At 44.3% G+C, this 107,500-nt stretch overlaps 7 protein-coding genes, 3 long non-coding RNA genes, 6 other non-coding genes and 1 pseudogene across 69 annotated transcripts in view; 5 read left to right on the plus strand and 12 right to left on the minus strand.

The window, feature by feature from the left end:
- The window catches only part of LOC118365651 (voltage-dependent calcium channel gamma-2 subunit-like), an 80,136-nt gene extending 73,382 nt beyond the window's left edge, over positions 1-6,754 (plus strand). Inside the window, exons 3-4 of the mRNA XM_052491431.1 lie at positions 2,972-3,112; positions 5,219-6,754. Coding sequence (XP_052347391.1) covers positions 2,972-3,112; positions 5,219-5,751 — 674 coding nt within the window. The 3' untranslated portion in view covers positions 5,752-6,754. The remainder of the gene's footprint in view (positions 1-2,971; positions 3,113-5,218) is intronic.
- A 14,824-nt stretch (positions 6,755-21,578) lies between these two features.
- On the minus strand, positions 21,579-46,184 carry LOC118365652 (60S ribosomal protein L3). Of its 2 annotated transcripts, none has more exons than XM_052491428.1 (8): positions 46,147-46,184; positions 24,458-24,650; positions 24,012-24,180; positions 23,464-23,599; positions 23,014-23,200; positions 22,474-22,832; positions 22,054-22,173; positions 21,579-21,706 (listed from the first exon to the last, which is right to left on the minus strand). In XM_052491428.1, the coding sequence occupies exons 1-8, from the start codon at positions 46,147-46,149 to the stop codon at positions 21,662-21,664; spliced, it is 1,212 nt and encodes a 403-aa protein (XP_052347388.1). In that variant the 5' UTR covers positions 46,150-46,184; the 3' UTR covers positions 21,579-21,661. The 2 variants fall into 2 exon arrangements, with proteins under 2 accessions (XP_052347388.1, XP_035603910.2); XM_035748017.2 differs by lacking the exon at positions 46,147-46,184 and adding an exon at positions 25,278-25,327.
- Positions 21,789-21,919, minus strand: LOC118365820 (small nucleolar RNA SNORA54). The gene has a single exon (XR_004821816.1). It is a non-coding gene; the product is annotated as a small nucleolar RNA SNORA54 (small nucleolar RNA).
- Positions 22,913-22,994, minus strand: LOC118365829 (small nucleolar RNA U83B). Its single transcript, XR_004821825.2, has one exon. It is a non-coding gene; the product is annotated as a small nucleolar RNA U83B (small nucleolar RNA).
- On the minus strand, positions 23,309-23,402 carry LOC118365827 (small nucleolar RNA U83B). The gene has a single exon (XR_004821823.1). It is a non-coding gene; the product is annotated as a small nucleolar RNA U83B (small nucleolar RNA).
- Positions 27,986-40,216, minus strand: LOC127914525 (uncharacterized). Its single transcript, XR_008088802.1, has 3 exons — positions 35,810-40,216; positions 28,144-28,229; positions 27,986-28,034 (listed from the first exon to the last, which is right to left on the minus strand). It is a non-coding gene; the product is annotated as an uncharacterized LOC127914525 (long non-coding RNA).
- On the minus strand, positions 42,638-42,768 carry LOC127914557 (small nucleolar RNA SNORA54). Its single transcript, XR_008088885.1, has one exon. It is a non-coding gene; the product is annotated as a small nucleolar RNA SNORA54 (small nucleolar RNA).
- On the minus strand, positions 43,766-43,847 carry LOC127914559 (small nucleolar RNA U83B). Its single transcript, XR_008088887.1, has one exon. It is a non-coding gene; the product is annotated as a small nucleolar RNA U83B (small nucleolar RNA).
- On the minus strand, positions 44,162-44,255 carry LOC127914558 (small nucleolar RNA U83B). The gene has a single exon (XR_008088886.1). It is a non-coding gene; the product is annotated as a small nucleolar RNA U83B (small nucleolar RNA).
- Positions 46,185-46,351: 167 nt separating the features above from the next.
- On the minus strand, positions 46,352-64,628 carry LOC118382820 (probable mitochondrial glutathione transporter SLC25A39). 2 transcript variants are annotated; one of them, XM_052491429.1, is made up of 12 exons: positions 64,313-64,624; positions 61,368-61,473; positions 58,558-58,617; positions 57,904-57,954; positions 49,832-49,941; positions 49,586-49,653; positions 49,266-49,390; positions 48,918-49,091; positions 48,615-48,724; positions 47,813-47,894; positions 47,611-47,691; positions 46,352-47,495 (listed from the first exon to the last, which is right to left on the minus strand). In XM_052491429.1, the coding sequence occupies exons 2-12, from the start codon at positions 61,462-61,464 to the stop codon at positions 47,377-47,379; spliced, it is 1,077 nt and encodes a 358-aa protein (XP_052347389.1). In that variant the 5' UTR covers positions 61,465-61,473; positions 64,313-64,624; the 3' UTR covers positions 46,352-47,376. The 2 variants fall into 2 exon arrangements, with proteins under 2 accessions (XP_052347389.1, XP_052347390.1); XM_052491430.1 differs by lacking the exon at positions 57,904-57,954 and having other exon boundaries at positions 64,313-64,628.
- Positions 64,629-65,632: 1,004 nt separating this feature from the next.
- Positions 65,633-74,603, plus strand: LOC118365653 (progranulin). Its single transcript, XM_052491370.1, has 17 exons — positions 65,633-65,736; positions 66,742-66,882; positions 67,154-67,291; positions 67,898-68,026; positions 68,196-68,280; positions 68,368-68,474; positions 68,699-68,849; positions 68,966-69,070; positions 69,173-69,264; positions 69,389-69,631; positions 70,048-70,258; positions 70,379-70,470; positions 70,610-70,852; positions 71,143-71,472; positions 72,601-72,843; positions 73,114-73,359; positions 73,573-74,603. The coding sequence occupies exons 2-17, from the start codon at positions 66,742-66,744 to the stop codon at positions 73,714-73,716; spliced, it is 2,700 nt and encodes an 899-aa protein (XP_052347330.1). The 5' UTR covers positions 65,633-65,736; the 3' UTR covers positions 73,717-74,603.
- Positions 74,449-76,385, minus strand: LOC127914524 (uncharacterized). 50 transcript variants are annotated; one of them, XR_008088801.1, is made up of 8 exons: positions 75,963-76,111; positions 75,841-75,876; positions 75,748-75,797; positions 75,490-75,661; positions 75,153-75,360; positions 74,974-75,109; positions 74,759-74,887; positions 74,526-74,672 (listed from the first exon to the last, which is right to left on the minus strand). It is a non-coding gene; the product is annotated as an uncharacterized LOC127914524 (long non-coding RNA). The 50 variants fall into 50 exon arrangements; XR_008088757.1 differs by having other exon boundaries at positions 75,490-75,618; positions 75,705-75,797; XR_008088790.1 differs by having other exon boundaries at positions 75,705-75,797.
- Positions 76,386-77,667: 1,282 nt separating this feature from the next.
- On the minus strand, positions 77,668-78,371 carry LOC118365655 (uncharacterized). The gene is made up of 2 exons (XR_004821800.2): positions 78,230-78,371; positions 77,668-77,818 (listed from the first exon to the last, which is right to left on the minus strand). It is a non-coding gene; the product is annotated as an uncharacterized LOC118365655 (long non-coding RNA).
- A 250-nt stretch (positions 78,372-78,621) lies between these two features.
- On the plus strand, positions 78,622-83,669 carry LOC118365654 (RUN domain-containing protein 1-like). The gene is made up of 5 exons (XM_035748020.2): positions 78,622-79,163; positions 80,168-80,326; positions 80,444-80,642; positions 80,776-80,871; positions 80,960-83,669. The coding sequence occupies exons 1-5, from the start codon at positions 78,771-78,773 to the stop codon at positions 81,820-81,822; spliced, it is 1,710 nt and encodes a 569-aa protein (XP_035603913.2). The 5' UTR covers positions 78,622-78,770; the 3' UTR covers positions 81,823-83,669.
- A 3,119-nt stretch (positions 83,670-86,788) lies between these two features.
- On the plus strand, positions 86,789-88,856 carry LOC118365656 (60S ribosomal protein L27). Its single transcript, XM_035748021.2, has 5 exons — positions 86,789-86,869; positions 87,603-87,685; positions 87,832-88,001; positions 88,481-88,591; positions 88,766-88,856. Exons 2-5 carry the CDS (start codon positions 87,605-87,607, stop codon positions 88,812-88,814), a joined length of 411 nt encoding a protein of 136 aa, XP_035603914.1. The 5' UTR covers positions 86,789-86,869; positions 87,603-87,604; the 3' UTR covers positions 88,815-88,856.
- Positions 88,857-90,789: 1,933 nt separating this feature from the next.
- Positions 90,790-96,366, plus strand: LOC118365658 (interferon-induced 35 kDa protein homolog; annotated as a pseudogene).
- Positions 96,367-96,503: 137 nt separating this feature from the next.
- On the minus strand, positions 96,504-106,652 carry LOC118365657 (branched-chain-amino-acid aminotransferase, cytosolic). Of its 3 annotated transcripts, none has more exons than XM_052491425.1 (11): positions 106,521-106,652; positions 103,097-103,168; positions 102,423-102,623; positions 102,068-102,178; positions 101,842-101,961; positions 101,307-101,470; positions 100,657-100,799; positions 98,844-98,929; positions 98,528-98,668; positions 98,355-98,429; positions 96,504-98,196 (listed from the first exon to the last, which is right to left on the minus strand). In XM_052491425.1, the coding sequence occupies exons 1-11, from the start codon at positions 106,578-106,580 to the stop codon at positions 98,155-98,157; spliced, it is 1,215 nt and encodes a 404-aa protein (XP_052347385.1). In that variant the 5' UTR covers positions 106,581-106,652; the 3' UTR covers positions 96,504-98,154. The 3 variants fall into 3 exon arrangements, with proteins under 3 accessions (XP_052347385.1, XP_052347387.1, XP_052347386.1); XM_052491427.1 differs by having other exon boundaries at positions 102,423-103,005; positions 106,521-106,648; XM_052491426.1 differs by lacking the exon at positions 106,521-106,652 and adding an exon at positions 106,271-106,365.
- Positions 106,653-107,500: the final 848 nt, after the last annotated feature.

Raw genomic sequence — 107,500 nt, forward strand, 5'->3', positions numbered from 1 at the left:
CCCAGCCCTGGCGACGGCGTCAGCATTTTGGGGAGAAGCTGGGAAAAGTGCTGAGGTGGCAGCAGCGCGGAGAGGCAAGGTGAAGTATTGAAAAAGTGGTGGAAAAAATGTAACCAGCCTGATGAAAGTTTAAGTGTGCATGTTAAACAGGAGAGAGAGAGAATATGAGGAGAGGGAGGATGGGGGAGCGAGAGAGGAGGTAGGCATAAGGAAGAAGGAAGGAAGGATGGGGGAGCGAGAGAGGAGGGAGGCATAAGGAAGAAGGAAGGAAGGATGGGGGAGCGAGAGAGGAGGGAGGCATAAGGAAGAAGGAAGGAAGGATGGTGGAGCGAGAGAGGAGGGAGGCATAAGGAAGAAGGAAGGAAGGATGGGGGAGCGAGAGAGGAGGGAGGCATAAGGAAGAAGGAAGGAAGGATGGGGGAGCGAGAGAGGAGGGAGGCATAAGGAAGAAGGAAGGAAGGATGGGGGAGCGAGAGAGGAGGGAGGCATAAGGAAGAAGGAAGGAAGGATGGGGGAGCGAGAGAGGAGGGAGGCATAAGGAAGAAGGAAGGAAGGATGGGGGAGCGAGAGAGGAGGGAGGCATAAGAAAGAAGGAAGGAAGGATGGGGGAGCGAGAGAGGAGGGAGGCATAAGGAAGAAGGAAGGAAGGATGGGGAGCGAGAGAGGAGGGAGGCATAAGGAAGAAGGAAGGAAGGATGGGGGAGCGAGAGAGGAGGGAGGCATAAGGAAGAAGGAAGGAAGGATGGGGAGCGAGAGAGGAGGGAGGCATAAGGAAGAAGGAAGGAAGGATGGGGGAGCAAGAGAGGAGGGAGGCATAAGGAAGAAGGAAGGAAGGATGGGGGAGCGAGAGAGGAGGGGGGCATAAGAAAGAAGGAAGGAAGGATGGGGGAGAGAGAGAGGAGGGAGGCATAAGGAAGAAGGAAGGAAGGATGGGGGAGGGAGAGAGGAGGGAGGCATAAGAAAGAAGGAAGGAAGGATGGGGGAGCGAGAGAGGAGGGAGGCATAAGGAAGAAGGAAGGAAGGATGGGGGAGCGAGAGAGGAGGGAGGCATAAGAAAGAAGGAAGGAAGGATGGGGGAGCGAGAGAGGAGGGAGGCATAAGGAAGAAGGAAGGAAGGATGGGGGAGCGAGAGAGGAGGGAGGCATAAGGAAGAAGGAAGGAAGGATGGGGGAGCGAGAGAGGAGGGAGGCATAAGAAAGAAGGAAGGAAGGATGGGGGAGCGAGAGAGGAGGGAGGCATAAGGAAGAAGGAAGGAAGGATGGGGGAGCGAGAGAGGAGGGAGGCATAAGGAAGAAGGAAGGAAGGATGGGGGAGCGAGAGAGGAGGGAGGCATAAGGAAGAAGGAAGGAAGGATGGGGGAGCGAGAGAGGAGGGAGGCATAAGAAAGAAGGAAGGAAGGATGGGGGAGCGAGAGAGGAGGGAGGCATAAGGAAGAAGGAAGGAAGGATGGGGGAGCGAGAGAGGAGGGAGGCATAAGAAAGAAGGAAGGAAGGATGGGGGAGCGAGAGAGGAGGGAGGCATAAGGAAGAAGGAAGGCAGGATGGGGGAGCGAGAGAGGAGGGAGGCATAAGGAAGAAGGAAGGAAGGATGGGCACGGTGACCTGAGGAGGTTAAAGTATTTCCTCTATGCTCTATAGACCTCAGCACCACATTCAGTCTCACCTGTGGGTTCCATCCTCAACACCTTAATGCTCCTCAGTACCTCAACCCTTCAGTTCTAGCTCTGTCATCAGTACCTCAACCCTTCAGTTCTAGCTCTGTCATCAGTACCTTCAGTTCTAACTCTGTCATCAGTACCTCAACCCTTCAGTTCTAGCTCTGTCATCAGTACCGCAACCCTTCAGTTCTAGCTCTGTCATCAGTACCTCAACCCTTCAGTTCTAGCTCTGTCATCCGTCATCAGTACCTCAACCCTTCAGTTCTAGCTCTGTCATCAGTACCTCAACCCTTCAGTTCTAGCTCTGTCATCAGTACCTCAACCCTTCTGTTCTAACTCTGTCATCAGTACCGCAACCCTTCAGTTCTAGCTCCGTCATCAGTACCTCAACCCTTCAGTTCTAGCTCCGTCATCAATACCTCAACCCTTCTGTTCTAACTCTGTCATCAGTACCTCAACCCTTCTGTTCTAACTCTGTCATCAGTACCTCAACCCTTCTGTTCTAACTCTGTCATCAGTACCTCAACCCTTCTGTTCTAGCTCCGTCATCAGTACCTCAACCCTTCAGTTCTAGCTCCGTCATCAGTACCTCAACCCTTCTGTTCTAACTCTGTCATCAGTACCTCAACCCTTCTGTTCTAACTCTGTCATCAGTACCTCAACCCTTCAGTTCTAGCTCCGTCATCAGTACCTCAACCCTTCTGTTCTAACTCTGTCATCAGTACCTCAACCCTTCAGTTCTAGCTCTATCATCAGTATCTCAACCCTTCTGTTCTTGCTCTGTCTTCCGTACCAGTATCAGCCAAGGACGTGAGCTTGGTTTGAAGAGCTTCGCCCCCCATTACCCCACAGGCTAGGCCCCTGGAGCTCTGGTGGAGTTAATGTCATTTGCACTACATGATATGGCGTAATGCAACGCTCCAATCTGGGGAGCTGTGTGTGCTAACTGAGTGTTGTGTTGTGTGTAGTCAGGTGGCGTGATTACATAAAGTTGGGTAACAGAGGCTCACTGAGGGCATACACTCACTGGCTGGTGTTGATCAAGACTTTCACAGCGCTGATGGAGTGTTGATTATGATGTGATAGGGAGCTGATAGGCTCAGATAGGGAGCTGATGTTGGGAGTCGAATTTACATTCTCTCTGCTCTCTCCCTCATTTTTCATTGTTCCCCGCTCTTATTCTTCCTCTCCTATCTCTCTCTCTATATTTACCATTTTATTTATCCTATCTCTCTCTTCTTCTCTATCCCTATGTAACCCCCCCCCCCCTCTCTCTTTTATTTTCCTCCTCTCCTGTCCTCTATCTGTTCTCAGGTGCGGTGCGAGCTTCCAGCATCTTCCCCATCCTCAGTGTCATCCTGCTCTTCATGGGAGGCCTGTGTATAGCTGCCAGCGAGTTCTACAAGTCACGCCACAACATCATCCTCAGCGCAGGGATCTTCTTTGTATCTGCAGGTGAGTGTAGAGAGGAAGAGAGAGAGGAAGAGATAGAGGGGACGAAAGAGGGGAAGAGAGAGGAAGAGAGAGAGGAAGAGAGAGTGGAAGAAAGAGGGGGCGAAAGAGAGGACGAGAGAGAGAGGAAGAGATAGAGGAAGAGAGAGAGGAGAAGAGAGGGGAAGAGAGAGGAGGAGAGAGGAAGAGAGATGAGAAGAGAGGGGAAGAGAGAGAGGAAGAGAGTGGAGAAGAGAGGGGAAGAGAGCGGAGAAGAGAGAGGATAAGAGAGAGGAAGAGAGTGGAGAAGAGAGGGGAAGAGAGCGGAGAAGAGAGAGGAGAAGAGAGAGGAAGAGAGTGGAGAAGAGAGAGGAAGAGAGAGGAGAAGAGAGAGGAAGAGAGAGGAGAAGAGAGGGGAAGAGAGAGGGGAAGAGAGAGGAAGAGAGGGGAAGAGAGAGGAGAAGAGAGGGGAAGAGAGAGGAGAAGAGAGCGGAAGAGAGTGGAGAAGAGAGGGGAAGAGAGCGGAGAAGAGAGAGGAGAAGAGAGAGGAAGAGAGTGGAGAAGAGAGAGGAAGAGAGAGGAGAAGAGTGAGGAAGAGAGAGGAAGAGAGAGAGGAAGGGGTGTGTATCTAGGGCAGGTAGGGGAAGAGAGGAAGGAAGACTGGGAAAAAGAAAGAGAGAAACAGTTACTATGGTGGAGAGGGATAGTAGGGGTTCAATTGGGGAGACGAGCTTTTTCATTGATACAAAGTGTACACAAATGCAAATGTTTTCAGTCACTACTTTTTAGTCACTAACATGCAATGTTATTATGGTTCACTTACATAGAACAGTTGTGCAGATGGATGTAAGTCCAGCAAAGAAGAGACTGTTGACTAATCCAGCTAAGGTGCAGTGCACAAGCAGTCTCTCTCTGCTGGTCATCCCCAGTACTGCAACTCCTCAGTCAGCTCTCAGCCTCCACTCAGCAGCAGCCACAAGTCACGCACTCCATTCTTCCCTCTTTATCCACTTATTTTCTCCTGATCTGGGTGCTGGGCTAGAAGCTACCCATTGGGATTCAACTCTAAAAATATGGTGTCCCTGACATACTTTCCCAATGATCCATCATCCCAGCTCTACTAAGTCACACACTTCTCTCTCTCTCTGTCCGTGACTAAACGCTACAGTTAAAGTAGATATACATACACTAGGTGTACAAAACATTAGACATCAACATCAGAACAGCCTCAATTTGATGGGGCATGGACTCTACAAGATGTCGAAAGTGTCCCACAGGAATTCTGACCCATGGTGACTCCAGTGAGTCCCACAGTTCTGTCATGTTGGCTGGTCCCTTGGGTGATGGATCATTCTTGATACACAGAGGAAACTGTTGAGTGTGAAAAACCCAGCAGCGTTGTAGCTCTTGAAACATTCAAACCAGTGCGCCTGGCACCTACTACTGTACCCCATTCAAAGGTACTTCAGTATTTTGTCTTTCCCATTCCCCCTCTGAATGGCACACATACACAATCCATGTCTCAACTGTCTCAAGGCTTAAAAATACTTATTTAAACTGACTCCTCTCCTTCATCTACACTGATTGAAGTGGATTTAACAAGTGACATCAATAAGGGATCATATCTTTCACCTGGATTCACCTGGTCAGTCTATGTCATGGAAAGAGAAGGTGTTCCTAATGTTTTGTACACTCAGTGTATATGAGTATATTATTATTATCCCTATCATAGGATGTGATCCCTATGTGAATCAGATGAATGATCATGTTATGTGCTGTCCCAACTGATCTGACTCAGGATCTCAGTCTTTGTTCTTAAACACTATAAGGGCAGAGGCTCTGGCTTGGGTCACATTTCTGGTTCGTATTCAGTCATATCTTTGACAGTGAGAAGTACAGTATGTATGTACATTATCCTTTGGTGAGTCTGTGGTACTTGTCTGAAAAGGTTTGTCTTGGTAATGGCGTATTCACTGTGGTGGATAGATGCACTCAGACTACTGTGTATGTACTATGCCTAGAAAAGGTATATGTACTGTCTTAACCGATTGCATAACTCCTGCTCTCTCATCTCGCCCCTCTAACTCCCCAACTCCCCAACCCACCCCCCCACCCCCCCTCCTCCCTCAGGCCTGAGCAACATCATCGGGATCATCGTGTACATATCAGCCAACGCAGGGGACCCCTCTAAGAGTGACTCGAAGAAGAACAGCTACTCCTACGGATGGTCCTTCTACTTCGGAGCCCTGTCCTTCATAATGGCCGAGATGGTGGGCGTCCTGGCAGCCCACTTGTTCATCGACCGCCATCGGCAGCTCCGGGCAGGGGCCAGGGCTGCCGACTACCTCCAGGCCTCGGCCATCACACGCATCCCATCCTACCGTTACCGCTACCGACGCCGCTCGCGCTCCTCCTCCCGGTCCACAGACCCCACGCACTCCCGCGACACCTCGCCTGTGGGCCTCAAGGGCTTCAGCGCGCTACCCTCTACAGAGATCTCCATGTACACGCTGCCCCGGGACACCCTGAAGGCCGGGGGCACGCCGACCACCACCTACAACTCGGAGAGGGACCATACCTTCCTGCAGGTCCACAACTGTATTCAGAAGGAAAAAGACTCGGCCAACACCAACACAGCCAACCGCCGCACCACACCAGTATGAGGGAGCCCTGAGAGCAGAGCCCGGGGGAGCGAACGCAGGAAGGCCCCCACCCAGGTCTCTAATATACCATGGGCCAGGATGAGTTTCCATCTTTATAGAGATTGATGATTTTATTTCATTCAACTGCATGATTTTCCCATCTACCATTGTTGAGAGAGTCTAAAGGGGTTTGTTGGGTTCCTTTGGAGTAAATGGTTGTACTGGGAGAATGGGGCAGATTGTCCTTAGAGACTGAGTCATTTTAATGGGTAGGGATGGGTGATGAGGGTGGTGCACTGAAAGGGAGGGTTTTGATTTCAATTCGATTCATGATTTCATAACCTTTTGGTTTTGACAGTTTGGCTCCACAGTTTTGGTGGTGCAACATGCTGCTGTATGTATGTATGTATGTATGTATGTATGTATGTATGTATGTATGTATGTATGTATGTATGTATGTATGTATGTATGTATGTATGTATGTATGTATGTATGTATGTATGTATGTATGTATGTATGTATGTATGTATGTATGTATGTATGTATGTATGTATGTATGTATGTATGTATGTATGTATGTATGTATGTATGTACATGCTCCCATCATACCACCTGCCATATGCCTCTGATTTGTTCTCACATTTATTCATTTATTTATTTTCTGTATTAAAACTGTGAATTTTTGCAGCTTGGGGTTCAGTAAGAATTAGCCCAGTCTGTAAACTCTAACAAAGGTACTATATGTGTATTACATTTATAAATAAATGATTAAGTTAATAATCAAGAGATACAGACTTTACTGAAGAAGAAGAAAACAACAAGTAAACTAAACTAAGTGCTGTTGGTAACATGAGAAAAGACTCTTGTAGGATCTGCTGGAAGGATGACAGAGCCAGAGAGAAGGTGCTGTTAGGTCACTACACTACGGAGCTGCTGAGACATGGCGGGGGACAGACGCACACAGTCAACAGTAGAAAAATAGAGATTATTTTAATAGAACCTTCTCGCCTTTTTCTGAGTCCCTGTTCGCTTTTTTTTGGGGGTGTGTCATGGGGTGTCATTTTTGGGGGTGTGTCATGGGGTGTCATTTTTGGGGGTGTGTCATGGGAGTGTTGAACCCCTCAAGAGAAACCACCAACAACAACAATGGAGTCAAAGTTCAAACCAAGAAAAAAAGACTCCAAACACGACTTCTCGAAGAAAAGGGAAGGAGGAGAGGGGGAGGAAAAGAAGAGGATGCCAAATACAACAATAAATACTTGCGTAAAAGGCAAGCAACAAGATAAATATGAAATAGTACAAGAGAAGCTAAGTGAATCAAATTTTCTGAAATTAAATGCATGCTATAAAATTACAGCAAATCTGCTCTTTTAAAACTTAAGTTTTAAAGGATAATGATAATTAGAAGGGGAAAAAGTGATGTTAATGTTGAAACTAGTAATGTTTCATGAGTATTTTCTCTCTTATGTTTTTTTATTTACTTCATTTTATCTTATGCTTTTGTGAAAGAAACCAAACAATCGACATTGAACAAAAACAGATTTTTAAAAAATGGTTTGGTTTAATTCTTTATATAAAAAAATATATAGAAATATATATGTATGTATATGTATGTATTTTATTTTTCAAATTCACACAGCCTTAGTCATTTCTTTGTTTCTTTTGATTTTCAATGTGTTGTTCAAATTGAAAATGAAATCTTTAAAGGTGCCAAAACCGAATGATCCTTTACTTGGATGCATCAAGTCCTGATGAATAAAATACCAATCCTAGGGAGAACAAATCAGCCTGTTTCACTGTGTCTCTAACCTACTGTATCCTTACACTTAACACCCTTGTTCTATGTTTCTGATACCCTCTCACACTGTCTCTCTGTGTGTCTCTACTCTCTACAATTGTGTTAACAAGCATGTTTCTGTCTTCAGGCTACAGAATGGGAGAAACCATGATTGTAAAGATAAAACAGCACATAAGACACATCACCGCGTGGTGTCTTTCTAGGACATGACATTCCTGGAAAAGGAACACAGGTTTGCAATAAAACCAGGACTCTGTAGGTAGAGCTATCCATGTAGAAATGATATACGACACCCTTCTACACGACCGCCCTAAAAGCATCACTTTCAGGACCTGATGCACACCTTTTTCTCTGCAATGAGGTGTGTGTGTGTGTGTGTGTGTGTGTGTGTGTGTGTGTGTGTGTGTGTGTGTGTGTGTGTGTGTGTGCGTGCGTGCGTGCGTGCGTGCGTGCGTGCGTGTGTGTGTGTGTGTGTGTGTGTGTGTGTGTGTGTGTGTGCGTGCGTGCGTGCGTGCGTGCGTGCGTGCGTGCGTGCGTGCGTGCGTCTGTGTGTGTGTGTGTGTGTGTGTGTGTGTGTGTGTGTGTGTGTGTGTGTGTGTGTGTGTGTGTGTGTGTGTGTGTGTGTGTGTGTGAGGCAGACACGTAATAGCAGCCCTCTGAGTGGAAACAAAGGGTCTGAGGCTGTGGCAACACTGGCTGTGTTTGTGTATCTTTTATTAAGAGGGAGCAATAGGGTGGTCTCTCTGTCCAGCATGGCTCATGAAGAGGGAGTAATACAGTGGTCTCTCTGTCCAGCATGGCTCATGAAGAAGGAGTAATACAGTGGTCTCTCTATTCAGCATGGCTCATGAAGAGGGAGTAATACAGTGGTCTCTCTGTCCAGCATGGCTCATGAAGAGGGAGTAATACAGTGGTCTCTCTATTCAGCATGGCTCATGAAGAGGGAGCAATAGGGTGGTCTCTCTGTCCAGCATGGCTCATGAAGAGGGAGTAATACAGTGGTCTCTCTGTCCAGCATGGCTCATGAAGAAGGAGTAATACAGTGGTCTCTCTATTCAGCATGGCTCATGAAGAGGGAGTAATACAGTGGTCTCTCTGTCCAGCATGGCTCATGAAGAGGGAGTAATTACAGTGGTGTCTCTGTCCAGCATGACTCATGAAGAGGGAGTAATACAGTGGTCTCTCTGACCAGCATGGCTCATGCAGAGGGAGTAATATAGTGGTCTCTCTGTCCAGCATGGCTCATGAAGAGAGAGTAATATAGTTGTCTCTCTATCCAGCATGGCTCATGAAGAGGGAGTAATATAGTGGTCTCTCTATTCAGCATGGCTCATGAAGCAGGAGTAATATAGTGGTCTCTCTATCCAGCATGGCTCATGAAGAGGGAGTAATATAGTGGTCTCTCTATTCAGCATGGCTCATGAAGAGGGAGTAATATAGTGGTCTCTCTATTCAGCATGGCTCATGAAGCAGGTGGTCTCTCTATTCAGCATGACTCATGAAGCAGGAGTAATATAGTGGTCTCCCTATCCAGCATGGCTCATGAAGAGGGAGTAATATAGTGGTCTCTCTGTCCAGCATGGCTCATGAAGAGGGAGTAATATAGTGGTCTCTCTATCCAGCATGGCTCATGAAGCAGGTGGTCTCTCTATTGAGCATGACTCATGAAGCAGGAGTAATATAGTGGTCTCTCTATTCAGCATGGCTCATGAAGCAGGTGGTCTCTCTATTCAGCATGTCTCATGAAGCAGGAGTAATATAGTGGTCTCTCTATCCAGCATGACTCATGAAGAGGTAGTGATATAGTGGTTTATCTCCAGCATGGCTCATGAAGAGGGAGTAATATAGTGGTCTCTCTATCCAGCATGGCTCATGAAGAGGGAGTAATATAGTGGTCTCTCTGTCCAGCATGGCTCATGAAGAGGGAGTAAAATAGTGGTCTCTCTATTCAGCATGGCTCATGAAGCAGGAGTAATATAGTGGTCTCTCTGTCCAGCATGGCTCACGAAGAGGGAGTAATATAGTGGTCTCTCTATTCAGCATGGCTCATGAAGCAGGAGTAATATAGTGGTCTCTCTGTCCAGCATGGCTCATGAAGAGGGAGTAATATAGTGGTCTCTCTATTCAGCATGGCTCATGAAGCAGGAGTAATATAGTGGTCTCTCTGTCCAGCATGGCTCATGAAGAGGGAGTAATATAGTGGTCTCTGTCCAGCATGGCTCATGAAGAGGGAGTAATATAGTGGTCTCTCTATTCAGCATGGCTCATGAAGCAGGAGTAATATAGTGGTCTCTCTGTCCAGCATGGCTCATGAAGCAGGAGTAATATAGTGGTCTCTCTATCCAGCATGGCTCATGAAGAGGGAGTAATATAGTGGTCTCTCTGTCCAGCATGGCTCATGAAGAGGGAGTAATATAGTGGTTTCTATCCAGCATGGCTCATGAAGAGGGAGTAATATAGTGGTCTCTCTATCCAGCATGGCTCAGAAGCAGGTGGTCTCTCTATTCAGCATGACTCATGAAGCAGGAGTAATATAGTGGTCTCTCTATCCAGCATGGCTCATGAAGAGGGAGTAATATAGTGGTCTCTCTGTCCAGCATGGCTCATGAAGAGGGAGTAATATAGTGGTTTCTATCCAGCATGGCTCATGAAGAGGGAGTAATATAGTGGTCTCTCTATCCAGCATGGCTCATGAAGCAGGTGGTCTCTCTATTCAGCATGACTCATGAAGCAGGAGTAATATAGTGGTCTCTCTATCCAGCATGGCTCATGAAGCAGGTGGTCTCTCTATTCAGCATGTCTCATGAAGCAGGAGTAATATAGTGGTCTCTCTATCCAGCATGGCTCATGAAGAGGGAGTAATATAGTGGTCTCTCTATCCAGCATGGCTCATGAAGAGGGAGTAATATAGTGGTCTCTCTATTCAGCATGGCTCATGAAGCAGGAGTAATATAGTGGTCTCTCTATCCAGCATGGCTCATGAAGAGGGAGTAATATAGTGTCTCTCTATTCAGCATGGCTCATGAAGAAGGAGTAATATAGTGGTCTCTCTATCCAGCATGGCATGAAGAGGGAGTAATATAGTGGTCTCTCTATTCAGCATGGCTCATGAAGCAGGAGTAATATAGTGGTCTCTCTATTCAGCATGGCTCATGAAGCTCTCTGTCCAGCATGGCTCATGAAGCAGGTGGTCTCTCTATTCAGCATGTCTCATGAAGCAGGAGTAATATAGTGGTCTCTCTATCCAGCATGACTCATGAAGAGGTAGTGATATAGTGGTTTATCTCCAGCATGGCTCATGAAGAGGGAGTAATATAGTGGTCTCTCTATCCAGCATGGCTCATGAAGAGGGAGTAATATAGTGGTCTCTCTGTCCAGCATGGCTCATGAAGAGGGAGTAAAATAGTGGTCTCTCTATTCAGCATGGCTCATGAAGCAGGAGTAATATAGTGGTCTCTCTGTCCAGCATGGCTCATGAAGAGGAGTAATATAGTGGTCTCTATTCAGCATGGCTCATGAAGCAGGAGTAATATAGTGGTCTCTGTCCAGCATGGCTCATGAAGAGGGAGTAATATAGTGGTCTCTCTATTCAGCATGGCTCATGAAGCAGGAGTAATATAGTGGTCTCTCTGTCCAGCATGGCTCATGAAGAGGGAGTAATATAGTGGTCTCTGTCCAGCATGGCTCATGAAGAAGGAGTAATATAGTGGTCTCTCTATCCAGCATGGCTCATGAAGAGGGAGTAATATAGTGGTCTCTCTATTCAGCATGGCTCATGAAGCAGGAGTAATATAGTGGTCTCTCTATCCAGCATGGCTCATGAAGAGGGAGTAATATAGTGGTCTCTCTGTCCAGCATGACTCATGAAGAGGGAGTAATATAGTGGTTTCTATCCAGCATGGCTCATGAAGAGGGAGTAATATAGTGGTCTCTCTATCCAGCATGGCTCATGAAGCAGGTGGTCTCTCTATTCAGCATGACTCATGAAGCAGGAGTAATATAGTGGTCTCTCTATCCAGCATGGCTCATGAAGAGGGAGTAATATAGTGGTCTCTCTGTCCAGCATGGCTCATGAAGAGGGAGTAATATAGTGGTTTCTATCCAGCATGGCTCATGAAGAGGGAGTAATATAGTGGTCTCTCTATCCAGCATGGCTCATGAAGCAGGTGGTCTCTCTATTCAGCATGACTCATGAAGCAGGAGTAATATAGTGGTCTCTCTATCCAGCATGGCTCATGAAGCAGGTGGTCTCTCTATTCAGCATGTCTCATGAAGCAGGAGTAATATAGTGGTCTCTCTATCCAGCATGGCTCATGAAGAGGGAGTAATATAGTGGTCTCTCTATCCAGCATGGCTCATGAAGAGGGAGTAATATAGTGGTCTCTCTATTCAGCATGGCTCATGAAGCAGGAGTAATATAGTGGTCTCTCTATCCAGCATGGCTCATGAAGAGGGAGTAATATAGTGGTCTCTCTATTCAGCATGGCTCATGAAGAAGGAGTAATATAGTGGTCTCTCTATCCAGCATGGCTCATGAAGAGGGAGTAATATAGTGGTCTCTCTATTCAGCATGGCTCATGAAGCAGGAGTAATATAGTGGTCTCTCTATTCAGCATGGCTCATGAAGAAGGAGTAATATAGTGGTCTCTCTGTCCAGCATGGCTCATGAAGAGGGAGTAATATAGTGGTCTCTGTCCACCATGGCTCATGAAGAAGGAGTAATATAGTGGTCTCTCTGTCCAGCATGGCTCATGAAGAGGGAGTAATATAGTGGTCTCTCTGTCCAGCATGGCTCATGAAGACGGAGTAATATAGTGGTCTCTCTGTCCAGCATGACTCATGAAGAGTGTGGGATCAGCTCCCACACAGGCCAGTCAAAGCCCTTCTCTGTCCCATTACTCTAATGGTGGAACCAGTTTCCCCCTGATGCTCGGACAGCAGAGTCCCTTTTTATTATTGTATTTTACTACTAGCACTAACTTTGTGATCTCTGTGCAGGTCGGGAGCAATGAGCCATCTGCAATCTTTTTGGGCTCCAACTCTATTCAAATTAAAGGTTCAGCAGGTTCATGGGGAAAAGAAAAAGACCCCAAACTGTTTCTATTAGACAAAGTGCTGAGATCTTGATTCACTGCATTATCTGAGTTCACTGACAAAAGCTTCTCTCCATAAATGTGTCTAAGAATGTGTCCACGAAGCACTCTGAATGAATAGGGATATTTTATGTACAGTATAGGCATTTTTATTTAGAATTCCTAAGGAGCTGCCATTTTACAAGGCTGGATTACAATGAATCCTAAATGGAGGAGAGGAGATACTGACATTACCATGAAGCCACATCGAGTCCTACTAGCCACACACACACACACGTCAGTTTTTTAAGTTTTGGGAATGGACGTTCTCCCTCTCTCTTCCATCTCTGTCTCTGTCCCTCCCTCTCTCACTTCCTCCATCTTGTCTGGCTAACATACTTGTCCTTAATTTGCCTCTCCTGCACAATCTCTCATTCTCTATCCCTCTGTGACTTACACACTCACATACTATCTCCTCCCTTCGCCAACCCGTCTTCCCCATTGACTAACACTTTCTTTTGTTCTTGCTATCACCATGCCTCTTCCCGCTTATATGCCCCCTCTCCTCTACTTTCTCATCTCTTTCCTCTTCCTCTCGCTCTCTCTCTGTCTGTCTCTCTATGTTCTCTCTCTCTTCTGTTGTTTTAGCTTGCTCTCTCATGAATGCAGAACATCTCTCTCCCTCTTTCTCTCCTTCCCTCCTCATCCCTCCCTCTCTATTTATCTCTCTCTCTCTCTGTCTTAGAATGTGATGAAAGGAGGGAAGTGCTGTTGACATCACTGAAATCTAACTGACAGTGTGGCGATGGTGTCCGTCCATACAAGAGTCCCAGCTCACTGCGGGGGAAGATGCATTTGTGGGCCACACTCCTAATGAGCTCCTTACCACTGGATTCTCTGTGGCTTCAACAGCCATCCTCTCTTCATCCCTCTATCCCCGTCTCCCCATCCTGACAGTGGAGAGTTCAAGTCTGGAGTGGCTAGACGTGCCCTTGAAGAGTTAAGTCCTTTCTTGGCAGGCTAACAGAGTTGGACATTCCATGGGGACGTCATGGAGGGTTAACTCTCAGCACCCACCGCAGTGAGAGGAGAGCAAGGCTCCGGCTACACGGCTCGCATCATAGGCTGGGTTTCCTATGCTCTGTCGCTGGAGGTTACAAAGTGTCATATCTGAAATGGAGCCAGAGGAGGGAGAGATTTCTCACACTCTAATTGTGTGTGTGATTCACTCTCTCTACCCTCCCTTTCACTGTTTCTCCCCTCTCGTACTGTGTGTCAATATCTGCATTTTAGCATGCAAGAAATTAGCCTCTCACTCTGAGAGTGTCTCTCTCTATCCCTCCATTCCCTTATCTCTCTCTCCCTCCCAGTGCTGTGTGATCAGGGAAGTGTGTGTGGGGGGGCGGAGGAACATACTGTCTCCTTCTGGCTGGGAATATTAAGAGACCATACTCTTCTCTGGGCTGTCTTTGTGTCTAAGTACAGCAGTCTCCAAGGTTACATAACCTCGCATCAAATCAACAATGACTTTTGTCTGACTTTAGCACCCAGTGTCCTGGGACAGAGCACCCCATGGGACCGTCAGGCACGTCACCTGAAGACTCGCCTCTTATCCCCAACGAAAAGGCCACCGCAAGAGAAGGGCTCGGTTGAGCATGGCTGGAAACTGTTCAGCTGAAGAGTGACCCCACAAGGTTAGCTGTACAAGACAGCTGTACAAGTGAGAGAGAGAGAGAGAGAGAGAGAGAGAGAGAGAGAGAGAGAGAGAGAGAGAGAGAGAGAGAGAGAGAGAGAGAGAGAGAGAGAGAGAGAGAGAGAGAGAGAGAGAGAGAGAGAGAGAGAGAGAGAGAGAGAGAGAGAGAGAGATGGCCTCTTGTTTATGCTGACTAGAGAGTTGCTGACTGCGCTCACCTAGGTTATTTTGGGGTCAGGGAGAGGTGAGGCTACAGATAGCTAGGCCTGGCTCATCTACAAGACATGTACTTCCACAAAAACGTTTGAAACAGTAGTAGAAAAGAAACAGGTTCCTCATGAAGAAACAGTAGCAGAAAAGAAACAGGTTCCTCATGAAGAAACAGTAGCAGAAAAGAAACAGGTTCCTCATGAAGAAACAGTAGCAGAAAAGAAACAGGTTCCTCATGAAGAAACAGTAGCAGAAAAGAAACAGGTTCCTCATGAAGAAACAGTAGCAGAAAAAAAAACAGGTTCCTCATAAAGAAACAGTAGCAGAAAAAAACAGGTTCCTCATAAAGAAACAGTAGAACCACTAGACAGCATGACAGGGATTTTTTTTAAGGCAGTGGAGGAAATGGGCCATGATATCCTACCCATCCTGCACTCTGGTGGTGAGAGGCAGTACTTCATGCAGGGAGGAAGGGCACTCCTGCTCCTATAAGCTTGGGGAATAAAGGAAAGCTGTGTCCATGGGAACAGGCTTGGAATACTGATGCCACAGTGCAGGGGTGCATTGAAGCTGCAGTCTATTCTGGCAAGCTCAGGCTAAGGCCTTAGGTATTCTCATTACAGCTGTCCTCTGAAAGCCATCATCAAATCTTACCTTTTTGTCAGAACTGGGCTTACAAGGAACTCCCTGGCACTATTATTCGATTGTGAATATCTTAAAGATAATAATACAACATTGATCAAATAGCAGCAGTGAAATAGTCTCTCATCATGTCCACATTGCGTTTGTCACTAAGCTTGTCAAAGTCCCCAGTCAGTCCTTCTGGTCCCCATAAGGGATTGTATGATTGTGACCCACTGCCTCTAAATGTTGAAAGTAAAGAGACATTAGACTAAAATGCACCATGAACTCCTTCTTTTCCTCCACTGGTAACGGCTGTGGCCAAACTTGGAGGTGGTGTCGATGAACTTAAGGTCGATCTTCTCCAGGGCAAGATGGCTCGACTGCACCAACAGAGACTGAAAACAGAAGTGAAACAATATGACATTTTGCAACCACACATGCCTTTCATTTACAGAATCTAAAACAAAAATCCAGAAAATCACATTGTATGATTGTTAAGTAATTAATTTGCATTTTATTGCATGATGTAAGTATTTGATACATCAGAAAAGCAGAACTTAATATTTGGTACAGAAACCTAATTTCTGGATTTTTGTTTTAGATTCCGTCTCTCACAGTTGAAGTGTACTTATGATAAAAATTACAGACCTCTACATACTTTGTAAGTAGGAAAACCTGCAAAATCGGCAGTGTATCAAATACTTGTTCTCCCCACTGTATATAGGTGCATGATTTGTGATCCGCCATCTACTAATGAGATTCCATGTTTTATTCTTCAACTGTCTTCAACAGTTCATGTTTCAGCATGTTGAACTATTGTACTGTATCGTCCCTCTATTCCCTGCTGGATGAGGGACGCGGGAGTCAGGGCCTCCTTCAGACAGACAGACTCCTGACCATATCCTCTCCATGAGACCTGAGTGTGAGGTCCTCCCTGATGGTCTGTCTCCCTGGCTGTCAGACTCCCTGCCATAGTGGCGCAGTCAGTTCCCTCACCCTGCAGGACAACACTGACTCTCTGCCAGCCTATCTGCCAGGCCCAGGCCAGGACACCCCTCACAAACCTACACACAGGCACACGAGCATGCACAAACACACACACTTGGCCCCTTGCTTGGCCCTCCTCTCTCCTTTCTCAGCATGATCCCTGGCTAGATGGCTCCAGTCCCACCACTAACAGCTGCTGCCTCAGACCTGGGGCCCGGACCCACTGTACTGGACTGCAGGTTCCACTGCTCCAGGCCCAAAGCCCCAGCCCAGTCCAGCCCAGGACAACAACAAACAACCTTATTCCTCTGACTGGCACTACAATTACATACCAGGTTATCTGAGACAAACCTACATAACACACCAGTTGAAAAAATAATAAAACATCATTACAGTAGAAGAGCAGAGGCAGGGCCTCCCAAGACTTTTTACATCAGCAAATGTCACAAAGTGCTATACAGAAATGCAGCCTAAAACCCCTAACAGCAATCAATGCAGCACGGTGCCTAGGAAAAACTCCCTAGAACCGCAGGAACCTAGGAAGAAACCTAGAGAGGAACCAGGCTCTGAGGGTTGGCCAGTCCTCGTCTGGCTGTGCCGGGTGGAGATTATAAGAGTACATCGCCATTAAGGACAGATTGTTCTTCAATCTGGCCTAAAGCAGACTAAAGATTTCTAAAAAAGGAAATTATAAACAAATAACTATTAAACTGTTAACTGTTTCAAAAAATTCTAAAAAATGTCAACTGGAAAAGTGGTGCGTGCATATGTATTCACCCCCTATGAGGCCACTAAATAAGATCCGGTGCAACCAATTACCTTCAGAAGTTACATAATTAGTTATATAAAGTCCACCTGTGTGCAATCTAAGCGTCACATTATTTCAGTATATAACAACTGTTCTGAAAGGCCCCAGAATCTGCAACACCACTAAGCGAGGGGCACCACCAAGGAAGCGGCACCATGAAGACCAAGGACCTCTCCAAACAGGTCAGGGACAAGGTTCTGGAGAGGTACAGATCAGGGTTGGGTTATAAAAAAATATCAGAAACTTTGAACATCCCACAGAGCGCCATTAAATCCATTATTAAAAAATTTAAATAATATGGCACCACAACAAACCTGCCAAGGCAAGGAGGGTATTAGTCAGAGAGGCAACCAAGAGACCAAATGTAACCCTGAAGGAGCTGCAAAACTCCACAGAGGAGAGTGGAGTATCTGTCCATAGGACCACTTTAAGCCGTACACTCCACAGAGTTGGGCTTTACGAAAGAGTGGCCAGAAAAAATCCATTGCTAAAAGAAAAAATAAGCAAATATGTTTGGTGTTCGCCAAAAGACATATGGAGACTCCCCAAACATATGGAAGAAGGTACTCTGGTCAGATGAGACTAACATTTAGCTTTTTGGACATCAAGGAAAATGCTATGTCTGGCGCAAACCCAACACCTCTCATTACCCCAAGAATACCATCCCCACAGCATGATGCTGCCACCACCCGGCTTCACTGTGGGGATGTTTTTCATCGGCAGGGACTGGGAAACTGGTCCGAATTGAAGGAATGATGGATGGCGCTAAATACAGGGACATTCTTGGCATTCTGGTTTCAGTCTTCCAGAGAATTGAGATTGGGACGGAGGTTCACCTTCCAGCAGGACAATGACCCTAAGCATACTGCTAATGCAACACTTGAGTGGTTTAAGGGGAAACATGTAAATGCCTTGGAATGGCCTAGTCAAAGCCCAGACCTCAATCCAATTGAGAATCTGTGGTATGACTTAAAGATTGCTGTAAACCAGCGGAACCCATCCAACTTGAAGGAGCTGGAGCAGTTTTACCTTGAAGAATGGACAAAAATCCCAGTGGCTAGATGTACCCCAAAAGACTTACAGCTGTAATTGCTGCAAAGGGTGGCTCTACAAAGTATTGTCTTTGGGTGGGGGGGTGAATAGTTATGCCTGCTCAAGATTTCTGTTTTTTTTGTCTTATTTCTTGTTTGTTTCACAATAAAAAATACTTTGCATCTTCAAAGTGGTAGGCATGTTGTGTAAATGAAATGATAAAAACCCACAAAAAAAAATCAATGTTAATTCCATGTTTTAAGGCAACAAAATATGAAAAATGCTAAGGGGGGTGAATAATTTCACACGCCACTGTACTAATTGGATACCATGAAATTGGGTAGAAAAAGGGGTAAAAAAAATAAAAATATCAGAGGCAGAAATGTCCTGTTTCATAATTGAAAAAGCCCTGAGAAGGTACTTCGGAGCAGATGGAGAAATTCTTCCAGAAAGAGGCCATTACCTGAACAGTTGACCTCACCTCCATTAGAAAGGCAGGCAGTAATTAGTTCTGTATTTTACAGTGTTACTGGCAGATTTGGAGAAAGAAGTGATATTGTGTATAAGAGTGCTGTAGGTGTTGGGACTGGACGTATCTGTGCTTGCGCTGCAGTGAGGGTCAGTGCCTCTGGAGGTTATTAATTACACAACACAGGCCATCTCCATGAGTCTCCCTCCAGACACTGTATCACTTCTTTCAGTGGATGCATCATGTTCATATCACATTCTTTGGGATTTGTTTCCCCTCCTTGGACCTCAACGACGAGAAATGCTTCCGTTGGGGAAAGTTTTGAAAAACTGAAATGTGCTATTGTGTGAACAATGCTCCAAAGACTTAAAGTAGCACTCCAGTCTCATTCTCACCTCATTGAACACCTGATTTATTTAACAAAAGGCACAACTCAATAGGTGGTCCGGGTATGTCTGAAACTGCACAAGTGGGGTTGTTCTCCATTGCTCTTCTATTATTCCTCGAGCCAATGGACTTCCCATCAAACCAACTCCTTGAATGCCCTCCTCCTGGTAGTTTGCAGTTCTGTCTAAAAAAACACTATTTTAATCCAAACATATTTGTTTACCCTTTACTGTGTGTACTTTACTGTCTTTATACTTGGGATATCACCTTAACAGGAAAAGTTTAAAAATCACTGGAGGACATCTTTAAGTTAATAGGAAATAAGGACCTTGAAAATCCTTCTGAAAATCACATTTTTTGCAAAGGGTGCAGAATACTGTATTATGCAGAGATGTGTAGCGGGAGACGTGAGGGACGTCTAAATGGAGTGCGAGGCCCTCAGGGTCCTCCTCATTACCTGCTGAAGTGGAGGTGAAAGCACTTTTGAGTGGAAGGCTTAATTGCTGTACAGAGCTAGGTGAGCTCTGTACTGAAGCCAAATATGGGTAGAACACATGGACATACACAGTGTACAAAACATTAGGAACACCTGTTCTTACCATGACAGACTGACCAGGTGAAAGCTATGTTCCCTTATTGATGTAACTTGTGAAATAATTAGAAAGAATGATTTTTAAGCCTTGAGACAAGAATTGTGTATGTGTGCCATTCAGATAGTGAACGGGCACGACAAAATATTTAAGTGTCTTTGAACAGGGTATGGTAGTATGTGCCAGGCGCACCAATTTGTGTCAAGAACTGCAATGCTGCTGGGTTTTTACATGTTCAACAGTTTCCTGTGTGTATCAAAAATGGTCCACCACCCAATGGACTTCCAGCCAACTGTTGGATAAACCTGTCAATAATCAACTGACTGGCTTTCTTGATGTTTATAGTATTCTCTCGAGTATGCAATCTGGCTTCCGCTCAGGTTATGGGTGTGTCACCATTGCCCTTGATTCTAAGCAACATTGTGCTGCTATTTTTATTGACTTGGCCAAAGCTTTTGATACGGTAGACCATTCCATTCTTGTGGTCCGGCTAAGGACTATTGGTGTCTCTGAGGGGTCTTTGGCCTGGTTTGCTAACTACCGCTCTCAAAGAGGGCAGTGTATGAAGTCAGAATCTCTGCTGTCTCAGCCACTGCCTGTCACCAAGGAAGTACCCCAAGGACGGTGCACTGTCCTCAGCACATAGCAAAGCTGCAGGTCAAATCAAATCAAATCAAATTTATTTATATAGCCCTTCGTACATCAGCTGATATCTCAAAGTGCTGTACAGAAACCCAGCCTAAAACCCTGCAGGTTAAAAGCACGGTGGCTATGACCATCCTACCCTATGTGGGGTGGCCAGTCCTCTTCTGGCTGTGATTACAGAACATGACCAAGATGTTCAAATTTATAAATGACCAGCATGGTAATAATACCAGTTGACAGGTGTATGTAGGTTAAATCTAGATTGGTTTCTCTATCTAATCACTCTTTCACCTCAGCTGAAACAACCCTATGACCATCCTACCCCAGCTAGATTACAGGGTCATCTCCACCAATGTTATACCTGTCATCTCTGTAAGAACCACTGATTGATGCTCATTTATAAAACAGTCTTAGGCCTCAATCCCCCCTATCCGGAGTATCTACTGCAGCCCTCATCCTCCTCATACATTTACATTTAAGTCATTTAGCAGACGCTCTTATCCAGAGCGACTCATACAACACCCGTTCCGCCAGTGACACGGTGCCAAAGTTGCCACAAGAGGAAACATTCCCGACCCAACAAATTGAGGCTCGAGGGCAAAACTCAATGTGTAAATGTTCTGTACACTTTGTATAGCCAGTTGTCTGAATGGAAAATGACTTGCATTTAGACGTGGCTGTATACCTTCACATTCATGCAAAGCAATGGTCTTAATCTAACAAGGAATTTATCTAGACATACTATCATCCTGATCAGTACTCTGGACTGTAGTGTTCTATCCCTTGAAAATCCAGACAGCCTGCAGCAGCGGGCCATATCACAATAGTCCAGTCACCTTCTGTGTTAATGGAATAAGTGCCAGGATGTTACCCTGACCAAAGTCCCATTACACACAAAAATGATTTTAGCAGAGCATTTATACAATGCACATGTCTTGCAGTGCAACTATGCAGGCAGTCATGAGATTCACAACCCATCAATTAGCCTTGAACTGTACTAATTAATCACAGCTGTTTTCATTATTCACCAAGCTGTCATCTGCAGCTTCCCAATATGCTGACAGGCAGCGGTACAAGGCCACCAGTACTGCCCGAATGCATCCTTCAGATCCCGCAAGGTAGGCAACTGCTACACTGAACTACAGGCAAGCAGTGCTTTTGAAGTCAACCATAAGCCATGTCGACCGTGACAAGTTTGAGGGCTGATCGTCAACAGGCAATACGCACGGCCAAAATGGACCGTATAAAAATAGTGAACAATCGCCTCAATTTTAAACTGTATAGCAACTTGACAATAGGTGGCAGTTGCTACACTACCGACGTAAAAAAGAATCTAGTCAAATTCCCCGAAGGCTGCTGGGCTGTCAACTGTCCTACTTAAAGACTCAAATTGATCAAGCCACATTTACCAAATAAGCATTCATTTGTGGAACAAATTCATGCATTGACCCAAATACAAGATCTCAATTTGCTGGGCCCACGTAGGCCTCAGATTAAAGTGTGAGATTATGCATATCATAAGAAACGAGAAAGGGCTTTTCACTTGTTTTATTATTAAACAACTCCGCAGTGCAGCATGAGGACTCATACCACTAGACAGAGCTAGAGGACGACATTTAGGCAGTCTCTTCCTTGGCAATGCGGTCCTTCTTGAGTGGTCCCTGTAGACAAAAGGACAAGTGGTCAGTGGCAATGCATATAGAGTTTAATAAGCAGCCTCAACGCTATCTGTGGCTCCAGGGGTGATGTTCCCAGAGAGTGAACAGGGAACAGCAAAAAAATGATGCCGCTCCCCTGCCTCACTGAAGTTTGATCTAGCACCTGAATGGAACCCAAATTCATACCAAGAGTGAACCAGGTTACGATAAGTGCACTATGGGCATAGGGGACTGAGCTGCAATGCCGGTTGTATGTGAACTAGTGGGTCCACTACATTGATCCAGGGGACTTGTGAAACAGAGTGAAGCCATTGGAAGAGACAATTAAATGTCATGGAAACTGAACGCACCATGAACGCCTTCTTCTCCTCCACTGTCTGGAAGCGGCCGTGACCAAACTTGGAGGTGGTGTCGATGAACTTGAGGTCGATCTTCTCCGTGGCACGACGGCTAGACTGCACCAACAGAGACTGAAAAAAGGAGCATATATTTGTTTAAATATACAGATTAGTGATGCATCCCTTTAACGGGCCATACAGGACAACATTTAGCACATTGTCCATCTGGTATGAAACAAATGCCCTGAAGTCAATACACGCCAGAACTCTACATGCAACAGGGCCAGCACACGGCCATTAGTTTCATCGGCCAAGGAAGGGAACTAGCCGTATTTAATATGTACCTATTCAGTTCAGCCAACTTACAAGTACCTAAATGCCAACTGACAATGCATTGGAATATGCATTCATAAAATGGAGTTCTTTCCTCACCTTACGCAGGGTTAGCACCCTCTTCTTGACTCCAATTGTGCAGCCCTTCAGCATGACAAAGTCATTGGTCACTTCTCCGTAGTGGACAAAGCCACCCAAAGGGGTGATGCTCTTGTTGGACAGATCGTACTCGGTGGCGGCGTTGTTCTTCACCAGCTTGCCGTCCTTGGTGTGGTAGCCCTGGCCGATCTTGTAGATCTTCTTGTTGATCTCTGTGCGGTGGTGGTAGCCCTTCTGACCAGCGCGGGCCACGGAGAAGGCCACACGGGAGGGATGCCAGGCACCGATACAGGCCACCTTACGCAGACCACGATGGGTCTTACGGGGGAGCTTCTTTGTGTGCCAACGGCTGGTGACACCTAAAGGGGAAATTTCAATGTTTAGTAAACGAGAACTTGGCATGAATAACTGAAGCTTGGTTAACTAGTCATTAGCGGGTTGTGGTCTCAGAAGGCAACATGGAATGCATCCTCATGCGTGTCAGACGCCATGCCTGACGCAATGTTCCGTGGTCTCACACAAAGCCCTTAAGACACATACCTTTGTATCCGTGACCCTTTGTGACACCGATTATGTCGATCATCTCATCCTGGGTGAAGACATTGGTGATGGGGATAGACTGCTCCAGCTTCTCACGGGCCCAGTCCACCTTGTCAGAGATAGAGCCTCCATTGAGCTGCACCTCCATCAAGTGGGACTTCTTCTGCCTCAGGGGCAGCAGCCTCATCTGGATGGGGAGGAGAGAGGCATGTGAGCCTGCTAGTCCTGGGACAAGTATAGCTAGTACAAACACCATGTATTCAAACCAAAATTAGGTTAAATGTGATCCAGGGGACATAGTCTCAGAAGGAAGGCAGCATGGAATGTATCCTCATGCGTGTCGGACGTCATGCCTGACGCTGTGTTCCGTGGTCTCGTCACAGACAAAGGGAGATCTGATTGATTAAAACTGTGGCATTGCAGGGAGCGTATTCTATCCTGCTAACTCACCTGCGTGTGGGCGATGATGCGGACGACCTGGCAGTACTTCTTCATGGAGGCAAAGTCCTTCTCCAGCTGCTTCTTGCCCTCGTCATCCTGCCACTTCTTGCAGTACTTTGTGAAGGCCTTCTTCTTGGACTTATACCTGAGAGCATGCAGCATGACCGGAGGGTAGGGGAGAAGAGGCACACGGGTTGGCACAGGTCCTTCATAACCCCAGGGGGCCAGCGGAAGAACACTGCACTCAGCTGCTCGCCCAGCCTTCACAGGGGCGAAGGGGGCAGTTACAGCTTCAGAAGGGTTTTCGGCTCATGACGCAGTTTCTAAGCGCTTTCCACCGGCCAGAGGAGCCTGGAGCTCATCAGGCCACGAGGCACCTGAGCGGAGCTGCCACCAGGGGGGGCACCGGATGTTAAGACTCACTCACTGAAACACCACATATTTTATGTCGAGCAACATGCTTCAAAGCTCATATTTAAACGTAATTATACACTATCCAACCAATAGTCAAAATGTTTGTTTAAATACCTATTCTTTTCACGTGTATAATGACTCACCAGTTCCTGTAGAAGCGACGCTTGCACTCATCACTGATGTGTTCAGCGAAGATGGTCTTGAAGGAACGCAGGCCACGGGGGGTCTCGACATAACCAACAACACCCACCACAACCATGGGAGGAGTCTCCACAATGGTCACAGCCTCAACCACTTCCTTCTTGTTCACCTCTGTAGGAAAATAGTCAGGTATTAAGGTTAGTAATACAGGAGTTCTACGGTAGACTTACATTGCATAAGTTCAATGCTCAACGACTGCGCTCAGTGCTCGACATTCATCAAGGGTTAGACCCAATATGTCCGCCCGTCGAGGGGCTCATCACAGGCAGAAAAAAAGACAAACAGTAATGCAAGACCAAAACTAATATGGCTTGGTTATGTATTCATAAATCCCACAGCAATATTCACCCAGTCAATTAAACAAAACAGAATGAAGCCAAATACTCACTTGAGCCAGGTCTGTCGACTTCACGCACGATGTGAGTCATGCCAGCCTTGTAGCCAAGGAAGGCAGTCAAGTGGACTGGCTTGCTGGGGTCATCCTTGGGGAAACTCTTCACCTTACCACGGTGACGTCTGCTCCTCTTACGGGGCAGGAAGCCCAAGGATCCGTGGCGGGGAGCCGAAAATTTACGGTGGGACTGTGAAAACAACGCAATTCAGCACATTGTCCATGAGGTATACAAAACTATATTAACGCACTTGAGTCAGTATTCCAGAACTCGACATTGGTTGGCCTCGTGCTGTTCCTGTTCATTCTGTCCGCCCGTCGAGGGACTCGTCACCCATATTCAATGCAACCTCACTAAATAAATCCAAATTAAATAAATCCCAACTGAAGGATGTAAACAGAGTCTTGGAATAAATATGTGTAACGGTAGTCGTTAGAGGTTCGGAGGACCTTGACTAGCTACTGTTGGGCGGGCTAATGGGTCAGGCCTCATAAGGCCCGTTATAAAACAGTAGAAATTTAACTTGCACGTTGTCAGTTTCAAACCAGTTTGATGAACTAACGTTACAAAATGTCTTTGAGTAACGAAGCATGCTAGGCCTCAAGTGTATCAGCCATTTTAAGTTACCAGTATGCCAACGATTACTTCATACATTCATTCTGTAATAATCTAAGAACATGTTATTATGGTAAGGTCTAACATACAACTATTAATTACAGATGACACATCTTACCTATTTACTTAGAGGGGGAACATAAGGTTTAAGATGCAAAACGGATTGAAAACGCAAGTCTCAAATAAGAAAGACGAACTCACCATTTTGTCTCAGAGCCGATTGAAAAAGAGGCCTATGTAAGGGGTATGTTTGGTATTTATACAAGGACGTGACCCATCACGTGATTAACGTCGCCAACCAGCATCATGGCTCCGCCTTCCTGCTGTACAAACGCTTGCTTCAAAATCTAGAATTCCACTGTAACAGAAATGCATCAGCTAATAGATAGGGCAAAAGCTCTTGATTGGTGCAACACCTTTTTTATTTTACAACTGTCCATCTCAACTTGTTCTCAACTAGCCTACCTGGTTAAATAAAGGTGAAATAAAAATAAATAAAAAAACAGTAAAACCAGTCAGAGCATATAAAACATTCTATACATCCATGTAAGGTACACAAGAAATAATAAACACACAAATTGAAGATCAAGGCAACAACTCAGTTCAGTCCAGTAGCCTAGTTAGTAGAACTCCAGATCTTTCTGAAATGCTGAAAAAAAATCTAATGAACGTTCTTCAAAAAAACTATATTGAGCCCAGGTCTGCCCAGGTCTGAAATGGATCAACAGAAAACCTGCACACATTCAATCATGTAAAAATATAAATAAAAAGTATGTCAACCCCTTTTAGATAGCATAGTCAATTTGCCAACTGTTTTGTCTGAAGTATTTCAGTTGATTGAATAACATGTACCAAATTAACTCATAAAACCCAGTTCTCATCCTAGGGGAATGAGCCATGGTAACCCACCTACATGGTATTTATTCCCATCACAAAAATGGACATTGAATAGTAAGCTACCATTGGTCAGATGACAAATCAATATGAGAGAATGCTACATTAAGAATATCCACTCATCTCAGCTCAGCCTTGCATTTGGTCTGGGCTAGTAGCTGAAGGGAAGGTCTTGATTGAATGGATTACTTTGCATGCAGTTTATTTTAGGGTTGTTGTTAGAAGTGTTCTCCCAGGTATGAACAGCAGGGGGCTGTACTAGCAAAGATGAACACTTTTAGTGTGCAAGGAAAGCATGCTAAAGTCTGAATAAGCCTTAGGTCACAGGGCCGTTCCCCCACAGTTCTGAATTTAACTAATGGACACATTCATGGATACACTTATGACAGTATTTACAGTTGTAGGAGTAGCCTCCCTGTGGGCCAATAGAAAGGGCTAGAAAACAGCAAAAAAAAGCCCATTCCTCAACTTTGTCTGAATTGAGAGACAGAGACTCCTCCAGGGTGATTTGAAGCTCAGGTTTCTAGGTGCAAAGTCTTAACCAGGAGCAGTCTTGCACAGCGTGCATGTCAGCGTGCATGTGAGCATGCATGTGAGCATGCATTGGCAGTCTCTTCCCATTCTGCCACAGAAGAAGGTAGCCAACCCTGCTTCTCCACACACACAGCCCCTCAGCAGGCCTGTTGCTCTCGGTCAAGGTTTATCTTCTGGAAGAAGATCTTCCCAAACTCATAGCTGCTGATCATGACAGCACAGGCTGGGGCAACTTTGATCACCCTGGGTAGGAAACCTGAGGGGGATAAAGATATACAATTTACCTGATTTAGTCCTCCATTCAGACTGCTTACTATAACAGCGCTTCAGGCATTGCAAATATATACTTTTTATATATCCTTTGGACTTACCTGCAAAGAGCCCCCTGTATCCCGATTCAGCCAAAATTCCCCTCATGATATGCCATGTGGATGTGGGATTCTTCCAGTGGTGGGCCGTCAGAGCCCTCTTTCCTCTTGGTTGCACTGCTTCCAGCCTCAGGTTGAGATTTGGAGGGCTGGTCTTTATGTTAGATCTTTTATCCAATCATATTTGCCATCATGTGTTTGCCAGGGGTCTAAAATCTGCCCTCAGGCCTTCAGAATCAACAGTGCGGGCGCTTGTAGTTTAAAGTGAATGGAAATTTAAATTTAGTGTCAACCAATCAGCTTTAGAGTTGGCTATTGTACGCCTGCTGGCTGGCTCCAGTGTTTCACAGGAGCCAGCTAGCAGGCATAGTGCGTGCACGTCTTTTGATTGGATAACCAATATTGAGAGGCAGGTCCTATATGGGCAGGTATATGCAAACCTCAGAACTAGGAAACTGAATTTGATAAACTAATTAACTTGCGTACTACTAAGCTGTTTTTTTTAACCCACAATGGCAGAAGGAGGAGAAGATATCGATTTGGTCGAGGTTATAATTATAACGCCATTCTCAAGACAAACTTTTCAAGAAAAGTTAGACATTGTCAGGAGAGGTCACCCGACGCTACAAAGCCTGTCACAGGCGGGAAAGGGGTTCGTTCGCCACTTTCAAAGTTCCAACTACGAGCGCTATCAATGGCTCACAGGCTCCGAGAAGCACTGCAAACTGTACTGCTGGGAATGCCTATTATTTGCAAGTGATAGATTTGGTGTTTGGAGCCACACTGGCTTTGCAAACTTGAGTTGTCTAACCAAGGCAGCAATGAGACACGGCTGGACACTTACAAGCAATGGTGCTTTTGAAAACTTTTGGGGACACCCGAGTGGATCTACAGCTCAACGAACAAGCGCGCAGGGCAACGGGAGCTGCACAATGAAAGGGTATTGTACTCTTCCCCTGCAATTCTATGAATAAAAATGTCAATTTCAAGGTGAGGCAACGCCTGGTTTTATACTGCGTTTCTTTCTAAATGTATAGTGTCTAGAGCCATGGCATCATAATGATGGAAATAAGAGGTGGATTAATTCGGGTGGGACTGTGTAGGACCTCACTGAAGGCCCAGGCCCCAGGCCCACGGCACGCCACTGGATTCTTCACAGGGACTAGGAGGAAGGGGAGAAAGACAGATATTTAGTGGGCAATCCTACGTTCTATCAGAGAGACAATTTCAGACGTGAATGGCCATATGGGTACATAAGACCCTGTAATTACACATCTCCCAGTGTCTCTATCTCTCCCAGTTGGATCTGTCTTCGTGTCTTCACCACGTCAAAAGGTAGAGTCATGATGGCAGCAACCTGGGACAGAAGACAATAGACACACTCTCTATAAGCAATAGCCAGTGAAATCAACAGCAATACCCAGTGAAATCAACATAACTTACCCCCTGATCTATTGATCAGCAGTACGTTATATAACTAGACAGGTGAAACACTAAAAACAGGCTTTAACCAGGGGGTCCACCTGTTATCAATTATCAATAGTCTGGCCCGGGTCTCTGCTGGCCCAGGTCTCTGCTGGTCCAGGTCTCTGCTGATGATTGCCCAGGCAGAGAGGTGTGTAAGGAGGGAAACACCTGCTGCAAGGTCCCCTCAGATGGCTATAAATGTTGCCCAATGTATAAGGTATGTATGGGGTGGTACTGTTGATACTGTATAGTGGTCTCTCTATCCAGCATGGCTCATGAAGAGGGAGTAATATAGTGGTCTCTCTATCCTGCAGGGCTCATGAAGAGGGAGTAATATAGTGGTCTCTCTATCCAGCATGGCTCATGAAGAGGGAGTAGTAATATAGTGGTCTCTATCCAGCATGGCTCATGAAGAGGGAGTAGTAATATAGTGGTCTCTATCCAGAATGGCTCATGAAGAGGGAGTAATATAGTGGTCTCTCTATCCAGCATGGCTCATGAAGAGAGAGTAATATAGTGGTCTCTGTCCAGCATGACTCATGAAGAGGGAGTAATATAGTGGTCTCTGTCCAGCATGGCTCATGAAGAGGGAGTAATATAGTGGTCTCTCTGTCCAGCATGGCTCATGAAGAGAGAGTAATATAGTGGTCTCTGTCCAGCATGGCTCATGAAGAGAGAGTAATATAGTGGTCTCTCTATCCAGCATGGCTCATGAACAGGGAGTAATATAGTGGTCACTCTGTCCAGCATGTCTCATGAAGAGGGAGTAATATAGTGGTTTCTCTGTCCAGCATGGCTCATGAAGAGGGAGTAATATAGTGGTCTCTGTCCAGCATGGCTCATGAAGAGGGAGTAATATAGTGATCTCTCTGTCCAGCATGGCTCATGAAGACGGAGTAATATAGTGGTCTCTCTGTCCAGCATGACTCATGAAGAGTGTGGGATCAGCTCCCACACAGGCCAGTCAAAGCCCTTCTCTGTCCCATTACTCTAATGGTGGAACCAGTTTCCCCCTGATGCTCGGACAGCAGAGTCCCTTTTTATTATTGTATTTTACTACTAGCACTAACTTTGTGATCTCTGTGCAGTGTGGGAGCAATGAGCCATCTGCAATCTTTTTGGGCTCCAACTCTATTCAAATTAAAGGTTCAGCAGGTTCATGGGGAAAAGAAAAAGACCCCAAACTGTTTCTATTAGACAAAGTGCTGAGATCTTGATTCACTGTATTATCTGAGTTCACTGACAAAAGCCTCTGTCCATAAATGTGTCTAAGGATGTGTCCACGAAGCACTCTGAATGAATAAGGCTTTTTTATGTACAGTATAGGAATTTTTATTTAGAATTCATAAAGAGCAGCCATTTTACAAGGCTGGATTACATAAAACCCTAAGTGGAGGAGAGGAGATACTGACATTACCATGAAGCTACATTGAGTCCTACTAGCCACACACACACTTGGCAGTTTTTTATGTTTTGGGAATGGACGTTCTCCCTCTCTCTTCCATCTCTGTCTCTGTCCCTCCCTCTCTCACTTCCTCCATCTTGTCTGGCTAACATACTTGTCCTTAATTTGCCTCTCCTGCACAATCTCTCATTATCTGTCCCTCTGTGACTTACACACTCACATACTATCTCCTCCCTTCGCCAACCCGTCTTCCCCATTGACTTACACTTTGTTTTGTTCTTGCTATCACCATGCCTCTTCCCGCTTATATGCCCCCTCTCCTCTACTTTCTCATCTCTTTCCTCTTCCTCTCGCTCTCTCTCTGTCTGTCTCTCTATGTTCTCTCTCTCTTCTGTTGTTTTAGCTTGCTTTCTCATGAATGCAGAACATCTCTCTCCCTCTTTCTCTCCTTCCCTCCTCATCCCTCCCTCTCTATTTATCTCTCTCTGTCTTAGAATGCAGGATATGTGATGAAAGGAGGGAAGTGCTGTTGACATCACTGAAATCTAATTGACAGTGTGGCGATGGTGTCCGTCCATACAAGAGTCCCATCTCACTGCGGGGGAAGATGCATTTGTGGGCCACACTCCTAATGAGCTCCTTACCACTGGATTCTCTGTGGCTTCAACAGCCATCCTCTCTTCATCCCTCTATCCCCGTCTCCCCATCCTGACAGTGGAGAGTTCAAGTCTGGAGTGGCTAGACGTGCCCTTGAAGAGTCAAGTCCTTTCTTGGCAGGCTAACAGAGCTGGACATTCCATGGGGACGTCATGGAGGGTTAACTCTCAGCACCCACCGCAGTGAGAGGAGAGCAAGGCTCCGGCTACACGGCTCGCATCATAGGCTGGATTTCCTATGCTCTGTCGCTGAAGGTTACAAAGTGTCATATCTGAAATAGAGCCAGAGGAGGGAGAGATTTCTCACACTCTAATTGTGTGTGTGTGATTTACTCTCTCTACCCTCCCTTTCGCTGTTTCTCCCCTCTCGTACTGTGTGTCAATATCTGCATTTTAGCATGCAAGAAATTAGCCTCTCACTCTGAGAGTGTCTCCCTCTACCCTTCCATTCCCTTATCTCTCTCTCCCTCCCAGTGCTGTGTGTGTGTGTGTGTGTGTGTGTGTGTGTGTGTGTGTGTGTGTGTGTGTGTGTGTGTGTGTGTGTGTGTGTGTGTGTGTGTGTGTGTGTGTGTGTGTGTGTGTGTGTTGTGAAGCCGGAGGAACATATTGTCTCCTTCTGGCTGGGAATATTAAGAGACCATACTCTTCTCTGGGCTGTCTTTGTGTCTAAGTACAGCAGTCTCCAAGGTTACATAACCTCGCATCAAATCAACAATGACCTTTGTCTGACTTTAGCAGCTAGTGTTCTGGGACAGAGCACCCTATGGGACCGTCAGGCACGTCACCTGAAGACTCGCCTCTCATCCCCAACAAACAGGCCACCGAGAGAGAGAGAGAGAGAGAGAGAGAGAGAGAGAGAGAGAAAAATATAGGTTCCTCGTGAAAAATCAGTAGCAGAAAAGAAACAGGTTCCTCATGAAGAAACAGTAGCAGAAAAGAAACAGGTTCCTCATGAATAAACAGTAGTAGAAAAGAAACAGGTTCCTCATGAAGAAACAGTAGTAGAAAAGAAACAGGTTCCTCATGAAGAAACAGTAGCAGAAAAGAAACGGGTTCCTCATAAATAAACAGTAAAACCACTTTTTTTAAGGCAGTGGAGGAAATGGGCCATGATGTCCTACCCATCCTGCACTCTGGTGGTGAGAGGCAGTACTTCATGCAGGGAGGAAGGGCACTCCTGCTCCTTCCTATAAGCTTGGGGAATAAAGGAAAGCTGTGTCCATGGGAACAGGCTTGGAATACTGATGCCACAGTGCAGGGGTGCATTGAAGCTGCAGTCTATTCTGGCAAGCTAAGGCCTTAGGTATTCTCATTACAGCTGTCCTCTGAAAGCCATCATCAAATCTTACCTTTTTGTCAGAACTGGGCTTACAAGGAACTCCCTGGCACTATTATTCGATTGTGAATATCTTAAAGATAATAATACAACATTGATCAAATAGCAGCAGTGAAATAGTCTCTCATCATGTCCACATTGCGTTTGTCACTAAGCTTGTCAAAGTCCCCAGTCAGTCCTTCTGGTCCCCATAAGGGATTGTATAATTTGTGACCCACTGCCTCTAAATGTTGAAAGTAAAGAGACATTAGACTAAAATGCACCATGAACTCCTTCTTTTCCTCCACTGGTAACGGCTGTGGCCAAACTTGGAGGTGGTGTCGATGAACTTAAGGTCGATCTTCTCCAGGGCCTCCCGAGTGGTCTAAGGCACTGCATCACAGTGCTAGCTGTGCCACTAGAGATTTTGGGTTCGAGTCCAGGTTCTGTCACAGCCAGCCGCAACTGGGAGACCCATGGGGCGGCACACAATTGGCCCAGCGTCGTCCGGGTTAGGGGAGGGTTTGGCTGGCAGGGATGTCCTTGTCCCTTCACACACTAGTGACTCCTGTGGTGGGCTGGGTGCAGTGCACGCTGACACGGTCACCAGGTGCACATGCAGTGTTTCTTCTGACACATTGGTGTGGCTGGCTTCTGGGTTAAGTGGGCATTGTGTCAAGAAGCAGTGTGGTGTGGTTGGTTTGTGTTTCAGAAGACACACAGCTCTCGACCTTCGCCTCTCCCGAGTCCGTACAGGAGTTGCAACAATGAGACAAGATCCAGTGCCTTGCAAAAGTATTCACCCCCTTGGTGTTTTTCCTATTTTGTTGCATTACAACCTGGATTTTTATCTGGATTTCATGTACATGGACATACACAAAATGTTCATGGACATACACAAAATACTCAAAATTGGTGAAGTGAAATGAAAAAAATGACTTAAAAAATTCAAAAGAATTTCAAACGGAAAAGTGGTGCGTGCATATGTATTCACCCCCTATGAGGCCCCTAAATAAGATCCGGTGCAACCAATTACCTTCAGAAGTTACATAATTAGTTAAATAAAGTCCACCTGTGTGCAATCTAAGCGTCACATTATTTCAGTATATAACAACAGTTCTGAAAGGCCCCAGAATCTGCAACACCACTAAGCGAGGGGCACCACCAAGGAAGCGGCACCATGAAGACCAAGGACCTCTCCAAACAGGTCAGGGACAAGGTTCTGGAGAGGTACAGATCAGGGTTGAGTTATAAAAAAATATCAGAAACTTTGAACATCCCACAGAGCGCCATTAAATCCATTATTAAAAAATTGAAATAATATGGCACCACAACAAACCTGCCAAGGCAAGGAGGGTATTAGTCAGAGAGGCAACCAAGAGACCAAATGTAACCCTGAAAGAGCTGCAAAACTCCACAGAGGAGAGTGGAGTATCTGTCCATAGGACCACTTTAAGCCGTAAACTCCACAGAGTTGGGCTTTACGAAAGAGTGGCCAGAAAAAATCCATTGCTTAAAGAAAAAAATAAGCAAACATGTTTGGTGTTCGCCAAAAGACATGTGGAGACTCCCCAAACATATGGAAGAAGGTACTCTGGTCAGATGAGACTAACATTTAGCTTTTTGGCCATCAAGGAAAATGCTATGTCTGGCGCAAACGCAACACCTCTAATCACCCCAAGAATATCATGTTTTTCATCGGCAGGGACTGGGAAACTGGTCAGAATTGAAGGAATGATGGATAGTGCTAAATACAGGGACATTCTTGGCATTCTGGTTTCAGTCTTCCAGAGAATTGAGATTGGGACGGAGGTTCACCTTCCAGCAGGACAATGACCCTAAGCATACTGCTAATGCAACACTTGAGTGGTTTAAGGGGAAACATGTAAATGTCTTGGAATGGCCTAGTCAAAGCCCAGACCTCAATCCAATTGAGAATCTGTGGTATGACTTAAAGATTGCTATACACCAGCGGAACCCATCCAACTTGAAGGAGCTGGAGCAGTTTTACCTTGAAGAATGAGCAAAAATCCCAGTGGCTAGATGTGCCAAGCTTATAGAGACATACCCCAAGAGACTTGCAGCTGTAATTGCTGCAAAAGGTGGCTCTACAAAGTATTGCCTTTGGGTGGGGGGTGAATAGTTATGCCTGCTCAAGATTTCTGTTTTTTTATCTTATTTCTTGTTTGTTTCACAATAAAAAATACTTTGCATCGTCAAAGTGGTAGGCATGTTGTGTAAATGAAATGAATATAAACCCACAAAAAAAAATCAATTTTAATTCCATATTTTAAGGCAACAAAATAGGAAAAATGCTAAGGGGATGAATAATTTCACATGCCACTGTACCAATTGGATACCATGAAATTGGGTAGAAAAAGTGGTAAAAAACTAAATTATAGCAGAGGCAGAAATGTGCTGTTTCATATTTCATAAAGCCCTAAGAAGGTACTTCAGAGCAGATGGAGAGATTCTTCCAGAAAGAGGCCATTACCTGAACAGTTGACCTCACCTCCATTAGAAAGGCAGGGAGTAATTAGTTCTGTATTTTACAGTGTTACTGGCAGATTTGGAGAAAGAAGTGATATTGTGTATAAGAGTGCTGTAGGTGTTGGGACTGGACGTATCTGTGCTTGCGCTGCAGTGAGGGTCAGTGCCTCTGGAGGTTATTATTGTAGTAGGATGTCCCTTGTAGGACATGCGAGGGTTAGGTTAATAAACAGACTGGAGCTAGAACCTCATTGTCGCGCGTCTTTATTTTAGATCATACTACATGGTGTCAGAAGTGGTTTTAAAATTCACATAAACGTGAAAGAGGTACCAAGTAAATCATACATTCAGGCTGTTTCAAAGCAGGGAGGGCACAGTGTTGGAGATAAAACAGCGCATATCATTATTTTGCTAGCTAACGAGCAAGGACTAAGTTATGTTAGATTTGCGTCAATTCGAATCTGGTATCAGGATAAATATGTCAATGAGTCACAGACTGTATACTATGTATTTTTTATTAGCTAAGCAATAAGTGGTAAATGCAATTTTCGTATATACGGGCTCTCTGTCCCACCTCGCAGGGCAAACAGAGAACTGACTTGTTCTTGACAAAGATATAATAAAAATACCCTGCTTCCGAGCCGGCCTGTCAGAGTAGAGACTGGGCGTGGTTTAGACTCACCCAGCCTATCGTTGATTGTTGGCGCAGAGGCCGGTCCCAGCCCCCTAAGCGCTTCAGTAGATAGATGTAACTGTTGCTGTGAAGAATATCTATGCGCTCATGCTCGATACCGTACGGGTTATCTCGCACCTGGCTCCTGTTATCTAACAAAAGACCGTTTGTTCTCGCAACACTACGTTCTGAATGTGCCTCCCCCCCAAACTCATTGCACAGTTCCTGTCTTCATGTTATTCTGTATTTTTCCATCATGAGAAAGGCCCATGGCCCTGAAACTGTTAATAATGTTTCAAGTCAGCTATGTTGCAAAACACATACATACATCCACACAGGCCAACAGCAGATAATATTAATTCACATATATGGTAACGGGCTATAGTGCATAACACAGAATCCTCATAGTTACTGCTAATCAACATGTTGTAAGAGGAAGAAGCTGGCGGGATTTCAGGGTTTGCGACTCCAAGTTCAACTGCTGACGGATTTCACATTAGTCCCCCGGAGAATGTTGTTTGTATGGACATTCAAAACTGGCCTAAATGGATCAGGCGCTTTGAAAGGTACAGAGTAGCATCAGGCTTAAACGTGAAAAATGAGGCATTTCAAGTTAATACACTGATCTACTCTATGGGTGATGAAGCCGAGGATATATTAAATGCTTCAACGTTGACCGAGGAAGAGAAACGTAACTACATTGCCGTTAAAGACTGTTTTGAAACGCATTTTGTAGGGAGACCCAACATTATTTTTGAGAGAGCTAGGTTTAATATGCGCATACAGGAAGGAGCAGGGTGAAACCACCAACAGTTTTATCACAGCTGTTCACAAACTAGCAGAACAGGGAAGAGCTGATCCGAGATCGGATTGTTGTCGGAATAAGAAATATATCACTTTCTGAAAAGTTACAGTTGGATTCCCAGCTTACCTTGTCCAAAGCTGTAAACCAGGTTAGGCAGAGAGACACAGTAAAAAGACAGCAGACGATACAGCGCGACAGCAGCTCCTTGCAGAACGAAGAGAGTGAGGAAATACATGCATTTTCATACAGAGCTAAAAAAAAAAAAAAACGGAGGGGAACACAGAACAGAGACAGACGTGGAGAAAACAATCACAGACAGCACCAGTAGCTAGTTCAAATATTTGTCGCAAATGTGGGAAAGACTGCCCAGCAAATGATACGGAATGCAGGAAATGTCACAGGAGAGGACACTTTTCAGCTGTCTGTCAATTAAAGCAAATGCATGAGGCTTCAGAGGAGGTACAGCAGGACAGCATCTTTCTGGGAGAAGTAAAGGGAAACAATACTGGCGGGCATTCAGACATTAAACTCAATGGGGAGGTTGTGTCATTTAAACTAGACACTGGGGCAGCAGTAACAGCAATACCAACTAGGCTGTATAGCTATAGCAGAGATGGCCCTTTGCTCTCTACAAACAAAAAACTGTACGGGCCCAGTAATAACATTTTACTAGTGGTAGGGCACTTGGTGATTAAACTGGAGAGTAAAGACAAAAGTGCCATCCAGCCTGTCTTCGTCATTGACTCTCTAGCCAGACCGTTGCTGGGGCTGCCAGCAATTGAAGCATTGCAACTCATTGAGAGAGTGAGCGAACTGGAGGACCCAGGTGAGGTTTTCAAAAAGAAATTTGCAAAAGTGTTTTCTGGTCTAGGAAGGATATAAGGTGACCACAAAATCCGCCTGAAAGAGGATGCTGTCCCCTATGCCCTTACCACCCCCCGCCGGGTGCCTATCCCTTTATTGGCCAGAGTAAAGGAAGAGTTGGGGAGGATGGAAGACATTGGGGCGGTGTCTAAAATAGAGAGTCCCACAGACTGGTGTGCAGGGATGGTGGTGGTCCCAAAAGCCAATGGGGACATAAGGATCTGTGTGGACATGACTAAATTGAATGAGGCACTCTGCAGAGAGAGACACATCTTACCATCAGTGGAGCAGTCACTGGCTCAGTTGGGTGGCTCACAAGCCTTCACAAAGCTGGATGCCCGCTCAGGTTTCTGGCAGACACAGCTGTCATCAGAGAGTAGGGAGCTCACAACGTTTATAACACCGTTTGGCCGGTACTGTTTTAATGTTTTGCCATTTGGAATCGCTTCCGGTCCTGAGCATTTCCAAAGACGCATGTCCCAGCTGTTGGAGGGGCTGAGTGGCGTCATAGTCCATGCGGACGATGTGCTTGTGTGCGGAAGGGACAGAGCAGAACATGATGTAAAGCTCACAGCAGTTCTGACCCGACTCCAGGAGACTGGCCTGACACTCAATGAAAAATGCACTTTTGCACAATCAGAGGACTTGTTCTTGGGACACAAAATCAGTGCAGCTGGAATAGAGAAGGCCCCGAGAAGATCAGCGCCATCACAGATATGCCCAGACCCCAGAATGTGGCTGAAGTCAGGAACTTCTTAGGCATGGCCACATATGTGGGTAAGTTCCTCCCACAGTTCTCAGATACAACCAAACCTCAGAGACTTACTAGCCAAAGAGAATGACTGGTCATGGGGTCACATGCAACAGGTGGCGTTTGACAAAATCAAAGGAGATCTGGCCTCACAGAGAGTGCTGGCCCAGTACCGTCCCCACGCTAAGACAAAAGTATCAGCAGATGCATCATCCTTTGGGCTAGGGGCGGTCCTCACACAGATGCATCATCCTTTGGGCTAGGGGCGGTCCTCACACAGATGCATCATCCTTTGGGCTAGGGGCGGTCCTCACACAGATGCATCATCCTTTGGGCTAGGGGCGGTCCTCACACAGATGCAGGACAACATGGAGTGGATGTCCAATAGCATACATCTCCCGAAGCTTATCCGACACAGAGCAAAGATATGCTCAAGTGGAGGAGGTGTTAGCTATCACATGGGCATGTGAAAGGCTCAGCCAATAGCTTATTGGCCTGCAGTTTACAGCAGAGACTGACCACAAACCACTGTTGGCTCTGTTAGGGACAAAAGCACTGGACGACTTGCCTCCCAGAGTTCTGCGCTTCCGCCTCAGATTACTGAGGTTCACCTACAAGATGGTGTATGTGCCAGGGAAGGCACTGATCACAGCAGATGCACTCTCCAGGGCCCCAATTAAACGTCCATTATCAGAGGAGGAGCCATGTCTAGAGGGTGAGGTACAGGTGTCCATTAATGCAATAAGGGACAGTCTACCTGCATCTCAGACCAAACTGCAGCAGATTGCAGAGGAGCAACAACGAGACCACATCTGCCAACAGATAGTGCAGCAGTGCAAAAAGGGATGGCCCAGGCAGGAGGAACTACCTTAGCTGCTGAAGCCCTATTGGGTGCACCAAAGTGACTTCCACTGTAATGGAGACCTTCTCATGAAAGGACAACAGATAGTTATCCCAGAGACTCTACAACCAGAAATGCTAGACAGAGTGCATGATGGACACATGGGGATAACCAAATGCAGACTGAGGGCTCAACAGTCAGTGTGGTGGCTTGGTCTGAGTACTCAGATTGCCAAGCTAGTGGCCCATTGTGAGGTCTGTACAAAATGTCAACCTTGTCATCCGGAGCCAATGATGGCAACGGAGCTGCCAAAACGGCCATGGCAAAAGGTAGGGGCAGATATGTTCTATTGGAAAAATGACACTTATCTGCTAGTGGTAGATTACTACTCAAGATACATTGAAATAGCAAAGACACCCATAACCACATCAGCTGGTGTTATCAATGGATTAAAGTCTATTTTTTTCCAGGCAAGGGTTTCGCTGAGGTCCTGGTTACAGATAACGGTCCCCAGTTCTCTGCGAGCTCCTTTTCTGCTTTTGCCGCAGAATATGACTTCATACATGTGACCAGTAGCCCCTACCATGCACAGAGTAATGGTGAGGCAGAGAGAGCTGTGAAAACAGTCAAGGGACTGCTGAAAAAGAACAAGGATCCATACACGGTTCTGTTAGCTTACAGAGTTACACCACTGCATCATGGGCCGTCACCTGCTGAGCTCCTGATGGGCAGGAGGCTGCGTTCCCCATTGCCTGTCTCGCCGGCTCAGCTTAAACCCTGATGGCCTAACAGGAAGGCCTTCGCTGAGAGGGACAAACATCTGAAACAAACGCAAACTGGAGACTTTAATCGGAGACACCGTGCTAAAGAGAGGCCAGAGTTGACCGAAGGTCAACGGGAGTGGATTACAAACTCAAAGACGCCAGCAATGGTGCTGAGGAAAGCGGATGCCCCACGCTCCTATGTGATGGACACAGGCTCAGAAGAGGTACGAAGGAACAAAACACACCTCAGAGCTCTTCCAGATCTACCAGCCACACAGACTGAGGCCACAGAAAATGCACAAAAAGAGGGTGAAGGAGAGAGAATGCTCACAGAGCCACAAGCGCACCCAAAAAGGGATGTGAAGCCACCAGTGTGGCTGAAAGACTATATATGTGAAGAGAAAACATACTGCTGGGGACCATACCCAGCAAAAAGAGATTGTACCTAAGTTAATGTTCATACTGTGTGATTTAATACTTTCATACTGTTTCAGGATGGGAAGTAGCATGTTAGAGAATAACACTGGTTTCCAAATTGCATGCATGTTGAGTTCTGGGAGAGGGGAAGATGTAGTAGGATGTCCCTTGGGGGTATCCGTACCTATGTAGGACATGCGAGGGTTAGGTTAATAAACAGACTGGAGCTAGAACCTCATTGTCGCGCGTCTTTATTTTAGATCATACTACAATTATTACGCAACACAGGCCATCTCCATGACTCTCCCTCCAGACACTGTATCACTTCTTTCAGTGGATGCATCATGTTCATATCACATTCTTTGGGATTTGTTTCCCCTCCTTGGACCTCAACGACGAGAAATGCTTCCGTTGGGGAAAGTTTTGAAAAACTGAAATGTGCTATTGTGTGAACAATGCTCCAAAGACTTAAAGTAGCACTCCAGTCTCATTCTCACCTCATTGAACACCTGATTTATTTAACAAAAGGCACAACTCAATAGGTGGTCCGGGTATGTCTGAAACTGCACAAGTGGGGTTGTTCTCCATTGCTCTTCTATTGTTCCTCGAGCCAATAGACTTTCCATCAAACCAACTCCTTGAATGCCCTCCTCCTGGTAGTTTGCAGTTCTGTCTAAAAAACACTATTTTAATCCAAACATATTTGTTTACCCTTTACTGTGTGTACTTTACTGTCTTTATACTTGGGATATCACCTTAACAGGAAAAGTTTAAAAATCACTGGAGGACATCTTTAAGTTAATAGGAAATAAGGACCTTGAAAATCCTTCTGAAAATCAATTTTTTTGCAAAGGGTGCAGAATACTGTATTATGCAGAGATGTGTAGCGGGAGACGTGAGGGACGTCTAAATGGAGTGCGAGGCCCTCAGGGTCCTCCTCATTACCTGCTGAAGTGGAGGTGAAAGCACTTGAGTGGAAGGCTTAATTGCTGTACAGAGCTAGGTGAGCTCTGTACTGAAGCCAAATATGGGTAGAACACATGGACATACACAGTGTACAAAACATTAGGAACACCTGTTCTTACCATGACAGACTGACCAGGTGAAAGCTATGTTCCCTTATTGATGTAACTTGTGAAATAATTAAAGAATGATTTTTAAGCCTTGAGACAAGAATTGTGTATGTGTGCCATTCAGATAGTGAACGGGCACGACAAAATATTTAAGTGCCTTTGAACAGGGTATGGTAGTATGTGCCAGGCGCAACAATTTGTGTCAAGAACTGCAATGCTGCTGGGTTTTTACATGTTCAACAGTTTCCTGTGTGTATCAAAAATGGTCCACCACCCAATGGACTTCCAGCCAACTGTTGGATAAACCTGTCAATAATCAACTGACTGGCTTTGATGTTTATAGTATTCTCTCGAGTATGCAATCTGGCTTCCGCTCAGGTTATGGGTGTGTCACCATTGCCCTTGATTCTAAGCAACATTGTGCTATTTTTATTGACTTGGCCAAACTTTTGATACGGTAGACCATTCCATTCTTGTGGTCCGGCTAAGGACTATTGGTGTCTCTGGCCTGGTTTGCTAACTACCGCTCTCAAAGAGGGCAGTGTATGAAGTCAGAATCTCTGCTCTCAGCCACTGCCTGTCACCAAGGAAGTACCCCAAGGACGGTGCACTGTCCTCTCAGCACATAGCAAAGCTGCAGGTGTATGTATGTAGGTTAAATCTAGACTTGGTTTCTTCTATCGTAATCACTCCTCTTTCACCTCAGCTGCCAAACTAACCCTGACTCTGATGACCATCCTACCCCAGCTAGATTAGAGACGTCATTTATAGATTGGCAGGTAAGGGTGCTCTCGGGCGGCTAGATGTTTACCATTCGGCCAGCACAAGACCCACTGATTGATGCTTATTATAAAACAGTCTTAGGCCTCAATCCCCCCTATCCGGGGTATCTACTGCAGCCCTCATCCTCCACATACAACACCCGTTCCACCAGTGACATTGTGCCAAAGTTGCCACAAGAGGAAACATTCCCGACCCAACAAATTGAGGCTATTGAGGGCAAAAGGGTGTGCAACTCAATAGAAATGTTCTGTACACTTTGTATAGCCAGTTATCTAAATGGAAAATGACTTGCATTTAGAAAGACGTGGCTGTATACCTTCACGCAAAATGGTCTAAATCTGACAAGGAATTTATCTAGACATACTATCATCCTGATCAGTGCACTCTGGACTGTAGTGTTCTATCCCTTGAAAATCCAGACAGCGTGCCATATCACAATAGTCCAGTCACCTTCTCAGTGTTAATGGAATAAGTGCCAGGATGTTACCCTGACCAAAGTCCCATTACACACAAATGATTTTAGCAGAGCATTTATACAATGCGCACATCTTGCAGTGCAACTATGCAGGCAGCCATGCGATTCACAGGCCATCTATTAGCCTTTTGAACTGTACTAATTAATCACAGCTGTTTATTATTCACCAAGCTGTCATCTGCAGCTGACAGGCAGCGGTACAAGGCCACCAGTACTGCCCGAATGAACCATCATCCTTCAGCTCCCTCAAGTTGGGCAACCACTACAGTGAACTACAGGCAAGCAGTGCTTTATAAGTCAGCTTATTTCATGAGCCATGACAAGTTTGAGGGCTGATCATCAACAGGCAATACGCACGGCCAAAATGGACCGTATAAAAAGTGAACAATCACCTCAATTTTAAACTGCATTACTTGACTAAATTCACAGAAATGTGATTTAGAGGGACTCATCGAAAGCAAGTCTTAAGGGGTAGGTCAGTTGTGTGCATCTGTCCAGAGTCCTCGTACACCAGTGTCAAACAATAGGTGGTACAAACAGTAGCTACACAACTTTGTGACAAAGAAACTAGTCAAATTTTCCCCCTAAGGCTGCTGGGCTGTCAACTGTCCTACTTATCAAGACACAAATTGACCAAGACACATTTAGCAAATAAGCAATTCATTTTTTGTTGAACAAATCCCTGCATCAACCCAAATACAAGATCTCAATTTGCTGGGCCCACGTAGGCCTCAGATTAAAGTGTGAGATTATGCATATCATAAGAAACGAAAAAGGGCTTTTCACTTGTTTTATTATTAAACAACTCCGCAGTGCAGCATGAGGACTCATACCACTAGACAGAGCTAGAGGACGACATTTAGGCAGTCTCTTCCTTGGCAATGCGGTCCTTCTTGAGTGGTCCCTGTAGACAAAAGGACAAGTGGTCAGTGGCAATGCATATAGAGTTTAATAAGCAGCCTCAACGCTATCTGTGGCTCCAGGGGTGATGTTCCCAGAGAGTGAACAGGGAACAGCAAAAAAATGATGCCGCTCCCCTGCCTCACTGAAGTTTGATCTAGCACCTGAATGGAACCCAAATTCATACCAAGAGTGAACCAGGTTACGATAAGTGCACTATGGGCATAGGGGACTGAGCTGCAATGCCGGTTGTATGTGAACTAGTGGGTCCACTACATTGATCCAGGGGACTTGTGAAACAGAGTGAAGCCATTGGAAGAGACAATTAAATGTCATGGAAACTGAACGCACCATGAACGCCTTCTTCTCCTCCACTGTCTGGAAGCGGCCGTGACCAAACTTGGAGGTGGTGTCGATGAACTTGAGGTCGATCTTCTCCGTGGCACGACGGCTAGACTGCACCAACAGAGACTGAAAAAAAGGAGCATATATTTGTTTAAATATACAGATTAGTGATGCATTCCTTTAACGGGCCATACAGGACAACAACATTTAGCACATTGTCCATCTGGTATGAAACAAATGCCCTGAAGTCAATACACGCCAGAACTCTACATGCAACAGGGCCAGCACACGGCCATTAGTTTCATCGGCCAAGGAAGGGAACTAGCAGTATTTAATATGTACCTATTCAGTTCAGCCAACTTACAAGTACCTAAATGCCAACTGACAATGCATTGGAATATGCATTCATAAAATGGAGTTCTTTCCTCACCTTACGCAGGGTTAGCACCCTCTTCTTGACTCCAATTGTGCAGCCCTTCAGCATGACAAAGTCATTGGTCACTTCTCCGTAGTGGACAAAGCCACCCAAAGGGGTGATGCTCTTGTTGGACAGATCGTACTCGGTGGCGGCGTTGTTCTTCACCAGCTTGCCGTCCTTGGTGTGGTAGCCCTGGCCGATCTTGTAGATCTTCTTGTTGATCTCTGTGCGGTGGTGGTAGCCCTTCTGACCAGCGCGGGCCACGGAGAAGGCCACACGGGAGGGATGCCAGGCACCGATACAGGCCACCTTACGCAGACCACGATGGGTCTTACGGGGGAGCTTCTTTGTGTGCCAACGGCTGGTGACACCTAAAGGGGAAATTTCAATGTTTAGTAAACGAGAACTTGGCATGAATAACTGAAGCTTGGTTAACTAGTCATTAGCGGGTTGTGGTCTCAGAAGGCAACATGGAATGCATCCTCATGCGTGTCAGACGCCATGCCTGACGCAATGTTCCGTGGTCTCACACAAAGCCCTTAAGACACATACCTTTGTATCCGTGACCCTTTGTGACACCGATTATGTCGATCATCTCATCCTGGGTGAAGACATTGGTGATGGGGATAGACTGCTCCAGCTTCTCACGGGCCCAGTCCACCTTGTCAGAGATAGAGCCTCCATTGAGCTGCACCTCCATCAAGTGGGACTTCTTCTGCCTCAGGGGCAGCAGCCTCATCTGGATGGGGAGGAGAGAGGCATGTGAGCCTGCTAGTCCTGGGACAAGTATAGCTAGTACAAAGACCATGTATTCAACCCAAAATTAGGTTAAATGTGATCCAGGGGACATAGTCTCAGAAGGAAGGCAGCATGGAATGTATCCTCATGCGTGTCGGACGTCATGCCTGACGCTGTGTTCCGTGGTCTCGTCACAGACAAAGGGAGATCTGATTGATTAAAACTGTGGCATTGCAGGGAGCGTATTCTATCCTGCTAACTCACCTGCGTGTGGGCGATGATGCGGACGACCTGGCAGTACTTCTTCATGGAGGCAAAGTCCTTCTCCAGCTGCTTCTTGCCCTCGTCATCCTGCCACTTCTTGCAGTACTTTGTGAAGGCCTTCTTCTTGGACTTGTACCTAAGAGCATGCAGCATGACCGGAGGGTAGGGGAGAAGAGGCACACGGGTTGGCACAGGTCCTTCATAACCCCAGGGGGCCAGCGGAAGAACACTGCACTCAGCTGCTCGCCCAGCCTTCACAGGGGCGAAGGGGGCAGTTACAGCTTCAGAAGGGTTTTCGGCTCATGACGCAGTTTCTAAGAAGCGCTTTCCACCAGCCAGAGGAGCCTGGAGCTCATCAGGCCACGAGGCACCTGAGCGGAGCTGCCACCAGGGGGGGCAACGGATGTTAAGACTCACTCACTGAAACACCACATATTTTATGTCGAGCAACATGCTTCAAAGCTCATATTTAAACGTAATTATACACTATCCAACCAATAGTCAAAATGTTTGTTTAAATATCTATTCTTTTCACGTGTATAATGACTCACCAGTTCCTGTAGAAGCGACGCTTGCACTCATCACTGATGTGTTCAGCGAAGATGGTCTTGAAGGAACGCAGGCCACGGGGGGTCTCGACATAACCAACAACACCCACCACAACCATGGGAGGAGTCTCCACAATGGTCACAGCCTCAACCACTTCCTTCTTGTTCACCTCTGTAGGAAAATAGTCAGGTATGAAGGTTAGTAATACAGGAGTTAAAAGGTAGACTTAAATTGCATAAGTTCAATGCTCAACGACTGCGCTCAGTGCTCGACATTCATCAAGGGTTAGACCCAATATGTCCGCCCGTCGAGGGGCTCATCACAGGCAGAAAAAAAGACAAACAGTAATGCAAAACAAACTCATATGGCTTGGTTATGTATTCATAAATCCCACAGCAATATTCACCCAGTCAATTAAACAAAACAGAATGAAGCCAAATACTCACTTGAGCCAGGTCTGTCGACTTCACGCACGATGTGAGTCATGCCAGCCTTGTAGCCAAGGAAGGCAGTCAAGTGGACTGGCTTGCTGGGGTCATCCTTGGGGAAACTCTTCACCTTACCACGGTGACGTCTGCTCCTCTTACGGGGCAGGAAGCCCAAGGATCCGTGGCGGGGAGCCGAAAATTTACGGTGGGACTGTGAAAACAACGCAATTCAGCACATTGTCCATGAGGTATACAAAACTATATTAACGCACTTGAGTCAGTATTCCAGAACTCGACATTGGTTGGCCTCGTGCTGTTCCTGTTCATTCTGTCCGCCCGTTGAGGGACTCGTCACCCATATTCAATGCAACCTCACTAAATAAATCCCAAATAAATAAATCCCAACTGAAGGATGTAAACAGAGTCTTGGAATAAATATGTGTAACGGTAGTCGTTAGAGGTTCGGAGGACCTTGACTAGCTACTGTTGGGCGGGCTAATGGGTCAGGCCTCATAAGGCCCGTCATAAAACAGTAGAAATTTAACTAGCACGTTGTCAGTTTCAAACCAGTTTGATGAACTAACGTTACAAAATGTCTATTTAAAATGTATTTGAGTAACGAAGCATGCTAGGCCTCAGCGTATCTGCCATTTTAAACTACCAGTATGCCAACGATTACTTCATACATTCATTCTGTAATAATCTAAGACCATGTTATTATGGTAAGGTCTAATATACAACTATTAATTACAGATGACACATCTTACCTATTCACTTAGAGGGGGAACATAAGGTATAAGAAGATGCAAAACTGATTGAAACCGCAAGTCTCAAATAAGAAAGACGAACTCACCATTTCGTCTCAGAGCCGATTGAAAAAGAGGCCTATGTAAGGGGTATGTTTGGTATTTATAAAAGGACGTGACCCATCACGTGATTAACGTCGCCAACCAGCATCATGGCTCCGCCTTCCTGCTGTACAAACGCTTGCTTCAAAATCTAGAATTCCACTGTAACAGAAATGCATCAGCTAATAGATAAGGCAAGAGCTCTTGTGATTGGTGCAACACCTTTTTTATTTTACAACTGTCCATCTCAACTTGTTCTCAACTAGCCTACCTGGTTAAATAAAAGGTGAAAAATAATAATTTTAAAACAGTAAAACCAGTCAGAGCATATAAAACATTCTATACATCCATGTAAGGTACACAAGAAATAATAAACACACAAATTGAAGATCAAGGCAACAACTCAGTTCAGTCCAGTAGCCTAGTTAGTAGAACTCCAGATCTTTCTGAAATGCTGAAAAAAATGAACGTTCTTCAAAAAAACTATATTGAGCCCAGGTCTGCCCAGGTCTGAAATGGATCAACAGAAAACCTGCACACATTCAATCATGTAAAAATATAAATAAAAAGTATGTCAACCCCTTTTAGATAGCATAGTCAATTTGCCAACTGTTTTGTCTGAAGTATTTCAGTTGATTGAATAACATGTACCAAATTAACTCATAAAACCCAGTTCTCATCCTAGGGGAATGAGCCATGGTAACCCACCTACATGGTATTTATTCCCATCACAAAAATGGACATTGAATAGTAAGCTACCATTGGTCAGATGACAAATCAATATGAGAGAATGCTACATTAAGAATATCCACTCATCTCAGCTCAGCCTTGCATTTGGTCTGGGCTAGTAGCTGAAGGGAAGGTCTTGATTGAATGGATTACTTTGCATGCAGTTTTTTTTAGGGTTGTTGTTAGAAGTGTTCTCCCAGGTATGAACAGCAGGGGGCTGTACTAGCAAAGATGAACACTTTTAGCGTGCAAGGAAAGCATGCTAAAGTCTGAATAAGCCTTAGGTCACAGGGCCGTTCCCCCACAGTTCTGAATTTAACTAATGGACACATTCATGGATACACGTATGACAGTGTTCACAGTTGTAGGAGTAGCCTCCCTGTGGGCCAATAGAAAGGTCTAGAAAACAGACAAAAAAAGCCTGTGCATTGGCTGCTGCTAATAGTCTCTTCCCATTCTGCCACAGAAGAAGGTAGCCAACCCTGCTTCTCCACACACACAGCCCCTCAGCAGGCCTGTTGCTCTCGGTCAAGGTTTATCTTCTGGAAGAAGATCTTCCCAAACTCATAGGTGCTGATCATGACAGCACAGGCTGGGGCAACTTTGATCACCCTGGGTAGGAAACCTGAGGGGGATAAAGAGACACAATTTACCTGATTTAGTCCTTCATTCAGACTGCTTACTCTACCAGCACTTCAGGCATTGCAAATATATACCTTTTATATATCCTTTGGACTTACCTGCAAAGAGCCCCCTGTATCCCGATTCAGCCCAAATTCCCCTCATGATATGCCATGTGGATGTGGGATTCTTCACAGGGACTAAGAGGAAGGGGAGAAAGACAGAGATTTAGTGGGCAATCCTACGTTCTATCAGAGAGGATAAAATACGATTTCAGACGTGAATGGCCATATGAGTACATAAGACCATGTAATTACACACCTCCCAGTGTCTCCATCTCTCCCAGTTGGATCTGTCTTCGTGTCTTCACCACGTCAAAAGGTAGAGTCATGATGGCAGCAACCTGGGACAGAAGACAATAGACACACTCTCTATAAGCAATACCCAGTGAAATCAACAGCAATACCCAGTGAAATCAACATAACTTACCCCCTGATCTATTGATCAGCAGTACGTTATATAACTAGACATGTGAAACACTAAAAACAGGCTTTAACCAGGGGGTCCACCAGGGGGTCAATTATCAACAGTCTAATGGTTGTCACAATGACACAGCAATTCTCTATTCTTTTCTGGTGTCAACTCAACCCTTATAATAACTCATGAGAGGACTGTCGAACTGCCATGATTTGACAGGGAACTTCCTGTTTTACTACAGATCTAGGCTAAGTAAGTGTGTCCATGTCTCTCACACATGAGAGAATCTCTCTAAACAAACAGGCCTGTTTTCAGCAGGGAGGCATTTGATCTTATTTATCATGGCCTCTTTCTGTCATAAATACAAATAACATCTGTGTTACAACTGTCTTTCCTTTCCTGGTGAGAGAAAGCACACTGAACTCTTCTCCATGTTTGTCAATGATCTACCTAAAATAAAACACACCTCTGCCTCACTTACAGTAAACTGAAAAGAATAGGAGCGGGGAAAAAATAATTAGACTATTTAGCTGTATACACCTTGCAATGTACAAACCATCCATCATCTTCTTCATGAAATCTAATAGAAGACATCTGCTTAACATACATTGTAAATTCCAAGTAGTGGTATTAATGAGATACTCACAGCTCCAGAGATCGCTCCTGCTGTGAAGCTGATGGAGAAGGTGGCCTGAGACACATTGTACTGATCACACAGCTGGGCCTTCACCAGCTCATAGTTGAACCAGTACAGGGCTGCACACACAGAAAAACAGTCAGGTTGAAAAGTCACTGAGAAACATTATCACACCGAAGATAGTATTTATTATTCACCCACACAGGCGGTCTTCATTATGTAACCCCCAACCAATATCAACCAGTCCAACTAAGCCCTAGCAGTGACAGATAAATGGTTAGAGACATAACGTCCATGGAGGTGAAGTCTCACCTGAGAAGGGGACGTCTCGTAGGACGGTGGATCCCCAACCCCTCCACAGGGACAGCCAGCCATCCTGGGCAACACTAGAGCGGATACACACCCTCAGCTCGCTGTAGGTCAGCTTCCGGGACTGCATCTTGGTACGCACCAGCTCTAATGGGCTGATCACACTCACTGCTCCCACTGGAGAACACACAGACACGGGGGAGTCAACGGAAGAGGGAAGGGAACTATGTAATAATGGCATTATTATATATCTACATTCTTAGTGTGGTGTGTGACAACTGAACTGTATCATAATCAAGACTTAATCAAATTCAAGACATTGTGAACCCCCATCCCATGTAGTCCACTTACGTCTAGCGAGACCCCCAGCCACCAGGGGGATGTAGTTGCCTTGGAACCCCATGCCGTAGCGCAGTAAGTCTCTGAGCTGGTCATAGCAGGTGAAGTAGATGACAGTGGCAGGCACCGCCATCACCCTGTACACAAACAGCAAGAAACTGTCAATCTCAAAGCTCTGCAAGCTGTTATATGATTAGGTGCAAAACAACACACTGAAATTGAAACCATGAAGTCATAGTTCTGAGTTTCTCTTTTATACGATCAAGGACTGATCCCTCTTGTTACCGTTCTTTATTACAAATACATGTACTTGAAATACCCCAGTGACTCACAGTGTGGGAGGCAGCCCGCTCCACAGAGACCTGACCCCCTCGTTGCGCGTGATCTTCACAAAAGCATCCTGAGAAAAACAAACACCACACCGTGTTTGTCCTTGGGAACTGTGGAGTTCCAAAAAAATACAAACATTTTGGACTTCAAAAGACAGGTCGTTCCCCATCCAGTGTTTTAACGATGTCAAACCAGGTGATGCTGTGCTGTGTTGGTGGGAGTGAATAAGAGGATTCTGAGTCTCTTACCAGGGTGCCACTGAAGTGGGTTGGTGTTTTGTACCAGCTGGTGCAGCTGGCCCCATACTGACACACATAGATGTGATCCATCAGGCCATTACAATACAGGAAGCACTTCCCTGAGACACAAAACACAAGAACAGGGTCACGAAAACAACCATACTGGTTAATATGTTACTGTATGAGACATGATGCTCTACTTCTATCTATACTATAGATAGGTAACTGTGAACCTACTGGGAGTAATGCCAAACGTTGGCTTCTCTGTAGGGCACGCATTCATGTGTAATTACAGTATGTGCGTTTGATACATCTATAGCTTCTAGTTATATGTCAAATTAATGGATATTCAATAGTTCTGTAAAATAATGACATTGGTAAAAAAATAAATACTTGAACAGTTTGTTTTTCAGTCAATAGTTGAACTTATATTGATGTGAGGGTGTCCATGACAGAGGTTAGATAAGCTATTAATAACAGAGGTTATGGCAATGACCAGTCAGACAGACACTGGGGACGATAACACCAAGGCTGCTCTAGCCAAGGCCTGCTCTGGACTACTAGTGTTGGCCTTATTTTAGGTATTGGCAAATGGTCAATCCAAGGCAAAGTATTTGAGGAGAAATCTATAAACAAACAAACGAGCTCCTCTAGTAATAGAAAATTACATAGTCAAATAAGTGTTATACAGTATAACCTATGAACTACTTGTTTGTTTCTTTGAGATTCATAAACACAAGTACCACAAGGCACAATTTGATACCCGGTAGCTATGAATCATGTTGAAATCTTTCAAGTATCAGAAAGCACTGATTGTTACCACATCATTTCCTTGTGAAGTTCAATATGCTAATACTAACTAGCTGGTTACAATATCTGGGCAAATTTCCCTTAGTTTTCTTTATAAAATGTTCAGAGTGAGTTATGGTGTAGCTGAGTGGAGAGATAGAGAGAGAGCGCCAAGGCTGTAGCCCATATAATCATTCAGCTGAGAGTATGAGGGTGCACTGAGGAAGAGTATGAAGTTACACATATACATATATATAACATATACATATATATATACATACATACATACATACATACATACATACATACACACACCCACATATAGACATTAGAGGTCGACCGATTATGATTTTTCAACACCGTTACCGATTGGAGGACCCAAAAAAGCCGATACCGATTAATCGGCCGATTAAAAAAAACTGTATTTCTAATACTGACAATTACAAGAATACTGAATGAACACTTAATTTAACTTAATATAATACATCAATAAAATCAATTTAGCCTCAAAAAAATAAAACGTTAAATTTGGTTTAAATAATGCAAAAACAAAGTGTTGGAGAAGTAAAAGTGCAATATGTGCCATGTAAAAAAGCCAACGTTTGAGTTCCTTGCTCAGAACACGAGAACATATGAAAGTTGGTGGTTCCTTTTAACATGAGACTTCAATATTCCAAGGTAAGAGGTTTTAGGTTGTAGTTAATATAGTATTTATAGGACTAGTTCTCTCTATATAATTTGTATTGCATATACCTTTGACTATTGGATGTTCTTATAGGCACTTTAGTATTGCCAGTGTAACAGTATTAAAATGTTCCATCAGTTTATGTTCCACATTATACTGTCATTATACAACATTATCTTCACCAGATCCCTCTCAGCACTGCCTGGACTATGCAAAAATGCAAATGCTTTCCGTTTGAGTTATATTAGGTTTTATTTTCATCGTTTTTCATCGTCCCTCTCCTCGCCCCTGTTAACTCGAAATGACACAACGACAAGGTTCCAGTTTATCAAAGTTTACTATACCGTATGAACACCCTCAAAGGTCGCCATTACACTCAAGGATAGGTCCATCAACTACCAGACTTCCTGCGCATGCTCACTCTTGACTGAGAGATAGCCCCGTAATAACAGAAATATTGGGATACTTAAAACATGAACTTAACAGCCCCTACCTGGGCTCGAACCAGGAACACATCGACAACAGCCACCCTCGAAGTAGCGTTACCCATCGCTCCACAAAAGCCGCGGCCCTTGCAGAGCAAGGGGAATAACTACTCCAAGTCTCAGAGCGAGTGATGTTTGAAATGCTATTAGCTCGCACCCCGCTCACATCGGTTACACCAGCCATTAGGCTGATAAGCTTGAAGTCATAAACAGTGCTGTGCTTGCAAAGAGCTGCTGGCAAAACGCACGAAAGTGCTGTTTGGATGAATGCTTACGAGCCTACTGCTGCCTACCATCGCTCAGTCAGACTGCTCTATCAAATATCAAATCATAGACTTAATTATAACATAATAACACACAGAAATATGAGCCTTTGGTCATTAATATGGTAGAATCTGGAAACTATCATTTCGAAAACAAAACGTTTATTATTTCAGTGAAATACGGAACCATTTGGTATTTTATCTAACAGGTGGCATGCCAAAGTCTAAATATTCTGTTACATTGTACAACCTTCAATGTTATGTCATAATTACGTAAAATTCTGGCAAATTTAGCTAAATATGCAGGTTTAAAAATATATACTTCTATGTATTGATTTTAAGAAAGGCATTGATGTTTATGGTTACGTACAGTCGTGCAACGATTGCGCTTTTTTCGCAAATGTCCTTTTGTTAAATAATCCCCCAGCCTTGCACCGATTATACATCCCCCAGCGTTGCACCGATTATACATCCCCCAGCGTTGCACCGATTATACATCCCCCAGCGTTGCACCGATTATACATCCCCCAGCGTTGCACCGATTATACATCCCCCAGCGTTGCACCGATTATACATCCCCCAGCGGTGCATCAATTATACATCCCCCAGCGTTGCACCGATTATACATCCCCCAGCGGTGCACCGATTATACATCCCCAATTATATACAGCCGATTTCAAGTTTTCATAACAATCAGAAATCTGTATTTTTGGGCGCCGATTTCCGATTGTAATTTTATTTTATACCTTTTATTTAACTAGGCAAGTCAGTTAAGAACACATTCTTATTTTCAATGACTGCCTAGGAACTGTGGGTTAACTGCCTTGTTCAGGGGCAGAACGACTGATTATTACCTTGTCAGCTCAGGGGTTCCAATTTTGCAACCGCACAGTTAACTAGTCCAACGCTGTCACGCCTTGGTCATTGTATCTTGTGTTTTTGTTATATGTTTGGGTAGGCCAGGGTGTGACATGGGTTTATATGTTGTATTTCGTATTGGGGTTTGTATTAATTGGGAGTGTGTATTATTAGGGGTGTGTCTAGTTAGGCTTGGCTGCCTGAGGCGATTCCTAATTGGAGTCAGCTGATTCTCGTTGTCTCGGATTGGGAACCGTATTAAGGTCAGCCTGAGTGCGCGTTGTATTTCGTGGGTAATTGTACCTATCTTAGTGTTAGTCACCAGATAGGCTGTATTAGTTTCACTCGTTTGTTGTTTTTGTATTTTCAGTTATTTCATGTACCGCATTATTCTTCATTAAAAGTCATGAGTAACCTACACGCTGCATTTCGGTCTGACTCTCTACAAACAACAGACGAAGTTCATTACAGAATCACCCACCACCATTCACAGACCGAGCAGCGTGGGAACTGGCAGGATCTGAAGGTGGACGTTATGGACAACAGAAGCAAGGAATGTACGACGTGGGAAGAAATCGACAGGTGGGCGGCCGACCCAGAGCGAGTGCAGGAGCCCGCCTGGGATTCCCTATAGCAGTGCGAAGAAGGCTACAGGGGAATCGAGTCAAAGAAAAAGACACGCCGGGAAAAACGGAGAAGCGCTGGTCTAAACAGGCAGCGACAGCTGGAGCAGCAAAGGGAGAATGAATTATTTGGAGAATGGACATGGGAAGACTTGTTGGATGGTAAAGGTTGTTACACTTGGGAGGAGATATTGGCCGGAAGAGATCGCCTCCCATGGGAACAGGTGGAGACACTAAGGAGAGCAGAGGCAGCGGGAGATAGGAGCCGACGATACGAGGGAACACGGTTGGCAAGGAAACCGGAAAAGCAGCCCAAAAAAATTATTGGGGGAGCTAGAAGGGAGAATAGTTATGCCAGGTAGGAGACCTGCGCATACTCCCTGTGCTCACCGTTGGGCTAGAGAGACCGGGCAGGCACCGTGTTATGCTATGGAGCGCACGGTGTTTTCAGTGCGGGAGCATAGCCCGGTGCGGCACATACCAGCTCTTCCTATTTGCCGGGCTAGAGTGGGCATCGAGCCAGGTAAGCTTGGGCAGGCTCGGTGCTCAAGAGCTCCAGTGCGCCTGCACGGTCCGGTCTATCCAGAGCTACCTCTACACACCAGTCCTCCGGTAGCAGCTCCCCGCACCAGGCTTCCTGTGCGTGTCCTCGCGCCAGTACCACCAGTTCCAGCACCACGCACCAGGCCTCCAGTGCGCCTCGCCTGTTCAGCACAGCCAGTGCTTTTCTCCCCTCCTGTGCTATCGGAGTCTCCAGCCTGTTCAGCGCAGCCAGAGCCTTTCTCCTCTCCTGCGCTGCCGGAGTCTCCTGTCTGTCCAGCGCCGCCAGTGCTCCCAGTCGGCCCAGCGCGTCCAGTGCGCCTCGCCTGTTTAGCGCAGCCAGAGCTTTTCTCCTCTCCTGCGCTGCCGGAGTCTCCTGTCTGCCCAGCGCCGCCAGTCGGCCCAGCGTCACCAGTCTGCCAGGATCCGCCAGAAGTGCCAGTCTGCCCAGCGCCGCCAGTGCCGCCAGTCTGCCCAGCGCCGCCAGTGCTCCCAGTCTGCCCAGCGCCGCCAGTCCGCCCAGCGCCGCCAGTCCTCCCAGCGCCGCCAGACAACCAGTCTCTTCCAGATCTGCCAGACAACCAGTCTCTTCCAGATCTGCCAGACAACCAGTCTCTTCCAGATCTGCCAGACAACCAGTCTCTTCCAGATCTGCCAGACAACCAGTCTCTTCCAGATCTGCCAGACAACCAGTCTCTTCCAGATCTGCCCGACAACCAGTCTCTTCCAGATCTGCCCGACAACCAGTCTCTTCCAGATCTGCCCGACAACCAGTCTCTTCCAGATCTGCCCGACAACCAGTCTCTTCCAGATCTGCCCGACAACCAGTCTCTTCCAGATCTGCCCGACAACCAGTCTCTTCCAGATCTGCCCGTCAACCTAGATCTTCTAGATCGGCCAGACAACCTGAATCATCCAGGTCCACCAGCCAGCCAGGATTTACCGGAGCCTACTACCTGCCTGAGCTTCCTCTCAGTACTGAGCTTCCTTTCAGTACTAGGCTTCCTCTCTGTACTGGGCTCCCTCTCTGTACTGGGCTCCCTCTCAGTACCGGGCTTCCCCTCAGTACTGGGCTGCTTCGGTCCCGGGCTGCTCCTCTGTCCCGGGCTGCCCCTCTGTCCTGAGCTGCCCTGCTGTCCTGAGCTGCCCCTCTATCCTGAGTTGCCCCTCTGTCCCGAGCAGCCCCTTTGTCCCGAGCTGCCCCTCTGTCCCGAGCTGCCCCTCTGTCCCGAGCTGCCCCTCTGTCCCGAGCTGCCCCTCTGTCCCGAGCTGCCCCTCGGTCCCGAGCTGCCCCTCGGTCCCGAGCTGCCCCTCAGTTATGTGGGGATCAGGGTGAGGACTATTAGGCCATGGTCGGCGGAGAAGGTGGATTATCCTAGGACGCGAAGGGGAGGAACTAGGACATTTATGGAGTGGGGTCCACGTCCCGAGCCAGAACCGCCACCATGGACAGACGCCCACCCGGACCCTCCCTATGCTCTTGAGGTGCGTCCCGGAGTCCGCACCTTAGGGGGGGGGTTCTGTCACGCCTTGGTCATTGTATCTTGTGTTTTTGTTATATGTTTGGGTAGGCCAGGGTGTGACATGGGTTTATATGTTGTATTTCGTATTGGGGTTTGTATTAATTGGGAGTGTGTATTATTAGTGGTGTGTCTAGTTAGGCTTGGCTGCCTGAGGCGATTCCTAATTGGAGTCAGCTGATTCTCGTTGTCTCGGATTGGGAACCGTATTTAGGCAGCCTGAGTGCGCGTTGTATTTCGTGGGTGATTGTACCTGTCTTAGTGTTAGTCACCAGATAGGCTGTATTAGTTTCACTCGTTTGTTGTTTTTGTATTTTCAGTTATTTCATGTACCGCATTATTCTTCATTAAAAGTCATGAGTAACCTACACGCTGCATTTCGGTCTGACTCTCTACAAACAACAGACGAAGTTCATTACAAACGCTCTAACAATTGCACTCCACGAGTAGCCTGCTTGTTACGCGAATGCAGTAGAAGCCAAGGTAAATTGCTAGCTAGCATTAAACTTATCTTATAAAAACAATAAATCATAAACACTAGTTATAACTACTAATCCAGTTTAGCAGGCAATATTAACCAGGTGAAATTGTGTAATTTCTCTTGCGTTCATTGCACGCAGAGTCAGGGTATATGCAACAGTTTGGGCTGCCTGGCTCATTGCGAAATAATTTGCCAGAATTTTACGTAAGTATAACATACATTGAAGGTTGTGCAATGTAACAAGAATATTTAGACTTAGGGATGCCACCCGTTAGATAAAATACCAAACGGTTCCGTATTTCACTGAAATAATAAACGTTTTGTTTTCGAAATGATAGTTTCCGGATTCGATCATATTAATGACCAAATGCTCGTATTTCTGTGTGTTATTATGTTATAATTAAGTATGATTTATAGAGCAGTCTGACTGAGCAGCAGCAGGCCCGTAATCATTCATTCAAACAGCACTTTCGTGCGTTTTGCCAGCAGCTCTTCGCAAGCACAGCGCTGTTTATGACTTCAAGCCTATCAGCCTAATGGCTGGTGTAACTAATGTGAAATGGCTAGCTAGTTAGATGGGTGTGCGCTAATACTGTTTCAAACGTCACTCGCTTTTAGATTTGGAGTAGTTATTCCCCTTGCGCTGCAAGGGCCGCGGCTTTTGTGGAGCGATGGGTAACGATGCTTCGAGTGTGGCTGTTGTTGATGTGTTCCTGGTTCGAGCCCAGGTAGGGGCGAGGAGGGGGACGGAAGCTATACTGTTACACTGGCAATACTATAGTGCCTATCAGAACATCCAATAGTCAAAGGTATATGAAATACAAATGGTATAGAGAGAAATAGTCCTATAAATACTATATTAACTTCAACCTAAAACCTCTTACCTTGGAATATTGAAGTCTCGTGTTAAAAGGAACCACCAACTTTCATATGTTCTCGTGTTCTGAGCACACATGGCACATATTACTTTCTTCTCCAGCACTTTGTTTTTGCATTATTTAAACCAAATTGAACATGTTTCATTATTTATTTGAGGCTAAATTGATTTTATTGATGTTTTATATTAAGTTAAAATAAGTGTTAATTCAGTATTGTTGTAATTGTCATTATTACAAATAAAAAACATATATATATATATATTTTTTTGTTGTTGTATTAATCGGCCGATCAAATCGGTATCGGCGTCTTTGGTCCTCCAATAATCGGTATCGGCGTTGAAAAATCATAATCGGTCGACCTCTGTCACGACTTCTGCCGAAGTCGTTGCCTCTCCTTGTTCGGGCGGTGCTCGGCATTCGACGTCACCGGTCTTCTAGCCATATTGATCCTTTTTAAATTTTCCATTGGTTTTGTCTTGTCTTCCCACACACCTGTTTTCAATCCCATTCATTACCTGTTGTGTATTTAACCCTCTGTTTCCCCTCATGTCTTTGTCAGAGATTGTTTTATTGTCAGTGTAGTGTGATTGTTGTATAGGTGCGCGTCGGGTCCTCGTACCCATGTTTGTTTGTTTATGCACAGTTAGTGTTATGGAGCATACTCGTTGGACTTTATTAAAAGACTCAATTTTACACTCCATTTGACTCTCCTGCGCCTGACTTCCCTGCCACCTATTACACCTATGCATGACAACCTCTAATAGAGGGTACATATAATTGCCAAAGATTTCAAAATCAATTTGCTCAGACTATGGTTAAAGCGCATATGTTTTGTTTTCCCAGGAAACCCAGTTTGTTAGTAGGTCATATTGGCAGAGCAGTGCCAGATAGGCACATGTAGTCAGTCAGACTGGGCAAAGTCTGGGCATGCAGCGAGCGGCGCCGGCGGGTTTACTCACATTTGGAGGGGCGGATTACACCACTCCATGAAGCAGAGTCAGCAGCTAAAGCTATGAAACAAAGCAAAGAGAGAGATAGAAACACAGAGATGGAGAGAATGAAAGAGCACAAGACACACAAAATAAGCATTTGAGCAGAGAAAAGCTAAAGCATGTCTCACATTCCACTAAATGTAGCCTGACATGGCTGCCGAAGGTCAACATTGCCGACATAAGGACTTCTAAACCCCCTTCAACCCCTCTTCTATTATTTAGGTTTAGGGAGCAGATGGGCAAGAGGCTGAATGTAGTCTCTCACAGGGAAAGTGATGACAGTGCAGTTGAGTTTATTTATTTAATTTATAATTTTTTAATTTAACTAGAAAAGTCAGTGAAGAACAAATTCTTATTTACAATGACGGCCTATGAACAGTGGGTTAACTGCCTTGTTCAGGGGCAGAACAACAGATTTATACCACGTCAGCTCGGGGATTCAATCTAGCAACCTTTCGGTTACTGGCCCAATGTGCTAACCACTAGGCTACCTGCCTCCCCAGTTTTCAGCGGTGGGGAGTGGGGAGATAAACATCTAATACTTAGACTATCCCCGCAATGGTAAGAAGCAATAAGGAGACTCATCGTATAAGCAGTGAATGTTATCTGTTAGTGTTCTACCTTGATAGAATGGTGTTTGCTGGGCCTGCAGCCTTATCTTCACAACGTCCAGTGGTGTGACTGTGAAAGAGAGACAGATTCAATTATACTGATCTATTAACACCCATCATGGGTCTCGTCAATGAGGAACATCTGCATACATGAGTGTGAGCGTATGTTTGTGTGAGGTGCAGGTATTGGAGTGGCCATCACAAAGCCCTGACCTGAATCCTATAGAAAATGTGTGGGCAGAACAGGAAAAAGCGTGTGCGAGCAAGGAAGCCTACAAACCTGACAGTTACACCAGCTCTGTCAGGAAGAATGGGCCAAAATTCACCCAAAGTATTGTGGGAAGCTTATGGAATGCTACCCAAAACAATTGACCCAAGTTAAACCATTTAAAGGCAATGCTACCAAATACTAATTGAGTGTATGTAAACCTTCTGACACAATGGCAATGTGATGAAAGAAATACAATCTGAAATAAATCACTCAACTATTATTCTGACATTTCACATTCTTAAAATAAAGTAGTGATCCTAACTGACCTAAGACAGAGAATTTTTACTAGTATTAAATGTCAGGAATTGTGAAAAACTGAGTTTAAATGTATTTGGCTAAGGTGTATGTAAACTTCCGACATCAACTGTATATATACAGTGGGGCAAAAACAGTATTTAGTCAGCCACCAATTGTGCAAGTTCTCCCACTTAAAAAGATGAGAGGCCTGTAATTTTAATCATAGCTACACTATGACAGACAAAATGAGAAAAAAAAATCCAGAAAAATCAGTGTAGGATTTTTTATACATTTTTTTGCATATTATGGTGGAAAATAAGTTTTGGTCAATAACAAAAGTTTATCTCAACACTTTGTTATATACCCTTTGTTGGCAATGACAGAGGTCAAATGTTTTCTGTAAGTCTTCACAAGGTTTTCACACACTGTTGCTGGTATTTTGGCCCATTCCTCCAATGCAGATCTCCTCTAGAGCAGTGATGTTTTGGGGCTGTTGCTGGGCAACACGGACTTTCAACTCCCTTCAAAGATTTTCTATGGGGTTGAGATCTGGAGACTGGCTAGGCCACTCCAGGACCTTGAAATGCTTCTTACGAAGCCCCTCCTTCGTTGCCTGGGCGGTGTGTTTGGGATCACTGTCATGCTGAAAGACCCAGCTACGTTTCATCTTCAATGCCCTTGCTGATGGAAGGAGGTTTTCACTCAAAATCTCACGATACATGACCCCATTCATTCTTTCCTTTACACGGATCAGTCATCCTGGTCCCTTTACAGAAACAGCCCCAAAGCATGATGTTTCCACCCCCATGCTTCACAATAGGTATGGTGTTCTTTGGATGCAACTCAGCATTCTTTGTCCTCCAAACATGACGAGTTGAGTTTTTACCAAAATTCATCTGACCATATGACATTCTCCCAATCTTCTTCTGGATCAACCAAATGCTCTCTAGCAAACTTCAGACGGGCCTGGACATGTACTGGCTTAAGCAGGGGGACACGTCTGGCACTGCAGGATCTGAGTCCCTGGCGGCGTAGTGTGTTACTGATGGTAGGCTTTGTTACTTTGGTCCCAGCTCTCTGCAGGTCATTCACTAGGTCCCCCCATGTGGTTCTGCGATTTTTGCTCACCGGTCTTGTGATTATTTTGACCCCACGGGGTGAGATCTTGCGTGGAGCCCCAGATCGAGGGAGGTTATCAGTGGTCTTGTAAGTCGCTCTGGATAAGAGCGTCTGCTAAATGACTTAAATGTAAATGTAATGTAAATGTCTTGTATGTCTTCCATTTCCTAGTAATTGCTCCCACAGTTGATTTCTTCAAACCAAGCTGCTTACCTATTGCAGATTCAGTCTTCCCAGCCTGGTGCAGGTCTACAATTTTGTTTCTGGTGTCCTTTGACAGCTCTTTGGTCTTGGCCATAGTGGAGTTTGGAGTGTGACTGTTTGAGGTTGTGGACAGGTGTCTTTTATACTGATAACAAGTTCAGACAGGTGCCATTAATACAGGTAACGAGTGGAGGACAGAGGAGCCTCTTAAAGAAGAAGTTACAGGTCTGTGAGAGCCAGAAATCTTTCTTGTTTGTAGGTGACCAAATACTTATTTCCCACCATAATTTGAAAATAAATTCATTAAAAATCCTACAATGTGATTTTCTGGATTTTTTTCTCTCTCATTTTGTCTGTCATAGTTGAAGTGTACCTATGATGAAAATTACAGGCCTCTCATCTTTTTGTGGGAGAACTTGCACAATTGGTGGCTGACTAAATACTGTTTTGCCCCACTGTATATATAAGTTTGATCATTATATAGACCTGATCATCTGTTGAAGAAATTGACCAACACGACTAGTTCAAGTATACCCAGTTTGTCATTTATTGATTTTAACACATCGGTTTTGTCCTTTACCATTCCCGGTGGTGAAAATATTAAATTGTCTGTCTGTAGAAGAGTCACGTTTTCGTTTTGAAGTAGGTTCCCCTGTCTTACTCTCTGCCATGTTTGGGTGTTGCTTGTTTTCATCATATTTGTTGATACATTTCTCTAGTCTTATGATTTGTTTTGTGTGGTTATCCAGATTGAAGGTGCTAATATTCCCCATCAGATTGTGTAGTGATAATATTTAGTCTAATTTACTGATTTTGAATATTATGTTTTTATCTTGAGGTGGTCTACATAGCTGTGTTCATTCCACCATCTTGGTGTTTGCAATCTGTGCTTTTACTGGTTCCCCTAAATTTCCCTAGGTAGGTTTATTTATTTATTGGCAGAGAGGACAAGTTTGTTGTTGTGCCCCTCTATTGGACATTGATCTTACCGAACACTGATGTGAGCAGCGCCCCAGTGCCAGAGGCCAGCATCTGCTGCACTGGAGTGATCCCAGCTGAGGGGGTAACAACAGGCCGTTCCCCCATCCTGACCACCTGAGACAGACAGGGAGACAGAAAACATCAACCTTAACCACACTACTCAAATGTCATTGTCATAGTGTTACTTTAGTTCTCTTCTAATGAGAGGCTAGTTAGTGCTTGACAGATTCCATTATATGTGAAATAAACAAGGCTGTTGGGGAGTGCCTCTGTTTTGAGATAGGCTATACTCTGTCAAACTGAGCCTGATTACTGAGACAAAATACAGAATGTCCTCAGGGCAAGACGGCCAGCCTGGTCACTGTCTGGACAACAGCATGACTATTGTAAAGCTTGAGCTTAGCCTAATCCTAGGCTCCTGCATATTATCCAAGCGTATTCAGAAGTCTATTTCTAAGTGATAGTGACTAGACGTACAGTAGCCTCGTTCATGTGTGATAGGAGGGGTTATAATAGAGCGCTTGACACACTAAGATAAGGTATCTGTTGTGTGCACGTCTCCCCTCTCCTAGCTACTACACCCAGTTTTCAAACCCCACACACTCCCACAACACCACGCCGATACAATAGCACGTCTGGTAACATAAAGACTACTATCCACAGAAGATTGACTAAGCCCACATTCAATACAGACAGCGGGGGGTATTAGAACCTGACGAATTGAAAATGGGTGATAACAAATGGCAAATTGAAATGGGTGATATCAAACGTGTTTACTAAGATACATTAATAATTGGCAGATTATGAATGAAAGAGTCTAGAAAGCAACAAGAGAGAACATCTACCTCTCTCTTTACAGTACCACTAACATATGGCTAATTGTTTCTAGAGGAGATGTATAAACATTTCTAGCCCAGTTCTTGATCAGAGGGAGCCATCTCAAGCATATGAGCAAATGTGTTGCTGAGAGGCTCTTGCTGCCAAGGGATTGTTTTTAATTTTACCTTTATTTAACTAGACAAGTCAGTTAAAAACAAATTCTTATTTTCAATGACGGTCTAGGAACAGTGGGTTAACTGCCTTGTTCAGGGGCAGAACGACAGATTTTTACCTTGTCAGCTTGGGGATTTGATCTTGCAACCTTTTGGTTACTAGTCCAATGGTCTAACCACTTGGAATGCCTGACAGCTTGAAATACATTTTGGACACTACAGTGAAAATGGTTAACTTTGTTAAAGCAAGGCCCCTGAACTCATGTATTTTCTGCAATAGGCAATGACTTGGGCAGAGACCACGTAACGCTTTTATAACGTAACGCTTTTATAACATACGGAAGTGCGCTGGTTATCAAGGGGCAAAGTATTGACAATCCTTTTTAAATTGAGAGATAAGCTTAAAGTTCTTCACTGAGCATAATTGTCACTTATCTGACCGCTTGCATGATGATGAGTTTCTCACACGACTGGCCTATGTGGGTGATGTTTTTTCTCGCCGGAATGATCTGAATCTAGGATTACAGGGACTCTGCAACTATATTCAAAGTGCGGGACAAAATTGATGCTATGATTAAGAAGTTGGAGCTCTTCTCTGTCTTGATTAACAAGGACAACACACAGGTCTTTCCATCATTGTATGATTTTTTTTGTGTGCAAATTAACTCAATCTTACGGACAATGTCAAATGGAATATAGCGAAGCACCTGAGGTACTTTCCCAAAACAGATGATACAAACAACTGAATTCGTTATCCCTTTCATGCCCTGCCTCCAGTTCACTTACCAATATCTGAACAAGAGAGCCTCATCGAAATTTCTGGATTGGGCTGTGCTCAGAGTATCCTACCCTTGGCAAATCGCGCTGTTAAAAGACACTGATTCCCTTTGCAACCACATACTTGAGAATGTGAGAGTGGATTCTCAGCCCTCACCAGCATGAAAACTAAATACAGGCACAGACTGTGTGTGGAAAATTATTTAAGACAGACTCTCTCCAATACAACCCAACATTGCAGAATTATGTGCATCCTTTCAAGCACAACCTTCCCATTAACCTGTGATGAGTTAGTCACAATTTTCAATGAACAAATAAGGTTTTATATGTAATATGGTTAAATAAAGAGATATATATTATTATTTGTGCTTTGGTCCTATAAGAGCTCTTTGTCACTTCCCACAAGCCGGGTTGTGACAAAAACTCACACTCCTTCTTATGTTTAATACATGTATTGTATAGTGTGTGTGTGGCAGTCTTACAACGATGGCAAAAAACAACATTGTAGAGTGCACTGACCCTGGTGCTAGAGGGGGTACAGCTGGAGGTTGAATGTTTGAAGGGGTACGGGACTATAAAAAATTTGGGAACCACAGTGCTAACCACTGTTCAATCTCTCACTCACAGAGCAATGGCTAATTTAGTCTTTACATTTCCACCCTGTTGGGATTATGCACATAACAGATTGGAAAATGCACCTCAAAAAATGTAAGTGCCTGAGTTTGATCAACATGTTTTTCTGAAAGCTAAGTAACTGTAATATTGCACTGTACTGCATCTCATGTTTGCACTACACATCTACAAAGATACTTTGTGACATCTCCACCCAGTCAACAAATCTGACTCTGTAGCCTTGTTGGCGTGGTGATATAATGATGATGAAGGACTAACACACGGACATTTTGTCGTGCTGGGGGGAAAAAAACATGTTGTCGTGCTCCTTTCTCAATTATAAAACGCTCACAAAACATTTGTTGTAGAACCTACCTAGGTAGCTAACGTTACATGAGCGACCATGCATGTACAGTAGAGTAGCTAATCTAATGGCAAAGCAGGAACACATGCCAGCCCTCCCCAATTCAAGATGCTTGATAGCTAAGGCTAGCTAGCTGGCTAACAGACACTAGCTAGCTGACTAAATAGCGCAAAACAGAAGATAAATCATGCCAAAGCTTGATACTCACCTCTAGTTTATAGCGTAGCTATAACGGGTATCTATCTGCGTTGTGAATTTGATGGGATTTCATGGCATGTTGCCTGTTTCCCTAAGTGTTGAATGGACATGCTGTCCACAACCGTGAGCTGCTGTTAGCTAACTTGACAAAGCTGTCGAGCAAGGAACAAGTAAACCGACCCCTGATTTGTCTGCCGTGACAAGACACGCCTTCCATTAGTCTGACCACGGTTCTTGCTTGGTTATTCTTCTTCTTCCCTTGCAAAAAGAAATTGAACTATATTTTAATACATTTAAATACTCTGCCAACAAAAAAGCTGTTAGAATTATAAATGTGCGTCCTCCCCTCCCTGACTTGCCTCTTTACTTGAAATAAATGCCTCCCCTTCGTATCAATTCAATTCAATTCAAGGGCTTTATTGGCATGGGAAACATGTGTTAACATTGCCAAAGCAAGTGAGGTAGACAACGTATCTCTATTACACTGTTCCTGCCATCTCTGCACCATCACTGTCCATATCAGGCGTGTTGCCTCTGCCTTGCTTATTGAAACTACAACATCCCCACTACTAAATGCTTGTTAAACCAGTACATGAACTGCCTCGTTCCCCTCCACCCCCACATGGGCTGGGACCCAAGTAAATCTTATCTGTATACCCATCTGTCTAATCTTGCCATGGGTTTGTAGACCCTCATTAAACATGGCCTTGTCTGCTATGTGACCTAAAGGACTGGAGACTCATCAACACTGCACATGAATCAGAGCAAATAACTACTCTGTCTGGCTTGACTTCCTCCACCCACTGCAAGGCCAACAGTATGGCTATCAACTCTGCCTTATAATCTGTAATATGTTTCTTGACTGCCACCCCACAGTCCTGCACCGCAAATGCTGACCCAGTATGTCCTGAACCATCTGTGTAAATAGCCACAAAATCCTGATACACAGTATCCAGTCATCTCTTAAACAAATCAGATGGATCAACACCCTCCCTATCTTTCTGTAGGTTGACCCAATAATTAATTGCCAACTGCTGTCTCCTAATCTACAATGTCATATCCCCCATCTACACCTGTAGCGCAGCCACTGGTGAGGTCCGAAACGCCCCACTACATTATCTGAGTCCTTGCCCTTGCTTGTTTCTCCTCCATCCTATCTGTTATTATTGGTTTGTCCCAATGACAGTATTTATATTTGTCCTTTGAACTACTGCACCTTCTAGCGGAGAAGCTTTTCTAGTACCTGTCAGTGGCGCGTGTGTGGTAGATTGACACCTGTGTAAACCATTCAGAATGTCGAATAGCTAGGAAGACATTTAGGGGCGTGAACATATTTCCTGCACTTGATATTTTGTTGTTGAGAAACTTCAGCGCGTTCAGGAGTCGGCTACATTGTCAAGGAGCGCTGACACCTGTAAAGTCACTTAAATAGAGGTAAGGTCAACTTTTTTTTATATAGATAGTGGCAAGATCTCAATGACAAATTCTAAACTTCTCAAGTGAAATTGTACCAAATGTTCTACCTCAAATTAAATTGCATATATTGTTTATGCTATCCTTGTCATTGCTTTTAAATTGTTGTCATTGTTCATTGTCTTTTGTGATAACAATTACAAATCATTTAATATGGACCTAGGTGGGTGGGTCCATCTTTTAAAATTCTAAATGCACTTTCTGACCAACATGGTTGAGTGTGTGCCAATAGAAAAATAAGCATGATGATATGTCAGGGTCCACAGTTCTTCTGGAACTGTTAAAGATCATGTTTGTCTCCTTTTGAAACCACCTTGTCACAAAATACAGTAAGTGAACAGTACTGATTGTCAGGTGAATATTGTCTGTGGTTAATACACCTGTGTTCCCTATTGCTCTTGATACCACAATGAAGGAAAGTATATCTTATGGGAGGTACTTGGCTCAGATTAAGGGGAATTTTCCTTTCATAAAAACAGGTAAACTGAAAGTAGAAATACTGTATTCTGCATCATTTTTGTGTCTAGTAGCCTAAACAACACTGAAGCAATGGTAGACTGCTTTAATGATCTCCCATATGAAGCTCAGCACTTAGTAACAGTATAATCATATCCCCTTTTCTGCATCATAGATTCATTATTTAAATGTGGTTGCATATGAGGAGGGCTTTGTCATGGTAAGAATGTGGAACTGTTAACTTTCTGAAGCTCACCCCATGGAACATAAAAGAGGATGTGAACCTATGGAAATAGCTTGGGGAATTTTGATATACTTTAGTAGGCTACAGCACTACCCAGTTAAGAGGAAAGTGAGAGTGCTGTCTAGATTTAGTTCTGATGACTTGAGAATTTATGCATTTCTGTACAAAAGAGCTTTCTAACATTTGTCAGTTATTGATTGTACAATAAATGCATATAATATATAGTTTGTGTTACAAGTTATTTCTGTCTCTCTCTTTCTCTCCAGATGCAGAGGTATCTGGTGTTCTGTATGGCCCTGCTGGCCCAGGTCTCTGCTGATGACTGCCCAGGCGGAGAGGTGTGTGAGGAGGGCAACACCTGCTGCAAGGGCCCCTCCGATGGCTATGAATGTTGCCCAATGTATCAGGTATGTATGGGGTGGTGCCTGCAGAGCTTAGCCCTGAGCTTTATTTGCAGCCTGAACCCGAGTTCCCCGACCCTTGTACACTGAATTATATCTATTAGAAGTGTACAAACCAAATAGGTAGACTATGGTGTCATTGTCTCTTACCCTGAAATAGATACCTCTTTAATTGCACCCTTGTGTTAGCATTCTCTCGTAGTATCTGTTTGGTCTGTAAGATGTGAGATTCTAACACACTTTGTTAATCAAACTACTCTCTTACCATTTATCTCAGGCTGAGTGCTGTGAGGATCATATCCACTGCTGCCCTGAGGGAACACTATGCGTTGTGAATGAGTCCATGTGTGTGAATGGAACTGTCTCCCTACCATGGGTGGAGAGAGTCTCTGCTAAACAGTCCATATATCCTAAAGTAAGAATGCCAGTGAATCCAGGAAGAAAGTTTAGATGACCATTAACAACGTTGAAATGCACTGTAACAATGACACCAGTTGACTTTCATGGCAATATGTGTCCCTGTTTTCAATCATTCACATTGTTGAGGAAAACTCGTTGGAGGAATCAGGCAGAACTCATTTATCAGCAATAAGAGTTTATTCAAGCAACTGCAGGGATGATCACTACACAAAGAACTGCTTACCCCTCTCTTAAAGCTTTATACAAAAAATAATCGGTTCTAACCAGTTCTCACAGCCTACGATTGGGGAGTGATATGATCTTTAGAGATCTAAATAGACAGAACTAGAATTCAGCCTGGTTACGGCTTTAGTGGCCTAGATATAAGGAGCCAAAAACAAAACCCTTTGTGAGGTGTGTGAAGAGGGTACTGAACATTAACAGTGAAAAGTACATACAGTACTATTCAACTCAAGCATTTACATAGCATTAGACTGTAACAAAACCATTTTCCCCCAACAACGTAATTAACCTAGATGAACGTAAGGAAATAAAAAATACTATGATCAGTCATGTTTTTTGTCATTGAAAAAGTCAAATGTATTTTTTTCTACCCCTCTAGTCTTTCAGAATGATCAGTGCATATGCCGGGAATGAGGATGATAACATCTGCCCTGACAAGTCCCACTGCCCCGAAGAGTTCTCCTGTCTGAAGGCCACTACAGGATATGGTTGCTGTCCTGTTGCTCATGTAATAACCTAACCACTGCTGCAATCTAGCCTTTTGCGCCAGATTCATACTGTTATACCGTTCACATAAACATGCATTGGTGTCAATGGAAAAACTGGAGTTATGTGCACAGATATCAAGTTAGGATGCAGGCACAAGTGAATAGTAAATTGATCTAATGTACACACAGGCAGTGCCTTGCTCTGATGGGAAACATTGCTGTCCTGAAGGCCACCAGTGCAGCACAGACTGCAGCTCCTGCATCAAACAGACAGGTTAGACTCTTGTGGAGTCACATGTTGCCATCTTATGCTTCTGTTGCAACATCATCACTAACCCTCTGCCTTCTTCTACCCCGGCAGAGCCTGTTGTTGCAGTGATGTGCAGTGACAGAGAATCTGAGTGCCCAGAGGGAACCACATGCTGTGAGACTCCAGATGAGGAGTTGGGGTGCTGCCCCATGTCCAAGGTACAGGGGGCTATATGGAGGGGGCTAGGGGTTACCATCATGGGTTTGCGAGTCAGGAATAATATTTGTCCTTTGAATGTGTGACATGTACACTCTCCAGTGTCTGTAATCACTCCATGGAGAGATGTCTAATCAAGGATTTGCATGGCCTTATGTGCTAACCCTTTGTTTATATATGGTCATCTCATAAGGTGATTCTCTGTGTGTCTGTGTGCACTGACCAGGCTGTGTGCTGTGAGGATAAGATTCACTGTTGTCCTGAGGGCAGCACCTGTGACATCAAGCAATCCAAGTGTATATCCACTACCAACAAGGAAATGCCCATGTGGGCTAAGTTCCCTGCCCGCAAGAGGGCAGAGTGGGAAAACCAGAATGGCAGGTTTCAACCCCCCCCCCCCAAATAAAAAGGCATATTTTCCTGATCTATTTTTGTACCAATCACTGTCTGGATGTTAATGTGTATATGATAATTTTGCTGTACGTGCTTTCAGAAGTTGCCCAAGTGACGACACCTATTCCAGTCACTACCACCTCAGCCAATAGGAGTCCTGCTTCTCTTTGGGAGGGTACTTCTCCACCCTTCATTAGGACAGGAGGTATGACATTACACTTATTCTTAGAACAATACAATAGTGTTGTGGATTATTTTGTTAGCTCGTCCAGTTGTGTTGATCGCTAACACCCTGCTGTCTCTCCAGACGTTCCCTGTGATGAGTCAACGGCCTGTTTGGATGGAACCACATGTTGTAAAACACAGGAAGGAGGATGGGCATGCTGTCCTCTGCCACAGGTATACTATGCCTCATACTGTAGGGGCCCATTCACTCTCTTAGCTAATCCATTTCTTCAAGATAGATCAACCTGATTGCATGTCTTTTGCTTCCCCTTTTTGTTTTGGTTCTTCTCTCTTCCAGGCAGTTTGCTGCAGTGACTTCGTCCACTGCTGCCCACATGGTAAGAAGTGCAACCAGACTGCCCAGACGTGTGACGACCCCTCAGGCTCCCCCCATGAGCCCTGGCTGAAGAAGGTTCCTGCTGTGCCTCGGGAGGGTAAATTGCCAGGAGATGTTACCTGTGACCCCACCCACGTTTGTCCTGACAACACCACCTGCTGCAAGACAGCGTCAGGAGGCTGGGCCTGCTGCCCCTTGCCTGAGGTAAGGACAAATAGATATGGCTACTACTGCTGTGGATAGGCAAATTAATGAATGGCCTCTTAACTTGACTGCTCTGCGATGCGGTGAGAGATTCTGTATGACTAACAAAGAGGCACTTGGTCTTTACGACATCCCAACATCACTTCCTCATTCTTTACTCCTGTCAGCTTGCTGCTGCTTGTGATCTTAACCTTTCTTCTGCCTTGTTAAGGGGTTTTGGAGCTTGAACCAATTGTTGTTTTAATAGCATTGAAAAGTAGAACTGGGAAACTGGGTAATATAGGGAGTCACAACTTTTCTCTAACTTGCATAATCTCTTCTGCTACCAGCAATACCTCTACATAATTCCTATAAAGGCTTGTGAGTCTTAAATGGAAGAAAATGTTTGTTGTGTGTCTATCCCTTCCTCCCTCCAGGCTGTTTGCTGTGAGGACCATGAGCACTGCTGTCCCCATGGCACCACCTTTGACCTGGCTAGCCTCACCTGTGATGGTCCCTCAGGGTCGGAGCCCATGGTGGTGAAGGTGCCAGCTCTCACAACCCTGGCATCTGATCATGAAGAGGCAGCCACAGACCAGCAAGGGGTGCAGGTGGATGACATGGAGCTGCCTACAGAGGATGACAAAGGTGATGAAGATGAGGAGGGGCCCAAGACACCATATGACGCCCACACCACCTGCTGCTTTATTAAATATTTTGTTAGCTCGTCCAGTTGTGTTGATCGCTAACACCCTGCTGTCTCTCCAGACGTTCCCTGTGATGAGTCAACAGCCTGTTTGGATGGAACCACATGTTGTAAAACACAGGAAGGAGGATGGGCATGCTGTCCTCTGCCACAGGTATACTATGCCTCATACTGTAGGGGCCCATTCACTCTCTTAGCTAATCCATTTCTTCAAGATAGATCAACCTGATTGCATGTCTTTTGCTTCTCCTGTGACAACTTCCCCTTTTTGTTTGGGTTCTTCTCTCTTCCAGGCAGTTTGCTGCAGTGACTTCGTCCACTGCTGCCCACATGGTAAGAAGTGCAACCAGACTGCCCAGACGTGTGACGACCCCTCAGGCTCCCCCTCTGAGCCCTGGCTGAAGAAGGTTCCTGCTGTGCCTCGGGAGGGTAAATTGCCAGGAGATGTTACCTGTGACCCCACCCACGTGTGTCCTGACAACACCACCTGCTGCAAGACAGCGTCAGGAGGCTGGGCCTGCTGCCCCTTGCCTGAGGTAAGGACAAATAGATATGGCTACTACTGCTGTGGATAGGCAAATTAATGAATGGCCTCTTAACTTGACTGCTCTGCGATGCGGTGAGAGATTCTGTATGACTAACAAAGAGGCACTTAGTTTTGTTCTTTACGACATCCCATTATCACATCACATTCTTTACTACTGTCAGCTTGCTGCTGCTTCTGATCTTAACCTTTCTATAGGGAGTCACAACTGTGCTCAATACTTCTACATCATTTCTATAAAGGCTTGTTGTGTGTCCTTTCCCTTCCTTTCCCTTCCTTAAGGCTGTTTGCTGTGAGGACCATGAGCACTGTTGCCCCTATGGCAGCACCTGTGACCTGGCTACCCTCACCTGTGATGGTCCCTCAGGGCCAGAGCCGATGGTGGTGAAGGTGCCCATCCTCACAACCCAGGCACCTGATCATGAGGAGCCACCCGTAGACCACCAGGGGGTGCAGATGGACGACATGGAGCTGCCTACAGAGGATGATGACAGTGACGAAGACGAGGAGTTGCACAGGACACAGTGTGACGCCCACACCAGCTGCCCAAAGGCCGCCACCTGCTGCTTTATGAAGTCCACCCAGAAATGGGGCTGCTGCCCACTGCCACAGGTGAGTGTTACAGTAATGGTTAGTGCTGAGAAATTGGTGCTTTTGAGGTCTGTTCGGTTTCGGTTCAGTTATGAAAAAAATAATAACGGATTTCGGTTTTGTTTATTTGGGTTGAATGCTGTAACAGCACAGAATAAAACAATAAAAGTCCCATGATGGAAGTGACTGGCCATTACTGCTTATCACATTGCTTTACTTTAATAAAATATTAGGTTTTGTGTGTATTACATTTGTTTTAATTTATAACTTTGTTATTTCATTCCAATTCATCATTTAATCTCTATAGAGCTGCTGCCTATGCTGTCTGACAAAATAACTATTATGTAGTTCTTCAACATAAATAAGGCATACTTTTATGACTGCTGAATACCAACTATCATTCACTTTGATCATGTATTTCCAGGTAGTGATACCTGGTGAAGCAACAGCTGCTCCAAAGACAGTACAGTATGAAGATAGGCAGAAACTGCTTCTCCAATAGAAATATCCAATGGCGACATTGGCTATCTAAGCTCATGCGCAGAAACGCCATTGGGTCTAACGGGCATCACGTGCCGAACTACGCATGTTCATGCCACCAAATCAAAGGCACTTCTTCAATATAGTATTTTTTTATTAAAATTAAAACGTGTAAGATTGTCACTTTCATGAGGTTGGAGTAATAACTTGTTCAACTATTTAAGACGTTGGCTCAAATCTAGGTTGTACCTTTAGATTTGAGGGAAAAAAATGTAAGGACACTTTTTTTACTTGTCCCATTGACTTCTCAAACCCCAGCCTGGTCTGCTTCTCAAGCCTCTCTATATCCCTTCTGTAGCAGGCATGAAAGAAACACAGACCGGACAAGTCGATGCGCAATGGATTATAGTCATTGTAGTTAATTACAATGTTTTATGCGCTAAACTATGTAGAATATTGGCTTGTTGGAAACAACTCCCTACAACATCTCACAGTTGAGGCTGGATCTGATTTATCTCTAAAGAAACTTGAACTGACATTGGTCAATTAGTTGCTTGATAACCAAAATATTGGTTAATCACTCAGCACTATTAATGGTGTTCCCATTAAGGAAGGATTTTAGGGAATGAAAGCCCTTTCCCTCACTACTCGCTGTTCCCTCTTCCCCAGGCAGTGTGCTGTGCTGATGGAGAGCACTGCTGTCCCAAAGACTACATATGTGATATGAGCAAGACTTCCTGCTCTAAGGGTGGCGTGGTGATCCCATGGTACAACAAGCTGGCAGCTGAGCCAGATGGCAGTGCCCTCACTGCCCCCCTCTCTGTGAAGTGTGACACCCAGAACAGATGCCCTGAAGGCTCCAGCTGCTGCCAACTTTCCACAGGACAGTGGGGCTGCTGCCCCCTGCGCAAGGTTTGTTTGAGCGAGGGTGTGTGTTGGTATGCACATGCGTATAGAGAACCCTAGAAACAGTTTTGCTCTGCTATCTCACATGGGGAACCTTTCATGTCTGTACCACATCTGGCTGTGATTGGGAGTCCCATAGGGCAGCGCACAATTGGCCCAGCATTTGTCCAGGTTTGGCCAGGGTAGGCTGTCATTGTATATAAGAATTTGTTCTTTACTGACTTGCCTAGTTAAATTTAAATAAAAATAATTTCTCTGTCTTGTCTCCCTGTATAGGCTGTGTGCTGTGCAGATGAGGAGCACTGCTGTCCACAGGGCTACAGCTGTAACATGGGTTCAGGGACTTGCCAGAAGCTAATGTTTCTTCAGTTCCAGACGGTACCCCTAACCCGGGTGTCTGCGCCTGAGCCCCCGACCCCACAGGAGAAGGAAATCCACTGTGGGGGGCCGTTTGTCTGCAATAATGAAGAGACATGCTGCAAGGTCTCCGCCACTACATGGGCCTGCTGTCCCGTTCCAAATGTATGATACACCTCCGCCCTCTCACCACAGACACCACAAACGCTTCTAGAAATGAAAATGACATACTAATGTTAGTGGAGTTCAAGACTAAGGCATCTACTCTCCTTCTATTGAATAGTCAAATTCCTATATGGTTTCTCTCATTGCTTCCTCGATCTCTTTTTTTACTGTCCCTTCCACCTTGTCCCTGTCCTCCTCCACCTGTCCTCCTAGGCGGTGTGCTGCAGTGACATGAAGCACTGCTGCACTACAGGCTACACCTGTGGTGAGGGAGGGTCCTGCACCCAGTCCACTGGCTTCAAATGGGACCACTGGCAGGTGTTCTTCTCCAACAAGAAGAGAGCCCTGCGTGTGTGACAACATTGGGCTCGACCCATCACTCCAACCGTTGCTAGGCCCACACTCCACCACCAGACGCATTGCACTAATGAAGGGACGCAGGAGCTTAATATCACTGTTACAGCATATCAAATTGTATTTTTTACAGAGGAAAAATGGTGTGTGTATATATAGGAAAGGGAAGTGAAAATAAGTAACATTTTGCGCCATTGGTAGGTGCTTGGAATGTTACTATGTTTACTTCAAGAGATACCCATGCTTGCTCATGAACAGAAACTATCAATGATTTAAAATCACTCCAAAAATTAGATACCAATGTTGAACAATCTTTTAGGGTTGTGACTCAGGGAAGGATTGGAAAGTGATAAAACTAGTTGTAAGATACTATCAAGATTGACACAGGGGAGCATATAAATTACAAGAACTTAGTACTGTTTTACAATGTTTGTTACCTTTTAAACAGGAAACGTGTTGTGTTTTTTAGTTGATCATGTGAAGTGCATTGTGCCTCATAGTTTCAAGTATACTTTTGAAAGGCCTTTTACATTAGTCTGCCATATGTAGGCCATCATTTTAAATAAGAATTTGTTCTTAACTGATTTGTCTAGTTAAATAAAGGTTAAATAAAATAAATATGCCACCCTGTGGCTGAACTGATACTGTCTATTTGGGAAAGTCAGTTAAAAACAAATTCTTATTTTCAATGACGGCCTAGGAACAGTGGGTTTTACTGCCTTGTCCGGGGGCAGAACGAGAGATGGGGCAGAACAAGAGATTTTGTCAACTCAGGGATTCGGTCTTGCAACCTTTCGGTTACTAGTTCAATGCTTTAGCCACTAAGCTACCTGCCACCCCACATACCCTCCAACGCTCTAACCACTAAGCTACCTGCCACCCCACATACCCTCCAACACTCTAGCCACTAGGCTACCTGCCACCTCACATACCCTCCAACGCTCTAGCCACTAGGCTACCTGCCACCCCACATACCCTCCAATGCTCTAACCACTAAGCTACCTGCCCCCCCACATACCCTCCAACGCTCTAGCCACTAGGCTACCTGCCACCCCACATACCCTCCAACGCTCTAACCACTAAGCTACCTGCCACCCCACGTACCCTCCAACGCTCTAGCCACTAGGCTACCTGCCACCCCACATACCCTCCAACGCTCTAGCCACTAGGCTACCTGCCACCCCACATACCCTCCAATGCTCTAACCACTAAGCTACCTGCCACCCCACATACCCTCCAACGCTCTAGCCACTAAGCTACCTGCCACCCCACATACCCTCCAACGCTCTAGCCACTAGGCTACCTGCCACCCCACATACCCTCCAATGCTCTAGCCACTAAGCTACCTGCCACCCCACATACCCTCCAACGCTCTAGCCACTAAGCTACCTGCCACCTCACATACCCTCCAACGCTCTAGCCACTAGGCTAACTGCAACCCCACATACCCTCCAACGCTCTAGCCACTAGGCTACCTGCCACCCCACATACGCTCCAACGCTCTAGCCACTAGGCTAACTGCAACCCCACATACCCTCCAACGCTCTAGCCACTAAGCTACCTGCCACCTCACATACCCTCCAACGCTCTAGCCACTAAGCTACCTGCCACCTCACATACCCTCCAACGCTCTAGCCACTAAGCTACCTGCCACCTCACATACCCTCCAACGCTTTAGCCACTAGGCTACCTGCCACCCCACATATCCTCCAACGCTCTAGCCACTAAGCTACCTGCCACCCCACATACGCTCCAACGCTATAACCACTAAGCTACCTGCCACCCCACATACCCTCCAACGCTCTAGCCACTAGGCTACCTGCCACCTCACATACCCTCCAACGCTCTAGCCACTAGGCTACCTGCCACCCCACATACCCTCCAACGCTCTAGCCACTAGGCTAACTGCAACCCCACATACCCTCCAACGCTCTAGCCACTAAGCTACCTGCCACCCCAAATACCCTCCAACACTCTAGCCACTAGGCTACCTGCCACCTCACATACCCTCCAACGCTCTAGCCACTAGGCTACCTGCCACCCCACATACCCTCCAACGCTCTAACCACTAAGCTACCTGCCACCTCACATACCCTCCAACGCTCTAGCCACTAGGCTAACTGCAACCCCACATACCCTCCAACGCTCTAGCCACTAGGCTACCTGCCACCCCACATACCCTCCAACACTCTAACCACTAAGCTACCTGCCACCCCACATACCCTCCAACGCTCTAACCACTAAGCTACCTGCCACCCCACATACCCTCCAACGCTCTAGCCACTAGGCTAACTGCAACCCCACATACCCTCCAACGCTCTAGCCACTAGGCTACCTGCCACCCCACATACCCTCCAACACTCTAACCACTAAGCTACCTGCCACCCCACATACCCTCCAACGCTCTAACCACTAGGCTACCTGCCGCCCCATATGCCCTCCGTCTTGTTGCTACCACATTTTAAGTAAGAGATCGATTATTCCACTTTCTTGTGTTTTAGAAATTATGCCATTTTAAATGGTCCGTAATGATTCTGGCTGTTGCTACCAAAGGGAATTAATTTGCTGTAAAATGTGATTTAAAAAATAAAAGTAATTGCCAAACCAATTGTACACTATGCATGTGTTGGGTTGTGATCAGTGTTCACTCAAATCTGTGCCCAGGATGTAACTATAGTAGGCCTTGCAAGTAAAAAGGTAAAAACTCAAGAGGTGATAAAGGTGAGTACTGAGTGGACTATAGTTGGAGAAAAACCACATTCAATGTCTGATACGTTTTCTGTTTGTTTTATGGCGGACTACACCCCAAAAGGTGTATTGGCGCCACCAACTTGACGATTGGAAACCCAATAAAATATTAATAAATCCATACGTAATAATGATACTAACTTAATCCACCCTAATAAAAAATAGTATATAGACAAAACAAAATCCAACTTCGTATTTTAGATCCCCATATCTCCCTTAGGTTCTAGGACCTGAGACGGTGGTACGGCTAGGGGCAATATTCCTTAACTCCTTTGCTGTGAAATCTTTCTGCCCCAGGAACCGCTCCGCCGCAATCACTATGATTTCCATCTTCCTGAACCTTCTCCCCACCTTGGCAGTGCCAATAATTACCATAGCTATAAATGCCACAAAGTCCACCTTCTTAACCTTTAAAACAATGCTACCTTATATAATGTTACTTACCCTACATTATTCATCTCATATGCATACGTATATACTGTACTCTACATCATCGACTGCATCCTTATGTAATACATGTATCACTAGCCACTTTAACTATGCCACTTTGTTTACTTTGTCTACATACTCATCTCATATGTATATACTGTACTCGATACCATCTACTGTATGCTGCTCTGTACCATCACTCATTCATATATCCTTATGTACATATTCTTTATCCCCTTACACTGTGTATAAGACAGTAGTTTTGGAATTGTTAGTTAGATTAGTTGTTGGTTATCACTGCATTGTCGGAACTAGAAGCACAAGCATTTCGCTACACTCGCATTAACATCTGCTAACCATGTGTATGTGACAAATAAAATTTGATTTGATTTGATCCTGCTGGTGAAAGGCAACTCCTGCAGCCTAGGCCTATCCACTACCTTGGATTCTTCTGGAGCACCATTCAAACCTTTTCATAGCTGCTGCATATGAAATACTCTGTGCCAAACCTGACTAAGCCACCTCGTTCTCTTACACCCGTGTGGGCCATTCGGAAGACTTGGCTTCATTGTTCCCACCGCAATTGCAACATGTCACATATTCACACTTTTATAAAAATATGGTCCCTTCCACTTGGACATCTCGGCTTCTCCCTTCTGCAAACACTTGCTACATGACCAAAAGCTTCACAATGATCACACTGCATTTGTCTTGGGAGAAATGCTCGGACTCTGTAGTTAATATGCCCTAACTGCATTTGAGTAGGGAGACTCCACATCAAAAGAACAAATATACTTTATTTTTTCACCATTCATCACACCATTCATCCAACGTGCTTCAATTACTCCAGGAATATTTTTAATCTCTTCAAAATCAATTTCCCACGAGACTCCTGCGGCGGCCTGATGTACCCCCCTTGAGGGGTGCCCTGTTCCGAAGAGACACACAAGACACTTTAAACTTTATTTAATTTTATTTCACCTTTATTTAACCAGGTAGGCTAGCTGAGAACAAGTTCTCATTTACAACTGCGACCTGGTCAAGAATAAAGCAAAGCAGTTCGACACATAAAACAACAGAGTTACACATGGAATAAACAAACATACAGCCAATAATACAGTAGAACAAGTATATATACAGTGTGTGCAATTGAGGTGAGATAAGGGAGGTAAAGGCAATAAATAGGCCATGGTGGCGAAGTAATTACAAAATTGCAATTAAAGACGGGAGTGATTGATGTGCAGAAGTTAAATGTGCAACCCGGGTGCAAAGGAGCAAGATAAATAAATCAATGCAGTATGGGCTAGCAATTTAGCAAATCGATTTTTTTTTATTTTACCTTTATTTAACTAGGCAAGTCAGTTAAGAACAGATTCTTATTTTTAATGACGGCCTAGGAACAGTGGGTTAACTGCCTTTTCAGGGGCAGTCGGGGATTCGATGAGTCCGCCTCTCGTGATCCTCACAACCTTCACTTTACCCAGTACTCTCTCCACCAGTTTGGATAACTCAAATGGTTTCTTCAGGATTGGTACTCTACTCAACCACCGGATTAAACACCAACAAACCATACTCCTACTATTCTCGTCAGTGTGCCCCACTGGGACGTTATGCTACGGATAGGTTAACATGGCATATTGCTGTTTCTTGCAGGCAGTTCATATGCACACCAGATCAGTGCTTTTACGATGACGTGGCACTGTTTATGACGTTTGGAAGCCCGCCTCTCCCTTTGACGTATGAATATTTCAAGATGGCGATGCACCTGCTTCATCGGTGGTAAAAAAAACGGTGTACATAAACGATAAAACAAAGCGTCGTTTCCAGTTGACAATAACTTTAATATTGGAGGACAACGTTGTATTTATTACCTTTCAAACATGTCGACAGAGGAACTGTCAACCTCGGACAGCGAAGCTGCCTTTGCTAGGGCTGGCGAGCGATGGGCGCCCGTCGGCGCTGTAGCCAGTCCGGAGGATGAGAGCGGGAAGGGAAACGCGGTCGAGCCGAGGAGGAAAGGCTCAGCTGCGTCTGGTGAGACGGAGATGGCCGCAAGATTGAGGAAATTGGAGGACGAACAGGGCCTGCTGAATTCCTCGCTCCTCGCTTTGACATCTCATTTTGCACAAGTGCAGTTCCGCTTGAAGCAGATAGTTCACGCTCCGACTGATGAGAAGGAGAGGATGCTGGTAGAACTCGAGGAGTTTGCCTTCAAAGGCTGTCCTCACGTTGTGGGATGCAGGCCACAGGATACTCAACAGCTTGAAAACGCGGTAAGTAGTCCATCTAGCCCACGGCTGGTCAGACTTGGTAGATCTAAGAATGTAAACAATGGTTCGTTCCTCTTCAGTAAGTGAAAAAATGATGTCAACACAAACACTCAATTGCTTGAGGTTGTGTGATTATGCAAGCTATAAGCTATCCATTATGTGTAGAAAAATAGGTTATGTTAGTCCCCCACAAAACAGACCACAGACTGACGTCAGTACAGTGTTCCACCAGTAATACCTGGTGAGGGGATGGGAGTGAGTGTGGTGGTCACATTAGTTGCTGCCCGTAGGCTGGTCATCATTCAGTGTCAATAGGATAGCTGTGAGGATGACCACTGGACACATATAGACTCAGACACACCCTGGGATGCAACACTCAACATGCGATCGTACACACACGCACACACAGGCAGTAGCAGCCACCGTCTTGTCAAACCTCTCACAGGAAATGAAATTATCCTGTGGCTACCTGGCTTTTGATTAAGGCTTTGGTTTGCATCAAAACATCAAGGCTGTACTCTCTGTTCTGTTCCCTGAGATCTGTTATCTCCAGAGGAAGATAGAAAATGGTGGTATCTCATCAACACAATAAGTGACTGACAGGCTCAGTTAACATGCTTCCAGAAGATCATTATCACTATTATTACAGAGATCAGACCTGACCTCTGTAATCATAGCTTCTGTATGCACAACTAAACCAAACCCCATCGTTTACTCCATGCAACTCTCCATTTACCTTCGTCATAAGGCCTGCTTATGTAATACTGTCTTTGATTAAAGGTTTTATTTTTCTGATTTCCTCTGTGTCTACATGCTTTACTTGTAGGAGGACCTGGTGAGTATGGCTACAGCTCTCTGTTCCTCTCCAGCATCTGTTTAGTCTGTCTTAAGTAAACATGCACAATGAATAAGGGCTGTGTATAGATCCTCCCCATCACTCCCTGTCCCCTCTGTACACCCCAGTCCTCCACTGACAGTGTATTCTGTGTTCTCTCTTCTCCACACAGAGTGAGAGGGAGAAGAGGGAGCGTCTGGAGGTCCAGAGGGAGAAGCAGAAGGAGCTCATCGTCCAGCTGAAGACCCAGTTGGATGACCTGGAGCGCTATGCCTACCAGGAGGGCAGCTACGACTCCCTGCCCCAGTCTGTGGTCATGGAGAGACAGAAGGTAGGGCTCCGTTCATGTACCAGAAGTCTCCTAAAAGTCTATTCGATACAATGTTGTTTCCTCCCCATGTGTAATGTCCTGATAATACTCATGACTGTTCCACTCTTCCACTGCCAGGTAATCATTGACGAGTTGATCAAGAAGCTGGATGTGAACTTCAATGAGGATATAGGGAACCTGACGCCTGAGGAGCTAAGACAGAGAGTGGACGCTGCCATCGCTCAAATAGTCAACCCAGCCAGGGTCAAGGAGCAGCTGGTGGACCAGCTCAAGACCCAGATCAGGGACCTAGAGATGTTCATCAACTTCATCCAGGGTAGGTGGCAGTGGGCCTGGGATGCCATGTTGGCTGTGGTTCGGTGTCTTGGAAGCTCAATAATACACACTTTGTTACTGAAATATTCCACCAATATTCTGACTTACTACTGTATTTTCCCTTTACCCAACAGATGAGGTAGGGAACCCTCTTCTGTCTGATGGTGAACCCAGCCAGCAGCCGAGGACAGCAGGGCCCAACACCAGAGCCCCTGGAGGGAGGAAGAAAAGTCAGTTATCACCCAGCATTATTATCATAGGCTCTACAACATCACTCACAATACATCTGTTCTAACGATTCTCTTCTCCTGCCCATAGTGGACCCAGAGCAGGCCCAGAAGATGAGGCAGACAGGCTTGCAGCTGATCCAGCAGGCCCTGGCTGTGCTGCAGATCTTTGCAGTGAGCCAGTTTGGCTGTGCGGCTGGCCACGTTCCCCAGAGCATGTGGTCGCAGGGGGAAGTGGGCCAGGACTACGGCCCTCTGCTGCAGCGTCTGGAGGGGGCTGTAGACCGGGTTCGAGTGCAGGCCTCATGCAGACAGCCCTCAGTAGATCACGTGGTCAGCTACAACAGCAGCTTGGCCCTGGGGTCCCGTGATGAGCTCATTGCCTCAGTGAGGAAGGAGCTGGCCATGGCTCTGAGAGACCTGCTAGCCCACGGTCTCTACTCCCCCTCCCAGGGCATGAGCCTGGTGCTGGCCCCCATCTCCTGCCTGCTGCCCTACAGACCTGGCCCATCGACCATCCACCCCTGGGAGCTCTTTGTCAAGTACTACCACTCCAAAAATGGCAAGGCCTTCGTGGAGTCGCCTGCCCGCCAACTCTCGCAGTCCTTCAGCCTACCTGTTGCGGGCAATCCGGTCACTGTCACACCCAAGCAGTCTCTGCTCTGGGCCATTCACTCAGTGTTGCTGGAGCACGATCGCTACAAGCGAGGAGCAGACTCAGAGTTCAAGGCTCTGGTATGCATGGCTCTGAATGAGCAGAGGCTAGTGTCATGGCTTAACCTGCTGTGCAAGTCAGGGGCCTTGGTGCACCCGCACTACCAGCACTGGAGCTACATGGCCCAGACAGGCTTCGAGGGAGCCCTGCGCATCCTGGGACGTATCAGCCACCTCAAGTTTAACCTGCCGGTGGACCTGGCTGTGAGGCAGCTCAAGAACATCAAGGATGCCTTCTGAGAAGGGACTGTCGAGAGACACCCAAAACCATGCTTTCAGCTCACATGGTTACCAGGCCTGATTTAAGGGTACAAAATAATACAATCAACTGGCCCTTGAGGACTGGAAGGCATGGTTTGGTCTCTCTCCCTCAAGTGCTGAAATTATAATTGGCATAAAAGAATTGTGCTAATGTTGCTTTATCCGTTTAACTTTAAATGTATCTTGGTCGTTGGGTCAAAACATTTTTGTTAGCATCCTGTCTAAAAACATGGCATGAATTACGTGCAAAGCTGGTCAACAAAAATCAAGTGTGCAATGTTGAGATGCATTATATAGCAAATCTGTAACTCTAACATTTCATTTATCCATGCCTCCCATAACCACACAAAGGGAGCATATCAAGATCTTAATGACTTGTTACATTGCATTATATGGAACTTGTTGCCTCCCCTTAGGAAACACTTCCTTTATGTGATGTTGTTTGACTTGTCCCTATGGAGATGAGATACAGTAGCTCAGACCTATGCAGATAATATCGTGAGGTTGGCCTTTTATAGTAATTCACTACTGTATAATGATTACCTATAGAATGGGTGATCATCAATGTGACCAAATGTATAGTCATTCCCTCCCCATACTCTGCAGTATGGGCAAAAACAGACCAGTATGCTGCACTGTCACTAAACTGTACAATTTGTGTTCTCTACGGAAGAGAATAATATGGGTTACTACAGTTCACATTCACAGAGCATTGCTCTCTGTCTGTGGTTACTCAAAGCTCCACTGTTGCGTTCACAGAAGACGCGCACTATTCAATGCACTCAGGTCAAATGAACGTGGCAACAGTGTATGCTCTCACCAATGAATGTACAAGAGAGGTCAAAATTCTAAAGATGTCACAAGTGTTCTGAAAATCAAAATGATCACTCATGCAGCATGTAGTGTCTCTCCGTTGAGAAATAAGCAGAACCTGCCTAACGTGTCTTAAAGAAGGTGGATAACGTAGAGACCCTGTATTATTAACTGCTGCTTTACTGGTCCAAATGGAAGTGATTCCAAAAATTACAAAAATATATACGATTGAACTATTTAGCTTATATGTAATTATATATTTAATCGTCCAATATTTAAGATGATTGTGGGATGTGATTGTTTTCTCTGTTTCTATTCGTTTTTTGAATGGTGAATGAAAACCTCTTGAAGTGAAATCTTCCTATTACATGTGAATCACATGGGGTGTATCCTGAAAAGCTGAATGTACAAACCATAGATACCGTTCATTTCCACATGAGTGAAAACTGTTATCATCCTTGGTATGGTTTTTCCAACCCTCATATTAAGGTGTTACCTACTTTGTTACTGGTTAAGTGCTGCTCCCAGACTTTCTGTTCTATTCTCTTATGGTATTGTATTGAGATCTATTTATATTTTGTTGTATAGTAAATTGCAAATGCCTCAGCCGGACCACTACCAGACTATGCTTGGATCTGGTCTGTGCTTTACTGGTGTGCATCTACATGTAGTGTATGGGAGGACAGGTTGTCCTACATCGAAAGGGATACTGATGTGTTAGTGTGAATATCAATACCCCCTTCATTTAGCCTGCATTGTTACTTTTCAATTTTCAAATGCACTGTGCTCATGTCAAAATTACTGTTAACGCAAACATAGACACACACATCACAATACTACTACTAAGCAATGTACATTTCTGTATGAAAAATTAGACTTAGTTACTGTCTCTGATTTTGTTTTTGCTTTTCTGTGTATACCCTACTGGTCAGATTGAGAAAAAGTTCTACAGCTGTTTATTGTTTTTGTTCAATAACTATGAATGTGAGCAAATAAACCATTTCAAAAACCTATTTCAGCCCATGCACAATTTGTATCCATTCATTGCTTTCAACACACTTGTTGTCAGTGCACATTAATAAGTCATAAAAATACAGGGGTAATAATGATGCCTGAAACTTTTGTCTTTAGTCAGGTTGCAGGCCTTCACTTTGCATAGCAGCATCAGAGAACACTGGCAACTGTGCCATCAACTGAATAGGACACCTTGATTGCCACATGTCACAGAGAAACTCAATATAGGTTGCCTTTTATAAGCTTGACATAAATGGCTCCTGAGTGGCGCAGTGGTCTAAGGCACTGCATCTCTGTGCTAAAGGCATCACTGCAGACCCTGGTTCAATCCTGGGCTATATCACAATTGGCTGTGATTGGGAGTCCCACAATCGGCCCAGGGTCGTCCGGGTTAGGATAAGCCGTCATTGTAAATAAGAATTTGTCCTTTAACTGACTTAAAAAATATATATATGATGTTCCAAAATAAAGGAACTGTTCCAGGACCAGTTCTGAGCATTTTTTATTATTATTTTTATTAAACCTAATACAAAAATCAGCTTACATTGCTACATCAAACATGTCAAACAAAACAAAACACAGGTAGGTATTAACAAGAAAATACTTGAACATACAAAAAATATCAATCAAATAATACAAAAAATAAACAATTTTAGTGCAATTGTATTCACCCTGAAAAAATCGTATAATGATTCAGGAAGATGTTATTCACTAGGGTTAATGTTTTAATAAGATAATTAAATTCAATGAGAAAAATGTGTAATTTTGGTATAGAATTTTGGAATTTTTGTTTGTGTATGAAGAATTTGGCAACAAGAATTTAAAAAATGAACAATAATTTCAGTGGTCTTGTTATCATTGCAATAGTAACATATATCTTTCATGTCAAAAACATGGGTTGTGTTCATAATGGTAAATAAGTACTTTGCAAGGTTTTCCCAAAATTCTGACACATTTACATTCAAAGAACACGTGAGAGATTCTCACCTTCTTTTTCACAGAAAACACAGATATCATCAATAGGAACAAATATGGACATCATAGAATTACATGGATATATCTTCTGTAAAAATGTTGAAGTGCACTTCCTTAACTTTGTTTGGTATACAGTATTTGTAAGGCCTTAACTATGCATTTTTCCAGACAGTGTCAGAAAAATGTTCCTCTCGGTGTAAGTTGGTTTTGTGAATGAAGAATTTGTCTTATATATTTATTACAACAAGATCTCTCAAGTAAGCCCACACCTTCCAATCTGACTTCTGGATAGACTTTGTGATCATTACCAAAGCTAAGATGAGTTTTCATAAGTGCAGTTAGACCACTGGGAACGGCTTTGATCACAGAAATAAACTCTCTGAAAGGTATTGGAAACTCTTTCAATGTTATAAATTGTTCATATGTGAGAATATTACCCTTGTTGTAAAAAATATCAAGATCAAAGTCAATATTCCTCTCATGCCAGCTGGGGTAGAACAATGACTTATTCCTTACAGTTATGTCTGAAATATTCCACAAAAGAGCTTTATGAGGGGAAAAATTGTGCAGGAAACATATTTTCCAGGTCATTAAAGCTTGTTGGTGAAACCTAGCCAATTTAGCAGGTAATCTTTCAGTAATATAATTACATTTCAGTAAAAATGTAAGACCTCCCAATTTATTAAACACATTATTTGGAATGAAATACCATATTGAATCAGTATTGATCAAACATTTTTTCAACCAGTTTATTTTGAAAGTGTTATTTATGTCAACAAAATCCAACACTTCTAGACCGCCTTCAGCTCTTTTGTTAGAAAGGACAGATCTTTTTCTCTTTGTGAGACTTATTTTTCCAGATGAAGTCAAGAAAGGTCTTATTGATCTCTTTACAAGTAGCTGAATTTACACATAACAATAATGAGGGGTACACAAAACAAGACAGTCCCTCTGCCTTGGACAGAAGTACACTCCCAAGTATAGAAAGATCTCTTTGTAACCAATTATTAAATATATTTTTAGTTCTCTTAATTTTAGTAGAGAAATTCAAATGTTGTCTGACTAAGTGGTTTTTTGACAGATGTATTCCTCAATATTTAACACAGTCCTTTACAGGAATATTTTCTATTTCTTTATCATCAGAGTCAAATAAACATAAGATTTCATATTTACAAACATTCAGCATTCAGCATCCTGATGCAATAGAAAATGCAGTTATAGCATTAAGTACATGGGTGACCTGGTCTTTGTCTCTTAAGAAAAGAGTAGTATTATCAGCCATTTGGGAAATTTTGATTTCTTTGTTAAACAATGGTTAAGCCATACAAATTGGCATTATTCAGAATATCTAGAGATAGAAGTTCCACAACCAAAATGAATACAAAATTGCGAAATTGGGCATTGCTGTCATACACTTCTGTTGATACTAAATATTTAGGAAGTATTAAGGTTTAGTAGCACATAACTACTTATATCTTTGTAAAACATGCAAATTACTTTAATAAAATTTTCACCAAATCCAAAAAGTTTAAGAGACCTAAAGAGAAATTCATGTTCAATTGTGTCAAAGGCTTTACAGAAGTCCAAAAATAAGACAACTGAGTCAATTGCATCTGAATAATCTATAAGGTCCAAGACTAAACGAATATTAGAGTTTATGTGAAGGCCCTTCATAAACCCTGTTTGAGTCTCATTTATAATGGTATCTATTCCTTTCTTTAATCTTTTGGCATAAACCAGAGCAATCAATTTATAATCAACATTTAAAAAAGTAATTGGTCTCCAATTGTCTATGAGAGAAGGGTCTTTATCGGGCTTCGGAATCAATGAAATAAGGCCCTGTTTCATAGTGGAGACCATTTCCCCATTTTTAACGCAATCTTGAAACATATTGAAAATCGTGTCGTGTTGTAAGTCCCAAAACTGTCTATAGAATTCAACTGACAGGCCATCCGGGCCAGGTTCTTCAGTTGACACAGGTGAACCGCAAACTGAGTGGAAATCATCCTCAATTACAGGGACATAATTCTTAATGTGGCAAATGTAGCTTTCACAACCATCTTCCTAAAATTGAGACCTGTAAAGGTTTTCATGCCCCCTTTACCAGTTCTGAGCAAAGAGGTGTTCCGCTCGGCGGAAATGACGCATCATTGATTTGATGTGAAAGGTCACGAAAATCTTCTCAACTTCCTTTCCTGCTAGCGGTGGCCACAGAATAGCACCAGTGAGTGAATTTCTCAACGCAATAATCTTCAACCATCTTGATAAATCCTGACGTTTACATTCTTTTAATTGTTTTTTTACCCTAAAGTATACGTTTAAGATCCGGGTTTAGGGATAATTTCCCTAAATTTGACATTTATATTGGAAAAAGATGTACTTTTATATAGTGTCCGCTATCCATATAGCTAGCGTTTCAACATGGCAGCTTGCTTGATGAGGGTTCATGTCGATTCAAAACCAACCACTTCGGTTATGTAATTTATATAATCGGATAACCACAATGTGCTCGGTTAATAGTGTTCGGTTGCCTATTTAAATGTATGAATGTATGCAACATCTCACCTGAATGGTAATGTTAATAAGCTAGCTAGGTAAATAAACAGCGATGGCTGTCTAGCTGGGCTGGGCAATAGAACGAGTCAAAATTTACTCTGCTGAAAAACCGCAAAAGAACGTTGGTTAAGACATGTAATTTAACTTTTCATCAAATACTGTTTTTCATTACATGACTTTGCTAATTTACGTCGTTGTTGCTCCTGCAATCGCGTTCAGTCATTGGTCATCTGACGTCCAAGCTGACGTAGCTAGTTTAGGTAATAGCATACCGGTACTCCCTAGATAACAAAGATACTACTGATATCTAGAAGCAGTGAATATTGTCCCACATTGACCATTCCATGGCGTCTTGTGTTAGTAATAGTGCTTTTCTTTTTTATAACTCCTCTGTCACCCAGAGATGGGCAAGTTCATGAAACCTGGGAAGGTGGTGATGGTCCTTGCTGGGCGCTACGCTGGTCGTAAAGCTGTTATAGTCAAGGTAAGTTTGCTCCTGAGCTATTGCTAAATGTGCATATTTCACTCCCAGTTTGATTAGTTACTGTTTGCTTGGATAATCCTCTTGAAATGTGGTCCATAAACACTGGTAACTGAACAGCTAACTATATATGGATTCTCTTCCTACAGAACATTGATGATGGCACCTCAGACCGCCCTTATAGCCACGCACTTGTCTCGGGCATTGACCGCTACCCCCGCAAAGTGACCACAACCATGGGCAAGAAGAAGGTTGCCAAGAGGTCCAAGATCAAGGCCTTCGTAAAGGTGTACAACTACAATCACCTCATGCCAACCAGGTCAGTGCCAGGTGGACATGGGAGTAATGGTTTGTTTAGGTGACATGCTGACATGTGAGACTACACTGTAGGTGACTAGCAGTATTGCATCCATGTCTACATTTTTATGGAATTCTAGCAGTGGCCAAACTGACAGGGTTCTATTAAGTAGGATGCAACGTCAAGGAATGTATAGATGGTGTACAGAATGGACCCTTTTCTGTTTGTGGTGAACTACCATTTCACACTCCTAAGCCATGTTGTACTGAGCTGACCCAAGTATGGTTTGGGTCAGCACGCTAGTGAAGTCTGGCTTCTCAACACATTTCATCTCTGCATGCATTAGTAATCTTGATAGATGGTTCGATTTTCATTCTTGATTCTTGGAATGTTCAGAGTAGTTGATGGAGAAGTGTTATTCACTCGCGTTTGTCCTTTTTTATAGGAATTTGACATAGGTGTCTTACTAAGTCTCTTGCTGTGTTTTTCCTTGTGCTCAGATACTCTGTGGACATTCCCCTGGACAAAACTGTCGTCAACAAGGATGTCTTCAGAGACCCTGCCCTGAAACGCAAAGCCAGACGGGAGGCCAAGATTAAGTTTGAGGAGAGGTGAGTCTTTTCCCACACCAGGAACCAGAACTTGTGAGAAATGCACAGGTTCTTTGTCCTGATAATATCTGACACATGATACAAGTAGCTTAACTACTATAGGATAATAAAATAGCAGGCTTTTTCGTCTCCATTGTAAACCTTTTCTAAAATGATTTTTTTTTCTATCCACAGATACAAGACAGGGAAGAACAAATGGTTCTTCCAGAAGCTTAGATTCTAGGTGTTCATTGGTTTCACTAATAAATGTATAAAAAAATCTTGACTGGTGTTTTCATTTGTGGTTTTATTGACAAGTGTTGGGAATTAAGCAATACAGCTGCTTATTGCCTCATAAAAAGCAGTAGAAGGGTGTTTACAAAAGCTGCTTGTTAATGATAATGTCATTAATTAACTTATTGGCCCAACCAGACTTGTGTGAACATGGCATTGACAAGTGGAAACGCTGGAAAGTACAAGCTTGTCCTTTTACATTTTGCTCAAATCCATTTTCACACTATCATATTGGTCTAATGGTATCAGTATGGCACAGTGGTCACCAAGCTACTGGGTGCATGTTTTCCAGCCACTAGCACACCTGAGAAATCTATTAAAGGTCATTTTATATTCAGGACTCTGTCTTTCAAGGGATACAATTTATAAAAATCCATATAACTTCACAGATCATTGTAACGGGTTTAAACACTTTCCCATGCTTGTTCAATGAACCATAAACAATGAACATGTACCTGTGGAATGGTCGTTAGGACACTAAAGAGGCCTTTCTACTGACTGAAACACAAAGAAAGATGCCTGTGGTCCCTGCTCATCTGTGAATTTGGTTTAGGCATGCTGCAAGTAGGCATGAGGACTGCAGATGTGGCCAGGGCAATAAATTGCAATGTCCGTAGTATTGTGAGATGCCTAAGACAGAGCTACAGGGAGACAGGACTGAGAGCTTATCGTCCTCGCAGTGACAGAACGTGCAACAACACCTGCACAGGATCGGTACATCTGAACATCACACCTGCGGGACAGGTACAGGATGTCAACTGCCCGAGTTACACCAGGAACGCACAATCTCTCCATCAGTGCTCAGACTGTCCGCAATAGGCTGAGAGAGGCTGGACTGAGGGTTTGTAGGCCTGTTGTAAGGCAGGTCCTCACCAGACATCACCGGCAACAACGTCGCCTATGCGCGCAAACCCACCATCGCTGGACCAGAGAGGACTGGTAAAAAGTGCTCTACACTGACGCGTCACAGTTTTGTGTGATGGTCAGATTCGCGTTTATCTTCGAACGAATGAGTGTTACACTGAGGCCTGTACTCTGGCATTGGATCGATGTGGAGGGTCCGTCATGGGCTGTGCGTAACAGGGACGACATCCTCCTCATGTGGTACCCTTCCTGCAGGCTCATTCTGACATGACCCTCCAGCGTGACAATGCCACCAGCCATACTGCTCGTTCTGTGCATGATTTCCTGCAAGACAGGAATGTCAATGTTCTGCCATGGCCAGCGAAGAGCCCGGATCTCAATCCCATTGAGCACGTCTGGGACCTGTTGGATGTGAGGGCCAGGGCCATTCCCCCCAGAAATGTCCTGGAACTTGCAGGTGCCTTGGTGGAAGAGTGGGGTAACATCTCACAGCAAGAACTGGCAAATCTGGTACAGTCCGTGAGGAGGAGATGCACTGCAGTACTTAATGCAGCTGGTGGCCACACCAGATACTGACTGTTACTTTTAATTTGACCCCCCCTTGTTCAGGGACACATTATTCCATTTCTGTTAGTCACATGGGTGGAACTTGTTCAGTTTATGTCTCCGTTGTTGAATCTTGGAATACCTAGGATAGGATAAAGTAATCCTTCTCACCCCCCCCCCCCCTTAACAAATTTAGATGCACTATTGTAAAGTGGCTGTTCCACTGGATGTCATAAGGTGAATGCACCAATTTGTAAGTCGCTCTGGATAAGAGCGTCTGCTAAATGACTTAAATGTAAATGTATATTCATACACATATTTACACATGTTAGGTTTGCTGAAAATAAACGCAGTTGACAGTGAGGACGTTTCTTTTTTTTATATATATATATATTCAGTAAAATATGATGTATTGAGTGCTGTGCTGGAGCATAATCAAGGATTTAATGAGTGCGCGTAAGGGCTACCCAAGCGCCTACCTCTTGTCGAAATCTGCCGTGTCAGATTGAAGAAACTGAAACTGAAAGAAAAATACGTACCATTACACAACAGCTAACTACGGTAAGTGGTTTACTCAGCTTTGTTTTCTCTAAAATCGTAAATAAATTATTTTAAACTCATTTTAATTTAAAATGGATTGGATATGTGTTAAGAGTCATACTTTTTTTAAATTAAAGATTTAAAATGAACGGTCAATGGTACTTGGACGCGTTGATAGTTGGGCCGAATCAAAAAGGAATGTGTAACTAACTATATGAATACCTAAAGCTTTAAACTAGATCGTTTCAAACTACTTCATTTTATGAAGTGTAGCCTACACTCGTCAGTGGAGACGTTGGCTACGTTTAGACAGCCAGCCCAATTCTGATATTCTTCCACTAATTGATCTATCACAGCTCTTTTTCATTATTAACACATTTTCCACGGCATTTTATACTCTTTACAGATTAGCGTCAATTTCTCCGACAGTCATGTGTGATGAGGTAAGGGGGACCCCATCTTCAGTGAGTCCTATCATTTGTATAAACAGGCGGCTGACCTAATGGAATTGAATGGAATTGTTTTTCAGGATTTCTCCTTAATGACAGACACCCAGGGATCACAAAACACCTTGGATGGAATCCTACATGCTATCAGCAAATGCAAGGTATATTTGACCAAAGAAAGGATATTGATTGGGAAAGCCCCAAAACTTGTCTGACTCCAGTCACACAAGTCATAGACTGTTCTTTCTGCTACCGCATGGCAAGCAGTACCCGAGCGCCAAGTCTAGGACCAAAAGGCTCCTTAACTGCTTCTACCCCCAAGCCAGAAGACAATGAAATGGCCACCAGGACTATTTAAGTTTGTTTTTACACAGCTGCTACTCGCTGTTTATCTATGCATAGTCACTTTACCCCTACCTACATGTACACATTTCCTTGACTAACCTGTACACCTGCACATTGACCCGGTACCCCCTGTATAATGCCTCCTTATTGTTATTTTATTGTTACTTTTTATAATTGGTAAATATTTTCTGAACTCTTTCTCTTTGTTGGTTAAGTAAGCATTTCACGGTAAGGTCTACCTACATCTGTTGTATTCGGTGCATGTGACAAAGTTTGAATTGCAAAATAAATGTTAAAAAAATAAATTAAAAAAATAAAAAGAAAAAAGAAAATATATATATATATATATACAGTGCCTTGCAAAAGTATTCATCCCCTTAGCATTTTTCCTATTTTGTTGCAATACAACCTGTAAAAAATGTTTTTTTTATTTGGATTTCATGTAATGGACATACACAAAATAGTCCAAAATGGTGAAGTGAAATGGAAAAAAGAACCATACAAATGGAAAGGTGGATCGTGTATATGTATTCACCCCCTTTGCTAAGAAGCCCCTAAATAAGATCTGGTGTAACCAATTACCTTCAGAAGCCACATAATTAATTAAATAAAGTCCACCTGTGTGCGATCTAAGTGTGTGTGTGTGTGTGTATATATATATATATATATATATATATATATATATATATATATATATAACTGTTCTGAAAGGCTGCAACACTGCCAAGAAAGTGGCACCATGGAGACCAAGGAGCTCTCCAAACAGTTCAGGGACAAAGATGTGGAGAAGCACAGATCAGGGTTGGGTTATAAAAAAGTATCAGACATTTTGAACATCCCACGGAGCACCATTAAATCCATTATTTAAAAATGTAAAGAATATGGCACCCGAAAAACCTGCCAAGAGAGGGCCGCCCACCAAAACTCACAGGCATTAAGCAGAGAGGCAACAAAGAGACCAAAGATAACCCTGAAGGAGCTGCAAAGCTCCACAGTGGAAATTGGAGTATCTGTCCATAGGACCACTTTAAGCCGTACACTCAACAGAGCTGGGCTTTACGGAAAAAATCCATTGCTTGAAGAAAAAAATAAGCAAACACGCTTGGTGTTCGCCGAACGGCATGTGGGAGACTCCCCAAAATATGGAAGAAGGTACTCTGGTCAGATGAGACTAAAATGTCATTTTTTAGCCATCAAGGAAAACTAAATCTGGCGCAAACCCAACACCTCTCATCACCTCGAGTACACCACACCCACAGTGAAGCATGGTGGTGGCAGCATCATGCTGTGGGGATGTCTTTCATCGGCAGGGACTGGGAAGCGGGTCAGAATTGAAGGAATGATGGATGGCGCTAAATACAGGGATATTCTTGAGGGAAACCTGTTTCAGTCTTCCAGAGATTTGAGACCGAGATGGAGGTTCACCTTCCAGCAGGACCCTAGCATACTGCTAAAGCAACACTTGAGAGGTTTAAGGGGAAACATTTAAATGCCTTGGAATGGCCTAGTCAAAGCCCAGACCTCAATCCAACTGAGAATCTGTGGTATGACTTGCTGTACAGATTGCTGTACACCAGCGGAACCCATCCAACTTGAAGGAGCTGGAGCAGTTTTACCTTGAAGAATGGGCAAAAATCCCAGTGGCTAGATGTGCCAAGCTTATAGAGACATACCCCAAGAGACTTGCAGCTGTAATTGCTGCAAAAGGTGTCTCTACAAAGTATTGACTTTGGGGGGGTGAATAGTTATGCACGCTCAAGTTTTCTATTTTTTTTGTCTTATTTCTTGTTTGTTTTCAAAGTGGTAGGCATGTTGTGTAAATCAAATGATACAAACCCCCCAGAAAATCTATTTTAATTCCAGGTTGTAATGCAACAAAATAGAAAAAATGCCAAGGGGGTGAATACTTTCGCAAGCCACTGTGTGTGTATATATAGATATATAGAGAGAGTTAGAGAAAGAGAGGCTTTGTCTAATGTATAATAATTCATGCATATTTAATCTCCTTGGTTTGTGAGTGTAGCCTATGGATCAAGGGCCTCATAGAATCTGTGTTCTCAGGTTCAACACAATCAGTTGCTGAAGGAGCAGCAGGACCTGTCCAGAGCCAGGGATGACCAGGAGGACCTTGCTAAACAGTTCAGACAGCGCGTAGTCAAACTGAGGAGGATGACAACAACCAAGCCAGGGATGTAAGACTCTGAAAGGGTATGACAACCTCTCGCAAACCACTAAACCGAAGATCAACACTAGGATTAACATTTGTCTTAGGATATCACTATATTTCGCTTTTCCTATACTTAGTGGCTTTTTGCGGGGTTGAGAGAGGTCTTGATAGAGGTTTTGGATTCTGCCTGAATGACTGATAGGAGTAATGTTTCTCTGCAGAAGAAGATAGCTGCCCTGCATGATGAGGAGAGCAGACTGAAGAGGGAGATCCAGAGAGCAGAGGAAGAACTGCAGCTTGAGGAGGAGAGCACCCACCACCTGATGTAGGGCCACACCCCAAAACTCAGGAGCTGTATTATTAGTCTTAGTGTGGCTGTGTACTGTAGTAGGTGTTTTGAGATTTAGTTGACTATTGAAGATGGTCTCTCTTGGTTTTTAGGTGTCTACTGCTGCAGTGCCTGAAAAGAAGGTTGTGTTCACTGGAGAAACGGGTGATGGCGCAAACACACTCAATTTTGATGTGAAGCCACATATAGTGTATCCAATGGAGGAGGGCACTGCACTGATCACTTTTGAGGATGAGGAAGGTAAGACTGAAACCTTTACTCTGTCTAGCACCTATTTTATTTCTGTGGTTATTATACCGCCTTTCCTCCACAGTGGCCCAGAAGATCCTGAGCCTGAGGGAGCATAAGGTGGAGCTGGGTGGGGATTGTGCCATCACTGTGGAGGCCAAGCTCGTACAGCTGCTGGTGCCCTGTCAAGTAGAGGTACAACCACAGAGACCCATCTCCATTCACTAGTGTTTAGGTGTCAGGAAGATGATGTAATCAGTGCAATACAAGGGCCTGAACAACTGTGGCTCTGTTATAAAGAGTGTCATGTGCAGAATAACTTGGATTTACATCCAGTTAGTTTATTTCATTGGTATGTATGTCATTGCATTCCTTTGTGTGAACCAGTGTCTGTGTGTGCACCTGTCTCTCAGATAGAGACCGAGGTATGTTCCCGCTGTATCCTGGTTTCCAAACTGCCCAAGAAGGTCGGGGAGGACCGCTTGCTCGACAAACTGGAGATCCACTTTGCCAAGAGCAAGAATGGAGGGGGGGAGGTGGAAGAGTCTGACATGCTGCATGATTCTGGCAACGTGGTCATCACTTTTATAGAAAACAATAGTACGCAAGTCAAGTTCCTGTCAGAAAATATATTTTTCTTCATAAAGGGAAAAAGCTCAGACAAATGAATTTTCATCATACTGTTATTTCTGTCCATTCTTTCTGACTTTATATAATGAGAAATGTACAACTTTTGATTATCTGAGCGTACTGTGCATTGTTTACCACAGTTGCCAAAGGCCTGACTGGCAAGCTGTACCACGATGTGGAGTTTGAAAAAGGGAGGAAGCACAGTGTGAAGGTGACTCCATTTCTGAACGGAGAGATCACAAGTTTCCAGGTAAGCAGATTTCATGTTCATGGCCATGAGTTTATCCCTTTAACTCCATGACAACCAGACTATAAAATAAGCAATTTATCATAGACCAACTACACTATCAGCAGAAATACCTTTATGCCTAGTGAAATCAATTCTGAGAGTAATGTTATAAACCATACACAGTATCAGCCTGTGGTTGTGCGCCCATTAAAAGTTGGTTACAAGTTACAACTACAATGGGATTGTTATTCAATTAGGAAACTCAAGGCCCTATACACAAGATAATAGGTGCTCAACTCATTGTTTGGGACTTACAGACAAGCTAGTCTAAACATTCATGTCTAGAAGCTGTCTGCAGTAAAGCAATATCCTCCAATCTGACCCCTCTACCAGACACGGCTGTCAGCGTGTGGGCGTACTGTGCTGCTGACTGGCATCCCTGCCGTCATGGAGCAGGAGAACCTGCAGGACCTGCTGGAGATGCACTTCATGAAAACCAGTAACGGTGGGGGAGAGGTGGACGCCTTCCTCTACAACCCCCTGGGGCAGCACACCCTGGCCCTGTTTGAGGAGGACTGTCCCACTGAAGACCAGAGCCAGTGAGAGGGCCAGGCACTAATAGCCCTCCCCAGTGAGCTCAACAGACACCTTTCTATTGCTGCTCATCTCAGTACAGGATCAGTTAAATCCAGCCTGGGGATCTAATCCTGGCCTGCTATCAGCATGTTCTGATAGAGATATGATCTCATCCTTCAATCAAATGCTAATCTTAGGGGTTGGCACTGTGCCAAAGCTGTTGTCTGAGGTTCTCTTTTCCTGTTTCAAAACACAATTTGGTAGAATAATCTATTTATATAGAATTTCTGATTATGTATATGCAGATCATTTTGGGTGAAATGTTTTTAGTGAAGAAAAAATATTCAGAACAAAAGTTGCCAAAGAAATGTAAATTATGCTTGACAAGACTAATTTAGATTTCTTTAAGTTAACATTTAGAAGGAATGTGTATTCTACAGCTCTCTAAAGGTGTCAATATTTAGTGTTCTATAATCATGGTATTCTATTGTTTTCTGTCATTCTTAGTATTGAATGAGCAATCCTGTACGGTAGAATCAGTGATTGTAATAAAGTCTGTCCAATGGACCAAGTCAGACATTACGATGGTGTGTGTGGTTCGTTCATTATTACTGAGAAGGGACTACACTGACAATGTGAGATTTAAGTTTTAATCGAGTAAAGTGCATGAGCATCAAAGCAGTACAAATAGTTTAGCAAAACCACATCCAGTCAGACAATGGAACACAGATGGAGTTTATTGTAAAAATCTAGTAACAATGTCCCACAACAAAAACACAAAGATCCAGCTGGATAGCCTAGTGCAACAACTACAAACAAGTTAGATCCACAGGACAACGACAGTCCACACACCCGGTCAGGCACTTAGGGAGGAATGGAGAAAACCAAGCGATATGAAAGAGGCAAATACATTAATAGAAAGGAAAGCAGCAGGGTGAGGACATAAACCTGGATATACAGTTAATAATTGGGAAGACGGTTGTTCCAATTGACAAGAAAAACAACAGACAAAAAAATAACTACTCATTGTTAACCTTAAGTTTACATAATGATTACACACAACCTAGTGCAGAAGTCAGACAGTATAGCATCTATTGAACGTGGTCTCTCTCGTACTCTGAAGTCTACATTATAAACTGGTTGGCTGACAGCCGTGGTTTATCAGACCGTATACCACGCATATGACAAAACATGTATTTTTACTGCTCTAATTAAGTTGGTAACCAGTTTATAATAGCAATAAGGCACCTCGGGTTTGTGGTATATGGCCATTATACCACGGCTTAGGGTTGAGTCCAGGCACTCCGCGATGCGCATATGAACAGCCTTTAGCCATGGTATATTGGCCATATACCTTGGGCCTTATTGCTTAAGTATATCATGTAGCTATAGCTAACCTCTTTGTGTATGCTTGAGTTCACTTGGACCTCTCCATTTTAATCTCAATCTTTTCAACATCACTTTCTTAGTGGAATCTTTCCAATCCAGAAAGACACGCGATCACTTGACTGACTTTCTTCTGCTCAGTCACACACTTGACTTAAATCAAACTAAGGTCAGTGTAAACTCATTTCTAGGAGATTGTTGAAAAGCACCTCTGGTGTCAATATGCTATGTATAAATAACCATTTGTATTCCTGATATACATAGGTTCTACAACAACAAAAAGTATTTTAAATCATATTCTACTTCCTCAGGTTATAGAGTGACATTTAGAAAGTAACAAATCCTGTGACGTGGTTTTGATCTGATCCGTTCCTACAGTCACTTAACAATAATAGTACAGTCAACACATTCCTTATGATGTCAGCCAGTGATAATGTCTAACAGACTCAATTGTTCCTATTATGTACCTGTAAAAAGTTATTCCCATATTGCAAATGACCAATAACTTACCAGTAATCCCCTACAATAGTTGTGCGTATTGCATATTTAAACTATTACAACAATACATCAGTTTGTGTTCAATAGCATGGACAACCCTATAGACCATCTCAGGTAGTGTTTATTAAAAAGCTTGGAGGACGATTTCTTCTGTAACCTCTGCTACAGTATGATAAAGGACTGAATAGGAAGAAGACCGACTCTGTTCCTAATACAGACTAGACTAGGTTGGTTGAACCGAAGCTGCAGCCGTTTCACAGGATTACTGTCGGTATTCCATGCAAGTTGCAACATTTGAATGACAGACTAACCCTATCCCTTTAAAAGTCCCCGCAGAAACACCAAGAGTAACAGACGTGACCTGTTCATCTCTGCCGGTCTGCCAGCCTATCAGAAGGAGTGCATTATGGGTTGTGCTGAAGATGCTGGTCTTGAAGATGGAGCGGGGGACTGGTCGCGATATGATTGGCATGTGCAAACTGCCAATTAAACGACCAGTGGTGCCCATTCACTCTGTTTCCGGCCATACTGAGGAGTGGATGGCGACAGAAGTGAAGAGTGGAAACAAAAAAAGAGCATCATCTTTATTTTGTTGCTTAGAGCAAAATGTATTTAGTTCTAATTAATATCGAAGGGAAGTACTCTGTTTAAAGGGTCAAAGCAAGCATTAGGGCAGACCTGCTTACCTGCATGTCTGTCAGCTCTTTGTGGAATCGCTTGGCCAAGTCTGGACCATTCTGCATTGTAGGAATTTGGTAGGTCTGAGGGAGGGGAGAGAGAATATAATCTGGAGCATTTTGTTTGAGGGCAAAACAAAAGGGTTTCAGAAAAATGTAAATACACCAAGGCTTGTGGTTACCTTCCCTTTGTAGAGCAGGCTGCCGACGGGACAGACCACACAGGCCGTCCCGGCACCAAACACCTCCGTAATCCTGCCTGAGTCCAGAGCACCGAGCAGCTCCTTCATGCCCATGGTGCGCTCTGTCACTTTGAACTCTCCCTGAAGGAAACAAAACAAGTCCGTATGACTGTGCATCACTAGAATTCCAATAAAATAATTATGCTAACCATCTTCTGTCTCCTATGTCAATGGATTACACTGGTCTTATATCCTCTCTGTTCTCAAATAACTTTGATCTTTTCCCATTATAACCTCCCTCTTCCTCACTACTTACCCATTCTCTGGCCAGGTCTAGCAGAGACTGTCTGGTGACTCCTGGGAGAATGATGCCATCTAGAGGAGGAGTCAGCAATTCTCTCTCTGCATACAAACAGGCACTCTTACTCACATGCATAAGCTGTACACCGTTGTTTGGAGTTGAACAGAATTCACCATTTCAAGTTGAACAGAAACATTAACATCCAACAGGGGGAAGCACTGACAGCCTATTTTGACAGTCTAGGCAGACACTAAGTAAACAAACACAGACATACAGACTAGAGACAGTCAAACAGACATACGGTACCTTCAGAAAGTATTCATACCCCTTCACCTAGTCTGCATTTGTGTGTTACAGCCTGAATTCAAAATTGATTAAATATTTTTTTTTTTTATCTCTCAATCTATACACAATACCCCACAATAAAGCGAAAAGCACATTTTTGCACATTTATTGAAAATTAAATACAGAAATCTAATTTACGTGTACATACCCGAGCCAACATTTTATCGAAGCACCTTCGGCAGTTATTACAGCTGTGAGTCTTTAAATCTCCATGAGCTTTCCCCACCTGGATTGTGCAACATTTGCCCATTATTATTTTCACAATTTGACAGAGCTTGAAGAATTTGTTATTGATCATTGCTAGACAACCACCTTCAGGCCCTGCCATAGATTTTCAAGTAGATGTAAGTCAAAACTGTAACTCTGCTACTCAGAAACATTGAGTCTTATTTTTAGGTAGAGTTGGCCTTGTGCTGTAGGTTATTGTCCCGCTGTAAGGCGAATTCATCTCCCAGTGTCTGGTGGAAAGCAGACAACCAGGTTTTCCTCTAGGATTTTACCTGTGCTTAGCTCCATTTATTTTTCATCCTGAAAACCTCCCCAGTCCTTAACAATTACAAGCATACCCATAACATGATACAGCCATCACTATGCTTAAAAATATGGAGTTGTACTCAGTGATGTGTTGTATTTGCCCTAAACACAACACTTTGTATTCAGGACAACAAAAAGTTAATTGCTTTGACACATATTTTGCTGTATTACTTAAGTGCCGTGTTGCAAACAGGATGAATGTTTTAGAATATTTTTATTCGTACAGCCTTCCTTTTTCCCCACTCTGTCATTTAGGTTAGTATTGTGGAGGAACTACATAGTTGTAGATTCATCCTCAGTGGTCTCCTAATTACAGTCATTAAACTCTAACTGTTTAAAAGTCACCATTGGCCTTGTGTTGAAATCCCGAAGCGGTTTCCTTCCTCTCCGGCAACTGAGTTAGAAAGGATGCCTGCATCATTGTTTGACTGGGTGTATTGATACACCATCCAAAGTGTAATTACTAACTTTACCATGCGCAAAGGGATATTCAGTGTCTGCTTTTTTTCTTTTTTTTTTTTTTTTTTTACACATCTACCAATAGGTGCCCTTCTTTGTGAGGCATTGGAAAACCTTCCTGGTCTTTGTGGTTGATTCTGTGTTTGAAATTCACTGCTCAACTGAAGGACCTTACAGATAATTGTATGTGTGGTGTACAGAGATGAGGTAATCATTAATAAATCATGTTGATTACTATTATTGCACACAGAGTGAGTCCATGCAACATATGTGACTTGAACTTATTTAGGCTTGCCAGGGATTGAATACTTATTGACTCAAGACATTTCGGATTTTAATTTGACATTATCACTGGCCTATTGTGTGTAGGCCAGTGATAAAATCTAAATTTAATCCATTTTAAATTCAGGTTGTAACAACATTTGGAAAAAGTCAAGGGTTGTGAATACATTCTGAAGGCGCCGTACAGACCATAGACAGTGAAACAGACCTCCTCCCTCATTCGTCCAGTAGATGAAGAGGTTCATGGTGCCGACCTCTGTGATCTCCTCCTGCTCTCCATACAGCCACAGGACCTGCTGACAGCCCTGCTTTATAGCCTCATTCTGCACTGCTATAGTAGGCCCATAGTTACTGACAGAGAGGGGAGAGAGACAGAAAGTATGAGAGTGAAAGGGAGGAACAGACATGGGAGAGAGGAGGGGTGATGGAATATTTCATTTCAGAAGGCAGCTCCCTTGGAAACACACAACCCTCATAAACAGCTCCTCCTGCTGGGGGGGCTGACCTTGTGAGAGAGGTCAAACAACATGGCTACCAGAGGACAGACAGGACATTAAGTTCATGTTCAGCTAACATGCAGCCAACATGTTGTCTAGAGGAATGTGCATGGTTAAAATAGCTAAACAATTACATTATAAGCCTCAAACTGTCTCTATTCAGAAGTAAACTTGGGGGCCCAGAGTCAGACCATATCTTCATAATTCCATGACGTTATACAAGAGTTGTTATATAGCTAATAAGCTATTAAGAAACCACTCCTTTTTCAGAAATTCCAATGCAACAAAGCAACCCATTGTTGCTGTCGCAAATTGTTGAGTCACTTCTACTTGGAAGTGTGTGTGTTAGTGTGATACTCACCCCCCCATCTTGTAGGCTCCGACCCCCCCTCTCCAGGCCCTGACATAGCTTGGGTCTGCCAGCAGAGAGACTGGGCTGAAGGCCCCTGTGGTAAAGTAGGGCCCTACAGGACCCATGATGCAAAATAGTAGGGCTTGGCTGGCCCTCGACACACCCAGGGAAGGCTAAGGCCAGGAGGGGGAGAGGGGAGGAAGGAGAGGGGTGTTACTGGAGGAAACAGTGACAGCGCTATGTCACTACCTAGGGCTAAGTGTAGATGGTTAAAAAATAGATATGATCATTATTTTTCTTTAACTAGGCAAGTCAGTTAAGAACCAGTTCTTATTTACAATGATGGCCAAGGAACAGTGGGTTAACTGCCTTGTTCAGGGGCAGAACGATAGATTTTTACCTTGTCAGCTCAGGGATTTGATCTAGCAACCTTTCAGTTACTGGCCCAACACTAACCACTAGGCTACCTGCCCCCACCCCCAATGTGAAATGTGAAACCATGGAGACGGTCTCCTGTGTCTGTGAGAGGGGGAGCAGTGCTCACCTCAATCCCAATGTAGGTGGGTCTGATGTAGAGGCTGGCGTCTAGGGAGTAGGGGACCCAGTCCTGGTCCACCTCCACCAGCTTCCTGATGCACTCCAACAGCTCCACCTTATCAAACAACTACACAGAGATGGGAGGGACAGAGGACCTGTAACTACTTGGTTCACTTCAATTGAGTGGAAAAGCAGAACCGAGTTCTTCAGGACCAGGTCTGAGAGAGACTCACAGGGAGACAGCTGCGGTCAGCAGTGCGGTGCATCCTCTCCATGTTCAGGTTGGGTCTGAACAGACGGATGTGGTTGTCCACCCCTCTGAACGCCTTCATGCCCTCAAACAGCTGAGAGACAGACATACTGCTCATACATCTGGCAGAATGAACCATCTCTGAAAGAATAAGCTAGGTGACTTGTATCAAGGACCGAGGTCTCAGTAAGACAGTGCTCGCCTCGTCAGGCAAATTGACCACTGCGCTCACATTTCCTTTATGAAACAGAATATGAACTATTGCGACGTCTGTCTGGTTTTACGAGGCTAACATAGCCTAATGTCTCCTATGTCTGCACTATGGCTCCTTCTCTCACCTCTATGGAGTAGTGCAGGGCAGAGGTGGCAGGGTGCAGCGACAGGTTCTGAAAGGGCTTGATCTGGGGAACCTTCCAGCCCTCTTTCTCTGACCAATAGATGGTCAGCATGTGGTCTGAAAACTGCTTGCCAAACACCAGGGAGGCGGGGTCTGGCTTGGGCTTCCCCGCAGTGTTGCGCTCGATAGTGAGGTCTGCGGCCTGAGAGAGGAAGCGGGCAGAGCAGAAGAGACAGACAGACAGACGAGGAGGGGAAAGGAACAGAGCGAGGGCCGAACACAATGATTGTCTTTATTGTAATGAAAGGGCTTGCTTGGAGCGGAAATTAATGGTGGCTTGGGAGCCAATTAAGCACTTCAATTAAACTGAATTAAATAATCAAAGCACAAGGAAGTGAGAGAAGGGAAGAAAGGGTACAGAGTCACGTGGTGGACTAAGAAAACGTTTGATCAATAGACCCCCGGGCTGACTGGTAGGCTACTGAACACGTGCCAAATGACCCTTCTACCTGTAAAGAAGCTTCAGCCGGCCTCTGTTAATAAACAGCCGTGCCTCAGAGTCATGCCAAGCTCCTAAAAACCTCCTGTTTTGGGGGTTGTGATGACAATAGATTAATACAATGACTCCGGAAACTGTCTCAGGTGTCTGGTCATTACTTCTCCTTTATATATTACCTTGAATGAGCTGGCAAACCGCAACAACCCCATAGAGTAGGGGATGGCTTGAATGAACCGTCCATGAAGTGCCTAATAAACAAGAGAAAACATTACATTTAATAATCCCGGTAAAGTTAAAAGAACATAGGCTATCAGAATTCACATTATGACAAATAACCTACTAAGAACCTTGTAATACAATCTACTCCCACATTGGAAACTTGCCTTCTCAACCAAGGTTACAATGTTGTCCCTCTTCTAGATAGATGTAAACCAGTAAAGCACCACGTGTCTGGCGTGACATTTATATTTATATATATATATATGTGTTCATTACCTGCACTGTGTCTGTGTAAGGGACAGCTGGAGCAAAGCAGGCTGTAAATACACTAATAATAAATATATATATATATATATATATATATATATACACACACACACACACAAAAAGGTATGTGGACACCCCTTCAAAACTAGTGGATTTGGCCATTTCAGCCACACCCGTTGCTGACACGTGTATAAAATCGAGCACACAGCCATGCAACCTCCATAGACAAACATTGGTAGTGGAATGGCCTTACTGAAGGACTCAGTGACTTTCAGTGACTTTCAGTGGCTCCGTCATAGGATGCACCCTTCCCAACAAGTCAGTTAGTCAACTTCCTGCCCTGCTAGAGCTTCCCCGGTCAACTGTAAGTGCTCTTTTTGTGAAGTAGAAACATCTAAGAGCAACAACGTCTCAGCTGCGAAGTGGTAGACCACACAAGCTCACAGAACGGGACCGCCGAGTGCTGAAGAGCGTAAAAATCGTCTGTCCTCAATTGCAAAACTCACTACCGAGTTCCAATCTGCCAATGGAAGCAACGACAGCACAAGAACTGTTCGTCGGGAGCTTCATGAAATGGGTTTCCATGGCCGAGCAGCCGCACACAAGCCTAAAATCGCCATGCGCAATGCCAAGCGTCGGCTGGAGTGGTGTAAAGCTCGCCGCCATTGGACTCTGGAGCAGTGGAAACGCGTTCTCTGGTGTGATGAATCACGCTTCACTATCTGGCAGTCCGACGACAAATCTGCGTTTGGCCAATACCAGGAGAGCGCTACCTGCCCCAATACATAGTAACAACTGTAAAGTTCGGCGGAGGAGGAATAATGGTCTGGGGCTGTTTTTCATGGTTCGGGCTAGGCCCCTTAGTTCCAGTGAAGGGAAATCTTAATGCTACAGCCTACAATGACATTGTAGATGATTATGTGCTTCCAACTTTGTGGCAACAGTTTGGGGAAGGCCTTTTCCTGTTTCAGCATGACAAAATGTGATCCATACAGAACTGGTTTGTTGAGATGGGTGTGGAAGAACTTGACTGGCCTGCACAGAGCCCTGAACTCAACCCCATCATACAACTTTGGGATTAATTGGAAGTCCTTACACAACCTGGAGGTTTGTTTTGGGTTATTGTCCTGTTGAAAAACAAATTATAGTGGGACTAAGCCCAAACCAGATGGGATGGCGTATCGCTGCATAATGCTGTGGTAGCCATGCTGGTTGTAAGTGTGCCTTGAATTCTAAATAAATCACAGACAGTGTCACCAGCAAAGCACCCCCACACCATCACAACCCCTACATGCTTCACAGTGGGAACCACACACGCAGAGATCATCCATTCACCTACTCTGCGTCTCACAAATACACAGTGGTTGGAAACAAACCATTGCAGCAATTCCACCATGAAGGCCTGATTCACAGTCTCCCCTGAACAGTTTATGTTGAGATGTGTCTGTTACTTGAACTCTGAAGCATCTATTTGGGCTGCAATCGGAGGTGCAGTTAACTCTAATGAACTTATCCTCTGCAGCAGAGGTAACGCTGGGTCTTTCTTTCCTGTGGCGGTCCTCATGAGAACCAGTTTCATCATAGCGCTTGATGGTTTTTGCGACTGCACTTGAAGAAACTTTCAAAGTTCTTTACATTTTCCGCATTGACTGATCTTTATGTCCTAAAGTAATGGACTGTTGTTTCTCTTTTCTTATTTGAGCTGTTCTTGCCATAATATGGACTTTGTCTTTTACTAAATAGGGCTATCTTATGTATACCACCCCTACCTTGTCACAACAACTGATTGGCTCAAACACATTAAGGAAAGAAATTCCACAAATTCACTTTTAACAAGGCACATCTGTTAGTTGAAATGCATTCCAGGTAACTACCTCATGAAGCTGGTTGAGAGAATGCCAAGAATTTGCAAAGCTGTCATCATGGCAAAGGGAGGCTACTTTGAAAAATCTCAAATATATTTTGATCTGTTTAACACTTTTTAGGTTACGACATGATTCCATAACATGTGTTATTTCATAGTTGACGTCTTCACTAGTAACCTACAATGTAGACAATCTACAATAGTAAAAATAAATTAAAACCTTTGAATGAGTAGGTGTCCAAACTTTTGACTGGTACTGTATGTTTTGGCCTGTCTTGTGAAGGTATGCGGAGAGAGAGCGAGAGAGAGAGAGAGAGTGTGTGTCTGTGTGTTGGAGACATAGCCAACACCTCATAGCAGGCATGCCATTTTACAATGAAACGTAATTTGACACTGTATTTCCATGCATTGAGATTTCGCTTTTATCGTAAAAAAAACACCCTTCACATTTTAAAGCTTACATCTGTAGATTCTGACTGGCTAAAGATTCGGAATAATGTAATCCACCCTAAATATTCATTACTGCATTGTTATTTTGCATAACAATGAAAATCTGTTTAAAGATGTTTACACCACACATTTATTTATCACCCCCGCTCCGAATGCTGGCGCAAAGACACCCCTAGGCCTATTCATATGTGACTGCACGCTTTATGTCCACACTGCCAACACGAATAACGTCACCAAAAGCAGTAGCTGCGCCTGTGTAGCTGATAGTAACTCTGTGTTGTCTGTTCACACTGCTATGCTTTATCTTGGCCAGGTCGCAGTTGCAAATGAGAACTTGTTCTCAACTAGCCTACCTGGTTAAATAAAGGTGAAATAAAAAAAAATAAAAAAAAAATAGACTGAAGATAAAGCAGCGCGGGACGAGTAGCACATCAGTTAAACAAGTAAATAGTAGAGGTCCATTAACTCTTACTTGTTCAACACATTAGCCCCGCATTGTTAACTATTTACAGAGACGATCGAGATATAAGAGAGTGATCTTTGGACTCACCGTCCTCAGAGCTGCCATCGCCGCTACGTAGCTAATGAATGGTATATGTGTCCGTGTGGGAGCAAATTCTATAAACAGTGCGTTCCGTATTGGACCTTGGCATAATGACAACAATGTTCTTGAGATTAAAATAATAAAACACCAACCATGTCCAAATTCGTATCTGATATATATTTCTTATATATTTAATTTGTAAATTGTGCAAGAATAGGTTTGCAAATTCCATTGAATTTCAAGTAGGCTATTTTACCTTAACACGAAATAATAAAGACGTCATCTGAAGACATGCTGGTATGAATACTGGATTCATTGTTAATAAAATATACAGCAAATTATAATGGAAGATGATAATATTCAGCACAGCAGTGTATTGTTGAAGATGACATAGGCGTGACGAATCTCTGCCATCTGATTGGACAAAACAGACACGATTAGATGGGTTCGAATAAACGAGGTTAATCAAGTTCAAACGACCAAGAGTGGAGATGGCCACGATTGGTCTACGAACGGGGAGTTGTAGCAATCTTGTTATTTGATTGGACGTCGTGCTTTCGGTGGGATGGGCATTTAAATACTACAACGTAACCATCATTTGGATGTGTATTTGTTATATAATGCATAATTTCTTCTGTAATATTGTATACATTTTTATAATAATACTATGTTGAACCCTGTCGTTTTCTTTACATGCCAATGTTGTCCATCAGCATTCAGCACACTTGCATTGTCCAATACCGTGTCCACAAAGATTGTCTATTATATTAACAAGATAGTCAAGTGGCAGCTCTAAAAATAGAAATGTATGTCCTCAAAGATGGAAGATAGCCGGGAGGAGGCGAGATCAGGTGGGACCATTCTAGCCAATGAGGAAAAGGAGGGCCGAACAGGCCCCCATTAATATCGACAGGACTGAAGTGAAGCGGGTCAAGAGTTTCAAGTTCCATGGTGTCCACATCACTAACAAACTATCATTGTTCAAACACACCAAAACAGTTGTCATGAGGGCACGACAACACATTCCCCCCCCCCAGGAGAATGAAAAGATTTGGCATGGGTCCCCAGATCCTCAAATTTTTTTTACAGCTGAGTAAAACATCTTGCTTCACATTTTCCTCTCTGGTGTGCATATGGAAAGCTGATGCAACTCTCGGGAAGCATTTCCCGGTTGCACACATTTAATGATCTTTGGGTTTCACAACTTCTTCTAGTGCACCACTGAGATATACAGTA

This window comes from Oncorhynchus keta, chromosome 32, assembly GCF_023373465.1.
Source record: "Oncorhynchus keta strain PuntledgeMale-10-30-2019 chromosome 32, Oket_V2, whole genome shotgun sequence".
Lineage (NCBI taxonomy): Eukaryota > Metazoa > Chordata > Actinopteri > Salmoniformes > Salmonidae > Oncorhynchus > Oncorhynchus keta.

Bases quoted from the DNA above. Each gene is read 5' to 3' on its own strand.
- LOC118365657 (XM_052491425.1), bottom strand. From the start codon at position 106,580: ATGAATCCAGTATTCATACCAGCATGTCTTCAGATGACGTCTTTATTA. The intron at 98,930-100,656 runs GTCTGTTTCACT...GTTTGTATGCAG, and splicing joins CTGGACGAATGAGGGAGGAG to AGAGAGAATTGCTGACTCCT. The intron at 98,669-98,843 runs GTAAGTAGTGAG...TGTTTCCTTCAG, and splicing joins TAGACCTGGCCAGAGAATGG to GGAGAGTTCAAAGTGACAGA.
- LOC118365656 (XM_035748021.2), top strand. From the start codon at position 87,605: ATGGGCAAGTTCATGAAACCTGGGAAGGTGGTGATGGTCCTTGCTGGG. The intron at 87,686-87,831 runs GTAAGTTTGCTC...CTCTTCCTACAG, and splicing joins GTAAAGCTGTTATAGTCAAG to AACATTGATGATGGCACCTC. The intron at 88,002-88,480 runs GTCAGTGCCAGG...CCTTGTGCTCAG, and splicing joins AATCACCTCATGCCAACCAG to ATACTCTGTGGACATTCCCC.
- LOC118365654 (XM_035748020.2), top strand. From the start codon at position 78,771: ATGTCGACAGAGGAACTGTCAACCTCGGACAGCGAAGCTGCCTTTGCT. The intron at 79,164-80,167 runs GTAAGTAGTCCA...TTCTCCACACAG, and splicing joins CTCAACAGCTTGAAAACGCG to AGTGAGAGGGAGAAGAGGGA. The intron at 80,872-80,959 runs GTCAGTTATCAC...TCCTGCCCATAG, and splicing joins CCCTGGAGGGAGGAAGAAAA to TGGACCCAGAGCAGGCCCAG.
- LOC118365652 (XM_052491428.1), bottom strand. The intron at 23,600-24,011 runs GTGAGTCATTAT...GCATGCTCTCAG, and splicing joins CGTCGCTTCTACAGGAACTG to GTATAAGTCCAAGAAGAAGG. The intron at 22,174-22,473 runs GTGAGGAAAGAA...TCCTTTTTTCAG, and splicing joins GGGTGCTAACCCTGCGTAAG to TCTCTGTTGGTGCAGTCTAG.
- LOC118382820 (XM_052491429.1), bottom strand. From the start codon at position 61,464: ATGGGGGAACGGCCTGTTGTTACCCCCTCAGCTGGGATCACTCCAGTG. The intron at 57,955-58,557 runs GTAGAACACTAA...TTTGTTTCATAG, and splicing joins GCAAACACCATTCTATCAAG to CTTTAGCTGCTGACTCTGCT. The intron at 49,654-49,831 runs GTAAGAGACTCA...TGTTTTTCTCAG, and splicing joins CCCACTTCAGTGGCACCCTG to GATGCTTTTGTGAAGATCAC.
- LOC118365653 (XM_052491370.1), top strand. From the start codon at position 66,742: ATGCAGAGGTATCTGGTGTTCTGTATGGCCCTGCTGGCCCAGGTCTCT. The intron at 68,027-68,195 runs GTAATAACCTAA...ATGTACACACAG, and splicing joins GTTGCTGTCCTGTTGCTCAT to GCAGTGCCTTGCTCTGATGG. The intron at 71,473-72,600 runs GTGAGTGTTACA...CCTCTTCCCCAG, and splicing joins GCTGCTGCCCACTGCCACAG to GCAGTGTGCTGTGCTGATGG.